The sequence below is a fragment of the Mesoplodon mirus genome (assembly GCF_964341445.2).
Source record: "Mesoplodon mirus genome assembly, chromosome: 11".
Taxonomy (NCBI): domain Eukaryota; kingdom Metazoa; phylum Chordata; class Mammalia; order Artiodactyla; family Ziphiidae; genus Mesoplodon; species Mesoplodon mirus.
The window spans coordinates 8,860,984-9,005,162 of NC_138987.1; the positions used below are offsets into that span (position 1 = coordinate 8,860,984).

The window sequence follows — 144,179 nt, forward strand, 5'->3', positions numbered from 1 at the left end:
TGTTCCTCAAAATTTCTGAAATGATTTAAATTACCAATTAATTAAATTGGTTGAGAAAAATTTTAGAATTATGACTAATCCCTCCAAAATGAAAAGTTTAAGGCTAATCTAATTATTATGAAATAGGGATATTTACAGACTGCTTTTGATGACGAGAAAGAAAAATCTTTATTCTTAGGCCCAGAAATTTTTAAAAACTTAACTCAGAAGATTTATCTAAAAGTTTCTCGGCAGAACTTGCAAATCAAACTTGAAGAATCTACTCGCAAAATTTCAGCTAATGACCCACTTAGTCAGGCAACTACTCTTTTTTATTTAATCAGAGAAATGATCTATGGTGCAAAATACTTTTAGTAGTCCAATCATTCCTGTGATAAGTAAAATTATATAACTGTATAAAACTGCACAATGTCCAAACTGAAGGCACAGTACCATCACAAGTTGAACTCGTTGATTTTCTCCTTGTGTACAACTAATTGCAGTGGAGGATTGCTCATTTCCTGTTCCACTAGGAATTAACTCCAAGGCCATTTTGTACTTAAATCCAACAGGACCCTCTCATTTCTATTTCCCATCTCAAATAAACCCACTCGTATTGTCCAACATAAACTATCTAAGATTCTACAAATAGAATCAAATATCAAATTAGAATATTCCAATAATAGTAGCCAGTAGAGATTCCCAAATGTAAAATAAATTTTCTCTCAATTTTATATTCCAAGGAAGAAATTAAGAGACAAAAATTAAATTCAAGACATCAAAATCCAAATGAATTAAAGCCTCAAATTGAGCCATCTTGTTTTTTGTTTATCTATGTATCTATCTATCTATCTATTTATTTATTTTTGCGGTACACGGACCTCTCACTGTTGTGGCCTCTCCCGTTGCGGAGCACAGGCTCCGGACATGCAGGTTCAGCGGCCATGGCTCACGGGCCCAGCCACTCCGCGGCATGTGGGATCTTCCCGGACCGGGTCATGAACCCGTGTCCCCTGCATCGGCAGGTGGACTCTCAACCACTGCGCCACCAGGGAAGCCCTGTTTTTTTGTTTTTTTTTTTAAGTAAAAGGCCCCCCAAAATAAAATTCTTCTCAAACTTTTTATCATGTTGGGTCTTAGAGAGGGTTATTGATGCTCCTATGGAATTGGGGCTCCCTCACAGACACCAAGGAAGTGGTGTAGCTCCTTTAGGACCACAGAACATGAATCTGTCTCTCATAAGAACCATTTCAAAATCTCTGAAGAAACAACATAAGGAAATTATGCAATATGGCAGATATCTGAGAGGCTCTCTCCTAAAAAACACTTCCAGATAAAACACACTTTTTAATACATTGTTAAATTTATAGGAGCTGAGAGAAATCTCCATGTTACCCCCTCTCTGTCCAAAATAAGAAAAAAACAACAGCCCATGAGCTGAAACCTGAATAGGGAGTAGCTAATGGTAAGTGAAGGTGAAAGGGGGTGTTGCTCATATAATTGTTTAGACCAGAATACTGAACTTTGGGTCTCTGGTGAGCTCTTGCGAGCTGAAATTGAGACACCTGCATTAAATCTGGGACCTGGTTCCAGCAAACTTTCTCTCTCCCTCCAGGAGAATAATTTCAGTTCTGGTACTTAGGATTCCCACCTGTTAAAAGCAATTGGATATGAGTATGTCACCAAAGATGACCAAAACCAGAAGAATTCAGAAGGAATAACAACAAATTTAGACCTACAAAGACATCAGGATTTTTTTTCAAATTTCACATTTATTTTAATTATTAATTGTTACATGACAAACAACCCCAAAAGTTTTGGGCTTAAGATAAACCTTTTTTTTAAACTTCTGTGTGTCAGGAATCTGCGAAGGTCTTAGCTGGTAGCTGCAATCACTGGGGCTGGGGGAGCTACTTCCAAGGTGCCTTCTTTATTCATATGTCTTCTGCCTCATTGATCCTTGGCTTCTCTCTCTCCAAATGGTGTCTCATCCTCCAAGTTCTGGCCACTCAGCTTGAGCTCAAGGATGGCAGTTTCATGTTAATCACACTTCTGCTATGTCTGTTGGCTTCCAAGTAGGGTTGCCATATTCAGCAAATAAAAATATAGGATGCCCGCTTACATTTGAATTTCAGGTAAACAAACAATTTTTCTTTAGTATAAAATATCGTAAATATTGCCTGGGGCACACTTATACTAAAAAATTATTAACAATCTTAATCCCAAGAAGTAGTTAAATGGAAGACTTTCAAGCCATTTAAGGGCCTTGCTCACAATTAAAACAGCGTCACTTCCAACATAGAGTATTGGTCAAAGCAGTCACAGTATTCACCCAGATTTGAGTAGAGAGATAGTCTCACTTCTTGATGAGGAAGTGGCAAGGTCACTTTGCAGAAGGGCATGTGGGATGGGATATATTATGATGGCCATCTTTGGAAAATACAGTCTAAAAAAAGAATAAGCATAAATATGTGAGAAAAGGTTTTAAAAACACCATGTTCTAATGCTGGCCTTGTAAAATGAGTTTGGAAATATTTCCTCCTCTTCAATTTTTTGAAAGAGTGTGAGAGGATTGGTATTAATTCTTCTTTAAAAGTTTAGTTTACCAGTGAGGCCATCTGGTCCTAGACTTTTGTTTTGGAGGAAGTTTTTGATTGTTGATTCAATCTCCTTACTCATTACGGTATTGGTCTGTTCAGGTTTTTTATTTCTTTATGATTCACTCTTGGTAGGTTGTATGTTTCTAGGAATATATTAATTTCTCCTAGGTTATCCACTTTGTTGGTGTATACTTGTCCATAGGAGTCTATTTATGATTGTATTTCTGTAGTATCAGTTGTAATGTTTCATCTTTCATTTCTGATTTATCTGTTTTTCTTCTCTCTTTTTTCTTGGTCTAGCTGAGGGTTTGTCAATTTTGCTTATCTTTTTTCAAAAGTAACTTAGTTTTATTGATCTTTTCTGGATTTTTTTCTATTCTCAATTTCATTTATTTCTGCTCTGATCTTTGTCAATTCCTTCCTTCTGCTGACCTTAGGCTTAGTTTTTTCTTTGTCTAATTCCTTGAGGTGTTAGTTTAATTGAGATCTTTCTCTTTTCTTAATTTATTACAATAAACTTCCCTTTAGAACTACTTTTGTTACTTCCCATAAGTTTTGGTATGTTGTGTTTTCATTTTTGTTTGTTTTGAGATATCTTTTGATTTCTTCTTTAACCCATTAGTTGTTTAGGGGTGTGCTGTTTAATTTCCATAAAACTCAAAACTGGATCAAAACATTTTTTTAAAAACTATATTACAATATCATTGACAAAAGTACGGGAAGAAAGAATTAGAAAAAAATAAAGCTTTTAGGTAAGACCATAGATGGTAAAAAGAAACATAAAAATGTGGCAAAAGAGAAAAAATATGTTAAAACAAGTCCAAAATGATCAACAATAACAATAAAATTAAATACACTGAACTTGCCAGAGATTCTCATATTGGAGAGGAAAACATTCTACCCTATATGCTCTTTATAAGATACACCTAAAATATAATAAAATGCAGTTTCATCTAAGAGGCTGGAAAAAGTATACCAGGACAATACTAATGAAAAGAGAGCTGGGGTGATTCTCTTACTATCAGATTAATTTGACTTTAAGCCAGTGAACTTGGTTAGGGTACAGCCTGAGATGCAGGAACAAGTGAGACTTCAAATACAGCTGCTCTATCCTGTAACAGTCCAGGGGCAAGAGATCAGTCAGTCCAGGGAAGGTAGCAGCAATGACAACAAGGTCATTAGAAGACTCAGAGTCCTTCGGCTTCATTGGTCCACAACCATCGAGAGTGTTGTTCATCTTTTTTTTTTTTTAGAGCCTAAAGCTGGGTCACCAACGTGTCCATGTTTCGGCTGACAGAACAGAGAAAAGAAGAGAGAGAAAGCAATCATCATCCTTCTAACATAAGTTGTTACATTTTTACTCCTATCTCATTGGTTAGCACTTGGGTACATGGATACAACTGGTTGCAAAGGAGGGCAGAAGAGGAACTCTCTTACTAGGAGGCTATGTGCCATCTAATTCAATAGAACAGGAAGACATAACAATTATAAAACTGAAAGCCCTTGATAAAATACCTTCAACATATGTAAGGCAAATATAGAGGATGAATCTGATGAATTGACTATTATAGTGAAGTATTTCAGTATGCCTTTCTCAATGATTGATGAGTCATGCAGAAAAAAAAGTTAATAATATAGTAAGTTTGAAAAGCACAGCTAATAATCTTTATTTAATGAATACATATGGAGTTCTGCATCCACAAATTAGAAATACACATTCTTTACAAGCACTTATGACTTATTTACACAATCTACCACACACTAAAGTATAAAACCACTCTCAACAAATTTCAAATATCACTCTTATTAGATATTTTGTGACTACAATGCTACTAAATTGGAAGTTAATATCCAAAAGATACACTTGGAATACTAAAAATACACCATTCAAAACTATGAGTCAAAGAATTTATCATAAAACTTCCTAGGAAGCTAGTTTATTTGGGGCCTAAACAAATCCATAGAAGAATTTTTGAAAACGTGTGAAAATGAATGTCTTCTCACGAGAGATTGTAGATGCTATTACACTAGACAAAACTCACATTTTAATGTATACAAGGCTCCTGAAGTATGGGGCTCAAGGAGGAAATGGAACTTAAGATATATTTAGTATAATAGATGGAGACGCAGCAATTAGATGACCTCATTTACAACTCTTAAATTTTTCAAAGAAGAGTAGTAATACCTTGTATTGTTTCCAAATATTACTCCTACTTTCTCTAAGTAAATTATGAATCTCATCATTGCCATAAGACTTGCAGTGCCTCCTATGGAAGAGTATACATATGTCACATTGATGTTGGGTTTGGCCACGTCACTTGCTCTGGTCCAACAGCATGTGAGCAAATGTGATATCCATCATGTCCACACAACAGCTTTAATAGCCACGCTCTTTTTTTTTTTTTTTTTTTTTTTTGTGGCCATCTCTCTTACTCTTTTCCCTCTGCCATGAGAACAGCATGTTCTAAATATGCAAAGATTCTTCAGCCCGGATCCTGGAATAAAAAAGAAATGTGGGGACTTCCCTGGTGGCACAGTGGTTAGGAATCCGCCTGCCAATGCAGGGGACACAGGTTCAATCCCTGGTCCATGAAGATCCTACATGCCATGGAGCAACTAAGCCCATTCGCCACAACTCTAGAGCCCGGGAAACTCAACTACTGAGCCTGAGCTCTAGAGTCTGCTGCGAGCCACAACTACTGAGCCCACATGCTGCAACTACTGAAGCCCGTGCACCTAGAGCCCGTGCTTCACAACAAGAGAAGCCACTGCAGTGAGAAGCCCGTGAACTGCAACAAAGAGTAGCCCCTGATCGCTGCAACTAGAGAAAGCCCGCGTACAGCAGCAACAAAGACCCAAAGCAGCCAAAATTAATTAATTAATTAATTAATTAATTATTTTTAAAAAAAGAAATGTGGAACAGACCCAGGTGATCTAAAGTGACTAGCAGCTAACATGTTTTTTTTAAAAGGATTTTTTTAAAATCATGGAGACTGTGGGATAGTTTACTATAGCAGCAGACTAAGGCAGACACTGTGCCTGACACCTCACTCATCATGCATAAACAGGAAGCATGAGCATATTGTTCCTAAGTATGTTAATGGTATGATGCCAAAATTCACATGCTAATGTGAGAATTTCCCTTATTGTGTGTAGATTCACAGTCATGAATCCCAGGCTCCTGGTGTAAACTAACTAGGATCCTAGTGAGACTAAACTGTGGGGGTAGAAGCTTTCCCTATTCTACTCCCCTTCACTCAAATAATTGAGGCTTTCCTAATGGCTCCTGGCAATATAATTTTGCCTGAAATAACTTCTGTTGAATGGGGAATGGTTACTTTTCTAAATTCAATAGGCTTGGGAGCAGAGGTATACTTATGTGTGTTCTACAAAGTATTTGGACTTTAAAACTGTGAGCCACTTAGAGACTTGGCATTCAATTAATTAACTTCTGAGTTCTTCTAGGGTGCAGCTGTTGAAAAAGTCCAAAGTCACCCCCAAATACAGGAAATCCCCCAAGCTCAGATGCAAAAGAGAAAGAGAGAAGGATAAACATTTGATTTTAATTTCTTTGAAATTTAACGACCAGGAACAAGAGTATTTGATATTAAACTTAAATTTCTTTACATTTTTACATTTTTGAGTTTAACATGCAAGAGGATTTAATTTCCTTGAATGTCAACTTCTCCCTGGTGATCGATAATATGAAGGGATTCATGTTGAAATTTGGGGTATCTCCATGTTGACTTCATTATTTGAATGGCTTAATGTGGTCATTTGATGCTGTCATGAACTCCTGATAGGCTATGTTGGAACAATCTGGAAAGGGAAATAGACATGGAAATGAATTTTCAATGTTTTACAAGTGTGACCTAAATGTTAATTTAATATTGAAAGTTGTCCGATTTCAGAGCCTTGTGGCAACAAAATTGTACTGCCCATCAGTGGTCTGAGAAAAATACCCAAAGGAGCAGTGGTTTATGTAGAAGAAGTCGTCTCATGAAGGTAGAAGCAGGAGTGTCATGTAGGTAATGAATTCTTCCTCCAAAGCGAACACTGGTAATCCACAGGCTTATTAGATAAACCCAGTAGACTAATAGAACAAGAGTAGCTAGATGTTAGGGGAATTGAACTCTTTTTCACACTCTTGATATTTATTTATATGTAGCAGGAGCTCCACTGTCATTGCATCTCTTCACTCATTCCACCCCACCAACGATCCATGAGTGGGTGAAAAGAAATTGGGCATGTTTAGCCCAGCCATTGGCTGTCCTTTCTCCCTACAGAAAGAATGTGTTCCACTCTGCTGCCCCATTCTACAAGTTGTATACAGAACTAACTGGGAATGAGTTTTTGTTTTGTTGAAATAGGCAATGCTGAGGTAACAAAATCTCAGTGACTTCATGTATCAAAGTCGGCTTGGATCAGCAGCTCTCCAGAGCTACTCACTTCCAAGCAATGAGTCAGAAATCCAGTCAGCTGGGCTTCCCTGGTGGCGCAGTGGTTGAGAGTCCGCCTGCCGATGCAGGGGACACGGGTTCGTGCCCCGGTCTGGGAAGATCCCACATGCCGTGGAGCGGCTGGGCCCGTGAGCCATGGCCGCTGAGCCTGTGTGTCCGGAGCCTGTGCTCCGCAACGGGAGAGGCCACAACAGTGAGAGGCCTGCGTACCGCAAAAAAAAAAAAAAAAAAAGAAATCCAGTCGGCTTATGTCTTGCCATTGTACCACTTGAGCATATGAATTTCTGGTAATGTTGCTAAGGTGAAGACAAAACATTGCACAGCAGCTTTTAGATGCTTTAACCTGGAAGTGACATACCATATATGTCATAGGGCATTGTCTAGGACTCATCACATTATTCAGTTTAACTGCAAGGGAGCTAGGGAATATTGAAAGCATGTGCAGATTTGGTAAGCAGCTGATATCTCTGCTACAGTAGATTTATAATATTCTGGTGAGCACTGTTAGTAAATTTGTTTGCCTGTAAGATATAAGACATATTTACCTATATCAAGTTTATCAGTAATGAAGACGATATTTTTTATCCCGTCTGCCCCATTTGTCTTGTTTTTTAATTGCTTCCGAATTCGGGTGGGGTAGAGATGTGATTTCTATTGCCACCTCCAGTGGCCTCAACAATGAGTACTAAACAATTAGTAAAGATAATTGATCTTTACAATTATCTGAGGATCTCAACAAAGAAAGATTACTGTAAATCAGACAAAGATTTGGGAAGTAGGTAGAACTTAACCTCAGATTTGAAAGATAAAAGAGACTTACAGTTATAAACATTTTTAGTATCTCTTCTAAGTAAAATCAGCAAAAAATTTTCTGAAACTGTATCTTCTTAATAAAATAAAGACAAAAGAGATATGGAAAAGTCAATGAGCTAACAGAAAGGTTTTGACAGTCTAGAAATGTTAAGTCCTGCAATGTAAGGTTCCTTGCTTCCCTGTAATACGAAACCATTATTTTTCTTGATGGCTTAACAAGGATGTGTTGAACATATGCCAGATCCATGCACATACAGACATATTCCATTAAACAATGTGACAGTGAAGAGGCCTTGAATGAGATCCAATATGGCATTATGTGCTAGCAACATTTTAAGATACTCAATCTGATCCATTGTAAGTCTTCTTCTTCTAAGTCCTTTTTCTTGCAAGTGCACAAAGAAAACTGAACTTTGTCAGTTACTTTGAATGTCATGTTCTGCATTCACTGCCATAGTAATCATCCTAGTAGGTTTTCCACGAATCTTGGTAAATGCCAAGATATCTTCTTTGAAAACTGCTATCAGATAATTACCTCACTCCATTTGGCTGTTGTGAGTCTATAAATATGTCATGTATTTTTAATCATAAGTCCAAGCCTACAAGATTCCAAACTTGGTATTCTTTACTTTTGTAAATATTAATCTGATGCTTATGGGGGAAAATCAATGACTTTTTCTTCAGTGATTGATTCTCATCTAAACAAGAAGCTACAATTTACTGAAATTCAATTAATGACATTAAACTTCGATATGTATAATATACAAGAGTGAATTCCTTGAATAAATGTTTATCACATAATGATTTCCTTCATAATAAGCAGAAATAAGTTCAAGAAGCAAGATAAATTTCATTATATAAGCAGGCAATGTTTAGGGTGATTTTTGTCCTATAAATAATTTTTATTAAGCAATATGCCCTACTGTTTCACAGGACTGATTCAATATTATGTAAGAAAAAACCAATTACTTCAGATTCCAGTGCTGTGTCTGCACTGCCTTAGTCCCCATTCAAATCTTTTATATCTATATTAAAATTATTATTATTATTATTTCTTCATTATGTATTGGTCAAATGGCAAGTGATAGAAAGCCAATTTAAACCAGCATAAATAAAAGAAGAGAGGAAAAAAAAAGTAAAAGGAAGAAAGGAGAAAGGGAGGTAGAAAGAAAGGGAGGGAAGGAAGGAGGGAAGACAGGAGGGTAGAAAATTAATCGCCCACTAACTAAATGGTCTAGGAGTAAATTGTGCTCCCTTCTGGCATAAATGGATTTAGATATTCAAATATTATCAGATTCTCTCACTCTCTCTCCTTGCTCTCCTTGGAAGATGGATACTAGTGGTACAGTCCCTAAGCTTGAATCTCAGTTTAACAAAAATAAAGTCCAGAAATAAAATAAGTCCACAGGAGACTCTAATTGGTCCATTTCAGATCATATTTTCAAACAAACCCATGAGTGCAACAAGAAGAATGGAAATATTCTGATTGTCCAGGGTCGGAATTACTGACCCACCTCTGTTACCAGATTTAACAAAGAAGTCAGTAAAGAAAACACGGTTAATAAGCTAACAATAATATGTAACACTACTGTTTTATTTAGCACCAGGCACGCTGCTTGGTATAATCTCAAGGACTGATTAATATAATAAGCCTAACACAGAAGTACTACTCTTATTCCTCTTTTACAGGTGAGGAAACCAAGGGCAGAAGGACTGAGAAAGTGACAGAGCAATGAGGAGCAAATTCAAGACACAATTCAGGTAGTCTGACCTTACGGTACAATCATTAAATATACATGGTGGACAGATTAAAATAGATATAGATATAGATATAGATATAGATATAGATATAGATATAGATATAGATATAGATATATAGATCCTTCTACAAACTGCTTTGTCCAAAAATAATGATTCCTGAAAAATCTAAAACTCTGCCTTTACTGTATGTTCACCTTTACTGGTGAGCTTTTCCATTTTGTAATTTTCTTGTTTCTAAATATGGCCTTTTCTTTTCTGCCTAGGGAAATTCCTTTAGCGTTCATTGTAGAGCTGGTTTGGTGGTGCTGAATTCTTTTAGCTTTTGCTTATCTGTGAACATTTTGATTTCTCTGTCAAATCTGAATGACAGCCTTGCTGGGTAGAGTATTCTTGGTTGTAGGTTTTTCCCTTTCATCACTTTAAATACATTGTGCCTCTGCTTTCTGGCCTGCAGAGATTCTGCTGAAAAATCAGCTGATAACCATACTGGAGTTCCACTGTATGTTATTTGTTGCTTTTCCCTTGTTGCTTTTAATATTTTCTCTTCATCTTTAATTTTTGTCATTTGACTACAATGTGTCATGGTATATTCCTCGTGGGTTAATCCTGTATGGGACTCTCTGCACTTCCTGTACTTGGGTAACATTTTCCTTTCCCGGATTAGGGAAGTTTTTAGCTATTATCTCTTCAAATATTTTCTCAGGCACTTTCTCTCTCTCTCCTCCTTCTGGGACCCCTACAATGCAAATGTTAGTGTGCTTGATGTTGTTCCAGAGGTCTCTTAAACTGTCCTCATTTCTTTTCATTCCTTTTTCTGCTCTGCAGTAGTGATTTCCACTACTCTGTCTTCCAGCCCACTGACCCATTCTTCTGCTTCATTTATTTTACTATTGATTTCTTCTAGTGTGTTTTTCGTTTCAGTTATTGTAGTCTTCAATGATACATTGGATATGTTTGGTTGTTCTTTATATTTTGTAACTCTCTGTAAAAACTTCTAATTTCTCTCTCTGTGCATCCATTCTTCTCCCAAGTTCTTAGATCATCTTTATGATCATTACTCGAACTTTTTCTCAAGTAGATTGCCTATCTCCACATCACTTAGTTCTTCTGGGATTTTATCTTGTTCCCTCATCTGAAACATATTCCTCTGCCACCTCATTTTGTCTAAATCACCTCACACCAGTCAGAATGGCCATCAACAAAAAGTCTACAAATAATAAATGCTGGAGAGGGTGTGGAGAAAAAAGAATCCTCCTACACTGTTGGTGGGAATGTTGGTGCAGTTACTGTGCAGAACAGTATGGAGGTTCCTTAAAAAACTAAAAATAGAGTTACCATATGATCTAGCAATCCCACTCCTGGGCATTTTCCAGAGAAAACTATAATTCAAAAAGATACATGCACCCCAATGTTCATAGCAGCAATATTTACAATAGCCAAGACATGGAAGCAACCTAAGGGTCCATCAACAGATGAATGAATAAAGAAGATGTGGTACGTATATACAGTGAAATATTACTCAGCCATAAAAAAGAATGAAATGATGCCACTTGCAGCAACATGGATGGTCCTAGAGATTATCATACTAGGTAAGTTAGTCAGACAGAGAAAGACAAATATCATATGATACCACTTATATGTGGAATCTAAAAAGATGATACAAATGAATTTATTTACAAATCAGAAATAGATTCACAGACATAGAAAATTAACTTATGGGTACCAAAGGCAAGTGAGGGAAAGGGATAAATGAGAAGTTTGGGATTAAAATATACACACTACTATATATAAAATAAACAACAAGGACCTACTGTATAGTACAGGGAACTATACTCAACATCTTGTAATAACCTGTATTGGAAAAGAATCTAAAAAAGAATATAGATAGATAGATAGATAGATCTGAAACTAACACAACATTGTAAATCAACTATATTTCAATAAACATTTAAAAAATAAAACCTCTAGACTTTAGACCTCCAGCTATCATGCATATTTCTTCTCTCTAATGTATGGCATACTTTACTTTGTACTTTTCCACTGGGCCCATGAGAGGAACTACTTTATATTAATCTCCTGATTTTAACCATAAAAACCACATGGAGAAAAAATCCAGTACCCCAAAAATAAGAATTATTATTTTTTAAAATTCAGGAATGGAAGTTAATTTTATGATACATTCACTGTTGGGTTAACAGCATCCATACCCAGAAATGTTCTAAACACATCAAGCAGCTCAGCTTGACTGGCACCCCTTTGGATTCCTATCAGATATAAAACAGAGGTGTTAGGACAGTTTTGAAATCATTTTGAAAAAACTACTTTATTTGACCCCAAATACACATGCTGGGTGATTATTTGCTTTCATCCTCCACCACAAACTGCTTTTATTTTCTTTCTCAGCATTCACCAGGAAGAGAATGACCATCTATTTTTGAGATTATGTTTGAAGTTGGAAGTATATGAGCATATGTTTTTTTATGAAAAAATTAGTAGCATATAGAACAACAATTCTTCACCAGTGTGTTGTCATTTATAGCAATCTGCTATGTTGGTGAAAAAAGTGGGGGAAAAAAGAGAAAAAAATAAGAAGAGGAAATGGTGTGTGAGTCATCTAGTCTTATAGGCATTCCAATAGCATCTTTTATGGCATCCTTTATAAATCAGTCATTGTAGATTTTTTTTTTTATATCTTGGAGTATAATTGCTTTACAATGTTGTGTTAGTTTCTGCTGTGCAGCAAAGTGAATCAGCTATATGTATATATATCATTGTAGATAAATAGATGCAAAAATCTAGTTTTCATTGTAGAAATAATTATATTTCTATAAGAAATATTTATGTTTATTACTTTATATATTAAATACAAATATAAACAAAGTATATACAGACGTATATTATATATTTATTTCTATAAAGATTATTTATATATTTTGTATATATATGCATATATTCATATTATATGCATATGACTCCTTCCATAAAATAAATATAATTGATAGATATTTTATAAATATGTTGCTATGGACTAAACTGTATTCCCCCCAAATTCACATGTCATAGCCCTAACCCCCAATGTAACTGAATCTGGAAGCAAGGTCTCTAGGAGGTAATTAAGGTTAAATGAAGTCGTAAGGGTGGGGCCCTGATCAGATAAGACTGTGGCCTTAAAAGAAGAGGAAGAGAGAGAGAGAGTTCTCTTTGTCTCTACTATGTGAGGACACAGTGAGGAGTCAGCCAACTGTAAGCCAAAACGAGCTCTTTCACCAGAAACCAAATCAGTTGCACCTTGATCTTGGACTTCTTAGCCTCTAGAAGAGTGAGAAATAAATTTCTATTTTTCAAACCACTCAGTCTATAATAATATTTTGTTATGGCAGCTCAAGCAGACTAAGATATATGTATGCATATATAATACTGGTAACAATGGTTGACATTTATTTAATGCTTACCAAATGCCCCAGGTGCTATTTTAAGCTAGTTACATGCATAATTTCATTTGCTTTCCACTACAATTTTGTGAGTTGTGCATTATTATTATAACAGTGTCATATGTTAATCAATTGTTCACATTCACATAGCTGATGCTCAGTGGAGCCAGGATTTGAACTTGTACAAGATAAATAAATAAGTTCAAGATAAACTAATAATAGAAAAATAGAAGAAAGCAGGAAAAAATGGGTGTAAATAAACTATTCACCATAAAATATATTTTTTTAAAACTGAAAGAAAGGCATTGTAGAAATTGAGACATAGAGAAAAGATATTTTATGTATATTTTAAAAATCAACCATAGGTATCACCTTATAAATTAAAAACTGGTGGTTAGATAAATTTTTAAAGGATAGAATTTTAAGTGTTTCCTTTTGAAATGTATTTTATTAACTTACTACCAACCTCCTTCAGTGCTTTACTTAAAGGTATCTTAGTGCTTTTATAAGTAAGTGCCTCCTATTTCAGCACAAATGCAAGTGTTGAATATAAATCAATGGAAAATATTATCCTGCTCAATATCATGTCTTCTATTTTTAGCATGTAAGCAGATTTCTTCTGCATAATGTTAGTGAGCACAACTTTCTTATCATTTGCTTTTCTTATCTAATGAACATACTCTTAGACTGAGTTATTTTTTTCCATTGTATAAAAATATAGTACTCATTTGAAAATCTTTAGTGGATTTTTCCAGTTCCAATGCACATACTTCAAATACACACACACACACACACACACCATTATCAGAAAATTTATAATGTTGAAATTTTATTTAGCATTTATAATATAGGGAAAGACTAATAATATAATAAGTATGTCAAACATAAACATTTCCAAAATATTGACCATATACTCAGTCCTCAAATTTTACACTAATAGTAGAATACATTGTTTAGTTAATTAACTATGCTATACAAATTTTATGGGGTTTAAAAATCTGTTTTTCTTTTCTGATATGATGAAATATGCTCAAATATGAATTCACATCTACCAGTTATCAACTGAGACCTAAAATGGTTAAGAAAAATTAAAGAAATTCACATTTAAGGAACATATATATTTGTTTTAGACTAAAAATTGAAATATTTTAATTTTATTTTGTTACTATGAAAAAGCATATCAGCTAGGACAAATTTTAGCTTCTTATGAAGAGAACTCAAAATAAATATGGCTTTTACAAAGACACAGAGAGCACCAATTATAAAAGGAAAAATTGATAATTTGGACACCAACAAAATTTTTAAACTTCTCTTCATCAAAATCCATCATTAAGAAAATGTACAGGTGAATCACAGACTGGGAGAAAATATACACAACGCATGTATATGACAAATGACGTAGCATATATTTATAATGTATATCTTATATACATCATATATATGTTTATCTTTTGCCTGTTTCAAAAATGAGCAGAAGATTTGAGCAGACACTTCACAAAAAAACATATACAAATGGTCAATAAGTATATGAAAAGTGTTTAACATTATTAGATATCAGGGATATACAAATCACAACCACAACAAGACATCAGTATATTTCCACCAGTGTAGTTAAAATGAAAAATATTGACAGTACCAAATGTTGGAGAGGACGTACAGCCACCAGAACCTCCAACCTTGCTGGTGGGAATACAACATAGTACAACCACTTTGGAAAACTAACAGTTTCTTTAAAAATAAAACATATTTAACCTATGGGCCAGCACTTTTCCATTCCTACATATTTGTCCAATGGGAATGAAAACATATACCTACATAAATCTATGGATAAAAGTATTCCTATTAATTTTACTCATGTGAGCCCCAAGTGGGAAACATCCATTAAGAGGAGAATGATTAACTAGCTGTGATTCAATGGAATAATAACTCAGCAATAACAAGTCTAATATTGTTACTCTTAATAACATGGATGGATCTCAAAAGCCTTAATCTGAATAAAAGAAGCCAGATACAAAATAATACATAGTTCATGACTATTTATATTAAATTCGAGAATCAGTGAAACTGATCTACAGTGATAGAAATCAAATCAGTGGTTGCTTCTTGTGGAGGTCAGGGAAATGATCGGGAAGATACAAAAGGAAACTTTCTTGGTTGATGGAAATGTTCTGTATCTTGATGGCGGTGTGGGTTACATGAGTGTATGTTTGTCAAAACTAATTGAACTTTACACCTGCAATCTCTGAATTTTAATGCATATAAATTATATCTCAATAAAAAATTACTTAAGGAAAGACAGATGTTTTTTTTCTGTCTCTTATACAAGGAAGTCCAGGGGAATAGAATGTAGCAGTTCACTTCCACCAGAAAGCAGATTCTGAGACAGAGTTTGGTGTGTGAAGGATGTTTATTTGGGATCGACACCTGTGGAAAGGAGAAAGGGGAAGCAGGATTCAGCAGCAGAAGTATTTGAATGTAGCAGAGGCCCAACAGCACCAGCTGACCCCACCAGGACCTCTCAAGCTGAAGTGTCCTATCAGAGTTGTGCCCACTGGGTAAAAGTGGCCAGACTTTTATCTATCTGCTCCAGTGAGTGATGGGATGTGAGACATTCCTGGACGGGTGTGAGCTCAGTTGAGCTGAAGTCTCTGTATCTGAGGCAATCTCTAAAAGGACCAACAGCTGAAGGGATCTGCTGACAGCATTCCCAGCACCGGGGACAAGTCTTTTGATGAGACATCTGGGAGGCACACGGGCATACCCCATGTCCACCAGAGGTAGGGTTACCATTTTTAGCAAATGAAAAACAGAATACCTAATAATTTTTGTATAAGTATTGCATAAAACATGCTTGTAATAATACTAAAAAAAAAAGGTTTGCTGTTTATTTGGAATTCAACTTGTACTGCAGCTGGTCTCACACAGTAACTGACACTTATCTCTCATCACCATCCATTCTAGATTCCCCTTACGCTCATCTACTACCTTTGCTGATTTATATGGTGGCACAACCCAGACCTTACCTTCATCCTAAGAGGACTGAGCCCCTAGTCACCAAGATCTTCTCAGGTTGGGGATGCTGACCTTAGCTATTTACCCTCACAACAGACAGGAGAGTAAAAAGAGGCACCTAAGCAGATTGCCTGGGGGCCAAACATGTTCTCCCCACTTCCACTGAGTAACAACAGCTCTAACTCTTCCTAATAATTGGGGCCAGTAAGCCCTGCAAGATGGTAACTCCTCTTCCTGCCTACTGGTCCCTGGACACAAACTTCCTGAAGTGCCGTGGCAGTCATAGCTTAGAGTTCAATGCTTCTCTCATGTGTCCCCTGGTGAAAGTGTTCCCTAACATGCAGAGCTCATAGTTGTTGGTACAGGCAGCACACATCCCCAGCTGGGCCATTGGGAGTTAGAGTAAGCATGGCTGGTGCCATATAAAGGTCTTTGATTCATGACATGCACTGTGCCATGGAGTATGATGTCCCATCATTGTAAGAGATCAACTCCAAGCTGGTGCCTCAGGTATGCCTCCAGCAGGACATTCCAATTCTCAGAAACTTGCTGCATGGTGCAGTGTGTGATACAACTACTGGATCCCGTGATCATAGTCCTCATTTGCAATAAAGTTGGTCCCCTGGTTTGATGCAATGTTATGTGAGATCCTAGGCCAGAAATTAAATACTCCATAAACTCTCAAATAGTGATATTGGTTGAGGCTCTGCAGGTAGGAAAGGCAAATCATACTCAGAAAAAGTATTTTTCCTGCCAGATCAAATTGCTGGCCTTTCCTAGAAGAAGCCTCATGTAGAATGGTGTCATATTAGAGGCTCAAGAATGGTCTCTGCTGCTGTAAATTTGGACATTCATTAGCTAAATCAGACCTCATGTTGTTGGGCTCAAAAATAGCCTACAATATTGCCAAAGTGACTTTTTTTATTCATGCACCCATGGTATAGCACTAAAGTTAACCAGTATCAGGGCCTGGCTCATACCAACTGGCTGAGTTATTTCGTCTACTTGGTTTACTTGGTTAGTGCCTCATCCATGGTAGATGCTCTCTTGCAGGAATAATACATGATATAAAAATTTTTACACTTTTTTCCCACTCCCATATATCTATGAATATGCCTCTACCCCAGTCCTTTTTTGTTCCTGAGCTTCTTGTCTTCTACAGGCCCTTGACCAAAAGGCCAGGCCACTTGTCACTGCCCAGGAGTCTACATGTACTCTTATCTTGAGCCACACACCTGCACTGTGCAAAGCTTCACCTATTGGGAAGATTTTCCCCTACCATGCCTTTCAAGACCACCCCTAAATGAGACTATTGTGCTGCTCTCCATTTTTTACTTGCCCCCAGATGCCAAGCCAGCACAGCTCAGGAATTTTTCTTCTCTATCAGCTGCTTATAAGGGATCCCCTTAATGGCTGTAGGGATCATCTGAGGAAGGGGACCAGACAAGAGTGGGAGATGATGTGGGGGTCTGTGCTGCCTGCTCATGCAGATTGCTTGTGCTATGGGGTTCTGCTCATCTTCAATCTGGATTTAGCACTTCCTTCTTCTAAGATTAGTACTGGTCTTGCCTGATCTGATGACTTGATAGATCTCATATGTCTCACAATGGACAGTTCTGGATGAATGGTCCCTTGATGTCTTATGGTCAGAGACTCTATCAGGGATCAAATGCATTTCAGAAACTACCTTTCAAAAGGAACATAACTATCCACTGTATATGGCATGACCTTATTTCAGAACTCCAAGAATGTTGTTTTGTGATTCCCCAACTGGGGCTTCCCACAGACTTAACAGAACATCTTTTCCCAACACAATTTCCTTAACATCCTAGGGCCTGACTGTTACAAATGTTTATACTGCTTTATTTTTTCCACATTGGTTCCTCTTGTTTAGGCTTTTAATGTCAGGCATTGTATTTGAGAAATTGTTGGTAGAAACAATTTGGATACTAAAATTATGTTACCTTCTTCTAGAGAGGATTAAGGTATACTGTTTCTAGTCTCCTAAGGGCACAGGCATACTGAGATCACCTTAGCCGAATTTCAGAGATTAACATCATTCAAGCTAAACTGCAATTCCCAGCAAGGACCTCTTTGCTTCAACTTTATCCTTACATCTATAGTGCAGCCCTTAGAAGTTCTAATGTGTAGGTAGGTTCAGAACACTAATATCTTTCTTCATATCTCTGTATGGCTGTTAAAAGCTGCACTAAGCACCTCTAGTGCCTGACACTCGGTATACGCTCAATATATTTTTGTTAAATGAGTGAATATATGAATGACTGAATGATGGATACTTAAGTACCCATAGTGATAATTGTAATTGATAAACATCACTGACCAAAAAGACAACAGTTGGTTCAAAACGTGTTTTTGTGTGTGTGTGGTGCATGTGTGTGTGTGACTGAATTGCAATACTGCAACAATTTTCTCTGGGGACATTCATTTTCTGAATAGCTCCTGCTTAACCCTTACTACATCCAAAGACACAAGCCTCTCCCACCATAAAACACACACATATTTCACTAAGGGATCTTAATAGTAAAAGAGTAGCAGGGTTTCCCTGGTGACGCAGTGGTTGAGAGTCCACCTGCCGATGCAGGGGACACGGGTTTGTGCCCCGGTCCGGGAAGATCCCACATGCCGGGGAGCGGCTGGGCCCGTGAGCCATGGCCGCTGAGCCTGCGCGTCCGGAGCCTGTGCTCCGCAACGGGAGAGGCCACAACAGTGAGAGGCCCGCGTACCACAAAAAAAAAAAAAGAAAGAAAGAAAGAAAAAGAATAAAAAATAATGCTCATTGGAATATTTATATAATTATCCATCAATATTGATTTTATCCATTTCATATATTCACTACAAACACAAATGTGTATGTACTTGAGAAAGAAACTGTTAATATATATTTGATAGGGGGATTTTACATGTATTAAGTTTAAATTTGATGAGAATGGAAATCTTTGGACTGTGAGCATGGGTGGGTATGGCCAATCTCCACTTTGTTGCTAGAAAGTTCTAGGACCTCAGTCCAGTTACTTTGTCTTCTAGACTTAAGTTTCCTAGTCTATAAAAATGAGGATGTTTGACTGGATGACTTTTATATATCTTCTAGTTCTCAGATGGTTTTATTTTTATCAAATTATGTATTTGGACCCTTGAAACTTCTCACTGTAACAGTAGAAAATCAACCAAGTATGAGTAACCACTAACAAACTTATTTATAATCCTACTTATTTTGCAACTCAAGGACAAAATGGCACTTGCATACATCAGAAAGTCACAAAGGTGATTTTATTTTCTAAAATGTTACAGTATCATGAAAGAAAGGCACACATACTACTTCCGAAAAAAAAAAAAGCCAACAGATGTTTTTCTGGTTATCTGATTATTTCAGTTAGAAACTTCCTGTTTTCAAACAGCTTAAAATGTGATTTTGATGTGGGCAATGACATTTGTTAGAGATGTATAAAAGAAAGTGGATTTTAACATATAATTTCTTTGATGTAACAAAGATTAATTTACAGTGAACTTTTAAAAATAAAAAGATTAAGGTATTCTAGTATTATATTCAGAGAATGAATAATGAAATCATGTAATGCTGTAATGGAAGATTAACTTTAATGATTTGTGAGCATTTAAATGATGATTATATTCACATAGATAGTCATATGCCACATTACTCATTCAGTCTATGACTGTAATTCAGGTTTTTATTCTGGTTATGAGGAATTCTGTACAATAACTAATTGAACCCAAGTCCAAATTTGTATATAGGGAAGAAAAACCACCCTAACACTTAAATTTTGCATTGACTACATCATAGGCAGGAAAAAAAAGAAGCAAAATAAAAGTGTCTACATTACTTGTGTCTCCGTCAGTAAGTAATTGCCCTTGAACATTCTTCATTCTTTACCTAACTTAAATATCTCAACTAACCAAACATCCAAAACTCCATCAAACAAAACACCAAGAAAATACCTGCACAAGAAAGAAGAGATTATGTTCTTAGATCTGTCCTCCTTTTCCTATGAAATTTAAAAGCACTATTCATTCATTTATGCACAAAATTTATTAGAAACTGTGACAAGAATTGCTACATGCTCACGCATTTCCTCCTCCTCCTCCTGTATAGATAGCTATGTCACATCTCCCAGACTCCTTTGCATTATGCCTAAGTGAATGGAACATGGGCAGAAGTGATAGCCTCCACCCCCAGGCTTAGAAAATAAAACCTTCCCCATATGATCCCCTTTTTAATTCTCTTCCTTTTAAAACCCTAAGCTCCATGAGGGCAGATATTGTCTTTCTTGTTCACAGGTATATTTTGGAACAAAATTTATGCCGGTAGATGGCAGATGGCACACAATAATTACTGTTACTTATTGTCTGAGTGCTTCCATGTGCCCATGTTACAGTATGAAGAAATGTCAGAAAACCAGGCCAGTTAGGTATATTGTAAAAGCCTCAAAAAGTCTTTTTTTTTTTTTTCTTTTTTTTTTTTTTTAATTTATTTTTTTGCTTTATAACAAATTTAATCAGTTGTACATATACATATGTTTCCATATCCCCTCCCTTTTGGGTCTCCCTCCCACCCTCCCTATCCCACCCCTCCAGGCAGTCACAAAGTACCGAGCTGATCTCCCTGTGCTATGCGGCTGCTTCCCACTAGCTATCTACCTCACGTTTGGTAGTGTATATATGTCCATGCCGCTCTTTCACTTTGTCACAGCTTACCCTTCCCCCTCCCCATATCCTCAAGTCCATTCTCTAGTAGGTCTGTGTCTTTATTCCTGTCTTACCCCTATGTTCTTCATGACATTTTTTTTTTCTTAAATTCCATATATATGTGTTAGCATACAGTATTTGTCTTTCTCTTTCTGACTTACTTCACTCTGTATGACAGACTCTAGGTCTATCCACCTCATTACAAATAGCTCAATTTCATTTCTTTTTATGGCTGAGTAATATTCCATTGTATATATGTGCCACATCTTCTTTATCCATTCTTCCGATGATGGACACTTAGGTTGTTTCCATCTCCGGGCTATTGTAAATAGGGCTGCTATGAACATTTTGGTACATGTCTCTTTTTGAATTATGGTTTTCTCAGGGTATATGCCCAGTAGTGGGATTGCTGGGTCATATGGTAGTTCTATTTGTAATTTTTTAAGGAACCTCCATACCGTTCTCCATAGGGGCTGTACCAATTCACATTCCCACCAGCAGTGCAAGAGTGTTCCCTTTTTTCCACACCCTCTCCAGCATTTATTGTTTCTAGATTTTTTGATGATGGCCATTCTGACTGGTGTGAGATGATATCTCATTGTAGTTTTGATTTGCATTTCTCTAATGAGTAAAGATGTTGAGCATCCTTTCATGTGTTTGTTGGCAGTCTGTATATCTTCTGTGGAGAAATGTCTATTTAGGTCTTCTGCCCATTTTTGGATTGGGTTGTTTGTTTTTTTGTTATTGAGCTGCATGAGCTGCTTATAAATTTTGGAGATTAATCCTTTGTCAGTTGCTTCATTTGCAAATATTTTCTCCCATTCTGAGGGTTGTCTTTTGGTCTTGTTTATGGTTTCCTTTGCTGTGCAAAAGCTTTTAAGTTTCATTAGGTCCCATGTGTTTATTTTTGTCTTTATTTCCATTTCTCTAGGAGGTGGGTCAAAAAGGATCTTGCTGTGATTTATGTCATAGAGTGTTCTGCCTATGTTTTCCTCTAAGAGTTTGATAGTGTCTGGCCTTACATTTAGGTCTTTAATCCATTTTGAGCTTATTTTTGTGTATGGTGTTAGGGAGTGATCTAATCTCATACTTTTACATGTCCCTATCCAGTTTTCCCAGCACCACTTATTGAAGAGACTGTCCTTTCTCCACTGTACATTCCTGCCTCCTTTATCAAAGATAAGGTGACCATATGTCCGTGCGTTTAACTCTGGGCTTTCTATCCTGTTCCATTGATCTATCTTTCTGTTTTTGTGCCAGTACCATACTGTCTTGATTACTGTAGCTTTGTAGTATAGTCTGAAGTCAGGGAGCCTGATTCCTCCAGCTCCATTTTTCGTTCTCAAGATTGCTTTGGCTATTCGGGGTCTTTTGTGTTTCCATACAAATTGTGAAATTTTTTGTTCTAGTTCTGTGAAAAATGCCAGTGGTAGTTTGATAGGGATTGCATTGAACCTGTAGATTGCTTTGGGTAGTAGAGTCATTTTCACAATGTTGATTCTTCCAATCCAAGAACATGGTACATCTCTCCATCTATTTGTATCATCTTTAATTTCTTTCATCAGTGTCTTATAATTTTCTGCATACAGGTCTTTTGTCTCCTTAGGTAGGTTTATTCCTAGATATTTTATTCTTTTTGTTGCAATGGTAAATGGGAGTGTTTCCTTGATTTCACTTTCAGATTTTTCATCATCAGTATATAGGAATGCCAGAGATTTCTGTGCATTAATTTTGTATCCTGCAACTTTACCAAATTCATTGATTAACTCTAGTAGTTTTCTGGTAGCATCTTTAGGATTCTCTATGTATAGTATCATGTCATCTGCAAAGAGTGACAGCTTTACTTCTTCTTTTCCAATTTGGATTCCTTTTATTTCCTTTTCTTCTCTGATTGCTGTGGCTAAAACTTCCAAAACTAGGTTGAATAAGAGTGGTGAAAGTGGGCAACCTTGTCTAGTTCCTGATCTTAGTGGAAATGGTTTCAGTTTTTCACCATTGAGGACGATGCTGGCTGTGGGTTTGTCATATATGGCCTTTATTATGTTGAGGAAAGTTCCCTCTATGCCTACTTTCTGCAGGGTTTTTATCATAAATGGGTGTTGAATTTTGTCGAAAGCTTTCTCTGCATCTATTGAGATGATCATATGGTTTTTCTCCTTCAGTTTGTTAATATGGTGTATCACGTTGATTGATTTGCGTATATTGAAGAATCCTTGCATTCCTGGAATAAACCCCACTTGATCATGGTGTATGATCCTTTTAATGTGCTGTTGGATTCTGTTTGCTAGTATTTTGTTGAGGATTTTTGCATCTATGTTCATCAGTGATATTGGCCTGTAGTTTTCTTTCTTTGTGACATCCTTGCCTGGTTTTGGTATCAAGGTGATGGTGGCCTCGTAGAATGAGTTTGGGAGTGTTCCTCCCTCTGCTATATTTTGGAAGAGTTTCAGAAGGATAGGTGTTAGCTCTTCTCTAAATGTTTGATAGAATTCGCCTGTGAAGCCATCTGGTCCTGGGCTTTTGTTTGTTGGAAGATTTTTTATCACAGTTTCAATTTCAGTGCTTGTGATTGGTCTGTTCATATTTTCTATTTCTTCCTGATTCAGTCTTGGCAGGTTGTGCATTTCTAAGAATTTGTCCATTTCTTCCAGGTTGTCCATTTTATTGGCATAGAGTTGCTTATAGTAATCTCTCATGATCTTTTGTATTTCTGTAGTGTCAGTTGTTACTTCTCCTTTTTCATTTCTAATTCTATTGATTTGAGTCTTCTCCCTTTTTTTCTTGATGAGTCTGGCTAATGGTTTATCAATTTTGTTTATCTTCTCAAAGAACCAGCTTTTAGTTTTATTGATCTTTGCTATCGTTTCCTTCATTTCTTTTTCATTTATTTCTGATCTGATTTTTATGATTTCTTTCCTTCTGCTAACTTTGGGATGTTTTTGTTCTTCTTTCTCTAATTGCTTTAGGTGCAAGGTTAGGTTGTTTATTCGAGATGTTTCCTGTTTCTTAAGGTGGGATTGTATTGCTATAAACTTCCCTCTTAGAACTGCTTTTGCTGCATCCCATAGGTTTTGGGTCGTCGTGTCTCCATTGTCATTTGTTTCTAGGTATTTTTTAATTTCCTCTTTGATTTCTTCAGTGATCACTTCGTTATTAAGTAGTGTATTGTTTAGCCTCCATGTGTTTGTATTTTTTACAGCTCTTTTCCTGTAATTGATATCTAGTCTCATAGCATTGTGGTCGGAAAAGATACTTGATACAATTTCAATTTTCTTAAATTTACCAAGGCTTGATTTGTGACCCAAGATATGATCTATCCTGGAGAATGTTCCATGAGCACTTGAGAAAAATGTGTATTCTGTTGTTTTTGGATGGAATGTCCTATAAATGTCAATTAAGTCCATCTTGTTTAATGTATCATTTAAAGCTTGTGTTTCCTTATTTATTTTCATTTTGGATGATCTGTCCATTGGTGAAAGTGGGGTGTTAAAGTCCCCTACTATGAGTGTGTTACTGTCGATTTCTCCTTTTATGGATGTTAGTATTTGCCTTATGTATTGAGGTGCTCCTATGTTTGGTGCATAAATATTTACAATTGTTATATCTTCTTCTTGGATCGATCCCTTGATCATTATGTAGTGTCCTTCTTTGTCTCTTCTAGTAGTCCTTATTTTAAAGTCTATTTTGTCTGATATGAGAATTGCTACTCCAGCTTTCTTTTGGTTTCCATTTGCATGGAATATCTTTTTCCATCCCCTTACTTTCAGTCTGTATGTGTCTCTAGGTCTGAAGTGGGTCTCTTGTAGACAGCATATAGATGGGTCTTGTTTTTGTATCCATTCAGCCACTCTGTGTCTTTTGGTGGGAGCATTTAGTCCATTTACATTTAAGGTAATTATCGATATGTATGTTCCTATTCCCATTTTCTTAATTGTTTTGGGTTCATTATTGTAGGTCTTTTACTTCTGTTGTGTTTCTTGCCTAGAGAAGTTCCTTTAGCATTTGTTGTAAAGCTGGTTTGGTGGTGCTGAACTCTCTCAGCTTTTGCTTGTCTGTAAACGTTTTAATTTCTCCATCAAATCTGAATGAGATCCTTGCTGGGTAGAGTAATCTTGGTTGCAGGTTTTTCTCCTTCATCACTTTAAGTATGTCCTGCCACTCCCTTCTGGCTTGTAGAGTTTCTGCTGAGAGATCAGCTGTTATCCTGATGGGGATTCCCTTGTGTGTTATTTGTTGTTTTTGCCTTGCTGCTTTTAATAGGATTTCTTTGTGTTTAATTTTTGACAGTTTGATTAATATGTGTCTTGGCGTATTTCTCCTTGGATTTATTCTGTATGGGACTCTCTGTGCCTCCTGGACTTGATTAACTATTTCTTTTCCCATATTAGGGAAGTTTTCAACTATAATCTCTTCAAATATTTTCTCAGTCCCTTTCTTTTTCTCTTCTTCTTCTGGAACCCCTATAATTCGAATGTTGGTGCGTTTAATGTTGTCCCAGAGGTCTCTGAGACTGTCCTCTGTTCTTTTCATTCTTTTTTCTTTATTTTGCTCTGCAGCAGTTATTTCCACTATTTTATCTTCCACCTCACTTATCCGTTCTTCTGCCTCAGTTATTCTGCTATTGATCCCATCTAGAGTATTTTTTATTTCATGTATTGTGTTTTTAATCGATGTTTGATTCATCTTTAGTTCTTCTAGGTCCTTGTTAACTGTTTCTTGCATTTTGTCTATTCTATTTCCAAGATTTTGGATCTGGGAAATAGAATCTTGGATCATCTTTACCATCATTATTCTGAATTCTTTTTCAGGTAGAGTGCCTATTACCTCTTCATTTGTTAGGTCTGGTGGGTTTTTATCTTGCTCCTTCTCCTGCTGTGTGTTTTTCTGTCTTCTCATTTTGCTTATGTTACTGTGTTTGGGGTCTCCTTTTTGCAGGCTGCAGGTTCGTAGTTCCTGTTGTTTTTGGTGTCTGTCCCCAGTGGCTAAGGTTGGTTTAGTGGGTTGTGTAGGCTTCCTGGTGGAGGGGACTAGTGCCTGTGTTCTGGTGGATGAGGCTGGATCTTGTCTTTCTGGTGGGCAGGTCCACGTCTGGTGGTGTGTTTTGGGGTGTCTGTGGACTTTTTATGATTTTAGGCCACCTCTCTGCTAATGGGTGGCGTTGTGTTCCTGTCTTGCTAGTTGTTTGGCTCAGGGTGTCCAGCACTGTAGCCTGCTGGTCGTTGAGTGAAGCTGGGTGCTGGTGTTGAGATGGAGATCTCTGGAAGATTTTCGCCGTTTGATATTATGTGGAGCTGGGAGGTCTCTTGTGGACCAGTGTCCTGAAGTTGGCTCTCCCACCTCAGAGGCACAGCACTGACTCCGGGCTCCTCAATTTGGGATGATGTGTTGTCTATTCATGTATTCCGCAGATGCAGGGTACATCAAGTTGATTGTGGAGCTTTAATCCGCTGCTTCTGAGGCTGCTGGGAGAGGTTTCCCTTTCTCTTCTTTGTTCTCACAGCTCCTGGGTCTCAGCTTTGGATTTGGCCCCGCCTCTGCGTGTAGGTCGCTGGAGGGCGTCTGTTCTTCGCTCAGATAGGACAGGGTTAAAGGAGCAGCCTCTTCGGGGACTCTGGCTCACTCAGGCCGGGAGGGAGGGAGGGGCACGGAGTGCGGGGCGAGCCTGCAGCGGCAGAGGTCGGCGTGACGTTGCACCAGCCCGAGGCGCGCCGTGCGTTCTCCCAGGGAAGCCGCCCCTGGATCCCGGGACCCCGGCAGTGGCGGGCTGCACAGGCTCCCGGAAGGGCGGTGTGGGCAGTGACCTGCGCTCGCACACAGGCTTCTTGGCGGCGGCAACAGCAGCCCCAGCGTCCCACGCCTGTCACTGGGCTCCGCGCTTTCAGTCGCGACTCGCGCCCGTCCGTGGAGCCCCTTTAAGCAGCGCTCTTAATCCCCTCTCCTAGCGCACCAGGAAACCAAGAGGGGAGAAAAAGTCTCTTGCCTCTTCGGCAGCTCCAGAGTTTTCCCGGACTCCCTCCCGGCTAGCTGTGGCACATTAGCCCCCTTCAGGCTGAGTTCTCGCCGCCAGCCCCAGTCCTCTCCCTGCGCTCTGACCGAAGCCCGAGCCTCAGCTTCCAGCGCTGCGCGCCCCGGCGGGCGAGCAGACAAGCCTTTCGGGCTGGTGAGTGCCGCTCGGCACCGATCCTCTGTGTGCGGATCTCTCCGCTTTGCCCTACCCAGGTATGTGGGGAGTTTCTTGCCTTTTGGGAGGTCTGGGGTCTTCTGTCAGCGTTCAGTAGGTGTTCTGTAGGAGTTGTTCCACGTGTAGCTGTATTTCTGGTGTATCCGTGGGGAGGAAGGTGATCTCCGCGTCTTACTCTTCCGCCATCTTACCCGGAAGTCCCCCTCAAAAAGTCTTTATCACTGGGGAGCAATCAAAGTTTTTTAAACAGAGAAATAATGGATCAGATTTGTGATTTTAAAAGATGTCCTCGGCAATAATGAGGTAATATCTAGTGAGGGGCAAGGCTTCAGTTGTTTTTTTTGTTTTGTTTTTTTCCTTAAATTACTATGAGACTAAAAGACGTGCTTGGTTTTTTTGTTTGTTTGTTTTGAGTTAGAAATTTTGATATTCTTACATCTGTAGGATAGGACTTCACACGTCATGTATTTTCTAAAGCATAAATCAACTCATGCCACTCCTTTGCTCTCAAGATTCCAGTGGCTTCTCAGGACCCTTAGAAGAAAATCCAATAAAATCTATGATATAGAAGGTTCCACACATCCAGTTCCTGTCACCTCTCTGACCTCACTTCCTCCGTCTCAATCTCTTGTACAATGAGCTCCAGCCAAGCAGGAATCACAGCTCAGCCTTAAAGCAGTGAGCATAGTTCTGCCCCAGGGCCACAGTTCTTCTGTTTCTTCCTCCAGAAATGTTCCTCCTTATTGGTACTACTTAAGATACAGTTTCAACAGCTGTAATGAAGACCCACAATAAACAATGTCTTAAGCAAAATGGGTATTTAAATTATATCTCATGTAAATGTCCATATCAAGAGTTCAAGGTAAGTATACAACCCTGTAATTAATAAGGACCCATATCACCCTGCCATCCTTATAAAGTTTCCATCCACCTGTCTAAAGTGACAGTTCACAGCATCATATCTGCTTCCACCAGCAGAAAGGGAAGAAGAGCACAGGGAATGTACACACTTGCATTTTACCACATGACACAATGGTTGGACACGTTATTTCCATTACTCCTTTACTATGGAGTAATTCCTTGGATAGCTTATTTGGCACTTCCTGGTTCTACTCTCTGAGAGAGATTTCCTTATCACTGTCCTCCATGGCCCCTGGCTTTGCATTTAGAAGATTCTTCCTGGTTTATTATCTTTCATGGCTACCTCTGAAATGTGCTCAGGAGAGTATGTTCAGTGTGTTATTTAAAGGAAAATGTGTAGACTTCAATGAAATAATTACTAAGAAGAAAGCCTAGAATAGAGAAAACTCAATATCCTTTTGAAAAATTAGAAGGTATTGAAAAGAAAATAGAGAGAGATAATAAGGATAGAGGCTGAAATTTAGGAAATAAAAAACAAAAAATGTAGAAAGGATAAATCAAAATGAAGGGTTTCTTGTTTTTATTTTTGGGAAGACCAATAAAATGCTATACAAATCAAGTGTTTAAAAAAATCAGAAAGAAAAAATAAGCATGGAAAAAAGAAAGGAAACACACAATCACAGATAGAGAGATAAAATTATGAGTAAATACTACATATAAATATATGGCAACAAATTTCAAATTCAAATGATTGTTTTCTTGTATAAAGCTACACATACATATGTGTACATTCACAAGCTGCTACTCAAGATGACAGTGTCCTGTCTAAAACACACTCAACTCTATGCGCTTTCCCTGCTTTATTTTCCTTGATTATACTTGTCATTGCCAGATATTATGTTATATATTTATTTGTTTTTCTATTTATTATCTTCCCACAAACACAAATTTAACTTGCCTGAGGGCTGGCATTTCATTTGTCTTGCTCACCAGTTTTTCCAGTGATTAGAGCAGTTCCTAACACAGAGTAGGCATACAATGAAATACTTATTAAATCAATAAAAACCTATCCTTTGTGTTTTCTGATGCATTTAAAAAAGTGTTCTTCCCTACTAATTGACACATCGTAGAAAATAGTTCATGTGTAATTTGAAAGCCTTAATTTTGCAAAACTGCCTCCAAATTGAGACATGAAAAAAATTTAGGAATAGACTTCTTCAGTTCCCAAAGAGAGGTTAAAATCATATTTTACTTGAATTTTTCTTCCCATATATAATGTAAGTGCACTTTTCTGCACAGGCTAAAGCAAGCTGCCTCACACCCCAGATTAGAGAATTGGGCCTATTTAAGGGAAGAAAATTTATTAAATGAGAAAATTAGTATTGTAAGGTTCATTTCTTTCCAGATAAAAATAGAACTAATATTAAAATCTCATAGAAAGCATATTCCTAATAAGAATTCTACAAACATTGTTTTCAAAAGAATTCAAGGAATTTACTAGACATGGCCTTCACTATAAATAACCATTAATGCCCACAATTCAGCATTCAAATGAGTTGTTTGTAATATTTCTTTCAAAGAATTGCAGCACTTAACTTACTGAAAAGGACATTACATGAAATTGGGGAGGGGGGTACTCCCCTAGTAAAATGTGTAAAATTTTCTTCCTTTCAGAATATCTAAAAATAGGATAAAAAATAGGATAAAACTGATAGACAACTTAATAGAGAATATTCACTACCCATTTACACACACAAAAAGCTGAAAACAGTTACTGTTCTTTCTAAATGAGAGATAAGGAAGATGGCTGTTTCAGGCCTTGGACAAGGCCAAACCTAATCCCTCTACTCTATCCCTCTCAAACCCATAGGTTCCAGTGCCTGGAGCAGGAGAACAAGGCTGTGGGCACCAGTGGAATCCTGAAGGACAGAGATGTATAGACGAGAGTCAAGGTAAGAGCAGCAGAGAATTGAACTGAGAATTAAAGCCAACTCTTGATTTCAAAGAGAGCCTGGCTAGGCTTTCAAAGAGAGCCTAGTCGTGGTACTGTTTGTTCCTTGGAAGATAAGCTAATTTACTCCAAAGAACTGAGAAGCCAGATGGACAAGTTGAGTTCTCTTTGTTATTGTCACTGAAAGAGTACCAGCTTTTGAGGAGAAAAGGGAACACAGTGAACAAACTGCTTGCAAGTGAACCACTAGCCCATGAAAATAGCAACCACTGTGCCTCTCACTGTAACTATCAGTGATGTTAAGGAACTCTGGCCATTAGACAAAAGACCCAGAGACTGGAAAGTGATCCTGTATCCAAAGAGAGACAAAACAAACTTATCCTTAAATAATTTAGACTGCTCAAGTATGAATGCACTATCTTAATACCCGCTATCCTCACCTGCCCCCAAAATATTCAGGAAATTCAAGTTCAGCTCACAAACAAGTTTGGAAAAATAAAGCATATCACAATTTCTGTTCAACATTGTACTAGCAGACATAGAGCACTAAGGCAAGAAAAGTAAATGCAAGATATAAAAAATAGAAAAATTGAAAGAAGAAACCTGAAAAATAAGAAAAGGAATATAAAATTATTTGTAGATAATATAATAGTATTTTATAAATTCCATAAAATCTACAGAAAAAAAATTTAAGCTGTAAGTAAATTTAGCAAGATTGCCATAGAAGATCATTTTTTATAAGTATTGTATTTCTATGTGCCATCATCTAACATTACAAAATAAAATATTTAAATGGTACCACTTAGATCAGCATCAAAAATCAAATACATCCATAGAATATAAAGCACCAAGAGTAATGATGTGTCAATATAGATTCATCAATTGTAAAAAATGTACCACTCTGGAGAGGATTAGACATCAGGGAAATAAAACCTAAATGAAATACAACTGCACAAATGCCAGTATGGCTAAAATGAAAAGATCGACAATATCAAGTATTGGCAAGGTTGCAAAGCAATAGGAGCTTTCACACTCTACTGGTAGGAAGATAAATTGGCACACCACATTGGAAAACTGTTCGGTGGTATGGACTAAAGCTGCACATGAACATGCCCTATGACAATGCTATCACACTACTACATATATACCCAGAAGAAATTCACATATACGTACATCTAGAGACATATGTAAGTACATTTATAACAGCATTATTTGTGAGAACCAGAAACTGGAAACAAGTCAAATATCCATCAACAGTAAATTAGATGAGTAAATTTTAGTAAATTTATCCAATGGAAAACTAGAGAGCAATAAAAATAAACTAATAGAGAAATGTATTAACAAAACTCTAAAAGAAGTTAAAAATAATAGATTTGGTATATTATTTTATGTAATTAAAATATTATCTAATTACATAAGCCTATTATATAATGTATAAAATATTGACTATTATTATAAAATATTATGTTTACAATATTATAATTATATACACGTCAAAGATTTTTTCAACATTGGACAAAATCATCTTAAAGACCATATGAAATAATAAATGCTAAAAAAAGGCAAAAAATTATGAAATAGTAAAAGTAAGGGGAGATTAGCCTGACCAATTATCTAAGTGATTATACTGCCTTACTAGATGTTAAAACTAATATAATCAAAACTATGAGCTGTTGGTATGAGAATATGCAAATAAATCAGTGAAACAAAATAGAGATCCCCCAGCACCCAACAATAGTATCTTAATTCAGTGAGAAAGAAGATAGTTTACTGAATCAGTGGTGCTGGCAAACTCCAAATCACAGCATAAAACAAACAAAAAACAAATTTATTAAAGACTTAAATGTAAAAATAAAAATATTAGAAGAAAACTTAAGAAACTGTATTTGAAACCTAGTGCCTGAAAAGACTTTTATAACCAAGACAGGAAATAGACTTTTTGCAACTTGGTATTAAAAAATCAAAAAGGAAAGAGGTGAGAAAGTATGCAGTTAAGCAAGAGTTTCTCAGAATTGACACTACTGACACTGTGGGTTGGATACATCTTTATACAGGAGCCTACCTTGTCCAGCATAAGATTTTGAGCAGCATCACTGGCCTCTACCCACCAGATGCCCATAGCACTTCCCACACTTCCTATAAGTCATAACAATTGAAAATATCTTTAATCATTGCCAGATATGCATCACTGTGATAAATCCATGTCATAGGATGTTAGCTAATCCCAAAAAGAATGCATTAGCTTGCCTGATAATATTTAGCTGGTTCAGGTGGGATATCACAGCACAGAACTACTCTAACACGAGAAAAAATGCAGAAAAATGTCCATGACATAATATTTTTGTATCAGAAAGGAAAAAAAAAGTGTGTGTGTGTGTGCTGTTTTTCATCCTTTATATATTTTAAAAATAGGGCTTCCCTGGTGGCGCAGTGGTTGAGAGTCTGCCTGCCGATGCAGGGGATGCGGGTTCATGCCACAGTCTGGGAAAATCCCACATGCCACGGAGCAGCTGGGCCCGTGGGCCATGGCTGCTGAGCCTGCGCGTCCGGAGCCTGTGCTCCGGGAGAGGCCACAACAGTGAGATGCCCGCGTACCGCAAAAAAAAAAAAAAAAAAAAAAAAAAAAAGATAGATAGTAATTATTGAGTTCTTTGTTTTTAAAAGAAGAGGCATAATATGAAATGTCAAGTTAAAGTTTTGGGGTATTTTTTGGAATTCAAAAAGAGGGTCATTTTGGAAGTTCAATTTTGAATAAGTAAATTGACCAGGAGTTAGTAATAACATACTAGCTAGTATGATTCTTTAATCAGTTTTTGACACTAAACCACGACCTACATTTGGGAATAAATATTTTATGCCCTAGGGTGTCCAAAACAATCCAATTTAATCCTCCATTAAATTATGTTTCTTTCAAACAAAGGATATTTAGCTACCAAATGTTTTGATACTTTAAAAATATTTTTATAAATAAATTCACCATTTGGAAAAAACATATCTTTTATCAAGTCATGATCCCTATTTTGAATCAGAAACAATTATTACCTGAAATTATTTTAATATACCTGCCAAGTTCTATAAAAAGACATCACAACATTTGCTAACATTACCTGTGAGCAAAAGATGTTCTTAACTTGAATGATTGCTTAAAATTGCCAACATTTTTACAGTGTCTATCATATATCATGATTTTCTCAGATAATCTCCAATTTTCAGATGAAGGAACTAAAATTAATAAAGGTTAAATAACTTGCCCAAGAACACATACTTAATAAGTAAAGGGATTGTGATTGCTACCTAGTTCTGTCTGATTCTAATGTATAAATCATTGTATTAAACAAATATCATGACAACAAACATATTAGTTAGACTCTTTGTTCTCACCCTATAGGGATGGAACAAGATCCAATACAATGAAAGTTTTAATAGAGAGGTTCCAAAACCCTCAGGAACCACTTGCTGTAGTGAATATTTGCCAACTGACTTCCCAGCATCCATTCTTCCATTCCACGTTCTCAAAAGCTACTAATTGCTTTTCGGGAAGTATATTAGCTTCTAATTGTTGCATTTAAAAAATGAACACAGGAGAAGCTCTTTCAGAATGTCAGAGAAAAAAAACCTTTCAAAATTCATTACTCCATAAAGGCAATGACAACACTATCAGAAATTGTCAGAATCTATATTTCAGAACTCCTGAAATTAAACAGAAGGCTTATAATAATCCAAGGAGCATGTATTCAAGAAAAAGGGCTGAATCTCAGTGAGGACAGTGAGTTTCACGGCCTCTTAACTTGCTTTATTCCCATGACCCTCTTTTTAGTTCCACCATAGCCTTGAAACTAGCAGACTCACACCATGGTAGGTATGCAAGCCAAAAGACTAGCAGACACTGAAGGGGGAAGAATTGTTTTGAAGCTTCCTCAAAAGTCTAATTCCCAGAGAATTGTCACTATTTGACATGTCTGTCATCTCTTTGGAAAAGCCCCATTCACAGGACTCATCTGTATTTTACCTAAGCTGGCTCAGTGGAAAGAGCCCTATCCTCAGGGAGTTTGTTAAAAACAATCAAATGACAATAGATAGTAACTCAAAACCACGTGAAGAAATAAAGAACACCACTAAAGGTAACTACATAGGTAATATAAAATACAGTATATATGTATTTTTGTTTGCACTCTTTACTCCTGCTATCTGATTTAAAAGATAACATAGGGCTTCCCTGGTGGCGCAGTAGTTGAGCGTCCGCCTGCCGATGCAGGGGACACAGGTTCGTGCCCCAGTCTGGGGCGGAGCGGCTGGTCCCGTGAGCCATGGCCGCTAAGCCTGCGCGTCCGGAGCCTGTGCTCCGCAACGGGAGAGGCCACAACAGTGAGAGGCCCGCGTACCGAAATAAATAAATAAATAAATAAATAAATAAAAGATAACATAAAGCCATAATTATAAAATTTTGTTAATAGGCTTATAATATATAAGAAGTATTTTGCACGACAAGAATAGCACAAAGAAGTAAGGTTGGGAAAGGCACTATTTAGGAGCAAAGTTTTAGTATAGTATTAAAATTAAGTTGTTATTAATGTGAAGCAGATTAAGATGCTAATTATAATCCCCAGGACAACTACTAAGAAAATAACTTAAAAAATATATAGTAACAGAAACAAGGGAAGTAAAATAGAACACTAAAAGTTATCTATTTAATGGAAAAGTATATGATGACTTTTTAGATATGTTCTCTTCTACAGGTTTTACAGTTTTACATTTTACATTTAGATTTATGATTCATTTTGAGTTAATTTTTGTACAGTGTAAGGTCTAGGTCAAGGTTAATTTTTCTGCCAATCAGTGTCCAGTTGTTCCAGTGGCATTTGTTGAAAAGGCTATTCTTCCTTGAATACTTTTGCTCCTTTGTCAGAGAGAAATTGGTCATGTTTTTGTGGGTATATTTATGTTTTCTATTCTATTCTATTAGCACATGAGTTTATTCCTCCACTAATACTACACTGTCTTAATTACTGTAGCTACATGGTAAGTCTTAAAATTGAGTAATAGGATTCCTCCAACTTTATTCTTGTTTTTCAAAATAGTTCCAGCTATTTTAATTCCTTTGAACTCCACAAAATTTTAAAATAAGCTTGTCTTTATCTACAAATAGTGACATTTTTTAAGACTTTTCCTTAAAGAATGAAGAGGGAGTATAATATACATGAGTTTCAACATCTTGATGTAGAAAGTAGTGTTGTACATTAGAAAGCGCTTTAACAAAGAGCTAGTCAACTAAAGATTAAGATCTAGTTTTGTCACTTATTAGCTACCTGACTTTGGGCATATAATTTACTTTCTCTGATTTTCAGTTTCTTTATCTGGAAAGTGAGTAGGTGGGTAGTAGGCTTATAAAAAAACTGAGCTCCTTATATAATGGAATCAGTTTAAATACTATCTGTAGATTGATGGTAATCAACAATCCATCACAGTTGCAGCTGAGGTCTGCAACAAGATACATTAAGCTTGTATCAAAATGTTTATGAAAATAACGTGAAAGTAAGTAAAATTCTGAATAAAATAGATTGTGATTAGAAAATAACGAATAACAAGCTAGGCATGGAGAGAGGCAGATTATTCACTGTTAGTGTGGTAATGTTTGCATAAGGTGACCTGCTATCTCCATTTATTGAATTGAAAATGCCAGTGATTGCAACAGCACTATCAATTTTATGTTCCACCAAGAAAGAAAAAAATGCCATCGATTGTAATTATAAAACATCGTCTAATTTTTTTTAGGTATTAAAATATGGAAACAATTGGCAGCTTAAAATCAGTGAAAGAATACAATTCCTTCAAGCCTTCAAACCTGTCCTTGTAGTAAATTGGACAAACTGAAATCGTGGCTCTGCCGCATATAAGTTGTATGACCTCTGGAAAGTTATTTGATCTCTCCAAGCCTCAGTTTGTTCATCTTAAAAAAATGAGGATAATAAGAGTAAACTGCTTCAAAAAACTTTACAGATCAAAAAGTCAGTGCCTTCAAAATGCTTAATGTTGTACAGAGCTGTAACAAACAATAGCTAATTCACTGGTACTTTAAGGGTTATTATTAGAAAGAACTACTATTATTGGGCCCTGGTAGTGGATTAGTAGTTTTTCTTACTGGAAGCTGGGCATGTTTTTCCTGTTCCCTTATCTCTGTCAGAGCTCAGGACCTCAAACATTCTTACTTCCTCAAATTTTTTGTTTTCCAGTATCTCCTAGTAATCTAGCTCTAGCCTTTAAAATCTCCAGGTAAATACCTTAACAACTTTATATCTCCTTTCAGTCTTTATTTGGAGTAACATTTAGCCTTCAGTGAATACTCAGTGTACTCTTGTATGTTTTCTTTATTGTACTTACTTAAAACCTTCATACTAAACAGGAAGTAGCTATACAAGTAGTTCATAGGAGATTGTTTATGCTAGCATTTCCTAAACCTTGCTCTTTCAACAGTTCTTGCTGTAAATACAAATACAGATTCTGGGAACACACTGCTTTAGCTGATTGGGTTGGAACCCTAATATCTTCCTTTTCTGGAAGCTGGCCAATTGACCTTGCTAAATGGTCATGTCTGGTAACCCCTGGTTTAGGCCTCCCAGGATCTTCCCTGTGAAGTCCCCAGACCACCTGAATCAGATTTACCTAGATTGATAAGAACATTTCCAGGTCAGAGTGTTGGCTTCAGAGCATGTACTATATTTTTATGATTATACATGTATTAGTTTTTGCTTACATATTGTTTGTATCCCCACTGGACTGTAATTTTTCACTAATTTTCTAGCACCTTTGCTCTAAGAAGGAAAAGGTGTGGAAAGGGGGTTAGAGATTGTGGCACAGATTACTCAGGAAATGTTTGTTCATAGGAATCATCTTTTGTTTGCGTACAAAGAAATCTGTAACTTATCACCATATAACTTATACAATGAGATACAATTTAATAATGTTAAGTAAGATAAGTCTGAAGGCTACTTTTCTAAAAGAGAAGCCAAAATTTATTTACTGTTTACTAATTAGTCCTTATGATAATAGAGCTTAGGAGTTAAGGCAGTTAGCTTAAAATTAGAATTGAGTACATTTTGGTCACTACCAATTACCAGCTGTGACCTTCAGTATTTTATTTAAGCTATCTAAGCCTGAGTTTGTATAGTCTTTTAAAAAGACCTATAGGATAAATATCACATGATCATCTTAATAGATGCAGAAAAAGAATTTGACAAAATTCAACACCAGTTCATGATAAAAACTCTTGACAAAGCTGGTGTAGAAGGAGCACATCTCAGCATAATAAAGGTCATTTATGACAAACTCATAGCTAAAATTACACTCAATGGTGAAAAACTGAAAGCTTTTCCTCTAAAATCAGGAAAATGACAAGGACGCCCCCTCTCGCCATTTCTATTTGACATAGTATTGGCCATAGTACTAGCGATAGTAATCAGAAAAAATAATACATAAATAAATAAATAAATAAATGGCATTAAAATTGGAAAGGAAAAGGTAAAACTGTCCCTGTTTGCAGATGGCATGATACTATATACAGAAAACCCTAAAGTTTATACTAAAAAAACTATTAGAACTAATAAGTGAATTCAGCAAGGATATTACTCAGCCATAACAAAGAATGAGATTTTGCCATTTGCAACAACATGAATGAACCTGGAGGCTATTATGCTTAGTGAAGTAAGTCAGACAGAGAAAGACAAATACCATATATTTTAATGTATATGTGGAATCTAAAAAATAAAACGAATGAATATAACAAAACAGAAACAGACTCCTAGATACAGAGAACAAACTAATGGTTACCAGTAGGGAGAGGAGTCGGGGGAGGAGCAAGATAGGGGAAAGAGATTAAGAGGTACAAACTACTAGGTATAAAATAAATAAGATACAAGAATGTAATGTACAGCACAGGGAATATGACCAATTATTTATAATAACTTTAAATGGAGTATAATCTATAAAAACATCAAATCACTATGTCGTACACCTGAAACTAATGACATTGTAAATCACTATATTCAATTTTTTAAAGTAAAACAAACAATAAAAACTGTAAATGACAACTCATAGGCCTGTTTTTAAGAATCAAATAAAATAATGTATATAAAGAACTAAACATAGTATCTGGCACATGGTAAGCTCTCAAATGTTGTCTTTTATGATTATTCATCTTGGAAATTAATATATTTAACCATGCTGAAATTAAGCATTTTGGCCTTTATCTTATTTTAATTATCAGCATTATTCATTCTAATTGCCATCACAAATATAATTGAGTGGTGGTGAAATTTCTTGGAAAAGAGTTAAAAATGCCAAGGCAATTTGAGATCACTTTTTTCATAGCTTATTTTTGAACTGTTTTTCTTTATGTACATATTATTAACAGTAGAAAATTTGAAATCACTAACAACTTTTTTTTTGCCTGGGAAATAAGAAAATTAGCCAATCTGATAATTATTGCTATTATAAATAATTTTGTTCCCATATGTATATCTGTGCTACTGTGTAAAGAAAAAGAAAAAAAATGAAGAAAAACAAAGAAGGAAAGAAAGAAATGAGGAAAACCAGTTAAGGATACCAATGACTCACTAGTGTCAGAATATATTATGAGATATTGTGGATCTGTTGTTGGGAAGATGAACTCCATTTGCAGAAGACACTTTCTCAGCATGGCCACTGCAGAGGAGATAATAACAGAAGCTTTGCATTCTCATTTTACAATATACTAAGTGGAACGAAACTCAAATAAGTGACTCAAAAATCTGCTCCTTCCACTATAAAATAATGTTTCTTAAATTCAAGAGCTTGTGTTTTAGGAGTCAGCCACTGTAGAATATTTTACCAGAGTCACTTAGTATTGATAAAATTCTCCAAAGAAGATTCATTGCTACTAAAATGTTTACAATTTATCAGATATGATGGATCCAACTATTCACCAGCTCTCTTATTTTGATTAACCTTATATCCTCCAACTAGGAATAATTTTAAGAAATTGAAACTAGTTGGCTATGTAGTTATATAAAAGCAGCAGCTCAGCTTCTATCTCATTGTGGTAGATTGTTAACACTAACCACTCCCAGTGAATCACACTTTCCAGTATTCATAATCTTGTGTGGTCCCCACATCGACTCTGGGTTTAGCCATCGGACTTGCTTTGGCCAATGGATATCAGCAAATGTGACACAAGCAGAGGCTTAAGTGCTTATGCATGGAGCTTCCCCTCTTGGAATGCTACCTCTACCGTGTGAGACAGAGACCAGCCTCCAGTCAGTCCTTGAGGTGAGTGCATCTACATGAGTGAACCACAAGAAACCAGCAGAAGAACAACCCACCCAAACCACAGAATCATGAAGAATGGTTAAATTGCTATATTAAGTCACTAAGTTATGGAGTTATTTGTTTGCAGCAATACATTACTGATACAAAATTTGGTAGTTTTCAGCAATACATTACTGATACAGAATTTGGTACTAGAATTGGGGAACGAAACTTGGGACATGTGACATTACTTTTGAGACTGGGCAGTGGGCAGAGGCTGCAAAGGCAGCAAAGAAATGGTATAGTTGAATGAGTCATAAGGAATCCAATGCTAGAGGCTGAAAGCATGGTGAGCTGTACTTTTGTAGTAGCAAAACAATTGGTAAATTTTGTTATCCACAGTAACTTTAAAATATAAAATATTCCTAGTGAACTTGAGGATTTAGGCTGACCAATTTCCAAGCTGAATGTTAGAATTGTCCATTAGCTTCTGTTAGCAACATATGATAAAGGGAGAGAAGAAGAGCCCCAAGAAATAACTGCTTAGTGTGTGAACAGAATTTGCTGTGCCATTTTAACTAAATTTTAAGCATGGGGTTAAACGAATGCATTTAATTCTGGCCCCAAATCCTCCTGAGGTCAGGCTTGAGGTTAGGAATTCTTAAGAAGTACTTTTTTGCACTCCACCAGAACAAATCCCAAACAGACAACTATCATCAGTGTACCTTTTTGTAGTGTGTTTTTGGTTTGGGGGGTTTTATTTGTTTGTATGTTTATTTGTTTGTTTTGGGTTTACCCAATGAAGATATCACCTTTAGGGATCCTGATTTTGTGAAGGGATTTTCCTATCTAACTTCCATCCAAAGTGTGCTGTGTCTCTCCCACCAGGGCCACAGAGGTTGCATAGATGTTTCCAGGATGAGTTCTGTTTTAGTGATATTCACCTTTCTGGATTCACAGCTTTTCCATGTATGTTACCTCTGAGAATTTTTTCTTATGTTCTCATTCACTTATCGATGAATAGATACAGGGAAGGATCACTTTGGTAGGACCTGAACCTTGTATAATTTGGAGGAGACTTGTTAAGAAAAAGGATACCGAAGAATAAATACAAATTTCCTAGGACCTTAGAAGGGGCCCTGAAACTTAAACTTCAATAAACTTCATGGTAAATCTCGCTGTGGCTTATATTTTTTAAATATTTTATTTATAAATTTTAGATTGCATGTGAAAAGGATTTCTCTAGGCTTCTGATGTATTATGTTACTGGAAAAGGAAGTAGAGTTACTGTTCAGTATGTATTTTCCCTGTTTGATTGTATCTCTTTGAATATAGCAGCTGGGACTGTCTAGTTGACTGATATGTCCTCAACCCTGGATGCTCAGTAAATGTTTGATGAATGAATGTTTGAATTGACAATAAATTGAACTTACTTTATTGGTAAGATATCTCAAAAAAAATAATGAAATAGAACATAGGAGTACAGAATTAAATAAATAAAGGTAAAAATTCATTCAATAACCCAACGGTAGATTATGCCAGCTAGAAAGTTGGCAGATTTGAGTCAAGAGGCAAATCTTTTGAAATCAGATTGTTCTAAAGAGGCCACCCTTAAATTCTTGGAACTATGAAGTTGGTCAATATTACACTCCTCAACATTTCCCATCCAAATTTTCTTTCATGTTATAAGATTAGGAACTCTTGAGATTTAGTGAGAATATGCAGTTCTTTTGCAGAGGAAAATAGGCCTCTGTAGACGTGCCTCCTACCCACATCCATAACAAAGTAAGTTAGCCCTTTGTTCAGGTAAGAATATTAATTCAGGTTTTAGAATCATAGAAGAATGAGAACTTTGCCCCTTCACATCTGATGGTTAAAGTTGTCAAGAGCACTTGTTAAAGACTATCTTAAAATATAGATATATGAGAATGACAGTTTCATGAGATGGTAAGTTACCATTCATCTGAATTTGGTCAATTCTGTCTCTGTAATAAATTAGACATGGGTCACATGAAGTACCTGAACCATAACAGCTTAGTGTCCCATAGAAATGCCTTGCCTGAGTTATTTTCTATTCCTTCCTCTGATTTAATGCTCTGCTCTAAACCTTTATAAGAGGTCAAACAAAAACTCTTTATCTGACAGTGTTTTTATTCCTTTGATACGAACAAAAAGGAAGATATTATCAACTCTACAGGCTGCCCATTATGCATAAACTTCCATGATATATGTCTCACTAAATTTATTTCCAAGAAATAATTTTCCCCTGCAGAGGAATTTTTATGCCTTTGATATCAGACATGAATATTACTTAGCCCAGTATGTTTCCTTTTTTGCCTTAGCTGCCAGGAAACTAAGCCAGATTTTGTGCCCAGCAGTAGTAATGAGGTCATCTGAGAAATCTGGTGACATAAACTCCTTATGCTTCTCTAAGCTTGTCTCTCTTCTTTTTTTATTCTGTTATTGAATTTGACATAATTTAAAACTGTATATTTCATGTCTAAATCATTTGAAGGTAGGCGAGGTTCAGATAAGAAAGAAAATAATATACATTTTAAAGAGCTGTATTAGCTATTATGTCTTCTGTTAACATAAAATACAGATGGAATATGACCTATCAGTTAAAATTTTCCTAATGTAATTCAGTTATACATCTCAGATCTTTATATTAATATTATTCATCAATCCATTCTTTCAAAAGTAATGAGTACCTACAACAGGCCTATTTAAAGAAGATTGTGCCAAATACTGTGGTGGGAAAATTATAAAGGTACTATTCAATCCCTTAAACTAAAAATCTAGTCAGAGAGATGGCAATCTAAAATTTAAGCAACACCAAAGGCATATAACTATCAGCCAAAGGTCCAACATGTTCCAGGAAATGAGCTCAGTAATTCAATCGGATCTATATGGGGTCATTATTTCCTAGTCCCCAGGGAGATGTATACATGACACTGGAATTTATCCTCCAATCAACAAATTACACCTTTACTGGCTTGTGGCTTTATCTTTTCAGTATATTTTAAGAGTTGTTCTAATGATAGAGCCCGTTACACCTAGAGTACTAGCCTTATTAACCCAGCTTGAATTAAAAGCTTGTCTGAAAGAAAATAAGATATTAGTTGTAAAAAGAAAGACCCTAGCAGAATAAGCAAACCAAATTGATTGGCAAGTGGCCTCTCAAACTGAGGAAAGCATGATATGAGTCATTGACTCTCAATGAGGGAGAATCCAGATGGACTAGTGTTTATTCTACCATACAGTGCTTTGATCAGGGTTATAACAAATCAGCTCAATACAAGGCAGCATATAATGCAATATGCCTATGTATGACAATATATGATAACATTTTATTGTCGTTTATTAGTTTGCATCTCTGTCTCCCCCCCACTAGATAAGGAGGGAAGAACTTTCCCCAGTCTTACTCAACATAGTATCCCTAATGCTTAGAACAGTGAAAGACACATAGTTAATAAATGCTATTGATGAAAAGAATTACATGCTAAATGATTGATACAAAGAGTAAACAATGCAGCAGTCTGGAAGAAAAGAGGATTCTACTATCCCGGAGTGTCATCTTAGGTTAGAGACCCCCCACATATACAAGGATTTGAGAGTAAATAGTGCCTTGGGGAGGTAATCACAAGAAACACTGGTAAGGAGGCAGAAACATGAGATGGGGAAGAGAGGGAAGCCAAGAAAGGGTACGTTATCTAGTGGGTTCCCATAGCCAGTTCCCACTGTGATCAACTGGGGAACTCTAAGAGACGCTAGACTATAACTCAGAATTATTCCTCCTAAGAGGGGAGAAAAATGGAGTGTTTATCCTCCATCTGCCATCCAACCTTGGCTAAGGGTGGGTGCTGGGAATATTAACCACCACCTCCTCCAGGATGTGATTTCTACCCTGTGTGAACTGAGAGAGAGAGAACCAATGGTTCTTGCACTAGGATGCAGTAGGGATGCATTGAAGTAATGAGTGCAAAGGAGACATGAGTGGGGTACCAACAGTGTGTACTAAAAATGTTAACAAAATAGAGGAGTTAAAAGTAACAGTGTAAATTAGCTATTTAACTCGATGCAGCTGAAAAATGAATAGGCTTCAAATCAACAAAAGAAGAGGAAAGCAAGAGACAGAACAAGCAATGCATATTTGGGAAACCAAAGAGAAAACCAAACCTAATGGACTGGCGGATTGGTGAGAGTTAGTTTTAAAGATCCATTGGTTCCAAATCACGTGGGTCTTAAAGGTGACCAAGGACTTTGGACTTTATTTATCCTGTAAACAAAGGAAACCCTGGAAGATTTTCAAATATAAGAATAAAATGAAGAAACAGAATAACAAGGATTAATCTGTCAGCTATAAAGAGGAAGAAATGGAATATTGTGATCTTGAAGTGTTGTTGATCAAATGATATTATAAATCAGGTTTGAGGAGCCTGGATTGGAGTGGTGGAATTAAGGCAGGAAACAACAAAAAAGGTGAGTAAGACATAATGGATTAACTAAAAAAAGAGCAGGAAAGAAGGAGGAGCCCAAGATTGTCAGAGTTCAAATTAGTTGGTCATGGCAATTGTGCTTTCTTGAATTCGCCCTAAATTATAAGACTAATTAAAACAAATTTTACATTGGATATTTTTTAGAAATTTTACTAAATTTGTCTGGTTTTGATATAATTTCAAAAAGTTAAAGCGTGGTTTTCACAAATCTAACAATATGACTCTGGTAATTAATTCACAATAATGACATAATGATTAAGAAAGTTGGTTCTGAAATATTTTTCTATATGTATTTATTTATTTTTCTATATTTTAAAGTTAAGTTATCATGGAATTCTTGAATAAGATTATAAAACTCCTTATATTTACCTTTTGTTTTTAATTGAGAAAACTTTTTCTTTGCAATGATATTAAGAAATATTAATTAAATACCTACACTGTGGCAAGCTCTATGCTAAGCTATAAGGTCACAAATGGATTGCTTGATTGGTTGATTAGAAAGCTAATTGTTAAACTTTTAAACACCCTCACTGAATAATTGGAAGCAACTATTTAGAAATTGCAACTAAACATTCTCAGATGCAAAACTATGAATGGCAAATGCACTATTGAACTTTTCAAATGTTATTTGGGATTGAGCAAAACAAATTGTTCTGGCTTTCCAAAATGCTCTTTAAAAACCACCTGTTGGGCTTCCCTGGTGGCGCAGTGGTTGAGAGTCCGCCTGCCGATGCAGGGGACACGGGTTCGTGCCCCGGTCCGGGAAGATCCCACATGCCATGGAGCGGCTGGGCCCGTGAGCCATGGCCGCTGAGCCTGCGCGTCCGGAGCCTGTGCTCCGCAACGGGAGAGGCCACAACAGTGAGAGGCCCGCGTACCACCAAAAAAAAAAAAAAAAAAAAAAACACCTGTTATATGCATCTGTTATAATATGTACATATTTGTACATTTTACAAGTAAATATGTACATGAAATACTTGTACATGTTATACTTTTTCCCATTTTTCCAGGTGTGCCAAGAAGTGAAACTAATAGTTTTTGCTAAACTTACGTCATCTACCTCAGAATATCTAGGGATTGTCATTTGGCTATGGTTTTTGTTTTCAGTATTATTGAAAATTTTAATTTTTCATTTCTGTCTTTATAAGTTTTTATAGAAAGGTGGGGAGAAGTTGCACTGGGGGCTTCTAGCCAGATGCCATTTCAAATGTCATATAACTAGCAAGTCTTTTTCATCTGTTTTAAATCTAAGGAAAATTTTCAAATAAGGCAAACATATTAAATTTTAATTGAGGTTCATATTTGGCATTGGTGCACAGAATTATTAGGTGCCAATCTATTGTATCATAAAAATGAATATTTTAGGGCACATAAAAGACTGTGCTGTAAAACCCCTTTACATGGTGAAGGTAAGTTATTGAGTGATCCTACTGTGCTATATTATTACATTATGGACTGTTAGCCAGCAACCTAAACTATAACGTTGAGGTATTGTAATATTTTGTCTGCATGCAGGGTACAGAGCTGACACATTCATACCTCTCCCTTGACTCTATAGCTAGTCTTTCAGGTAGTAACAGATAGCATGTCTTGAAGAGACACTATTCTATACTTTATATGTATTAGCACATTTAATCCTCCAAATAACCTATCAGGAAGTTGCTAGTGTCTTAATTTTATAGATAAGAAAATTGAAACAAATAAATAAAAATAGGTTTTCCCAAAGTCACACAAAGAAGAAATGGCAGAATTAAAAGTAGATGACAGGTAGTCTCTTTCCAGAACCACATTTTCAACCCCTCTGCCTGAGCAAATGAGGTCTAACCCAGAGTTTAGTAATTGGTGAAACTCATATTTGATATCCTAATATGGCTGACTCCTCCACTTATAATGGGAAAAATGTTGAAATTATGGATTCTATGAAACTTTTATTGAGGAAGAAGCAAACATTGACATTTGAATCCCTCCTTTTTCTTGTAATAATTTTGAGCTTTTTCAGGTTTACATTGTTTAGATATTCCTAGAGTTTGCTTCTTTTTCATCTTTCCTCTTTGAATCTTCCAAAGTATAGGCACACATTTGAAAAACTCAAGATTTAATTAATCTGAGCGCTAAAGTCACCACTGTAATTTCCTTCAGCACATACATTTTGAGATCCCCGAATAAACATGAAGAAATCTTTTCCCTTTCCCTAAGATCTACAGGGGTAAGTGTGTTGAACCTGAAAAGTGACAGAGGAAAAGATCCTTAAAGACCACAACAAGTAACTTTTAAATATAAAATCTATTTCCTTAATCATTTTTCCCCTCTTTAAAGGTTAGGAAATTGCTTTTGTTGGATTACCTATTTAGTAGTTATAATAACCTAAGAATATATTGATTTTCTTTCTAAAATGATATATTATGGAATGCTTCCCGAGTTTGCAACATTTAATCTCCACTCATCTATTCTATAAATCTGAACTTAAAAAAAGCTTTTTAAAAAGACATTTGAAATGAAACTAGAATAAAGTCACACTTGTTACAAGACTACATATATCTAACACCTCCGTTGGCAAGTCTTACAGTGCCATTTACTTATTTTACATCTTTTGTTTTTCTTTACAAGATAACACTTCAAATGGTTACTCAACAACAACTTATTGACAAATACTATGGCCAGGTATTTTGCTTGGGACTGAGATGAGAAGATGAGTAGAACCCACACCATGCTTCCAAAGACTGCATGTTCTCATAAAACATACAGACAAGTAAATATATGATTATAATACCCAATTGTGGTAACAAAATAATGACTCCCCAAAGTCATCCATGTCCTAATCCCAGAACCTGTGAATATATTGTCACATGGCAAAGAGGAATTAAGGTTGCAAATGAATTAAATTGCGAATTAATAAACTGACCTTAAAGTAGCGAGATTATCCTGAATTACCCAGATGGGTCCAATGTAATCACAAGGGCCCTTGAAAGTGGGAGAGGAAGGCAAGAAAGAGAGCCAATCATAAGGAGTGACTACAGAAGAAAGATATGGAGAGATTCAAAGATGGAGAAGAAAGCCTCAGTCCAAAAAATGTGGGTGGCCTTTAGAAGCTGGAAAGGACCAGGAAACAGATATTCCCTTAGAGCCTCTGGAAAGGAACACAGCTCTGCAAACACCTTGATTTTAACCCAGTGAGATCAGTATTGAACTTCTATCCTGCAGAACTATAAGACATTAAATCTGTGTTGTTTAAGCCACTAAATTTGTGGTCATTTGTTGTAGCAGCATTAGGAGACTATACACCAATGAAAAGTACTGAAACAAGAAAACCTTATATAATGCTAAAGGAAGCCTGGGGGAGAGCTCAGTCTGGAATGAAAAACATGAGTGCCCCCCAAAAGAAATATGGTAAAGACCAGAGTCTTCACATGTTCCTCTCCCTGGTCTTCAAAATGCCTACACAGTCAAGGCCACAGAAGCAAAAACTTGCAACTTTTATGAAGGCCCTTGTTGGATTGTTACACATTTAAGAACAAGCAGGAGAGCCAAAGCCAGGCAACTTGAGAAGTCATACTCCCTTCTTTTGGGATCCCTTTTTGGGAGATAATGGCAAAGTATGTCAGGAAATTAGACTATGATGGTGGAAAGTGGTTTCAGTAGTAAAAGAATGGAAGAGGTATTTTTCTTTCAGTTCAGTTAAACATGGAGAACTAGGGTCTGTTTTGGACATTTTAATTTTCCATATAGGGGTAGATATTTGACTTTGTATAATTTTTGAGTATACATCCTTTGGGCCTTAGATAAAGACTAATGCAAAGCATGTAGGTACTTATGTGCTAATTCAAAGCACAGAGGTAGAGGTACACATGGCACAAATTTAATGGCTCCTCAAAAGATTAAAAATAAGAGAAATAACATGTGACTGGTCTATAGCCATACATATACTCAGTGAGTTAAAGATTATGCAGAGAAAGTGAAATGCAAGTGAAATGCCACAGTAATGCAGTAACATTTTTGTATTTGAAGAAGTCACATCTATGGGAGATCAACTACATGCCAGGTCTAGGTATAGTAAATTTTTTATAACTAGATGGTAAATAATGGTAAAGCAGGGGAAGATCTCTCTCTCTCTCTCTCTCTCTCTCTCTCTCTCTCTCTCTCTCTCTCTCTCTCTCTCAGAACTTAAATACAAGACACTGTTTTGAGGAACAAAGGGAGTAATTCCTGTGGCATGGCCCCCTCAGCAACTCAAAGAAAACACCCAAGAAAGGGCTATAGAGAGAACTGTAAACTGGCTTCCAGATGTTTTAGTCTGTAAAATTCAGCTAGGCCATGATTCAGGTGTCTACTCTAGGAAAACTATGAGAGGCTTACTGTGAATAAAAAGCAAAGAAGCTAAGAGACTGCCAGTGAATTAACGGTGACAGCTATATTTTTATAAGCACCTGCGGTCACCTCTCAAAAAGAGCTATTTAGGAGGTCCTGTGACTAAAGATCTAAAGATTTCTCAATTAATTGCCAGTTAAATTCCTATCTCTTCCATTAGATGAACATACTCTGAAAGCAGGGACCTCAGGTACTTTTCACCAATGGACCTTCAGCATCAAACATATAATACCTGGCATATAATAGATGCTTAATCCATGTTTGTTGAATAAATCAAGTAATTATTTTTTTAATTTGGAAAAATACTGGAAGAAATAGAAAATTCCTTTTAGTAAAATAATAGGTGAAAAAAATCAGAATTCAGATACTCTCTGATCCCAAATGGGTTAACACACATACATAGCAAAGAAATTCAAAATGTTAGCTGCAAATATTTCTGAGTGGTGGGCTAATGAGTGTTTTGTATTGTCTCTTTTATACTTTTTCTTTGTTTTCCAAAATTTTGAAAATGAGCATGCATTACTTTTATAACCAGAATTTCTAAAGACATGTGAGTGACAAGGAGATTCCCTCATAAGAAACGTATACCTTGACCTTAGAGTCTCATGTTATTATTTTGGGTTCTTTCATCCTACATAATTTGCAGTCATTTTCTGCATAGGGAACTGGAAACCACTAGTTTATATAGAATAAACTAAGCAACCTCTTTCCAATCCTGCTTTTTTTTTTTCCAATCCTGATACCAAAAACAAAGATTCTTATAGATTAAAGAACAATCATCCTGAGAAGGTATTCATTCAGTCGTTTACTCACTCATTCAATCATTGATTTACGGATGTAAAATAATGCACCTTCGGTCTGTAATGTAATGACTCTGTGACCGAAAGAATCTTCCATTCTATTACTACTCTAGGGTCCCATTTATATTTGGTCCAGGATCTCAACATTTCTGGCCTAAATAATTCAATTAGTTTCCTAACTGGTCTCCCTATCTCCTGACTCTCATTCTAATCTATCCTTCATTATGTTTCTTAAAGCTTCTAGAAACACAAATCCATTACATGACATGTTATAGGGATATTATGACCTTGGGGGTCCGAGAAACCTGGATTGGACCCTGATTCTTCTACTTACTATATTGGTCATGAATATTATCTTTGGAGTTATATAATCTCTGTTTTTCATACCCTGTCTCTGATTCTTGCTAGCTCTGTGCCCTTGGGGAAGTTATTCAGTCACTCTAACTCTCACTTCCCTTCTTTGTAAAATGGGGCTAATCACACATACCTCATAGTGTTAACTGACGGAATGCATGAAAAGTCTTAGCTCATTGTTTAGCATCTGTATTTCCTACTGCTGCTATAACAAACTACCACAGAATTAATAGCTTAAAACAACATAAATTTATTCTCTCACAGATCTGGAGACCAGACGTCCAAAGTCAGTTTCACTGGGCCAAAATCAATGTTTCAGCAGGACTGTGTTCCCTCTGGAGGCTGTATGGGAGAATATGTTCCTTCCCCCTTCCAGATACTGGTGGCTACTATTTCTTGGCTTGTGGCTGCATCATTCCAATCTCTACCTCCTTGGTCACATTATGTCCTCTTCTGTCTGAAGTATCCCTCTGCCTCTTTGTTACAAGGGCACTTGTGATTGAATGCATTTAGGGGCCACCATCATATTATGCAAGATAATCTCCCCATCTCAAGAGCCTTAATTTAATTACATCTGCAAAGTCTTTGCCATATGTGATAACATTTACAGGTTTCAGGGATTAGGACATGTACATCTTAAGGGGCATTATTCTGCCCACTATAGACCCTAGCTCATAATTAGTTCCAAGAAATATTAATTATTATCCACATTATGAGACTTTGTGCTACCGTCTTAGTTTTAATGAGTTTCCTTATTAGTAACATGAGAATAACAATGTACTGATACCTACCCTACTACCCCAATAATGGCATAAAATATCATAATAATTGTTTAATAAATGCATTTCCCCTTCCTTAAACATCTTTAGTGTGTATTGTTGAGGGTGTAAAGCAACAGGAGTACTTTTGGAATCTAAATTGATACAAACATCAGCCATTCCATTCATAGATACACACTCAACAGAAATGCATACATATTCACCAGAGGACAGGTACTAGAATGCTCAGAGAAATACTTCAAAACAGCCCCAAACTGAAAACAAGCTAAATGTCCAATAACAGTAGAGTTGATAAAATATGGTATATGTATACAATAGAATAACCTACAGAGATGGAAATAATCTACAACCATCTATAGCAATGTGAATGAGTCTTTCAGACATTAGCAAAAGAAGGCAGACATGCAAAAAGTACATATGGTGATTTCATATCTAAAAGACATAATCAAATTAATCAATGATGTTAGATGTCATGATAGTAGTTACTCTTGGAGTACTGATTGGAATGGGGGGCAAGCAGGGGCTTATGGGGTGCTTGAATGCTCTGTCTTTTGATTTTTATAGTTGTGTTGAGCTTGTAAAAATTCATCAAGCCATGCACTTATTGTATATGATCTTTACTGTAGTATATTGTACTTTTAATTAAATGTTAAAATTGAAAAAATATTTTTCAAGAGTTCCCTGCCACGAAAACATTGTCTAAATTGTTTAGGTTGGCACGCAAGGCCGTTCTCAATCTCAGCTCTCTCCATTCTGTTTTCCCAGCCTCGTTGCCTGCCATTTTCCCCCATCCTACAATCACAGGCTTCTAGGTACCAGTCCCTAAAATAATGCATGCCCCCTTGCACTTGTACTTCCTGTTCCCTCTTCTTAGAGGCCATTTTCCCTTCTCTTGATGAATACTACTCATTTTTAGGGCCGAGCTCAACTTCTGTCTTGTCTCCTGTCTGACTCTATGAATACTGTTCATAAATCTACCATATAACACTTATCTCATGATTTTTAAATTCTTTACGAGTTTACACATCTATATAGGAAGCTGTCATTAACATTCCAGATCCGTTAGGCAATCTACTCTCTTCCATCTGTCAAAACCCCCTTATGGATTTTTTTCTATTATAACACATTCTGTACTATAGCCATTTCTTTATGCATTCATCTTGGCCCTTATAAGGTATAGGTTGCTTAAGGACAGAGACCTTCTTATCTTCGTGTCACCTAACAGTAAGTGTTCAACACATTTTTATTAGACTAAAATAAATGTTCTACTGCATTGGGAACTATTGTACAAGGGAACTGGATTATTCATTCTTGAGTCTCTGGCACATGTCTCAATGCCTGAAACATACTAGGCTCTTAACACATTTTTTGTTGCATAATGAAGTCTATGCTATTTCAAATTTTGGATTATAAAATTTCTGAATGAATTCTGTTTAGTGGTCATTATGTGACTTTTGAATTGTAGCTTGCTTTGCAGAGCTTAATCAGTGGAAGTTTAAGCAAGGGTGATGAGACATGCCTTTATAGATTTCATTACTTATGAACTTAAAAATATTACCATGTCTTTGGGGAAACCTAAAATGGAAAAGTGACTCAAATCAATACAATTAATTTAACTCAATAAGCATTTGCTGAGGAACTATTTAAAGTATTCTGCTAGACATGGTGGGGGTATACCATACACAAAAAATACTGTCCCTGCCCTCGCGGGATTCACTGTCCTGTGAGACAGATAAGAGAGCCAGCCTGCACAGTTCTAACCTTGAGCATCTAAAACATGGTATCCTGTGGTATAAGAGATAAAGCATAGCTACAGGAGAGAGAACAGTGCTCATGAGGCAGATCATTTGAGCTCACTGTTGAAAGATACATAGATTTTTAACATGTGTAGCAAAGATCCTGTAGTCCAAGAGAGTAAATTATTTTCACTGTTCTGCAAGGTAGCCAGAAAAGCTGTTAGTCGTTGGGGGGGACAAGAAATGGAGAGGTGAGGGTGAGAAACAATATTAAAAAGTCCAATCGAGTTCAAATTGTTAAGGGTTTTAAATGACACTGAGGTATTTGTACTCTATTCTGTATGAAATTATAAATCTTAAACATTGGTTATCTTTAGTAGGAATACCACTTGATGACTGTGTGTTAGAGACTGAAGAAGGGAGACATTGGGTGCAGGGAGATACCTGAGGAGTTTGCTGCAGAAACACAAACAAGAGGCAAAGAGAGTTTGAACTACAGCAAAGATTGTGGTAGCAGGAAAAAAATTGAACTCTATTGAAAAATTAGAATTGGTAGTAATAGACAACTAACTGGTAGTGAGTGGTAATAATTGGTTAGGAAGGAAATATAAAAGTGACGCCAGAAGCTAACACAACATTGTAAATCAACTATGCTTTGACAAAAAATAAAAATTAAAAAGTGAACTTTTAAGATGACTCATATTTTTCTGACATCATTATATTGTCAGAATTATCTTATGAAATAGTTTTTTATTGAAATATAGTTGATTTACAGTGTTGTGTTAGTTTCAGGTATACAGCAAGATGATTCTGTTAAACATACATATATATATTCTATATATATATTCTTTTTCAGATCCTTTTCCCTTATAGGTTATTACATAATATTGAGTATAGTTCCCTGTGCTATACAGTAGGTCCTGGTTGGTTATCTATTTTATATATAGCAATGTGTATGTGTTAATCCCAAACTCCTAATTTATCCCTCCCCCCACCTTCCCCTTTGGTAACCATAAGTTTGTTTTCTATGTCTGTGAGTTTCTGTTTTTAAATAAGTTCATTTGTACCATATTTTAGATCCCACATATAAGTGATATATGATATTTGTCTTTCTCTCTCTGACTTCACTTAGTATGATAATCTCTAGGTCCATCTATGTTGCTGCAAATGGCATTGTTTCATTCATCTTTATGGCTGAGTAATATTCCATTGTATATATGTACCACATTTTGTTTATCCATTCCTCTGTCGATGGACATTTAGGTTGATTCCATGTCTTAGCTATTGTAAACAGTGCTTCAGTGAACATTGGGGTGCATTTATCTTTTCTAATTAGAGTTTTCTTCAGATGTATGCCCAGGAGTGAGACTGCAGGATCATATGGTAGCTCTATTTTTAGAGTTTTAAGGAACCTCCATCCATAATGGCTACACCAATTTACATTCCCACCAACAGTGTACCAGGGTTCCTTTTTCTCCACACCCTTTCCAGCGGAATAGTTATTTTTCATTTCACTAAAGAAGAAAAGAAAATGGTTGCTGAACATGCAACAATTTCTTGGCCAGTAAGGAGGTACAAGTCAAGCAAAATTACAGGAAGGCAGGATATGTGTAATTTCAAGCTTAGCTTATCAAACCATTGAGCCAGAAACCAAGGTCCTGGACCCCTTAGTCAAAGTTACACCTTCCTGGGCTTCCCTGGTGGCGCAGTGGTTGAGAGTCTGCCTGCCGATGCAGGGGACGTGGGTTCGTGCCCCGGTCCGGGAAGATCCCACATGCCGCTGAGCGGCTGGGCCCGTGAGCCATGGCCGCTGAGCCTGCGCGTCCGGAGCCTGTGCTCCACAATGGGAGAGGCCAGAATAGTGAGAGGCCCGCATACCGAAAAAAAAAAAATTACACCTTCCTGCAACTTTATACCATGGAGTTATTATCAAATCATAATCAAGCACATGAGACAAAGAAATCCCACCCCAAGAGGCTTCAAATATTAACAATGCTTTAAAGAAATTATCCAAGTGAAATGCCAACTAAATTATAAGGTTTCTCCTCCTAGTGGTTAGGCCTCTAAAAGCCATTGTAACCCATGATATTGTTGAACACCAAAATGAAAAGTATTCTTCAAATCCTGTGTTAAACATACATAATATTTGACCTTCGAATCTCCATATTAACCTCATAACAAATTCCAAAGGTCTATGGAAATAATGCATGAAGATGTGGGGATCTGAGGTCCTTGAAAATAAGGCAATTCACACCAAAGAAACAAGGAGGACTTCAGAAATGCCTTACAGAGACTGTGGAGTACTTGAGAGAAAGAAAGAAATTCAACTGAGTTCCTCCAAACTGACTTCAGGTAGCGGCAACAATCTATTTTAATTATGATCTTCATAAACCAAACCACCTCATCATGGGAGTAAGAAACAACAACAACAACACAAATACAGGATCACAATAATAGTCACAAAGAAACACAGTGTTTTCCTGCCTGCATCCATACCTATCCTTCTGGACTGTTAATAACTCCCCCACTACTACCACTATCACCACCACCGCCACTGGCATTAACATGCCTCCCATGTATTCTTGGAATCCCCACAGGATAGCTCTTCTGTTATGCTCCATGGACTAGTCCTGTTAGCAAGCCTGAAGCATTTTATATTCTTCCTTTCTACTCTGACATGCTGTGGTGGCATCTCCTGTCACTGTCAAGACTGCAGAAATCTCTACTGCTGCTGCCTGCTGATACCTCTACAGTGGCTCTCAATGCCCCATGTCTAGAGAGCTAATAACTCTAAATCTTGTCTTATTCAAAGCATTGCTAATCACTGAGGGAAACCCTAGGTCAGTCTCCTATAGCTCCATAACCTCCAAGCACCACTTCCTTGACCTAGAGCCACCTTTACGATAGCCTCAATCCTTTGGGACTGAACTGAAGTACAAGTTAAGTGGCAGATTCTCTACTTACAATCATTCTTCTCCTTCATTCTTAGCCTCTAGTACATATAATAATACTCAGTCATTGTTACACTTTTGCTATGAACCAAGCATTATGTAAGAGGCTTTAAATAGATTCTCTCATTTAACCTTCATGACAAATCCTATAAACTAGATATCTTCATCTTACAGATGGAAATAACTGAGGGTTTTAGAATGATTACAGGTATTGACCAGTGGCTTAGTATCCATGTAGTCTCATGCTAGATTACACTAAACTCCCTCTCATTTCTTAGGATAAACGGATCTGATTCCTTTTTTCTACAACATGATGACCATGCAGGCAAAGAACATATCAGTCTAGAGCAGGTCCTACTTGACTCTACTGCAGCACGTGTAGAAAATTATGCCTTCACTGATCAATTGCATGGTTTGGCTTTTCTGGAAGTGCCTAGTTCCTATAACTATGACCAAAATGGCAGGTTTCCCTCTTTCCTGGGTGGTAAGAGATTAGGTTTGTCTTTGTAAAAAAAAAAAAAAAAATCAATGCATCCCAGCACATTCCACAAGTAGGAGGCAAATTTCTGTTATCTCTTCTTTGACCTTCTACTCTCTAGTGGACAGACAATGTGTCTGATCATAGTGCTTCTATAAGTCTAGCAACCCCTTGTCAGTATGTCTTGCCTTCAGGACTACAGGCTAGTTTCTGGGTTTAAAATAGAAAGTAAGTATCAGTGAGCCTGGAATATGTGGAGCTTCTGTCTTCTGGAGAAAAGTCTCTGCCAGAGAGTTGACCTGCTGAATATACAACAAAAGGTGATGTTATATTGCTCAAAATAGGTGCTTCTCCTTGCTTTATACAAACTGAGTTGTTATGTGGGTCTCAGTAGCAGTTGTCTGAAAGAAAAAGATCAAAATAAACACAAGGAAAAACATGAAAGAGTAGAGACAATATAAAAAACAGAAGACGATTTACCAAACAAAACCTAATATTCTCAGAGAGATAACAGAAAACAGAATATCCTTAAAGAAAGAGCAGGATGGTAGACGAAGAAACAAATTATGGGAAAAAACTCCAATTATATATGTATTTGTATATATGTCTACCTGAGATTTCAAAATATCAAGACAATGGCTTGAAAATCATGCTAAGAATATTTCCCAAAAAGCAAAGTGAAGGAAAATAGAAGAAGAAAAGATGAGAAAATTAAAGGATCATAGTGGTTCAACATTAGATAAAAGATACATCAGAAAAGAAGAACAGAAAGAAAAACTTAAGAGTAACTTATAAAAAAAACCCAAAGTACTAACATAAATTTACCCAGAACTACCTGAATCTCCTAATTAAATGAACTCACAGAATATCCTGCAGAAAAGGAGAGAGATAGAGAGAGAGGGAGAGAAATAATAAAAATTATCTATGCCAAAATGCAACATTATAACATTTCAGAATATCAGGGATTAAAAAAAGACACTAAAAACTCTTTAAATGTTGACAGGTACTCAAGAAGGCATAAAAATAAGTTTTTCATTGGACTTGAATGACACTAGAAAGATATTGTAGCACAGGTTTCAGTACACTGAGAGAAAATAATTTTTAATCTAGAAATCCAGATGCCTCTAATTATCAATCAAGTGTCAAAGAATGATTTCTCCATCATTACCCCTTCTTAGGAACTTGCTAGAGGATGTGCCCTCCAGGAAAGAGAGAAATTAACAAAGGAAAGAGGAAGAGAGAATTTCCATGATGAGGTCAAAGAGGTTCCCAAAGGCAGCTGTGCATCTAACCTCCTGATTAACCAGTCCAGTTGGGAGTGAAGGACTGAGTTCTCTGGGAAGATGGCCACCATGAAAACAGCAAGCTGATAGTGATTTGATATGTTGACATTTTGGAAAATACTGTCAATGTGTTTATAAGGGCTCCAGTGAAGCATAGGGACAAAACTTAAATACATAGAAAACCAGGCAAATAAGAAAATTATTAATTCTAAGAAAATCAAGAAGTTGCATGAGAAAGGACATATAACCACTTCTTGACTCTGCATGAAAGTCCTTACTTTGTTTTTAAATGTAAACAGTAATGAATGATGTAACCAAAACTATGATATAGCCATATTAAGAAGATGAGAAAGGAGATAAGTGTATGGAGAAGAGTTATGCAACAGAGAGCTGATCTTTGTGCAACCAGAGGGTGTTAATAAATATGCAAAATTGATTTAGAGCAGTATAAGAATCTTTGGAGAGAGCAAAAAGATGAATATCTAGGGAAACAAAAACAGATATGAGTTGTAAGTGTCTGTGTCTGGGAAGCAAAATTGGGTGATAAGAAGCGATACAGGACATAATTTTTCCCTAAAAACCTCCGAGAATTACTTAATTCAACTAAGTACCTCCTTTATGTGAAAAAAAAAACAAGTTTGTAAATCTGTAGGCTGCTATGAAGACTAATTTTACTGTTTATAACAGGTAAGTCCAATTTTTTTTATTCACTTAAAAAAATTTTTAAGGCCTTAACAAATGAGTGGTGTATTTAATATTCCCTTAATTTTTTCTTACTTCCAAGATTATTTTTGACCCTCAAGAAATTTAAAATTGTAAACAAAAGATACTAAAAATTATAATGCTTCATAATAAGAGTTTATCAGGAATGGGAAAGCATCATTTGGAAGATGGCTAACTGGGGGCAGGGGCAACAAGAGGCCAAAGAATGAATACAGCAATAACATAATATTCAAATGTAGTGTTAAATTAATTAAACAAGAAGGCCATTACACTGACATGGCCTAATGCCTGAGTAGCCTATGTAAGCAAACCAAAATCTAAGCCTGAAATGCCTCAAGGTTAAGAAATTGAAACCTAAGGACGACCAATCACAAATAGGAAACTAGGCCTTACCAATCAATACAGCCACCTAGGTTGTAGTCAATCAAATAATTTCCTAGGTTTTCTAACACTTCTTCTCTATAAAAGTCCTTCCTCTGCCTACTGTGGGTGGAGTGCTCCTAACCACCTGCAGTTTGGCACTGCCAGATTCAAATCAATTTTTATTCAAATAAACTCTTAAAAATTTTAATATGCCTCAGTTTATCTTTTAGCAGTAGGCACTACCATAACGCTTTACTCTGTCACTATCATTATTATCATTTTTTCTATTTGAGTACTTACCATACACCAGGCATCATACAAAACCTTTTACATACATAATTCCCACAGTAGCCTGAGACAAGATACCTTACAACAGAGGTCCCCGACCCCTGGGCCACGGACAGGTACCGGTCCGAGGCCTGTTAGGAACCGGGCCACACAGCAGGAGGTGAGCAGCGGGCGAGCCAGCGAACCTCCATCTGCCGCTCCCCATCACTCACATTACCGCCTGAACCACCCCCCCCAACCCCTCCATGAAGCTGGTTCTTGGTGCCAAAAAGTCTGGGGACCGCTGCCTCACAACTCCCCTCTCCCACTAGTGACCCTGTACCACACTTGTCTCCTTTTATTGTCTTCGTAGCAATTTCAACTCTCTGAGTTGATATCATCTTTTCGTTGGAGATGTCTTTTACTTGTTTATTGTCTGTCTACAATGTAAGCTTCATGAGAACAGAGACTTTGTGTTATTCATTAACTGGAGCATAGTAGGTGCTAAGTAAATTTTGCATGAAAAATGAATAAGGTTGACAAAATCAGTCTGGAGAGAGGTTAAATACCTACTTAAGATGAATATTTAAAACAGAAATATGTTCAGATATAGAAAGATATTTAAGAAAACTGAAAAAAAATGTTATGAAATCATATAAAATATTGTGTGGTGTGTGTGTATGTATATGTATATGAAATATGAAATTTGGGGAGTATATAATACAAAACAGTAACATTACATATCTCACAGTGAAAGTTAAAATTTTTCACTTTGCTTCTCCGCTTATTATAATTTTTTACATTAAATATAACTTGTATAATAAACATAGTAAAATGTTTGAAAAAACCACATGTGACAAGATACATACTCAAGATACTAAAATAACATACTCAACTAAGTCCAAGGACTAAGCTCTTTTTAACGATTCTTTTTAAGGAATGCTGAGGTGTCCAATGATGAATTTAACTCTTATGTGATCAAAATCACCTGTGAAGTTTACAACCATATGTATTATCTGGACTCAGAGGTCACAAATAGCTATGGACAATATTTGTCCCAACAGACCTTGAAATACCCAAAGGCGTTCCCTGTTCATATTCCATTTTCTCCTTCAAGTCTAAATCCATTTGCTCTAAGCTTTCTTTTTTGGTTTCATTTCAGTCCTTTTAGTAGTTTGGTTTCTTTTTCCTGCTCCTCCTTATTCCCTCCACATCTCTTCTCATATATGAAACCGCCATCTCTTGGGGCATAAATGAACTGGTTAGTGTGGTCATGAAAATTCCCTTATATCCTTCCTGAATGAATCAATCTGTTTCTTTCTAAAGCTATTTTTGATGGCCCCAACTCAGTTCACCATACACTAATAGACCAAAACATAATAAAAAATTTTATCCTCACCTCATTTGATCTACAAGTAAGCTTTCATTTTCAGCTTTTACTTATTTGTATTGCTTTTTTTTTTTTTTGGCTTGTAATAATACAAATCTGGTTATGACTAGCTGGTGTATCACATCCTGTTAATCTATTCCATCTCTTAACAGATGTTTTTAGATAATTAAAGCAGTAGGAAACATTTACCTAATGTTATGTATTATTGCTTAATTGATAAAATTAAGTGTTTGAATGATAGAAATATGTATATAACTCAGGTAGGTGTGGGGAACACTACTATGAATTATGTTCAATTAAGAACCAAGGGTCATATAAAAATGTAACAGATGTATTTTCACAATTCACTGAAGCTTATTTTCTGATAGATACATACAACATCATATAAAAATGTAATATTCCTGAAAAAGCTGGGTGAGATGGCATCAAAATAATGTAGCAGCCTCTACTGTTATCCATGTAGAGAAGCTGTGTGATCAACTCCCCACCTGCCTTTTGGGAATGAAGCCCACTCTGGGACCAGGCATACCAGGCAATAATCAAACAGATGCAACAGGACTCCCTCACCATGCTGAAACACAGACAGCGTCACTTAAAACCAAATGAAATAGCAGCCTGGGTGAAGAGAATACTATTAAACAGGCAAAATAGAAATGACCGTCAGGTACCCTTTAGGAAGTCAGTCTTCCAGAGGCCTACCGAATAAAACGATAGAGCAAACTGAACATTTTCCTCTTTTTGGTTTCACTGAAGTAGCCGCCTCTTCTCTTCTCATTATACTCTAAGCAATTCAATCAAATACTATGTATTAAGCAACCTATGTGCATCATGCCACATATGGATATTTGCTTTCCTTGTTAAATATTATCTGAGAGAAAATTAAGTGGCTTGAGGAGAGGAGAAGACAAATAACATGTGCATTAAGAGATACAACTACTGTGTATAAAATAAGCAATGAGAATATATTGTACAACACAGTGGAAATATAGCCATTATTTTGTAATAATTTTAAATGGAGTATAATCTATAAAAACACTGAATCACTATGTTGTATACCTGAAACTCATAATATTATAAATCAACTATACATCAATAAAAAAGTAAAAATTTAAAAAATTTAAATATTTAAAAAGTGTAAGAAAAGCAAAACAAAGAAAAACAAATAACATGCGAGTGTAGTAAATCTGAGGTAGACCACTAAAAGCCCCAAATAGAAAAGCAAAGTCCAAATGACATTACTTCCTTCTTAGGAGCCAGAGCACATTACCAAAGTTTTTTTTTTTTTTCCTGCTCAGACAATGATTCTCATAATGGCCTACAGCATGTAATAACCTTTCTACTTTAGTATCCTTATGCAGAAAACTGGTATCATATATTTTATTACTTTGAGTTCATCACTAGAATGGTGAGAGGATTAATTAATTTATTCATACATATTAAATACATTTTGTAAAAGTCCTTTTGAAATTCTGCCAAGAACCAGCCTTCTCATCTTTGATAATCAGTTGTTGTTTTTCAAATGGTTGTATAATATTTTAAAATTTATTTTTTCATTGATAAACAAAACTTCTGTAGGAAGATCTTGAATGCAGCTTGATTAAATCAATGCTAATTTCTACAAACAACAAATTTACTTAAATGCCTATTTTAATTTTTATTACAATAACATGTAAATTTTAGCAACTACAAATCAAGCAGTCCAGAAATTAGGTCTGATAGATTCAGTGCATTAAGGGGTTTGATGCACTGTTCAGCATATTTCTTGCAGAAGGCTAATCTTTTTTCTGGTATCTCACACAGGCATACAGCTGGTGCTAAAAGGAATGTGCAGTTTTCTGAGGCTTTCCCAAAGGAACAAAGCGTATCACATAGCAACATCTGCCAAGGAGAAAACAACACAGCCAGCTTCAGTTTTTCCCTCTTGTAAAGATGATTTCATCCAATTGCTGGAAATGTATGTAACATCAGTACCATTTTAAACATACTTTACTATGCAAGTCTATGGTTATTTTATTGGATTCAATAACCGTTATCAAACCTTAAATTTTGCATTTCCAAAGAGTTTTCACATCTGCTTAACAACCCTGTCAGGGAAGGATTGATCATTCCAGTTTTACATATAGAAAAGCTTATATTTAAAGGAGGTGGGTATCTTGCTCAAGGTCGTAAGACTGCCCTTATATAGAACGAGGACTGGATTCGCTACTAAGTTCCGTTCTCATTATACGTGCCATAGCTCATACATTTGTGCACAAAAAATAATGAATAATACAAGTATATAGCTGTGCACTAACAGCCTATTTTATAATCTACCGGGTTATATGTATTGTGAAGGGAAACACTATCTATTGATTGCTCTAATTTCTATGTAATCATAGTGCAGTTTGGTTTTTGTTTTATAAATGATGGTGGTTTGGAACAGCTGCAAATTGCTAATGTTCCTGGATACATTTGGCAGCAGCCTGAGGCAAGCAAATTCAAAACAAGGAAATTAAGTCCTTATAATTTATCCTAAGCACTCAACAGTATGAATAACAAAGGGATTGTGGACCCCAAACAATTTAAATAGAAATACAAGTGGAGGCTTCCCTAGTGGCGCAGTGGTTGAGAGTCAGCCTGCCGATGCAGGGGACATGGATTTGTGCCCCGGTCTGGGAAGATCCCACATGCCGCGGAGCGGCTGGGCCCGTGAGCCATGGCCGCTGAACCTGAGCGTCCGGAGCCTGTGCTCCGCAACGGGAGAGGCCACAACAGTGAGAGGCCCGTGTACCGCAAAAAAAAAAAAAAAGAAAAAAAGAAATACAAGTGGTTATTTATTTATTTATATAAAGGGACCAAGAAGTTTAGAGCATATGGTACAAGGGCAATAACCAGGAGAGTCAACCTCTTACTGTAGCTGAAAAATCATGATCTTTGAAGTTAAAAAAAAAAAAAAGAAAGAAAGAAAAGGAAAAAGAACCAATTGAATTTGAAAGATTTCAAATTTGATATCAAGGTAAAAGATTGATAATCGGGCCAGAAGGGCATTCCAGGCAGAAAGCATGGTGTGGGAGATGGAACAGAGGCAGATGTGAGATTAATGGATCAAGGAGTTTAGTTTACTCAAAAGCTGCACCCCTCTTGTTAAAAGAAACAGAAATAATAGCCAGGCAAATAGGAGATACCATTATTCTCTGATGTGCAGCTCTAGAGTACAGTGAGCTGCTTGGCATTTCACCTTTTCCTTCATTCATTGGTCTATGCCATGCCTACCCTCTCCTCAAGGCCAACTTTACCCATATATTCAGCTATTTCTACCTCATGGTTCTAAGCTATTGGTGATGAGCCATGCAAAAGGTAGAGAGCTGAGGAACTAGCTCAAGAAGAAATATTTAAACTGTTAAGAATTATTCATGATACTTGTTAAAGATAGTAAGGTGGACTTTATTCAGGAGGACTATCTTGATAGGCATATGGACCACCACGTTTGGGTTTTGCAGTAAGGGAGAGATATTGGGCTTAACTCTGAATAGAACAAGGGAAAATGGCAATTTGTAACCAAAAAGCAGGAGGCGGGTATCAGTGGATGGAAAATTACTAAAAGGAAATATCAAGGATTGGGGAGGATTCTGGCTGTAACAATCCAACTAGACTCTTGCTGAAGGCAAGTCAGGGTGATCAGACATCACCTGGGGAATGGTAGAGGATGAGGAAATTGATCAGATATTGAGGGTAGGAGATTCTGGCTAAACTGACTTAGCAAGATTCTTGCTAAAACTGGACAATGCAGATATGAACACAGGAGCTCAAAAATCAGGGCCTAGTTGAGAAGAGAGTTCAGAGGAGCCTGACTAGAGTTTGGTCAAGAAGAGAATCTTTGTCAACACACATACACACACAGCCTCTCTTCATTTAGTCCACAGACACCTTCCAGTGTCATCACGTGCTAATGCCTCCATCTTGTCACGTTCACTATCCCCCGTCCCACTGCTATACCTGTATGCACTTTTGCCTGTTTTAACATTGTTCAAGGGAGCTTTTCCTGACCATTCCAGACTAGATAACAAACCCTTCTAAATGCTTTCATCATCCCATATTTGTCTCTCACAGCAGATAGTCATTATGTAATTGTGCAATTGTAGATAGTAATTGTGTGTCAATGTGATTCTTTAATAAATATATGCCATAGTTCAATAAAATTCCTGAATTTTTAAAAATTTATTTTATTTAAGTAATTGAAGTATAGTTGATTTACAATGTCATGCCAGTTTCTGCTGAACAATAAAGGGATTCAGTTATAGACATATATATATATTCTTTTTCATTATGGTTTATTAGAGGATATTGAATATAGTTCCCTGTGCTATACAATAGGGCCTTGTTGTTTATCCATTTTATATATAAGTTTGTATCTGCTAATCCCAAACTCCCAATCCATCCCTTTCCTACCGTCTTCCCCCTTGGCAACCACAAGTCTGTTCTCTATGTCTGTGAGTCTGTTTCTGTTTCTTGAATAAGTTCATTTATGTCATATTTTAGATTCCACATGTTAAGTGCTATATGGTATTTGTCTTTCTCTGACTTACTTCACTTAGTATGATAATCTCTACTACTGAGATATGATAGGTCCAACCATATTGCTGAAAATGGCATTATTTCATTCTTTATCCATTCATCTGTCGATGGACATTTAAATTGCTTCCATGTTTTGGCTATTGTAAATAGTGCTGCTATGAACATAAAAGTGCATGTATATTTCCCAATTATAGTTTTGTCTGGATATATGCCCAGGAGTTGGATTGCTGGATCATATGACAATTCTAATTTTAGTTTTTTGAAGACCCTTCATACAAAATTTCTGAGTTTTCATTGACTGTAAGTTCCATGAGGGACAATGAAGGGTATGTTTTGCTCAGCAGTGTAATCTAGCACCTTGCACAGAGTGGATCAATAAATACTTACTGAATAATTGAGCCCTTTCCAAGAATAATTCTCAAGTAGAGAGAAGAGTGGAAGTGTGGAGAAGAGATAAGAACAATTAAAACAGATGTACAAGAAAACCAGACTTATTCACCCACTCATACATGTAAAACTGTCCATTCAATAGCTAGTACACTGATGTTAAGTCTAGCAAGTTTTAATAGTGAGTCCCTTTACCTATTTGCTTATTTACTTAAGTTCATTTATAGGGCTTGGAACATAATTTCCCTACTTTGCATGATTATAAAGTTTATAGTTGCCATATGTTAATGGGTTTACTTGTTATATGTGTTGTTTAGCCCTTAGTTAAAAATAGAACCCCAAATTATGACATTGCTCTTCTGAAAAGCATGATCTGTGATCTTCATAACTGTGATCTATATGAAAATGTGGAATCCATGTATACTCTGAAAATAATAGCAAGAACTTGCCTATTGGAAAAAATGCAGATGATCACTATAAGGCATTGCAAAATCCTTCAGAAGCCTAAACTAGTGAAAAGATAGGTAGAAAAGATAATTTTGGAAATTAAGGGAGAGGTGTGAGACTTGGGTAACATAGCTCAAAAACATGAACGTTTTTTGAGAAAGTTCTATAAATGAGTTTAAGTGTAAAAACTTTAGAAAAATAAAACTAAGAAACTAATCCAAAGGAAGTATTAAGTTCTTTTATATGCATGCTGAAGTGGCATCTTCTTAACCTAAATCACTAGTGCAAATTTGTTTAATACATGTAAGGCTTATCCTCTGAAATGGATCAAACATGCTACCTCAAAATATGTCACTTTAGCGTAAGAATTACTTTGAGCTGAGGACAATTAAGAAACAATACACACAAGAGCAAATCTCTGCACTCTGCCTTTCTGCCTAAAAGTAGGAAGTAAATTTATCTTAGTAAAGGTGTTCCCCCTCCCCTCTTCCATACAAGGAAGAGGACAATGACCCTTAAACACTGAGGACAACTCAACTCATCAACCAGAGATGGCACCAACTCTAGTCTGTGTAACAGACCTTACTAAACAGCACATCTTCCATTGGCTTTCTTCGTATATTTACCTTCCCACAGTTTACTGCCCTGAGAAGCCCAAACCCCTTTCTCTCTATCTTGTCACCTCTCCACAATTTATTCTTTGTTAAAATGATATATAAGCTCTCAAGCCTAACCACATCTTTTCACTGTTTTTTTTCTTTTTGGAGGCCCCATGTGAATGCATAATAAACCTTTTTCTGTTAATCTATCAGTTGCCATTTTAATTTGCAGACTCCAGCTACTGAACCTAAGAAGGCAGAGCAAAAGGTTTTTTCTCCCAACAGTACACCTCCCATCTCTAGTTTTTCAACAAAAGAAATGGGTAGTTTATAAGCTGCCATCAAGTAGGGAATCCCTTAAACTGTAGACAATATTGTTTGGAAAGCATTCTAAAGAGGACTGTGTCATTCATTGCATCATTCATTCATTGAAAACATATTTATTAGGCACCCACTATATATCTATATATAGATATAAAGGTTTGACTAAGATAGACATAGTTATTATCTTCATGGATCTTATATTTTAGCAGGGAGAGATAGGAATTAAGCAAAGAATTATGCAATTAATCATTTAATAACAATAGTGTTAATGCTATGGAAAATAAGTAGAGGGTTTTGTGAAAGTGTAACTACTAAGAGACCTGACCTGGAATGGGAGGAGGGGGTGACCCCTAGGGACATCCTCAAGAGAGTTATACTTCAGCTGAGTGCTGAAGAATGAGAAGGAATTAACTAATATTGTTATTTGGCCAGACAGCATCTAAATCCCTTTATTTGAAAATTTATCATTTAATGAGTTTTTGTAGGGGCAGAGTCCATGCCAGTGAAAAGAAGGTAAAAATGCCAGATACTCATTTTTGCAGCATCCTTTACAGTTAAAGTGCAGCCACATTCATATACATATATGAAAGCCTGAATTGAGAACGAGTGACACAAGATGAATGGGAAATGGAAGGGATGTTTTCTGTAGGTATCAGCTGATGCAGCAATAATGAGTTGCTTGGGCAACAGACTTGGCAGAGTAAATAGCCACATATGGGGCTCGGCGTTGAGGACCGTGCTGTCTGCCCTGCACCAGGTCTGGAGTGATCTGGGATGTGGTTCTGGCAGCGTGGCCACAAGCTTTGTTCTCTAGAGCCCTCCCAATAATTCTGTGAGCCTCCACACATCTTTTAATATTGTTTTCCCTCCTTAAATTAGTCAGAGTTGGGTTTTGTGGGTTACAACCAAGCAAAGGAGCGGGAGAGACTGAAAAAGAGCTCCCTGGTGGAGGCAAGTGAATGTGAACCATCTGAGTTGCTGGGGGGGAGGATGTGACAGACGAGGCTAGTGCAGTGGACAGCGACTGCTGACACAGGGCACTGAGGCCATGAGAGGGATTCTTTACTTTATTCTAAGAGCAATGAGAATCAGTAAAGAGCTTTAAGCAGGTAGGAGACATGATAAAAATTTGCACTTTTAAAGGTTACTCAGTGATCAGAGACTTTATGCCAGAAATTATTGCAGCTAGATAAAGACTACGGCTGTGGAAATGCAGACAAGAAGTTGGATTTTTGAAATTCTATGAAGTAAGATAAATAGGCTTTGGCAAGAGGTCAGATGTGTAAGAGTGGAACATTTTACTTGCACAACAACCTGTTACTTGTTCAACAAAAGCAGATAACACATGGAGTAATTCCAACATATGTGCATTCTCTGGCTGGGCTGATTTGCATATGTCCTACTAAACCAAATATAGTGAGTAGAAGCACATAGTTACTACACATGGCTGAGATTTTTTTCCCCATTCTCTTAACCTAAAATGATTAAATTCAGTTCTTCCACATTTCATGTTCTTCGGTAGTTTATAATATTATGTCATCTCTTCAATATCAACTTAATCTTTTTTCATGCATTTTGAAAGGGAATGAAAGCATATTTGTTCTAGAAATGTAGAAAAGAACTTCAGAAGCTAGATAAATAGAAGGGTTGAGATTTAGTTTGCTTGATACTTGATGTGTCACTAAACAATAAAATCCAATTATTAGTAATGAAAGAAGACAGAAATTACTTATTCATACTATCTAGTAAAAATAAGCAAAATATTCTAATAGTTGAAAGTCCTTTCATTGTCTTCTAGTGATAATGCTGCAGAACTCAGCATCTCTGTTCAATAGGTATTTGTGACTGTAATGGAGTCCAGTGCTTCATCACGTTCTGTCGCTGGGACATATTATTTTTTTTGATTTAACTCTGTGCCCTCCTCTGTGTTCCCACAGAACTCCAAGCAAAACTCTAACACACATTTGCATAGGCCATGACAGGGCTGGGTTAACGCGGTCTACCTCCAGTGCAGAAATCATGGGTCCTCTCAGTTATGATGCAGCTTTTCCAACACTCATGGGTTCAACAGCCTTAATCATTGCACTGCATGGTTCATATGTGTGTACTCTGGGCCCACATTTTTAACTCTCTATCATCCACCCTTGTTTAAAATTGATACCCTCCCTGTGCATTATGACTTCTCACCCACTATCTCTGAGTCTGACCAATGGCCTGCTTGTGCTTGTTGTTTGAGGGCATGCTTGCCTCTGGCAGCACAGTCTTGATCTGTGGTACAATTCTCTGGTACCAGTTTGTGAAGTTTCCACGCAATTTTTTTTTTTTTTTTTTTGCGGTACGTGGGCCTCTCACTGTTGTGGCCTCTCCCGCTGCGGAGCACAGGCTCCGGATGCGCAGGCTCAGCGGCCATGGCTCAGAGGCCCAGCTGCTCCGTGGCATGTGGGATCCTCCCCGACCGGGGCACAAACCCGCGTCCCCTACATTGGTAGGCAGACTCTCAACCACTGCGCCACCAGGGAAGCCCCATGCAATTATTGTTATAAGCCTTAGGAATTAAAAATTTTAATTATTATTGTTAATTAAGTTATATATACCCAGGCCACAAAGGTTAAAATGGGCCAAAAACATATACTGTAAAAAGTAACATTCCATTCAGAGAGAGGGAGGGATAAACAGGTGGAGCAGAGAGGATTTCTAGGGCAGTGAAACTACTTGCAGGAAACTGAATGGTAGATACATGTCATACATTTGTCAAAACCCATAGAATGTACAATGCAAAGGGTGAGCCCTAATGTAAACTATGGACTTTAGTTAGTAGTAATGTATAAATATTGGCTCATCAATTGTAACAATTGTACCACACTAATGCCAGTTGTTAATAATAAGGGAAACTGTTGATGGGAAAGGGGGGACATGCCATATGGGAACTCTGTATACTTTCTGCTCAATTTTTTCTGTAAACCTAAAACTTCTCTAAAAAATTGTCTCATAGTTTTCCTCCCGTTCATGCCCCTGCCACCTAATTCCTTTCCCTATAGGCAATATATGTACAGAATGTTTTATATACTATCCATACATTAAAATATGTAATGACAATTAGTACCAATTACAGGTGCTGCTTTTAAACTGAAAACATGGTTCACTCTAAGGAAACCTAAATGACCCTTGCCACTGTTCTTACTTCAGTTCCATCTTACCTCAGCTCCAAGTTCCGCTCTGACGCAGAGGGTTTGCTTATGTTTTGCTCCCACATGGATAAGTTTTTCCAGGCTAGAGAAGAATCCATTATTCACTTTTGCTTTTCACAATTTTTTTTTTGGTAGTACACATTGTAGTTAATTACATCTCAGTTTGCATAATTACTTTGATTAATGTCTGCCTATCTTCCTAGTTTGACAAACTCATCCTTGATGATAAAGTTTTGTTCAAGTCAATGTTTTAAAAGGCATGTACTAGGCAAATATAAATGTTGTTCTTAATCATAATACAAGCAGTTTATTATACCTGTTGCACAATAACCAATCTGCTTTCCCATTTATGTTCCTGTCTGGTGTCCTCTTACAGACATTTGATCTGTGATCCCTAGATGCTAACGTCAGCACAGTGTGGACCAGGAGTTGCATCCATAGGATTCTAGAAACTGTCTTTCCTCAGTTCTTTGTACTCTAACATCATGAGGCAGGGCAACTGTGTGGCCTAGTCTCAGGGAGCTCCATTCACGTTGCAACCTAGAGCACAGCTGGCCCTACATTTTGAAGCAGTCCTGGAAGTAGGTTTTCAGTAAATATCTATTACGTGAAATAAAAACTATATAGTCGGGCTTCCCTGGTGGCGCAGTGGTTGAGAGTCCGCCTGCCGATGCAGGGCACACAGGTTCGTGCCCCGGTCTGGGAGGATCCCACATGCCGCGGAGCGTCTGGGCCCGTGAGCCGTGGCTGCTGAGCCTGCGCGTCCGGAGCCTGTGCTCCGTAACGGGAGACGCCACAACAGTGAGAGGCCCGCGTACCACAAAAAAAACAAAAAACAATATAGTCATTGTACAAACGGGCAGAAATTATTAAATGTATTCATGTTAGCTTTTTTTAAAGAGAATAACATAAAGCTTATTTGATTCATTGTGTGGTTGAGTCAACATAGCTTTTACTGTATAATATTGGGTCTTTGTTCCCAATTCTTCATTACTGCCCTCTAACAGAGTCACATCCATACCCTTTGGCATTTGATTTTGTGGTACCTTCCTTTGACATGGTACATATGTCCCCATCCCAATAACATTTGGTCTAGGTATTTGGCCTGCCTTTGCAGATGGGGTATAAGTGAAGATATACACACCACATACCATGGAGGGCTGTAAAGGTGATTGTGTCACTTGACTTGGCCTCCTAGAATTTTCAGACTCTGCCAGAAAAATGTGCCCAATGTAGCCCTTTCCCCCCTGAATCCTAGAATAGAGCATGTGGAGTAGAATTGAATCCAAACCAAAGCTGGGATTTTAGCCTACACTAGCTCAAGCAGAGGACCCCAGCCAAGATCAGCCAAACAGCAGTTGACCCAGAGACCTATGAGAGAGAAAAATAAATGTTTATTGTTGGAACCTGTTGAGATCCTTGTGGTTGCTTGTTACCAGCATTATCTCAGTGAAAACAAAGCAAAACAAAACAAAACGGAGTAATGCCAATTTGTGTTTCAAAATTATTAGTAATAAGTAAAACATCCATGCATCCTTTCAGTGCTACCAGAAATGTTAAATAGCTGAACATTTATCTTTAATTTCAGTGAATTAAATTTTTAAGAATCTGCACATTCATTTTTGAAAGCAAGTCACTATCTCCCTGTTAATAAACTTCCTCTCCACTGTACATTTATTCAAAACCATATCATTTTGAAGAATAAGAAACATTTTGAATGATCACACAATGTCCATCTTTTAAACTACTTAGTTTTATCACCAGTGAGTAAAACGTCACATAGAGCCCCAAATTTAGTGAAAACAGCAGTTTAAAACTTTCTAAATTCACATTAAATGTATTTGGTCAATACATACAAAACAAAAGAATAAAATCCAAATATAGTTGGAAGTTGTTTATCATTGAAGGTAATTACCAGGCTTGGTGTATGTATAGAGGTGAAAGCCAAAATAACAATGACTTCCATTTACTGTGACAGGTAGTATCATAAAACATATACAGATATTATTTCTAATGTTCTTGGTACCTCTGCAGGGTAGGCACTATTACCTCCATCTTAGAGATGTGGATACTGAAGCTCAAGGAAGTGAAGCGATCTGCCTGGGAGCACACAGCCACTAAACCAGGCTTCAGACAAAAGATTTGTCTGATACCATAACCACAGTGCTACTCACACAGTGTCTTCATCTTTTAATACTCCAGATACCTAGATACTCATAAAAATGTTTGCTGAGTTGAACTGAGAAGAAATAGATATTCAGTTCTACAAGGGATAATTCAGCAAAAGCAGCCACTGTATCTCTTTGTCTAACTTTCCCCTATGCAAGAGTAAAATTATCCCCGAGAGTATCAAGCTGTGACCAATTTTGTTTTGATTTTGTGTTCAATTTGTCTATTTTTTTTGGTAAGAAATATAGGAAACTTACTAGATCTTCAGCATCCCTACATGAATGGCTCCTGCATTGGCCTACCTCTTAACCTAGACATTCTGCTTAATAAGAATAGTTTTGCAACCCAGCATGGAGTTATGATTTTCCAGGAGCAATCCCTTTAGACATTTAGAAGGATCTTCCTTATGATTTTTCTCTCATATTACATGCTGCCATATGGCAACAAGAATCTACCCAGCAGAGCATATGGAAAGCTTGCCATGCCTGGGAAAACATTAGAGGAAAAATATGGAAACAAGAGATGCTGCCATTGCTCATACGACTGCATAAGAAATTTGCCTGCCACTCGTGCCAAAGCATAAGTAGTTGAACATATCTCTTATGTGTGATTTCTATTTTATGTTTAAGTCTGGCTTACCAAGCAGTACCCTGACAGTGTTACTCCCTGTTTGGATGCCAGTGGGATACAAATGTTTTCCTAGAGAAGCAGTGATCTAGCACAGCTAATCCAGAATGTTCTCTGCCTCCCACCTGGAACAGCTTCTTCTATTATTAGTCTTCATTTATATCATCATTGAATCCATTTCTCAGGATGAATACTTCCAAACCAGTCTCAATTACTTCTTCTCCCTCTCCTCCCATATCCAACTAGACACAAATCCCATGAATTTTATTTAAGAAATACACTTGAATCTGGTTTCTATTTTCCATCTTCACTACCTTTATATTTAAGCCCTTATTTCCTCCTTGGAGAATTTTGATAGCTATCTCTGTTTCCTCCCTCCTAGACCTAGTTTTTTGTCCCACCAGTCTATCTTTCAACTACTGCTGGAGTTAGCATTCTAGAACATAATTCAGATCAAGTCACTTCTGTAGTTCAGAATATCTGTTGGTTTTACAGAGTAAAGAATGAGACCCATACTTCTTAGCTCAACATCTGAGGGGCTTCATGGTCCATGCCAATGAACCTCATTTTGGTGATTGCTAGACTCTGGCCACATGACTTTTTTCTCACCATTTCCTCAACCACATCAGACCCTTTTATATCTCCATGTCTCTTGCAAACTAATCATCCTGGTGGAAGGTCCTTCCCCCACCATCTTTACCTTGCCAATTGCAACTCATATGTGAAAGTATCTCCTCCAAAGAAGGTTGTTGCTTCTTTGATGCTTCCAGAGCTCTTAGTGTATATTGTTACGTTTCTAAGTTTTAATCTCCCTCTTTGCCAACAAGTTTTATAATATCTGACCTTTAAAAAGACACTTAATAAATAATTGCTGAGTAAATGAATGAATGAATGAATGGTTCTGTGTATCTATTTTAGGATGATCCAATTTTCAACACATACAGAGTTCTATAAAATAGACTTTCGAAATTGTAAAAGGGATTAATTTAAGGGAAAAAAACAGCGATATAAGGGGAAATGTTTACATATGCAGTATCACACAATAATTTGTCACAAATAAACTTAATTTCTTAAGGGGATTCCCCAAATGCAATTTAATATCAAAACATTCTCAGGATATTCTAAGTCTTTGTCTAGGTAGCTGTGACTGGAAACGATAATCCTTTAGGATTATCACATATTTTCTCGCCGTTCTCATTTTATATGACAGTAGCCTCTATAAGTTGGCTGCTACAGATTGCTGGAATCCTTCTGAATTTCAGATTCAACTTCAAATATTATTTATTGAATGCTTACCATATATCCTACACTGTGCTTACTACCTTTACATATAGGTTTATCTTTAAGGGGCTAATTTTTTTCATTATTAGTCCTTACTAGTAATTTTTTGACATTCCAGGTCTTATTATTGCTACTACTTCTGCTGCTTCTGTGTTGCTCTTGCAACACTCTGTTATTACCTGACACTACCTTATGTTGGATGTAGTTTCCCTCAAACTCCCACCTTTCTGTTTCATTCTGCAAGCAGTCTCAAGGCTAAATGCTTTCTCTTTGGGCTGTCTGCCCCCCGCGAACATTAGTCTAAATCCTCTAGAAACTCAGGCCTGGCCACATCCCCACATGGTTCATGATGTTATCGAGCATTTCATCCTTTCTGGTCTCGCTAACAACTCTGGCTATACTAGCTTAACTTGCTGCTCACTAACCATCTAGCTCACGCTATGCTTATCTGTCCCACAGGCTGCTCTGACAGCATCCCCTTCTCAAACATCAAAGGCTAACTGAAATGATAAATAAGCCTCAAAGCCCTTTTTAAATCTTTTAACTGCCTCCTTAATTTATATTAATCTCCCTTAGTACATAAACTGCCAAGTTTCTAATTTTCTTAGCCCATTTTCAGATAATCAACGTTGATTATCAGCCCTTAATAATTGATGAAAGTAATTGTCCCAAAGGAAGAAATTATAAACACCTCCTACATGTATTATTCATTCTTTATAGTTCTGTGTGAGACTCAAGAAAGAGAAATATATTGAGTCATACAGAGAGGAGTGAAAAAAAATACCTCCAGGGCTATATCAACCTTGAGGCTGCTAAAACAACTATCACAATAAATAAATGTCATTGTCTTCTTTACCTACTGAATAAAAGTGTCTGACAAGGCTGAAAGAAGATGCTCATGGTTTATATTTAGTCATTTCACTGCTGTTCAAGATACATTCTTTATTCTGAGAAAGATACCAAACAAGTAAGTTTATCAAAATTTAATATTTTCTTGACAAATATATGCAGCCCACCATTTGTGAGTACAAGTATTTTCCAAAAGTTTGCTTATAACCTGCCTATTTGGAACTTTGTTTCCCTAGAGAACTAATGTTTGTCTCTACCTGAAAAAAGTCAGTTTCACCACAGTGTGGCTAAAACAAATACTAATAGCATTGACTCAACTCTATAAAGCTCTGGTTCATATTTTTGTCATGTAAGTATATATTTCAGGTTAAAATTCAGGTGACAGAAATATGTCTCCCCGTACTAAAATACTGGTGGCAGCTAATGTCAGGGAAGATAAGGTAGCAAGCAGGTGGTCCTGGACTCCACAACATCTGACCTCTCAGAATATGCGTGACGAAGGGAACCTTATAGGTCACTCATGCCCCCAGGATTTATAAATTAAGCAACAAATTCTTGGAGTAAAAAGGCTTTCCTGATAGCACTGTGATTCTACTGAAGACACCCATACATTTGAGGAGAGAGAAGAGAGGCTTGTCTATTTGTCATTTCAAGCCAGTATTTTTTTAATATTCATAAAATCAAATTGAAGTTCCAAATCCAGACAGTCCAACTTTGGAAATAGTAGATAGATAGATAGATGATAGATATATAGAGAAAAAGTGAACCATAGTTCAAGTAACCATCTTTTCATTTATCTTGTGGTCCGCGGGCCTCTCACTGTTGTGGCCTCTCCCGTTGCGGAGCACAGGCTCCGGACGCGCAGGCTCAGCGGCCATGGCTCACGGGCCCAGCCGCTCCGCGGCATGTGGGATCTGATCTTCCCGGACCGGGGCATGAACCCGTGTCCCCTGCATCGGCAGGCGGGCTCTCAACCACTGCGCCACCAGGGAAGCCCTCATTTATCTTTATGCTTCTAAGTCCTACTTGATTTTCAAAGCCCAACTCAACTGCTAACTCCCATCTAATTGTAAGGGGAAAGAATTATATCTGCTTTCCCTAGCATAGAGTAAGTGCATAGTAAATATTTGATTAATTAATTATTAATTAATCTCCTCCTCCAAAATCTCTTCTAATCTGTAATAATTTCTTATTCCTCTAAATTTCCACAGTGTTTTATCTATATCCTCTTCTGCTTTTTTCCATCTTCTATGTATTAATATGTTAGTTATTTATGTGCATGCCCTATGTTCCTCACATATGATTTCTTTCAAACAGGGTTTATGTATGATTAATTTTCACTTACACTAATCAGTTAATAAATAGTTTTGAAAAGAATGAGCATCTGGAAAATGTAAGCAAATCAAGTTTTTGTTTTTAAATACTGGTGCATGATGGAAACATGGTAATAAGGAGAATTTTCCACCCATGTTGCACTCTTTTCAGATTACAAAAAAATCACTGTTACAAAAGAAAGTTTTAAAAATAAAATTCTACTTCCTAAGGACAAATAAGTTCTAAAGCAGCAATTTAACCCTCCAGAGATGCTTTGATAAACATGTTATCAAGACTTTTCTAAGAACTATAGAGTTTATATGTTTGCTTTTATTTTGCAATCATAGAAATGACACCTTCAGGAGTGATAATAAATCTCTGTTTCTAAAGAAATGGAAAAAGAATAAAATAAGAATTTTCCTCATCCATTATGTGTAGGAGACTGGGCTTATTACCTGTTTGTTATATCTAGTATTAAATATAAAATCAGAAGGATGCAAGAGGAAATAACTCAATGTTGGACCCTCAACTCACAGAGAAGCCAGGTGTAACTACTGGAACCATAACAAAACATGACACATGAACTTAGTAACCAAACTGCAATATAAAGTCACAATTCTATTTGTTCTTTGCTAATATAAGAACATTAAGGATGTTTCATCCAGAAAAAAATTTAAGAGCAAAAAAATGTTATGAGTGTTAGGTCATTAAATTGTAGCATTACCATGTCATACTAAACATTGTCAACTCCTCACACATACGCACACACACATACACACCAAATTGATGAGCATGAAATGTGTAACATAAAAAACACAGTTCATGATGAGAAAATATATAATTAAAATAAAATACTGTGTGGTGCACATATCTTTTGGTGTAGAAAATTTAACTTATTCTCAATCTAGGCCATTCAGAAATTGACTATCCAATTTGGGAATTATCCAGAAAACTCCCTCCTTATATTCTTTGGCACTTCTAGTAGAAACTGAAAAAGGAAAGGAATGACAGTGGGAAAAGGAAATAATTCCACTTAGTTTCTTTGCAGCAAATTTGTTCAATATTGTTAGGAGGGGAAACTGAAACTCGTAATTAAATTAGTGTTTTTGATTACCAGTGGATTTCATTTTTTCTGACTCTGAACTTAATTATCATGGATAATTGAGATCCATCTTTATGGCATTAAGAAAAAATGCTTCTCACTGGATAGTCACTTGAGGAGGGAGAAAACTGAGGAAACTGAAAGTCAGGCAATCCATCTCCAGTCCTTCCATTTCCTTCGCTGGCCCAGCGCCACCACCTTTGCTCTTCGGAGGCTGCACGGAGCTTCCTCCTGTACACAAAGTGAGAAATAGAGCATGATAAATATCATCTGTGCACTTCAGAATTGTGGGTTGCCATAGTAGCAAAGCACTTCAGGTGTACTGATGTAATGTGTCTGGAATTGGAATATTAATCTAAAGAACCTAATACTGTTTTTCTCAGATTTAAAAAAAAAAAAAAAAAGCTTGCCAGTAGATATGTAGCTGCCAGGGGCTTAGCTTAAAGTGAAAGTGTTTAGATTGACTGCCATGAAAACAATTGACAGGAAAACCTATGCACTGACAACACCCATACTAAGAGATCTATGAGAGTTTAGTTAGTTGAAGAAAATCTAAAACTGCCAAGAAAGCAACTTTATGACTATAATCCCTGTCTTGCTGAGAAATCCTGCAATGCTTTCATCAAGGACATCATGTTTTCTCAGATGGTCTATGAACCATCGCACTCCGGTAATTATCTGCTGCTGAGCAAGGCCTTTGCATTTTATTCAAGGATGTCCCCTTAAAACTCAACCAAGATGGCTAAAACAGATTATCTTCTCATCAGTATGCTTTGAAAGTAATACATAACAAATTCCACTTACTCACTAAGTTTTTTTTCTAGGGAGACTATAACTATATCTAGAAATTACTGTGGCATCTCCAAGGTCAAATAGCATTTGTAGAATAAGTCAGTTTTTCCAGGAAAGGATAAAGATTTTGATTTCTCTGGAATTTGGTTAAAAGTAGTCTCTCTGGTTGGTGACATTGCTCTGAAAGATATTTATAATATGACTCACTTCAAGAATTTCAGGGTTTTCTTTATTGTAAAACAAAGTTATTTTTTTTAAAAGAGTATTTTATTTTATTTTGCACTTCAAAATTACGGAGGATCATATGATTTATAGCGTAACCAGAATAATTGACTAGCAAAAGCATTTCATTTCCAACCATGATAGATAATACAATTTACTGAAATTGATTGTTATTACCTCTGTATATTAGTCATTGGTGAGTTGATTAACAGCTAAATTCATAACCATTATGATTCAGATCTGTTCAAAACATTTATTAAATGCCTTTTATATGCCTACTCTAATATAGTAGATGGTTAACTAAACTGAACTAAACATTATGTATTGAACATTATGCTAGGACTTCTACCTGATAAGGTGTAGTTCTGTTGGGCATATATTATTTCCTTTCTTCTGTTTTTCCTTCTTTCCTTCCTTCCCCCCCCCCCCCCACTCCCATTCTCTCTTTCTTTCTGGCTTTCATTTGCACGTTCAGGGTAAGAAATTTGGTGTAAAATCTATTTGTCAAGCTTTGGTAAAGGATGCAAAAACTGAATGAAATCTGCCCTTAAATTTTGAGGTGTCCATGGCTGAATCCCTGTGACCTGTGAATATGGTACCTAACATGGCAAAAGAAAAAAAAAAAAACTTTGCAAATGCAATTAACATTATAAACCTTGAGATGAGGCGACTACCTTGGATTATTTGGGTGGACCCAATGTAATCACATGAGTTTTCAAAAGCAGAGAAACTTTTGGCTACAGTTAGAGAGAAATGTGATGACATCAAAGAAATGGCAGTGAGAAGGATTCACCACTCTGTTGCTAGTTCTGCGATGCAGGGAGTGTTTAGGAACCAAGGGTAGTCTCCAGCTGACAGACAGCAAAGAAAAGAGATCTCAGTCCTACAACTACATGGAAATGAATTCTGAATGAGCAAGGAAATGGATCATCCCCTAGAGCCTTCAGAAATATACTGACCCCTTGAATTTAGCTCTGTGAGATTGGTACTGGCCCTCTAAAATAATAAATTAGTGTTGTTTTAAGGCACTAACTTTGCTGCACTTTGTTACAACAACAATAGAAAACTAATACAGAGGTGTTATAATCTACTGGATAACAAGAAATACAAGCACATTAAAATGTGATGTGGCAAATGTTTCGGGGTGGTATGAACAAAGCACCATGGTGTCTTATTTCCTGGGACTCTGCCATAGCAAAGTGCCACAGACTGGGTAGCCTAAACAATAGGAATTTATTACTTAGTTCTAGAGGCTAGAAGTCTAAGATCAAGGTGGTGGCAAATGTAGTTTCTTCTGAAGCCTCTCTCCTTGACTTGTAGGTGGCTGCCTTCTCACTGTGCCCTCACGTGGTGTTTCCCCTATGTGCACACATGTCTGTGTCCTAAACTAAGGAACCCAGTCATGTTAGATTAGGGTCCACCCATATAACCTCATTTTACCTTTATTACCTCTTTAAAGGTCCCAATAGTGTCACATTCTAAGGGTTAAGACTTCCACATAGGAATTTGGGAGGGACACAGTTCAGCCCACAATAGTGGGGTTACTGAGTGAGGAAAAACTTGGAGAAATTTTCATGAAGAAGATTAGATACTTGAGCAGGCTGCTATTTTTCAGGCAAAGAAGAGATAGAAGAGCATTAAGCTTAGGTGGACTACCATATGCAAAGGCACAGATTCTTTAAAACTATTACTCTTTCTTTGATACAAACAGTTGATGGAAGAGTTTTGGAAGAATCTAAATTCCAAAGTCAGATTCCTTCCACAGACTCTCTACCATCTGACTTCAGCCAAGGATATAACCACTGTTAACATATTATTGTATTTTCTTCCGTATGATTTTAATTCATATGCAAGTATGTGTTATTTATAAAAAATGCACATTGCTGGGCTACTTGATTTTTATAATTTGAAAATACTTCTGAGATATGTTTTTATGTAATTACAGTGACTATGTAATATTCCATTTTAAGGATATACCATAATTTTCCAGTCCCATATGTATGGGTATGCTTTGCTTCTCCAAATAAAGTTGCAATAAACATTTCTTATACACCCATCTTTGTCTATAAACTGGTTTAGGAAATAGACTGAACTTCATGGATTCAAACAGAAAGATTGGTTTGTTATTGTTGTTTTGAATTGTTTTACTACTGCCTTTAACAGTGGTTCTCAAAGTAGGTCTCCGAACTATCAATATTATCACCGGTGTCAATGAAAATAATCAATAAACAATCAATAATAAGAATAGAAACGAGTTTTGTTTAAGCCAAACTGACGACGATAGCCTGGCAGCCAATTTCCCAGATTACTCTAAGAAACTGCTCTGGAGAAGCATGGTTTTCAGCACAGTTTTATATCCTGTCAGAATAAAGAATATTAAACAAGTCAGGGATACATTTCTTCCAGGTTCCAAAAACAGTAGACCAGCACGTACACATCGAGTCAGTGTGGCCTTGGCACCAGGGAAGTGAGCCTTATCGTCAAGGGAGTACCAGCATTGGTGTCCCAGGAAGAGAGGCATTGAATCTTTATTTTTAACATGGACAATTTTTACTTCTGGTCAGTGTGCTCTTTTCTTTAATAATTAAAGCATATGTACAACATATGTTCGATAGGCCAAAAACAGGCTGTTCTAATTAGCATAACATTCAGGTTAACTCACGTAAAAGCCAGAATGACTTCCCCATATCTCAATATGGGAAAATTTCTTTTATCACCTGGAAATTTAGAAATGTAAATTCTCAGGCCCCAGAGACCCTCCCAAACCTAGTGAATTAAAAACTCTGGAGATGGGACCTGCAATTTGTATTTTAACAAGCCCTCCAAGTGCTTCTGATGCAGAGTAACATTTAATAATCCCTGCTGTAATACCTCTCCCATTCCTACTCCTTGAGGACTCCTCAGACAGGTCTCTTGCTTTCTCATATCATTCCATTTCACTATGTGTTTTCAGGCATTAAAATATCTCATAGAGTTTCACCAGAAAATTTGATTTCACAATCAATTCAAGGCCTGAACCATGACTTACTACGCAGGGAAGGAGGAGATTGTCTATTCTTGCACTTTTCTTGTTTGTCATTCCCACCTCACTCTGCTACTTTTGCATCTCTCTTTCTTCTCTGAAAACCTAAGACCTGGAGAATAGTTGGGGAAAAGGAAAAACCATCTCTTAAATGATTAGTATTGTTGTAATCCAGCCATTAGGATTCTTGATGAGACAGGCATTCAAATGCGGATTTTCTGGAAGACCTCCACAGGCGTCTCTAATTTGCACGGTTCCACGGGAGGGGTTGGGCACTCTCTGACTGACCTCCTGTGGCTTCCCACTCCATCAAACCCCATCTTCTGCCTCTCCAGCCCCTGCCCTTGACAGTCTACTGCTCAGCTAGAATCCTCTTGGCCCCAGACTCTACCCTCTTGATTGATATTAGGTTGGGATGGCTCAAACCTGGTTATGTTCCATGACAATCAATTAATACACAGTAAACTCATGCATCTGTGCCATGTTGATTGTCAGGATACAGACAGTTGCTCTGCAATCCCTTCTCTCTTCCAGCTGTTAAGAGTTTGAGAGGTCCTAATATAAAGGAGAATTTTCCCTATCTGAGGTAAAATCAAACTACATGATAGATACAGGAATCCAAAAAAAAAAAAAAATGGAGATGGAGATCAGATATGTGTTATTATTTTTAAAAACTTGTTTATAGGAAATGGCTTAGAACTGTGCTGGTAGAACCTGCTAATACATCACCTCAAACGAGATGGAATTACCTACCCAGTCATAGGCACAGCTGGAAAACTGTAGTTTTCTCCCCCCCAGGAGCAGGTCCCTTAATCCTTGGCAGAAAAGCAGGTGATAAGGCATGCTTCTGATGGACAGGCTGCCTCCCAAAGAATGGAGAGAGGGAAGGACTGAGTCTGGGTAGTCAGCTCCTTTTCCCAGACTTAACAGTTCAATCATCCTCTTTCCAAATAAAAAAATGAATGAGTAATGAAGAGAGAAGCAAGACTTTAGGCTAGCTCAACACTGTCCAGTAGAAATACAATATGAACCACAAATGCTAGTCACATATACAATTTTACATTTTTCAGTAACAATATTAAAAAGAAAAAAATTTTTAACTGAAGTTAATTTCATTAATGTATTTTTATTTAATCCAATATTCCAAAATATTACCCTTTTATCATGTGATCAATATTTTAAACTGATATATAGCACTCTTTTTAAATACTAAATCTTCAAAATCCTATTTGTATTTAGCACTTTTAGCACATTTGAATTAGGACCAGCCATATTTCAAATGCTCAGTAAAGGCATGTGACTACAGGTTACCATATTGGACAGTGCAAGTCTAGTTTAACACTTTCAACATTTAAACATAACTTGAAAGGATTGTAGGCCTTCCCTACCATCAGCCAACTTTGAGATTTCAGAATTCTCCAGGCATAAAGGAGACTGGTTTCTATGATCCTAACACCTTTCACCACTACCCTTAACTCCAAACACCGCAAGTCATGAGTTATTAACTCCCCCAATTTTTTTCTATAAGAACTAGGATAAGCCTACAAATTTCTGCAGCTCAGCAGCATGCTGCTAGGAAATATGATCTCAGTTTCCCATCATTTGAATTCACCCTGATCAGTACAAGCAGATACACATACTGCCTACATACTGTGTCCTAAAGCTATCAACCCCTGCTAGGCTATATCATTAGTCAAAAACAATTTTTGAAATACCTTAAATTATCCTGATATAAATTTATAAGCTGTAATAATAATTATATTTATAACCTAATGCTGTGCAATCACCCTATTATATAGTCTATATAATAGGTATAATATATATAAAAGTATCAGAGCAGCCCATTTTAACACAAATACTGTATATATGACTTGTCTTAGACAATCGGAAAACATGTGATTTAAAGTAAATGTATAAATTTTGCCTGTAAAAGTCCCCTAAATTTTCAAGGAATTTAGGACTCTACATACCTTGAGGATTTAACTTCTCTTGATCTTGCTCAAAGAGAAAAAACTCCTAAGTTAGTATTATTTGGTGCACCATGTTATCATTGCCAAGATTTAAAGCTCCTACAGGCTAAAAGTGGAACATTTTCTTGTTGCAAAGCAACTTCTTTTTATCTAATTGGATCATGAGAAAAGTCTCTTTAAGGATCTTTATCTCACTTTTCTTTCATTTGCTACAGTTATATATGAACTGAAACTATATTCAACAAATTACAATTGATTTATGTGCTATGAGGCCAGAAATTAAACTTTTACACAACCAGTTATCATACATATTCAATTTACCCACATTCAAAGAGTCAGCATTCATATCAAATCTATTTTCTACCATACCCTATAACTATACACAATGATTTATTAGGGGTATTTCTGTTTTCTTAGAATTTTACATTATCATTTATTAACAACATAATGCATACATTTGAGATGTTTGGAATATGATATGATTATTTTGAAAGTGTGATAAGATTCTCTTAGCGATGTCATAATTATCACAATCAGAACCTCATCCCAGCTGATTGTGATGAGCATGCAATCAGCAACCACAATGTAGAAACTGCCTGCTGCATCAACAAATATTGAACCTAGGTAATAAATGGCAGTTCTTCTGGAATGTCTCTGTGAGGAACTTGGCCCCTCTATATGAGCCCCTCCTGCGTGGGCTTTTGTTATTTCAGAACTTCCCTCAACTCTTGTCCCTTAGATGACTGGTACCTTGAGCAGGAACATCCCTGAAGGATACTTCAGATTACTGAATGGTGCATATTCTCTTTCTTTTTTCCTCTTAGTCCTTTAGCTCAGGGACTAGACTTGCCCCCACTCTTTCCTAAATAGTTTTCAAAATAAATATCTCTGGATGGAACTCTTTCCAATAGTATGCTTCCACAACCTCCACAGTGTACCGCAGAAGCCGAGTCCCCAAAGTTCTTCTTCGTTTTAAAACTCTGTGATCGTTATGTTTGCCAGAAATAGTCTAAATTTGACACGTCCCTATTTAAACCAAATAACTTATTTTTAGCCCCTTCACTGGAATTACTGCTTTTGCCCTATTGTGTCCTATACTGTGTTAATTCACAATCCCCCCTCCACCTTTATTAATCATAAAATGTAGTATGGTATAGTAGTAAGGAGTGCCTGGGTTCAAATTCTGACTTGGATATTTATTATCTGTGTGGCTATGGCAACATTACTTAAACCATAAGTAACTGTTTCCTCATCTGTAAAATGAGGATAATAACAGCATCTACTTCATAGAGGTTTTTTTTGTTTGTTTTGGTTTTTGGGGTTTTTTTTTGTGGTACATGGGCCTCTCACTGTTGTGGCCTCTCCCGTTGTGGAGCACAGGCTCCGGACGCACAGGCTCAGCGACCATGGCTCACGGGCCCAGCCTCTCTGCGGCATGTGGGATCTTCCCGGACCAGGGCACGAACCCGTGTCCCCTGCATTGGCAGGCGGACTCTCAACCACTGCGCCACCAGGGAAGCCCTTCATAGGGTTTTTTGAAGGAGTAAAGGAGTTGATACTTGTAAAGCCCATAGAAAATATTTGGCATGTAGAAAGTGCTCAAAAATGTTGCTTACTGATAATCTAATACAATATGAAGCCAATCTAATATGCTATGAAAACCCCAGGATGTTAAAATAATAAAAATTATTTGGATGAAATGATGCCATAGAACTAACTGGAGAAGAAGAAGGAAGAGAAAAGAGATAAGTGATCTAGGTATCCAAGACAAGAAGGATAAGAAGCAAGAGGAGATGCAATAGGTTAAAACTTTTGAAATTGTTGTTTCTGTGGATCAAATATTGATAATTTCTTATGGGTCAACCACGTAGAAAAAAGCATTAAGCAAAAGACAAGTGGAGAGATTGCTGGATAAGAATGAACACCACATTATGTTGAGACCATATACCTGAGTGAAATAAAGAGGCAAACACCTGAAGGAAAGGATTATTCAGACAAAGAATAAAGAAAAGAATTTTCAAACACCTTAAATCCAATAAGCCAAATAGGGAAAGCAGGGAAAATGGTGAACTGAATTCAGGTGTGGATACCACATTTTGACTAAGTGTATGGAAGTTCTTTGCCAGACGGCAAAGCCATCATATAAGATTAAAATTAATCTTCACCGAAAAGGTGTTGGCAGTTCAATGTTGTGATAAACTAAACTCATAAAATACAATAAGCTTTCAGGAAAAAACTTATTCTTCCTAAAAGTATGTGATTCTACAACCAATTAACAGTTGGAAGAGCATCACGGTTATCATATTATTTTCATGTTAAAAATAGAATCTTATGGTGTAATAGACTATTCAAGGCATAGGGTAAATCAATTTTAGCTCAATTTCCTGCACCTTAAATGTGTGACAGAAATAATTCTTTCCTTGTCTGTCTCTCCCATGGACTCCAAACTCCTTACCCTCACCTTCAGTGTCCTTCATAATTTGACCCCTGCCTCCCTTTTTAACTTTATTTCCTACCTTTCTCTTTTATTTCCCCATGAGCTGGAGAGACCATATCATCTACTGTCCAAACTGAAAGCATTTTAAGAGTGAATACAGGTCACTAAAATAATTATACTAATATAAATATTTGAAATATTATTTGCTTGCCTAAAGTTTGGTTTTATTATGCTGGTGGATGTATAAAATTCTATTGAAAGATATTTTCAAAATTAAAATTCTATTTAGAAAGTAAAGATAACACAAGAGTTCAATAAAGGGGGAAACTATCTTGATTATCAGAATACTAAAAAATAGCATAAACAGCAGAAATACTACTGGTACATAGGCAAATGCTTTTAAACAGTTCCTTAGTTGTAGCTGTCCCAACACCATATCACTGGTATTTTTCTAAAAAATGTATTTTTAATTGTCTCATTATTTAATATTTTTATAAAATTCTCTGCAATCTTCTTCAAAACCAAATAGAGGGTTAATAAATTTGATGTTGATATCGTCAATAGAATCTTTTCTGTAATCGCAATACTTTTCACTAAGAAAATACTCTCTCTACAGAACTGGGATAACTGATAAGCTTAAAGCAAATTCTGCTAAAAAGAGGATATTCTCAATTCTAATATTATTTAAATGAGTAAATATTTCATGGTAAATATTTGCATAAGCACATCATTTTTACCTGCAGTCAGAAAATTTATCTCTGACAAAGATTTACATGAAAAACTTATCAAGTAAGTTATCTCTATTTATAATTGCTTTAGATGTTTTGCCAAATTTAGATCGTGCAAAATTATAGGCCTTCTTAGCATTCTTGTACAGAATCTAAATTAACCAATGAAAAATGAGATCTCTATCCAAATCAACTTTTTCCAAATGCAATTCTAGAATTTCAAACTAAATCTTATATACTGTTTGAATTCCTATCATTTAATTTGTTCTCTTCTTCATTTGCTTTTTATGGATAAATTTCCAAGTCTTTCTGTTTGTAAACTTTGTTTTCAATAACTGCAATTCTCCAAAAGCTTCAAAAAATAGAGACTCTTGGCATTCTGTTTGTTGAATATTTAAAGATTCCTCATTGATTTTCAGTGAAGTGCAACCAAGATTTAGAGAAATCACTTATTTAAAAGTTCAATATCATGGTAAGGTACATTCAATTACAGATAGTTCTTCAAAGGTTCAAACATTTCTAAACTCTGAATGATACTGGGTGATAAAATAAAAGGTACTCACTGCCATGCTGAAGTATTTACTTCTACTTGACATCAGTTTTGTCACAGACAATTGGTTACTCAGTTACTCTAACTATGTATATATTTAAAAAGTCATAAATTTGGATGTTTGTGTGTACCATAACATATCCCAAGTACATTTCCACGTTGTAGGCTTCTTAATTTAGTTAATAGCCATCTTCTTATAACAACACTGTACTCTACCCAAAAACTTTTCGTTGCATTATCAACCCCAAAAACTTTAAATTTATTTCTTAACTTTTAAACTAAATTTACAACAGTAATTTAATAATGCTAAATATATCTCCTTTTCCAAGATGAGCTTCCAAAAGACTTACTTTGATTCCATGGAATGAGTATTTTGTTTAAACGCAAGCCATTATAAAAATTTAACTTATTTCCTATTTTAAGCATCTAATGACATTTTTGTGGAACTGGCATAATTTAACTATTTGCTAAATTCTGCTGCTGCTAATGGATCCAATTAATGAAACCTAACATATCATTTTTCTTGTATATGAAAAAGAAAATCTGGAGTTAAGAACAAGCAAAACTAACTTCATTTAATCTAAATGTGCCTTCCACAGTCTCAAGTATCTGATAAGTTTTGAAGTAGGTAATGATTTACCCTTTTTTAGAAGATTTAGGTTTTCTGGTTTCTGGTCAGATATATCATATGGCCTCCATAGTGGATAATAAATGTTGACTAACATTTTGTATAGTTTACATAGTCCTCATCAACCTTTTGAATAAGAGAGAATCAGACTGTAAGTTTTCATTATACATACACTTTTTTATCTCATTGCTACTGATATGATTTATTCCAAAATAAAAAATGACTTACCAAATAAAATAAATGGCTAGATAGATATATACCATCTGCCAAGTGACAAAAGGGTTATTGAGAGAAATCTAGAGGCACATTACAGGAGGATAATCTCTAGTGCTTCCAAGATGAGCCCTTGGTGGTTGCAGAGGTCTTCAAGTGTAAATTTGCAAATATTTTACACAAAATTAACCCACAACATTGAAGACAAAATAGCCTTTGTACTCAGCCAACACTTGGAGGTGGGAGAATTTTACTAAAATTTCTGAGTATGTCTCCAGTGCCTATCATTTCTGTCACCAGTATAAGCGTGAGACATGGTCAAGAAGAACCCAAGCCTCCTGGTCCCATTGAACACTTCCAAATAGATTTCACATATGCTATGAGTTTATAGCATGTCCAGATCATTGCTTATTCTCAGCATGAGCCTTGCTAAAGAGACATGACTCTGAAGTAGCAAAAAGTTACTTAATTTCATGTTTTCAGTGTGGGGAATTCCAACCTACTTCTCCAGTGATAAAGGTACTCAGTTTCCTAGGACTGATACTATAGAACTTTGAAAGCCTTGTTGTGTAATTAGAAACTTTATTGTTCTGATTACACTCAATCCTTAACAAAGCAGAGAGAGGCAGTGGCACATTTAAATTCAAGTGGGCAAAATTATCTGTCACTCTTTGACTTCACTAAGAATGTTCTCATAACAATGAGATCCATACTTTCTGAGACCCATCAACTGTCACCATATAAAGTTTTTACATGTCACTATATGAGGGTGGGTATTTCTCCTCTGATGTTCTAGTCTAACTTACATAGTCAGACATCAGCATATGGCAAACTACTTCAAAGAACTCATGCAATAATTTAGTTTTATCACCAACATGGACAAGCTGCCTTTCCTTCACATCCTCTCAAACCTTACATGATAGAACTCAGAGATTTTATCTTCTGAAAAAGAAATAAGATGGAAAATGCCTTGGAACTACTTTGGAAACAACTGTATTAGGTACTTCTAACCACTAACATAGCAATTAAAATCTGTGGTGTAGATCCTCAGATTCATGGATCTCAGCTAAAGAGATGCAAAGCTTCATACTTCAATACTTGGACTGCTATTCCTTTGAGAGATTTAAAATAAAAGATTCTTAAGAATACTTCAGAAGCAGTTAGTCATCAGAAGGAGACTTCATCAACCAAGGGCTTCATATCAAGAGGATAACTGTAGGATGAAGACAGCATGCACCCAAAACCTGCAGGACAAGATCTAGTTCACCAGAGCTACAGATTGTCTTGCTTTAATCTTCATGCCTCTGTTCTTTATTTTCCTGAATGATTTCTGTCCTCTGCTGGATTAAGGTTTTGAATTTTTACAAAAATATGTTTTTTTTCTTAACCGTAATACTTACAAATTTTACACTTCACGTTGCTTTTTGAATCCTCATATACTCCTTGGTATGAGTCCAATCCCTGGTTGCAATCTTTTCATGATTCAAACAAAATGTACAATTGAACTGTTTGGTTTGAGTACATTTACCTCTGAGTGCCAACCAATTTCTTTAAGCATCAATCCTTTGTAAAAACACATTTGCTCTCATCAGTAATTAGACTCAAACATGACATGACTTTTTAATCTGGTAGATAACATAATAGTCCAGGTAATCAAAAATGTAAAACCCCCTATCATAAAATATCTATAATGGAAGGTTTCTGCTTCCACTGAAACAATAGCCAAGGTCCATTTGTAATAAATAGACTCTATAACCAAACTTTCACAGAGTTAAGTCTCAGAAAGAAAATAGGAAATAAATGGCTTGCACTTTACCTCTGTCACCTTTACAGACCTTACAAAGAAGGCTTAATATGTAAGTGTCTGATTCCCTATCAGATCTAACCATTTATCTATTTAATCATGTCTCTACTTTATAATCTCCTGCCTAGCACCTAACTACTTCTGAATGGGGCTGAAACCATGCAATGAAACTGAGATACCCCATAGGGATATTATAGCCAAGACCACATCATTGGATAGACTCGAAAGCCTGGTATTGAATTTATGGCAATAATAATAATGATAATAATAATAATGTATTGGATACTCTCAAAAAGCTGGACAGGGTCTAGTTATCTCAGTAAAGTGATGTCTGTCTTCAGGATGATCTCTGATATCACACAGGGTCCATTTTGGCCCCCTATTTCTCCCTCTTTGCAAAAGAGCTCACTTTATAACTTGATACAAGAAGGAAAAACACTGGGCCTCAATTTGAGGTTCAAAGCCTTAGTCACTCAATGGAAATTCTAGATAGCTTTGTTCTGTCCTCAGGGCTTTTCATATTATGCTTTAAAGGAGACACAGAAAGTGAGGAAGCTCCTACCTGCCATGGTTCAATGACTGACAGAGGAGCTAGACAATCTCACTAAGAACTGCATGAGATTGGAAATATGATGATTTGAAACAGAGAAGCCCTAGACAGAATACTGACTGGCATCTTGAGGTTGTCGATATGCTATTTGAGAGGAAAAAATTGTTGTACCTTCATCTCTACAAAATTTATGAGACCTTTAAAATTACTAAGAAGATCTGAAAAACCAATGAAGGAATTATGCAATTAATTGATTTGGCTAATACCTCCAAATCTGGTTCTGTAGACTCTTCAGAATGAAGATGGGATCTGTTTTCTTTGTTTAATTTAGGTACTCTCGGATTTAGGCTTAGAAGTCTATAAACTTTGATTATAATTATGCTCCTCTAATTCGTCTGAGTGGTGCAGTTCAAATGTGTGATCTCCAACATCTTATACTGAAACGGAGCAGCGTAGGAAAAAACTTTTGTCTAGGAAAAACCTTAGCCAAAGAATAAGTTTAATCAGAGAAGTGAGAAAATGCAGAAACAAAGGAAAACACTCACAGGAGACCAAAAAATAATAGTTTAGTCAGTAAGCATAGTCAAGGACTTTAGTTCCTCCTCAAGGGCTATAGATAATATTCTAAGCCATATCCTGTGGGCTGTCTTGTAGATACTGAAACCCCCAGCAGGTGGAAGAAGTTAACTACATGATGGCCAGGCTGTAGCCATGACTTAAGCTGCCACAATTCCAAGAAAGGGCCTCAAGGAAATGGGAACAAACCGACTCTGGGACTGAAGACTAACTGTACTTAAAACAATCAAGATGACGCTGATCAGACCATCACATGACCAATATCAAGATGACTGTCAGAGCGGACTGTGCTGTTTCTGCATGGAGCCCCCTCCCTTCATCAATAAAAGCTCTTGCCCACTGGTTGTAGGAGGAGGGGAGTCGGCCTCTGGACAGGCGTCCGCTCCCCCCACCCCGTTGCCAGCAACCAAAATAAAGCAAATTTTCCTGTCCACCAAACTTGCCTCTTTATTGGCTTTTGAGCGGTGAGCAGCCCGACCCCAATTTTGGTTACAATCCCCTACTCTGCAGTCACCGTCCTATCAAGTGATCCCCCAAAATGATCATATTACAAAAAGAACAAGAAAACCTGATATGTGTAGCAGTTGAACTAACTACCACCAGCAACTTGCTATGCAATCATGAGTTTACAAAATGTGGTATAGATCTAGACTGATTGTTTCCCCAGATAACAATGATCTATCCTCCAGCCGGAGAGGAAGAATGACAACAAATAAGAACTGAGAATTGAAGGCATCTGTGTCACTATGACAGAAGAGACTGTAGATCACCTGTTAACCTGACTTAGCTCCAAGAAATTTTGCCGAGAGAAAAATAAAGCTGTAAACCAATAAATAACTTCACCCTTTGCTTCCTACGTACTTGCCCCAGTCCCCAGCTAATGATTGTTCTAGCTTTAGATCAGAACATCCCCACTATGATAGCTTATCATAGGGGCGGTGAGGGGCGTGCCCCTCTGCTGGTTTCCCTGGTGAGGGATGAGCCAACCTGATGTCAATTTCCACTAAAACAGGTAACCGCCCCTCTCCCGGGAGTGAAGACTTCTGCCATGTCTTGTTCGCCCTCCACACACGGTGAGGTGTTGCGCCAGGACCTTGCTTCAGACAGGTAAGCTACCCCTATCCATTAAACCATTGGTGTCTCTGTTGCTGACTCCGGGCTTTTTCTTCAGTCTTGAAGCTGGGCAAGTACAGGGCTTGCAGCGAGGTGCAGCCCAACAATTGGCGGAGCCAGCCGGGATACTGAGGAAACCCCCGTGAGCGCCGAGATGTCGGGAAATACGTGTTGCAGGAAAACGGGGTGTGAGAGAATGGTCACATCCCAGGTCCCGGGGAGTCCCTGGGACAGCCCGCCAAGTGAGGGTCCTTGGCTTCGGGCAGGAAAGAATTCAAGAGTGAGCTCTTGGTAAAGTGAAAGCAGGTTTATTTAGAAAGACACATTATCCATAGGTAGAATGCAGTCTGTCTCGGAAGGTGAGAGCGGCCCTGCGCCTTGGGAGTTTAGTATTTATGGGCTGGGCAATCTTTTACGCTAATGGGTAGGAGGAATATTCTAACTATTTTGGAGAAGGGGCAGGGATTTCCAGGAATTGGGCCGGCCTCGGAGCTGTCATGGTGCTCGTGGGTGTGTCATTTAGTATGCTAATATATTACAGTGAGCGTATAAGGAGGCTCAAGGTCTTCTGGAAGTCAAATCTTCTGCTACCTTGAGCCTAATGAGTTCTAACCAGTTTTTGTCATATCCTGTTATTCTTAATGGCTGTGTCATTCTTTTAATGGTTGTGCCTTGCCCCCCCAAGGTGGGTACAAGCCCACCTTGAAATTCCTGTCTCATAAGGACAGGGAATGGAAAATTGCGGGGGCCATGCACTAGCCTGTCACCTGAAAGGTGTGGGGGTAATCCCCAAAGTTATAGGGGTAATCTTGTGGCTGTCCACTAGTATGTAGGGCCCAGTGGTGGCTGTCCTTGAGGAATGGGGGCTTGCAAGAGAGTACAGAGAACTCACAGTCACCCGTAAGGCTGTTGCGGAGATACTGGACACCATTACAGTGGGAAAAAGGAAGTTAGACAATAAGCTGATGGCTATGGCTGGGGGCTGGCTATTGCTTTCTATGTTAAGAAAGCCCACAGATGCTGAGCTAATAGCTGAGGTGAAGGTTAGGCGCCCCAGCACTGGGATGACATTGTGTTAACTGGCCACGAAATGTTAAAGTTGGCCTCTGTGACTAGCCACCCAGCCCTGCAGCAGTACTTATATGGGGCCATCAATGAGGATGAAGTGATTTCCCTGCTCTCCTGGATAATGGCCACCTGTCGTGTCACCTGGCCTAACAAAGGGGATGTACCTACTACTCCTCTCTCTTGGTAAACCATGGGAGAACTACAGGATGTATGAAGAGAGCTAGGCGTGAAACACGCTGTATATGCTCAGCCATATCTGGGCACATACAATGAATTATTGATAACAGGAATGAAGGACACGATACTACAGCACACTCCTGGAGGACGGTTTGGGGCTTTAGTTTCCATCCTCAGTTCCTTAGTAGGTCATTGAGTTGCTCAGGCTGCATAAATCGTAGTAGACTTAGGAGAAACAGAAGAAATACGGTGCTGGGGTGATCAGAGCTCTGTTCTATCTTGTAGTTCCCCTAGGGTATATTTTGCAAAACTGTGAGACCTTCAGGTATGCCCTCATAAATGAAAGAAAATGATATTTTTATTGTAAGGCTATTTGGCTTCAGTACTCCTTGAGACCTGGAGAACAATGCCTCTAATGGCTCCACTGTTGTATCAAAGTGAGCCTTTTGTAATTGGTTTGGCTTTTATCTGGAGTGTGTGCAAGAGTACCTTGATCTCAAATCCTGTTCTCTCTCCCTGGTTTTGACCTTCATTAAGGTGTTCTAGTAACTTGAATGCTGATTCATGTTCCTCTGAAAGTGAGGCATGTGAATGTGAGTGAATAATATGTATTATTGTCTAATATTGTTATTTGTTTAAACCGAATTGGCTATTTAGAAACTGAAAAAAAAAATCCCTGAAGATGTCCAAGATGGGACTCTTTTGACATTCTAAAACTGGTTTTTGTATATGTTGTTGAGGAAGTTAGCTTTCTAGAAGGAATTGGTATTTCTCTTTCTGTGCCTTTGAGACGTAAATGGTCTATCTGGGAATCTCAGGAACTTGCGTCTAATTCCTGAGCTTGAAGGAAAAAACAGAAAAGACAGCCGCCTTTTTAAATTCTAGCAGGAAAACTGTGAGATCTCTGTGTCTATATGGATATATGTGCGTATATGTGTACCTTGTAAATATGGCATGCCTCTGCCTCCCGATGGCTTGCCAACACTGGTTTGTGATGAGCTCTTTAGAGTCATCAGTGTTAAGTATAATAATTCTGTTGTATCTTGGTTTATTAAGGGCAAATAAGACCTTATTATTTCTGTTGAAAATTTTTAGCAAGTAAAGTGACTTGATATGATGAAACTTTAAGTGAATGTAAATAAGAGCTTTTGGGTAAACTCTATACAAATAATTTTCTTTTGGGAATGTCTGTCTATAATAGTTGCTCCAGATTTTGTTAATTTGCAACTAAACCAAGTTAAATGAAGAGAATTCATTGACTATCTGTGTCATTTCAAATAGGATAAAATATTGGAACATTAATTGCTGGGTAGGTCTAAGTTTACCTACCTTTGCCTTCTTAGGAGAGGAAGATGAAAACATAAGTGTCCCAATCAGGAAATGCTGTTATGAGAAACAGTTCACAATTACTTACTTCTTGGTTTTTGCCAGAGATTAAAGTTTTTAAGGGTTAATATTATAATCAGTCATAAAACTGGTTATTGTAACCAAGTTTCTTTATCGATTACATTGTAATCAGGTATTTAACCGTGCCTTTTAAAGTCTGTTGTCATTCAAGAAAAAGAAATAAAAGGTATCCAAATTAGAAGGGAAGAGGTAAAATAGGCAGATGGCATGATACTGTATATAGAAAACCCTAAAGACTCCACACAAAAATTACTAGAACTGATAAACAAATTCTTCAAGGTAGCAGGATACAAGATTAACATACAAAAATCAGTTGCATTTCTTTACACTAACAATGAAATATCAGAAAGGGAAAGTAAAAAACAATCCCTTTTAAAATCGCATTAAAAAAAAAAAAAAAACTTAGGAATAAACCTGACCAAGGGGGTGAAAGACCTATATGCTGAGAACTATAAAACACTGATGAAAGAAACGGAAGATGATTCAAAGAAATGGAAAGATATTCCATGCTCTTGGACTAGAAGAATTAATATTGATAAAATGTCCATTCTACCCAAAGCAATCTACAGATTTAATGGGATCCCTATCAAATTACCCATGACATTTTTCACAGAACTAGAACAAATAATCCTCAAATTTATATGGAACCATAAAAGACCCAGAATTGCCAAACCCATACTGAGGAAAAAGAACAAAGCTGGAGGCATAACTCTCCCAGACTTCAAACAATTCTACAAAGCTACAGTAATCAAAACAGTATGATATTGGCACAAAAACAGACATATGGATCCGTGGAACACAGAGCCCAGAAATAAACCCACACGCCTGTAGTCAATTAATCTCTGACAAAGGAGGCAAGAATATAAATGGAGAAAAGACAGTCTCTTCAGCAAGTGGTATTGGGAATGCTGGACAACCACATGTAGATCAACGAAGTCACAACATTCCCTCACACCCTATAGAAAAATAAACTCAAAATGGCTTAAAGATGTAAATATAAGACATGATACCATAAAACTCCTAGAAGAGAACATAGGCAAAACGTTCTCTGACATAAATCATAGCAATGTTTTCTTAGGTTAGTCTCTCAAGTCAATAGAAATAAAAGCAAAAATAAACAAATGGGACCTAATCAAACTTATAAGCTTTTCCACAGCAAAGAAAACCATAAACAAACAATAAAAAGATAACCAATGGATTGGGAGAAAATATTTGCAAACAATATGACCCACAAGGGATTAATTTCTGAAATATGCAAACAACTCATACAACTCAATAACAAAAAAACCAAACAACCCAATCAAAAAATGGGCAGATGACCTAAATAGACATTTGTCCAAAGAAAACACACAGATGGCCAAAAAGCATATGAAAAGATGCTCAACTTTGCTAATTATTAGAGAAATGCAAATCAAAACTACAATGAGGTACCACCTTACACAAGTCAGAATGGCCATCATTAAAAAGTCTACAAATAGTAAATGCTGGAGAGGGTGTGGAGGAAAGGGAACCCTCCTACATTGTTAGTAGGAATGTAAATTGGTGCAGCCACTATGGAAAACAGTATAGAGTTTCCTAAAAAAACTAAAAGCAGAGTCACCATATGATCTTGCAGCTCTACTCCTGGGCATATATCCAGAGAATACTCTAATTAGACATAGAGAATGGACTTGAGGACACAGGGAGGGAGAAGGGTAAGCTGGGATGAAGTGAGAGAGTGACATGGACATATACACACTATCAAATGTAAAATAAATAGCTAGTGGGAAGCAGCCATATAGCACAGGGAGATCAGCTCTGTGCTTTGTGACCACCTAGAGGGGTGGGATAGGGAGGGTGGGAGGGAGATGCAAGAGGGAGGAGATATGGGGATGTATGTATATGTATAGCTGATTCACTTTGTTATAAAGCAGAAACTAACACACCATTGTGAAACAATTATACTCCAATAAAGATGTTAAAATAAATAAATTTTTTTTAAAAAAGATACATGCACCCCAGCGTTCGTAGCAGTGCTATTTACAATAGCCAAGACATGGAAGCAACCTAATTGTCCATCAACAGATTAATGGATAAAGAAGATGTGGTACATATATACAATGGAATATTACACAGCCATAAAAAATAATGAAATAATGCCATTTGCAGCAACATGGATGGACCTAGAGATTATCATACTAAGTGAAGTAAGCCAGAAAGAGAAAGACAAATATCATATGATATCACTTATATGTGGAATCTAAAATATGATACAAATGAACTTATTTACAAAACAGAAATAGACACACAGACATAGAAAACAAACTATGGTTACCAATGGGAAAGGGAGACAGAGGGATAAAGTAGGAGTTTGGGATTAGCAGATACAAACTACTATATATAAAATAGATAAACAACAAGCACCTACTGTATAGCACAGGGAACTATATTAAATATCTTGTGATATACCATAATGGAAAATAATATGAAAAAGAACACATATATATATATATATGAATCACTTTGCTGTAAACCAGAAACTAACAACCTTGCAAATCACCTGTATTTCAATAAAAAATAAACAAATAAAATAAAGTCTTTTGTCATTTATAGACAGTTATTGTTGTCCTCTGATGCTTTTGTAAAAGTGCTTCATCTTCAAGAAGATTCATAGCAAGGACATTTTGAAAACTACAGGTCTCTGATAAATTTCAGATCATACCACAGAACTGGGTATGAAATTAAAGAATCCTAGTGAAAAACCTGATGGCTTCATTAAAATCAACAAAAGAGTTGTTTACTGAGTGAACTGGTGAATATAGTTATAATTTTTATGGTTTTTGTCTAGAATATTATTGGTTTTGATCTGTGTTTTCCAGATATAGGGAAGCCCTTCTCCTCAAGTTAATTATGACTTAAGAGCAATTTGGTCAACTATACTGTGGGTAGAATTGAAATATTTTTCTTTTCTCTCTGCCTGGTCTTCTCACTAATCTAGAGTGTCTTTGAAGAATTTTTTTAGGGACATTTAGCTGGTAAATGGCAGAGCCAAGATTTTTAACTCAAGGTGAAATTCAAAGTTCAGAGGCCTTCCATGATTTCATACTCTACTTCTCTCTGACCACATTCTCCTACAACTCTCTTGCTCATTGTCCTGCAGTTTTACTGGCCTTCTAGTTGCTCCTCAAACATCCCAAGCAAGCTCCTGCCTTAGGATTTTACAGTTGCTCTTGCCTCAGCCTAGTACCGTCTTCCTCAGAATCCTGCAGGGTTTGCTCCCTCCACTCTTAAGTTCTCTGCTCAAATGTTACCTTAGCATAGAGGCCATCTCTAACCATTCTATGAAAAAAAATGGCACTTTCCTGCTGTTATTCTCTATATACTAAACATGTTTTATTTTTACTCATAGCATTAACTACCGCTGGACATATTATACAACTGTCTCTGTACTTACTTATTATCTTTCCCCTTCCATTAGAATATGGCACCATGAGAGCAAGGCTTTTGTCTGCTGGTCACTTCTGTGTCCCCCATATCTAGAACTGTGCTTGGTACACAACAGATAACAATAAACATGAGTAGATGAATGATGCAGTTAAGCCATATTTTGCACAATAATTCTCATTTCTGTCGTGTATTTTTATAAACAGTATTTCTGACAATTCATTTTTAAAAGTGTCAGAGCAGAAAGAAATTTGTTACTATTACAATAATAATTGTCCCCATTTATTTCATAATAGTTCCCATTACTTTTTTCATAAACACTCTATTCTGTAAAAAAAAAATACTTTATAACAAAGAATATGTTTATTAAACTTTGAACAAATGGGGCATTTTTCATCTGACTATTAACATTTGTTTACCTAAATAAAAACGTTATGATCTAGCCACAATAATCATCATATAATGAATTAGCAACCATTCACTGTTAGACAGAGTTACAGAATCTTTTTCTTTTTTTCCATCTCTTTCAGGAAGAGAATAGAAAGAAATTATTTTCTAATTATTTTAAGGAGTCTGAGATTGTAACTTTTACTGGCCTGAAATTTACCCTATTTGCTAGCTAACAAGTTTGCCTGCCAGTTTCATAGATGCTGACATAATACACAAGATTACTGTTCAGAGACAAATAATTTTATTACTACATAAATGGCAGTAATGAAAGCAACAGCATTTGAGCCAGTTCTCTGATCCTGGGTTCCCAAAGAAGGATGTGAAAGGAGCCATGTGATGCCTACCCATCCAGTGCATTGCACTACAGAAGAGAAACCCTAAGCTTAGGGACCTTGACTCTTTGATAATGGGCAGTAAGTGAGCCTGACTTTTGTTCAGAAGGAGATATTACTATAGTGGACAATAAACAAACCTGTCCTTTGCTCCAAGAAGAAAACACTACTTCCATCTTGCAAAGCTGTTTACTATACATACATTCTTGAAAAGATAGTCTAGAAAAATAGCAGTTAATTTCTGCTCACAAGATGTACAGAAATGTGAAAGACCTGTGGAGAACTGTCTCTCCACAGGCACAATTTGGCGTTAACTCCAATACAGCAATAAAGTTGTTAATGCACCTTTAGAGCTCTTCACTGAAGTGCTTCCCTTTTCCAACATGCCTCCATTGACACCATTTGCCTTTTTCCTAATTTTATTTTAGAAATCAGATTATAAATTGCCTCCTCTGGGGAACCTCCCCTGGTCTCTTGAGGTTGAAATAGGTGCCCCTTGCTCCCACAGAATTCTACACGTCCCCTAATTTCTATATCACACCTCATTCTGTATATTAATGGCCCATTGAATTGTCTTTTACCCCCTTAAGCCATAAGCTTCTTGAGGGCAAGAGCTGTGATTTATTAACCAATGTGCTCCTAGAAACTTAAATCAGAATTTGACCCATTGTTAATGCTCACTAAATATATCATCTTGAGACTTTGGGATAGTTAAGAGATTTTCATAAAATACAGAATTTTTGAACACTTTATTAACATTAGGCATTGTGCAGACTATTTCCTGAGATGCATCTTCATGAAGAAGTGACATTTTAGTTAATTCAGGAAAAAAGAAAAGTAAAATTTTCAATTGCAAAGAATTAAACCTGATGAAAACTTGATGCCACTAAAATTAATTATTCATGTTAGCTTAAGAAAATGTATTGTAATAGTCTGTCACAATGCTCCATTAGTTAGATGGAAATCTTTGACAGGCAGATGCAGATTTTGAGATCTTGTACCTTTCAACACTAGACAAAATTCTGTGATTATTTTCAAATTAAAGAATGATCTGTTCTTAAAACAGCAGTCTAGGGCAGTCTTACATTTTCTAGGAAGTATAAAAAGAAAAAAACTTTTGTCTCATATGCTTTGATAGCTTTAGTTAAATCTAGGCAATTATTCTTTCTTTTTTTTTCTGGTTCCTTGTCTGCAGATAGAAATCTGAGAGTGTCCACCCTATGGAATTAAGCGTGTTGTATTAAAGACAAGTACTTTGCATACTAAGCACTATCGGAGATAAAATTTTCATAATAAAAGCATACTCAAAACTTACAGCACATCTTATTTTCTTTATTTTTTAAAACTGAAGCTACCATAGCAACAAAGTAACCTGATGGATCCTGTAGCTCATTATTTCAATTAGGTTTATATTTTTCCTAAGAAAACAGATTATTTTGTTCTTCTTCAAGAATTTGTAATGTACTGGGCAAAATCAGCTATAAAATCAGTTAAAATGAAAATATACAATTGGAACAATGCATCTTTTAGAAATAACATCTGCCAGAAATTTCAAAATCCTACAGAGTATTGAAATTATTCATTCCTCTACTTAATCCCCAGGCATCTTGAATTTCAATACTTTTAAATAATTTCTCTGACAATGCCAAATAGAACTAAGGGTGAAATGGCAACAATTAGCTATGAATTGGCATTTTGAATGACAATGCAAAACTCAACATTAGTTGGGATTTGGCCAAAAGATCATAGGGTAGAGAAATGACATTCTTTCCTTATTAACTAGGTAGTTCTAATACTGCATACAATTTTAGAAATTTGAATAATTATTTTTATTAAAAATGTTAATGCAGGTGCTGGTTTTCAAAGAGTTTCCCCACCAATATTGCTTCCAGGGTGTGATCATTCTAAAATCCCACAGTGTTAAAAATTACATTTAAAGAGTTTAAAATATAATAGATTTTAGCCCACTCATTTGCATTCCCAACAAAAAATAATGTGAAGATCATTCAATATGAAAATGACTATACTACCCAAAGCAATCTACAGATTCAATGCAATCCCTATCAAATTACCAGTGGCATTTTTTACAGAACTAGAACAAAAAATCTTAAAATTTGTATGGAGACACAAAAGACCCCGAATAGCTAAAGCGGTGTTGAGGGAAAAAAACGGAGCTGGAGGACTCAGACTCCCTGACTTCAGGCTATACTACAAAGCTACAGTAATCAAGACAATATGGTACTGCCACAAAAACAGAAATATGAATCAATGGAACAGGTTAGAAAGCCCAGCGATAAACCTACACACCTATGGTCAACTAATCTATAACAAAGGAGGCAAGGATATACAATGGAGAAAAGACAGTGTCTTCAATAAGTGGTGCTGGGAAAACTGGACAGCTACATGTAAAAGAATGAAATTAGAACACTCCCTAATGCCATACACAAAAATAAACTCTAAATGGATTAAAGACCTAAATGTAAGGCCAGACACTATCAAACTCTTAGAGGAAAACATAGGCAGAACACTCTATGACATAAATCACAGCAAGATACATTGGTCATATGATCTGAGACAGCACTGGGAAAGGGACAAGAGGGAGAAAGGTTGTTGACACTCCCTCCCATTTAGGGTTGTCAGGTTTAGCAAATAAGAATACAGGAAACCCAATTACATTTGCATTTCAGATAAACAACAAATAATTCTTTAGTCTAAGTATGTTCCAGGCAATATTTGAAATTCAAATTTTATCTGAAATTCAAATTAAACTGAGTGTCCTATATTTGACCTGGCAACCTTTTCCCATCTACCCCACACACAGCTGTGAATAGTAACTATAGCTCAAATTCCAAATGAGACTTTTGAAAATACATTAGTGTTAATTTTTTAAAACCATAATAGGAGATATCAGGGTTGAGGAGCCCAAAATCTATACAGAAAAATATTGTTAAATGGAAAAAGTTTATGAGTAAACATATAGAAGACATGAACTCATTTTACATGTACTAAAACAAAAGTACAAAAATACATTTTAAAAAGTACAAAAATGTACAAAAAATAAACTAAGAAAATAGCAATAGGATGTTAAATATCTTGACTTTGTAACAATACATATTAGAAAGTTGCTTTCCATTCATGTTTGTTCTTGAGTTTTGTTTTGGTTTTGGTTTTTTTTTGCGGTACGCGGGCCTCTCACTGTTGTGGCCTCTCCCGTTGCGGAGCACAGGCTCCGGATGCACAGGCTCAGCGGCCATGGCTCATGAGCCCAGCTGCTCCGTGGCACGTGGGATCCTCCCGGACCGGGGCACGAACCCGTGTCCCCTGCATCGGCAGGCGGACTCTCAACCACTGCGCCACCAGGGAAGCCCTGTTCTTGAGATTTTTATGAGAGAAAGAGGACAGATGCTATTATAATAGTATTTATAAGAGACAAGAATCGTATAAACTAGATTCACAAAGTACATTTCTGGGTTTGTGGCTTTAGCAGGCTTCTAACTATTGGCTTTTCTTAAGTTAATATATGGTGGTTTGAGTTATTCAGAAAACATCCCTACATTACACGCTTTCACTCATATTGCTTTATTTTTGAGAAAACATGAAATTTGAGCTAAGTACCTTTTCTAAAGGTCTTTTTATCCTCTTTATAAAGTTGTAGCAAAATAAACATCTCTTCTGTAGGCTTATCCCTAGAATATGATTACACACATGCTCAAGATACAAACTTTTTGTACTAAATCTTTTTTTCAGTTGATTTCAAAGAAAGGCCTTTCTTTCTTTCATAATAGTCTCCAAAACCACATCTGGCTTCTTTTGTAAAGCTACAGTCCACTTATTCTTTAATCTGAAATACTCTGTGACTGTATTTTTTTTTTTTAGAAGCTGAATTTCCTGGCCATTACCAGCATTCTGCACACTTTAGGAGAGGAAGAGAGTTGTTTTTTTCCTTTTTTTCTTTCTTTCTTTCTTTCTCTTTTTTTTTTAATGTTTTTACCACAATGAGTCACCTCCTACTTGGTGTTCAAGAAAACATTATCTGGACCCATGATACTTCCTATCTAACACCATTAACCACAAGCAATAGAACTTCATTTTCATTACTAATTATTAATTTAATGTCCAACAGCATATATACTGCACAGGCACTAATTATTCATTGAGATTTGCTGTCCATTAACTCCTCTTCAATTCCATTATCTGTTACCTCATTCTCCCTTTCATTCCTTACTAAGCTTATGTTCCTTGATCATGTTTATAATCTCTTCTTGAAGGCATCCTCCACTCCTCATCCTTCCCTCCCACTGACATACACATCTGGCAAAACTCCAAGTTTGATTGAGCCCAGGTATCTGCCTTCTCCAAACCTGCAGTCAAGAAGCTGAATGTTGCTGAGAAAGGTACATACCTGGGCTGAATGGTTTCACTTTAAATTCATGATCCTAAACCTTAAATAAACATATAACTCTGCCTAGTCATCCTACCCTTTTTTCCTAGTAAGTTTGCTTCCCCATCCTGAAAATGGCAATTGTGTCCTTTACCCTCTCTCCTCAGATCTCATACATTACATTATTGCCCCACTTTCAACCAACAAACTCACTTCATACCTCTTTCATAGCCTTCAAATGAGAACTCCCCCATCTTCCCACCCTTCAATCCACCAGCCTACCGCAGCAATACTTACAACATAAGCAGTACTTACATTGACTTCCTTTCCTTTGTTACAAAAGTACATCCTTTTACCAAAGGCCAATTCTTCACCCTAGACTTTCAACCATATGACCTCTAACGTTCTCATGTATTTGCTTCTGAGCTTATCTTCTCTCCTTCTTCTTATTGCCAATTGTTCTCTACACTAATTGTTGCCTTCAACATACATGCTGCACTATCGCCTGTCTTCAAACAAACATTCCTTGGTATACATCCAGTTACAGCTACCACCTCACTTTTTAGATCCATTGCCATAAAAAGAAGTCTGAAAATATATTTGCATTCACCATTTCCACTTCCTTACTTTCTGCTTACTGTTAACCACCTTTCAGTCAAGCTTTAAATTTCAAGGTCACAACAAACTTCCATGTTGTAACTCTATTTTTTTTTAATAAATTTTATTTATTTAGTTGGCTGCGTTGGGTCTTCGTTTCTGTGCGAGGGCTTTCTCTAGTTGCAGTGAGCATGGGCCACTCTTCATCGTGGTGCGTTGGCCTCTCACTGTCACGGCCTCTCCTGTTGCGGAGCAAGGCTCCAGACGTGTACTCAGTAGTTGTGGCTCACGGGCCCAGTTGCTCTGCGGCATGTGGAATCTTCCCAGACCAGGGCTCGAACCCGTGTCCCCTGCATTGGCAGGCACATTCTCAACCACTGTGCCACCAGGGAAGCCCTCTTCCATGTTGTAACTCTAAAGGACACCTTTCAGCATATACCTATCTTACACAATTCGAGAATATTCGGCTTAATTGATCACTGGTCCTCCTTGAAATTTTTCTTTGTTTCTGTATTAGTCTCTTTTGGCTGCATTATACTATATAAATTGTGTTGCAGAATTATACTGACTTAAGAAAATGAATAACTATTTCTGATTCTAGTTACATGCCAGCTTCTGTTCTTTGCAAGCCAGAGCTCTGCTCCAAATTATACTTTGAGTTCTTATCTGCTACATGTGTCTTCTCACTCTGGGACCCAGATCAAATGGGCAGCTTCTCTCTGGGACATACCCTTCCCTTGGCAGAGGAGTCAAGAACAAAAGACCTGGTAGAAACTTGCATTGCCTCTAAATCTTCTCCTCGGACACGGTGTACATCATGTCTGCTCACATTTCATTTGTCCATACAAGTCATATGACCGAGTCCAAAGTAGTGCAGTGTGAAAGTATCCTTCTCTAAGACTTATATCACAACAGGCAGGGTTGACTAATCTTCTTAGAAGACAGAGAGTGGATAGCTAGGCACAATGATACCATCTACTAGTTTCTGAGATACCACACTCTTCAGATTTTGTTCCCATTTCATCGACTCCCTTCTCTTAGTCTCTTTTCAGTTCCTCATCCTCTTCCTGTTTAATGTTGAAGAATTCCTAAGATTATTTCTGGGCAAACTTTTCTTCTATATATATATATATTATCTTCGTACTTTATCTCTACCATTCCAATGGCATTTAAATATTAACTGTAATTTAACGACTCCCAAATGTACATTTTGTACCTGATCAACTGCTCCCTTAATATCTACAAAACAGAGCTTTTGATTCACACACACACATACACACACACAAATGCAGTATCCCTTATGCTTCCACATCTTATTAAATAGTTCCAGTTTTCCGAGACAAAAACGAAGGATTTATCTTGATATATTTCTCTCATCTGTTACATCTAATCCGTCAGCAATTTCCAAAGTTTTGCCTTTAATATATATTCAAAATTGTTTACTTCTCTTCATTTCTACTACCTCTACCTCATTTCATCTCCAAGGAACCAGGATCATGGCAGGTTTGGGGGCCATATTTTTTTTTTTAAATAGACACAATCTCATTTCTCAAAGTGCTCTCAATTTAACAACATGGAACAACACATGCATTTTTCTTTTTTTTTTTTTTTTTTGTGGTACGCGGGCCTCCCACTGTTGTGGCCTCTCCTGTTGCGGAGCACAGGCTCCGGATGCTCAGGCTCAGCGGCCATGGCTCACGGGCCTAGCCGCTCCGCGGCATGTGGGATCTTCCCAGACTGGGGCACGAACCCATGTCCCCTGCATCGGCAGGCGGATTCTCAACCACTGCGCCACCAGGGAAGCCCCACATGCATTTTTTAAACTGTGAAAGATCACATAGTACATGCTAAATTTAAGGAAAGTACTTTAGTGCTAAGGAACACTAAAGAAATAAATTAATTCTGGTTTTGGTAGTAAGAGAAATTAACCATGAAAAAAATATCTCATCATTTTCTTACAAGGATTGGTAGAATTTTATCAGGTACACTCTGATAATGGCTATATATGTGTTGGTGGAGAATATTTAGGGGAAAGTAATATTAATACAAAGGCTGGTAGAGAGAAGAAAAAATAAGCTAGATAACTGGTTAGGAAGAAGGTGAACAATTCTGAAAACCTGAACTCAGGTACTGAATGTGGAGATTGAGAAGATAGAAATTCTATAGATAGGTGTTTACCTCTTTTGAACAACTCAGTTTTAATGATGAAAGGAGATAAATGCCTTTACAGCAAGATATAATAAGAGAGAAATCACTCAAGATATTTATAAATCTTGGTGGCTTCCTCTATACTTAAATTTTATAATGTATTTCAACATCAGAATAAAACAATTAAAAAGATATAGACCTACTGCTATTCTAAAAATATTTTATTCCCTGTATACCTTTTTAGAGTGTACCAAAAATTTCAGAAAATGGAAGAATATCACTAGATATCACAGCTATTTACTAATTTAAGCAATACCTTAGTCTCTAAAACTCGGGTTCGTTTCAAGTTGAAGATTAATGGAAACATTATTGAACTAACATCTGAATATGAAATGTACCTTCACCCAAACTATAAATTCAGAACTCAGATTATGACTGCCCTATCAGCCCAAAGCCAAAGACTGTTGTAGGAATCTGAAAATAAAATTTAAGGTAGACAGACATCCAAGATATGACTTTTCATGCTTTTATATTTTTAGTATCAGCACTGAAGCTGAAATTTTCACTATTTTGTTGGATTTATCTTGGATGTACTTTAAGCGTCAAGAATAAAATGACAAATCCCATCAGTTATTTCAAAACTTTAATCTATAAAATGCCCTGTGAGGTTCCACATATGTCCATAGAAAGATAGTAATGTGTTCTGATAAATATACATATCAGATTATTCCCTTTTGTCTTCTGCCAGTCCACTACACAGATGCATCCTTGGCCTCAAGGGGCATATGTGAGGTGACATGTTTATATATGCCTAGAAATCCCTGTTTGGCAACCCATCCTCTACACCTCATAGACTGAGAACAAGTTGGGTAACAGGAAGGAGGAAAACTGTGCTGAGATCAAAGTAAATATAAATAAATCCCACAAGAGTTCTTCTGATAAAATCCAATTTTCTTTACTAACTCTCCACTGCATTCCTGAAACTTTGCTTAAAAACTACCCATTTTGATGACAGAGCCATAAGTTTTTGTTTGGGCTTTTAAAATAAATGTTTATAGAGCCCTTACCATATGTTAAATATTGTGCTAAATGGTTTAAATGGATTATATCACACTAATTCAAAAAGATATATGCACCCACATGTTCATTGCAGCATTATTTATAGTAGTCAAGATATGGAAATAATGTAAATATCCATCAATGAATGAATGGATAAAGAAAATGTGATCCACACAGAAACACACACACACACACACACACACACATACACATACACACACACACATACATGCTGGAGTACTATTCAGCCATAAACAAGAATGGAATTTGTAACAACATGCATGGACATTGAGGTCGTTATGCTAAGTGAATTAAGTCAGAGGAAGACAAATACTGTATGATCTCATTTACATGTGGAATCTAAAAAACAAGACAGAAAAACAAAACAAAACAAAAACCAAGTTCATGTATAGAGAACAGATTGGTGGTTGCCAGAGGCGAAGGGGCGGGGTGAGTAAAATGCGTGAAGGGAGCCAAAAGATACAAACTTATAAAATAGATAAGTCATGAGGATATAATGTAATAATGTTATATGTCAATTATACCACAATTTTTAGAAAAGACAGTTGATTCACAATGTAATTTAACAAAGACTATATAGTCATTCCATATTTTATTAACTATTTTATTCATATATTTAGGCCCTCTCTCATCCCACAAAGGAATTGAGTTGTTCAGACAATATTAATTATGAAATCCAAATACATTGTATTACGTATAGATTTAAACATCTGGAGTGAGGAGAAACTCTGCATATACAGAGGCAGATCATTCCTTCAGCTAGGAGTTTATTTAGATAGCTTTTTCTCATATATTGAGCCAAAATCTGTTTCCCTGTATCTTCTACTTCTTTATCCTAATTTGGGGGCCATTTTTTCTAGCAGCTGTATTTGAGATTCACATACCATATGATTCACCCATTTAAAGTGTACTATTCAGTCCTTTCAAGTATATTCACGGAGCTGTGCAGCCATCCCTACAATCCATCTTAGAATACTTTAATCATCACAAAAAGAGAACTTGTACCCTTCAGCAATCACTCCCCATCTCTCTGTTCCAATATCCTGAGCCCAGGCAACCAGTAACGCATTTTCTGTCTCTGTAAATGACTTAGTCTGAACATTTAATAAATATGGAATTATGCAATCTGTGGACTTTTTTTTTTCTTTTTTTGGACTGGCTTATTTTCCTTAGCATAATGTTCTCAAGATATCGCCAAATTGTAGCATATATCAGTACTTCATTTATTTCTATTGCTGAATAATATTCCATTGTATGAATATACCACATTTATCCTTTAATCAGTTGATCATTATTTGAATTGTTTCTACATTTTTGCTATTTTGAATAATGCTACTGTAAATATTTGTGTGTAAGTTTTTTTGTGGACATATATTCTCATTTATCTTGGGTATATGCCTAAGAGTAGAATTTCCGGGTCATGTGTTAACTCTACATTTAACATTTTGAGTCACTGCCAAACCTTTAGTTTGTTATTTTTCTGAACATAGCTCTATGAGATATACCATATATTTAAAATTATATAAAGTATACTTGTATAGTTTAAGGTATATTAATAAAACAGATACCTAATTTAATCAGTTGAAGAAATAGGACATTGACAACATCCTGGGAAGTCTGAAATTATGCCTTCCTCTATCATGTCCTTCCCCCTCCTGCCTGGAGATATCCAATGTTCTTACTTTAAAAAAATAACCCTTGCTTTTAACAATGTTATTAGTTTCTGTTTTTTACTTTAATTGAAATAATATTGTACATACTATTAAATTAGTTCTCTTGCTTATCATTATATTTGTCAGATTCATTCATTCATTATTACATCTAACTGTACATCCAATTTCATCGCTACATGACACCCATTCTATGGGTATACCACACTTTTTAAAATTCATTTTCCTGTTGATGAACATTTGTGTTGCTCTCAATTTGGAGTTATTTTTAAAACCTGTCAGTATAAAAATTTTTACAGTTATCTCCTGATACAAACATGCAGGTGATTCTCTAGGGAATATATTTGGAAAGGAATAACTAATTTTCATATCTTCAACTTTTCTAGATAATGTCATACTGTTTCCCAAAATATTTACCAAAAAAACCTATACTTCACATTCTTGCCCCACAATTTTTTTTTTTTAATTTCATGTTCTCCTCTGGTGAGTAATGATGTCTAGTTATGACTTTACTTTGTATTTTTTAAATAATAAATGAGATTGATCAGCTTTTTATTTGTCCATTGACCACTTAGATTTCCTGTTGTGTGAAGTCTCTGTACAAGCCTCTTACCCATTTGTCTATTGAAATGTCTGGCTTTCCTCATTAGTTTGTAGGAATCTGTATACATTATGAATATGAGTATTTTATTGGTTATATACACTGCAACTTCTACTCAGTAATTGTCTTTATTCTTTTTATGTAAAGAAATTTTAATGTAGTGAGACTAATGGTTAGGGGTTTTCACATCTAAACAAAGAAATATTTCTATATATCAAGTATTACATAAATATATTCATTGGATATTCTAAAATCTTAACTTTAGTCACCTGCATTTGACTTTTGTACAAATGCAGAAAATGGTATGAGCAACTGGTTATCATTTCTGTTCATTTCTTGACAAACATTCAATTACCCCACTACCATAAGTTGAAAAGGCCATCATTTTTTTTTTTCCTAACTGCAGTGCCACCTCTGATATATATGCCTGGATCTGTTTCTGGACTCTGCTCTATTTCTTTTGTCTATGTATTTAAACTTGTTCCAACACAACACTTTATTTTATAGCTTTATAAGGAGACAATATCTGTTAGAGGAAGTTCACCAACAATCATATTCTTTTTCTTCAAGGAAGTCTTGCTTCTTTGTATTTCATGAAAACATTAGAATTAACTCCTCAAATTCAACAACAGCAGCAGCAACAAATCTATAGTGACCTCAGTGAGAATTGCATCAAATCCACGGATTAACTTGGGAAGAACTGATATCTACAATACTGTTTTCCAGTCCATGATCATAATATATCGGTTTATTTACATATATAATGACCTTCAAAAAAGTCCTAATTTTATCCATAGATAGCTTGCACACTTTTGTTAAACTTGTTCCTAAGTACTTGATATTTTTGTTGCTATTGTGATGTTATATTCAAAACTTATATTTTCTGTTTGTGGCTGATATAGCATTGTATAGTGATTTATTGTTGGGTATTAATTTTGTATCCAGAAACTTTGCTGAATTTTTTCATTATTTGCATAATTTATGTGTATAATGTGAAACAGAATTAGTATTATTTGGCATCCAGATTGCAGATCTCAAGAGAAAGCTTTCAATATCTCATGAAAAATTGGTATTTGGGGGCTTCCATGGTGGCGCAGTGGTTGAGATTCCGCCTGCCGATGCAGGGGACACGGGTTCGTGCCCCGGTCCGGGAAGATCCCACATGTCGCGGAGCGGCTGGGCCCGTGTGCCATGGCCACTGAGCCTGTGCATCCGGAGCCTGTGCTCCGCAACGGGAGAGGCCACAACAGTGAGAGGCCCGTGTACCACAAAAAAAAAAAAAAAAAAAAAATTGGTATTTGGTAATAAAATTTCATGAGCCTTATTAAATGAACTAGAATGTTTCCTCCAATTCTAGCCTCTCCAAGAGTTTGCATAAGACAGGAATTTCCTTATTTAATCTGATAAAAGCCATCTGGGTCTGAGGTTTTCTTTGTCAAAAGATCGTTAATCAACTCATTTTATGTTTATAGAACAATTCCTGTTTTCTCTTGCATTGACTCACTTTGAAAAGCTATATTTTCCTAGGAATTTGAACATTTTTCCATACTTTCAAATTTATTGGCATAAATTTATCATAATACCATCTTTCTGTTTACTGTCTGTAGCACCTATGCTTATGTTATTTTTGTATTCTTTATAGAGATTATTTCTGCCTCCTCTCCTTTTTTCATGATCTAACTTACCAGAAGTTTGTCAACTTTATTGATCTTTTCTCTTCAAAACAGCCAACTTTTGGTTTGGTTGATACCTCCTCTTTTATATTTGTTTTCTAGATCATTAATCTCTGATCTTATATTTATTATATTCTGTCATATAGTTTTGGGGGTTATTTTGCTGTACCTTTCTAACTTTTGGAGACATGTAGTTCACATTGATACTCAGCCTTGTTACCTAAGGTAATATTTACAGCTCCAAATTTATAATTATTACATTAACTATGTCCCCTTAGATTTTCTATTTAGTATTGTTTAATTAAATTTAAAATAGCCTCTAATTTCCTCTCATTTCTAATCAGAATTTCCACTTATGATTTTTTTCTTTGAACCATGAATTACTTAAAACCATGTTTCCTAATTTTCCATTTTATGAAGATTTTCTTGTTAACTTAAAAAAAATTACTTTCGATACTTAAATGCACTTTGGTGAGATAACATGTTGCACATCATTTCAGTCCTTTTAAATTTTTTGAAACTTTACTTAGGGAACAGTCGATTTTTAAGAATTTTCTCATATATGCTTTAAAAGTATGTATATTCTTGAGTTTCAGAGTCTTCTAGGTCAACAATATGCTAATCATATTGTTCATATCATACTTATTGTTTGGTCTGTTTGTTCTATCAACTAATGAGAGATGTCTGCTAAAATCTACTACCATGACTGGAGATATATGTATTTATTGTGGTAGTTCTAAAAATTATTCCTTCATATATTTTGTATATATGCCTATATGGGTACTTGATGCCCATATATGTATAATTTTTATAACTTCCTTGAGAATTGAATTTTTTACCTCTATGAAGTGGCTGGCTCTATTGCTAGCAATCCGTTTATACACAGTCAGTTTCATCTGATAGTAATAGAGCTGCACCTGTTTGCTTTTGGTTACTATTGGCATGGTAAACTATTCATGGTTGGAGGATTATTTTGTTGTTGTTGTCTTTACTCCCCAAGTGATGAGAATTTTTACTACAACTCAATTCAGAATTCCACATGGGACCATAATTTCTGAAGGACTTGTTTTTCTTTTCTCCTGCTCTGCTAAGTGGCAGAGAAACTTTTTTGTAAGATCTGAGGATGAGAGTGTGGGTAGAGGCAGCTTTAGCTCCTTGTTCACACTTACCCTGAAGCTGTAGGCCTTGGGGCCTCAGAATTCCTGCATTACTCCACACACCGCCCCTACCCCACCCCACCATGTTTTATTGTGTCCTCAGCTTTGACTCCACACCTAGTTCCTCACAAGGTTGTCAGATCTGAAACTCAAGATAGCCCAGCCCAGGAAAAGGCCTCAGGGCAAAAGCACCTTCAGTGCAACCTATCTTTCAAAGTTCTTGGGATCTTAATTTGCCACTCAACACATTTGTTATTCCTCTAAAAACTTTATAATTATTCTTTCTATATCTTAACCGGAAAGGCTGTATATTATAATAGCTAAGAATGCAAATGCTAAAGTCAAAGTGACCTGATAAAACACAGTCTCAACTGTCACAGTAGGGAAGTTTTACTTCACCCATATGTCTGCAGGTTAGTTTATTCAGTGGTTCAAGGACGTTGTCAATGATTGGGGTCTTTTTATCTTTCTTCCCTGCTATAGTTCAGTGTGTTGGCTTCTTCCCACCATGGTCTCTAGATGACATTGGCAACTTCAGCCATCTTTTCTTCATGGTAAGGTCCAAAGACCTTAAGAAACATTCTCTTTGTCATGTTTCTCAGAAACTTTCCCACCCAACTCTCCTTACAGGTCAAAATATTCTCTTATGCCCATTTCCAAACCAATCATTGGTAAAATGGTATGGAGGCACAATGATTGTCTTAAATCAGTCATGATTCTGGGGCTGGGGGTGAGGTTTTTACCCTTGAGCACATGGCTGCTATAAAGATAGTTAATAGCTGAAGAAAACCAGGGTCTTATTAAAAGGACCAGGAGGGAGTTGGCTGTGGGTAGAAATAAATAATCTTGTTTTTCTTACTTTTCATTATTATCATTATTATTATTATTATTCAATATATTAATTGATAAAATGTATTTCATAGAAGACAGCCAAAGCTGAACCCTGAAACACTGTTAGAAATTCTCTTATATGTTTATACTACTTCATTAATCTGGACCCTTTTAATAGTGCTCCCTGATCGATTATTTTTCTAATTAACTGTTCAAGCATCTGTCTTTTTTTTTTTCTTCCTTTATCTTGTTCACAAGTATAAGATAAAAGAGCTTGTCTATTGACTTACTAAGGTTCAAAAACACTATACCTAATGATATTGGAGGGGAGGGTGTGAGGTTGATTATCAGTATAGTATTTCTGTCATATTTCTGTCAAAAACATTTTATTTGGACTGATATGATTCATTTGAAATGACTCCATCTTGGCTCCTGATGGCCACTTTCTTTTCTTTTTTTTTCTTTTGTTTTTTGGTCAAGAATCAATATCAAGTCATAAGGTCTCAAGGCTATAGTTATGCATTCTATTTTCTTCTCTTCGATATATCAATAATTTTCTTCAGCCTTCTAGATCCTCTCCACGATTCCTCACAGATTATAAATATTAATACTGGCGGCAGCTGTAACAGTGCAGAAAACATTTTGGAGCAACTTGCTATGTGCTAGGCTTGTGCTAGGATCTTTAAATATATTAAAGTCATCTAATCCTCAGGGCAACCCTGTAAATTTGGTATTGAGTTACAGAGAAGACAAGTTACTTGCCCCAGACAAAAGCATCTTAAATCTGGAGCCCACACTCTGGGCTACTGTGCAGTAACGTAATATAGCAAGCAGTCCCTTCAGTTATACCCTAGTCCTATAAGGAATAATTCAAAATATGGTCATTTTTAATCTTAGTTCTCACCAAGATCACACCAGGTTTCTACCATACTAAGTTTGATTATTTTCTTTATCCACCTAGCATCTCAACCTTACTTAAATTGGTAAATAAATTCTTAGTCACTATCTTATTAATATAACTTACTTCTATTGATGCCATAATTTCATGTTTGAGATCCCCTTAGAGCTGTAATTTATACTACTCCCACTGTTTCCTAATGCTAAACCACTGTATTGGACCTAATTTGTGAAAAAATTCATAAAACCATCACATCAAGTAAAACTGACAAATGTCAACAAAATATGTCTGAAAACTTACAATAACTGTACTATAAATCACCTGTATGATGTAGTAACAAAAGTGAACAGTTTCAACCTTATTTTTAGAATATGTCTGTATGTAAAACAGGAAATATTTGATTACCTTCACCCTAAGTAACGTCTGGATGTTAGCTGGCTTTAAGGGAAAAAAAGTTTAATATCAACAAATAAAATTCTCTGTTAAATTCACACACATTCTGTGAATTTAGAATATTTTTATAGGAATTACAAATATAGCTATAGACAATTAATTGAAATGATCCCATTCCATCACTTTTTCTAAAATGTAAAACCTTGTCCATGTATAATGTATTGCATCACTGTAGTCACTTTTTAGCACAGCTTTGGTTTTCATCATAAAATGGCAGTCAGTGAGTTACATCATATGTCCAAGGCATCATTTGTATTCTGCCTGTAGCTTTTTCTAAGTCCAGAACATTTTTCTATCCCCACCCAAATGTCAGTACGCAGCTGTACTTCCTCCCAGTTTTCTCAGTGTATGTAACTGCTTCTTGGTTCATCATAATAAAATATACTGTATCAATATCCATATATAGCAATGTTAGCAAATCCAGACTGAGCCTGGATTTTATAGGCAGTAATGTAAATACCTTTAGGAGGGGATGAGTAACATACACAGCACTCTCAAGTTTTCCCTTTCCAATTGTTCTCTCTGTTTATCTTTCCCCTCTTTTACTGGATTTCTTTGGTTTTCTGACCCTGACAAGATAAGGCAATGTCTTATTCTTAAAAGTGTGGTTTGATGTATAGACAGCTTTGAAAAATTAGTAAACTATGCATCATCTCACTAAAAAAAAATGCCATACGTACACATGTACATATACTCACACGCAGAGGCAAACAAAATGTAACAAATCACCTTGTTATTTTGATATTGTGCATTCACAATTCAAGTGTATTTTCTCACCTGCTAATGAAGAATTCCGATTAGATGACCTCTAGTCTGGCAAGCTATGAAAAGAAAAAAGAAACAACTTCTCATTACATAAATTTCCCACACTTGGCTGTATGAAGCACTGTAATCATCTCTCTTTTATCAGGGACTTTGAGGAAATTGATGAAGAAACTATTTATATCTGAGGGGATAACAATTGATGCCACTGGTAATTAAACCACAGACTTTATTTTCCTTTTCTCACTGTTTCCTCCCAATTAAGGCACAATGACCCTCTCCTAGGTGTCATTTTGGTCTCAGATGGTGGCCTTATTACTAAGAAAAAAAAGTGCTAAGCATTAATTAGGGAGATTTTTTTTTTCACTTTTTTGGGTACCAATCTTAACACTTTATTCTGTTTGTATTTATTTTAAAACAGACAACTACAGGAAATTCAGCATAGAAGTCTTGTGTCACATGCACAGTCCAAAATGTGGCTTGCAAATTTTCAAGTGCTCTGGTTTTCTTGGTTTGGAGTGGGATTTTCTTCTACATTTATTTTCTTGTCCTCTGATGAGTTCGTGAAAAGCTATGCCTTTTGCACCTATAGCTAACAAGTTCCTTTCAAATGCCACCTTACTTTTCTTGGTGGTAGAATATCTCTCAGGGTTTGATGCATAGTTCCAATCTCTGGTTGTATGCTGAAGGGGAGGAACTGGTATGTTATAGAGTATTATGATAATCTCAAAGTCAGTATTCAAAAATAGGCAGCATATAATGAAGGGGTGAGAGAGGGAGTGGGGTCACAGACAAAATACTAGATCTGTGAGTACAATAATGACCAAAATCTGACTCAGTCCTTGCCCACCTGAAGCTCACAGTCAAGTTAGGTAAAACACATTAATCAAATAATCATACAGCAAAGGAATGTACATGATGTCTTGAGAGTTTGCAACTGGGGAGCTGAACCAACCTGAAAGGCCAAAAAAGCTTCCCTGAGAAAGTGATACTTTGATAGATAAATGGGAGTTCAGTGGGCAAGGGAACTCTGGCCTTCCCAGGCTACCAAGCAGCTGGAAGAGCTGGTAGCTGGAGGAGATATGGCTCATTTGACCAAATAAAATAAGTTCACTGTTAATGGAACAGAGGGAAAAGAGAGGGTGATTGAAATAGAGACTGGAAAAGAAGGTGGTATAAGACCAGAAAGAGCCTTATAGACCCAGAATAAAGATTTTGGTCTTGAACCTGAAAGCAATACAAAGAGATAAAGGTTTGTGTCTCTGTAAAAATACAAAGTCATGACATTAACAGATTTATGTTTTCAAAGATCACTCTGGCTACAGTTTTGAGCTCTATCCTCAACTGTCTGCCTTTTTTTTTGGAGCTCGGAGTTGTTGCTGCAGAGGATTAAAGCAACTTACTCTTCCATCACACTGAATACATCAGAGTACATAGTGACTTGTTTTTCACATCTATATCGAATTTAAGGTATTTATTCCCATCTGTCATGCCTAAAGCTGTTTAAATTACCATGGAGATGGTTTGTCTACAGTCATACCATCACATCAACTAATCTTAAGTGGCAAGATTCTCTTGGTGGTGTCTCCCTCTGGAATTTATTAAATAAAATCTACGTTTTGCTTTCTAAGAAAAATGCAAACTCATATATTTATTCTGACACCTATCTGATTATTGCATTTAATTACATGTAAGAATCCCAGTCAACAGACAGACATTTATATGTATAACAATTTTAAATTGTATTGCTAAGACATTTGCACTGTTTTTGAGATATATCTTAATACATGGAAATAGGAAATAACTAAATATTATCCCATGCTCAGTAAGTAACACACTTAAGATTTCTTTTCTGAGATCAACGTGATTGTCTGCTTAAGGCATCAATTCAAAGCAGTACATCATACTTTTACCCAGTTTCTAACCCCTTTGAGCTATTTTATTTCAGTAACTCATTATCACTTTTTCTCAAATCTTGATGAAAGAAAAGCTGAAATTGAATAATTTATGTGACTAGGAAATTAATAAATAAGCTAAGGAAATATATCATCAAAGCACAGTTAATTCTAGAATACTTTCTTCACTGGTCCTCTTCTTATGAGCTGAAGATTTTTACAGTGAAATAAAGCACCAACTGTCCTGTCTGGACAAGTCTTGACAATCTGTCATGTATCTACGTGCCCTGATGCCATTTGTCATTTCTCCTCTCAATTTGTAGAAATTCTAAAAATACAAAAAAGACTTTCTAAGAATAGTAGCATTAATATCATGAAACAGCCATGCTATTTTTAAGTTTTGTTTTCTGTTGCTCTTTTCTGGTAAAACTAGCTCCATGCTTCCACCCAGTGTGGATTCTTCACAAAAGGATTAAAGAAAGAAGAGGAGAAAGAGAAGGAAGGGGAAAAAGAAGAATAACAAGAGGCCAAGGAGAACAAAGAACAAGGAGGAGGGCAAGGAAGCTGAAGGGGGAGAAAAAGAAAAAAGGCACTTTTTTCTTTCAAATCTTACAGTTGGAAAACCTGAGTGTCTACCCTTGACCCCAGTGCCATTACCCCAAGGACAGCCACTGCTGAGTTATACCCAAAAGTGTCTGACCTCTGTTTAACAGACTGTGATCTTGCTGTGGGCAGGAATCCTAGTAATACAAATGTCTGATTAGCAATACTAATCTAATATTGCATTTGACAATATTTCATTCTAATGCAGCAATCTAGAAAGACATGTATTTGAAGCTCCAATTTAATACTGTTTGAAAATATGTTCAGAATGAGGCCATTTTAGTGCCTTCATATTTTAAAATTTCTTTCAGAGGCATTATTTTAAATGGATACAGAAGTATTTTATATAGAAAGATATCTGAATAAAAATAATTTGCATAATTTTCCCCAATAGATGCAGTTTAAGTGAATTTCCAGCACTGACAAATATGTAAATACCATTGATTCATTTATTCAATAAACATGTATTGAGCATATAACAGTGGTGGGAACTGGGAATATAAGGATGATGAAAACAATGTGCTGCCCTCACAGAGTTCCCTTTATTGTGAGGAGACAGCATACAAATAAAGAATATAGTGTCAGACAGTGAAAAGAGTTGAAGAAAACTAAAACATGTTAAAGGAATATTACAAATAAGTTGGCCAGGGAATGTCTCTGAGCAAGTGACATCTGAGCAAGGAACAAAATGATACAGAGGAATAAGGTGTTGTTGAAGAACATTCCAGAATGAGGGTATACAGTGGGAAATGGCTGTGAGGTGGGCGTGTATTCAAATAACATCACAACAGTAAATTGTACTTTTGCCAAGTAAGTATATAAGACTGAAAATTATAAAACATTTTGAAGGCAGTCACGGATTTCTTATAAAACATAGTTTCAATTTAACCAAACACTTTGAGAACCATCCATATTCTCCTAATTAAAGTAAATAGCAAGAGTTTATTAATAGTTTTATTTCAATTACTTTGAGGTGGTTATGAATTTTCAAGGCCTTGTCCCTGGATACACAAACTAAAGTTTTTGTTTTTCTATAACTCACCTTCATCTTCATTTTGAGTCAACACTTTTCCTGATGGAAAAGCATAATCTTTTTTTTTTTTTTTTTTTTTTTTTTTTTGCTGTACGCGGGCCTCTCACTGCTGTGGCCTCTCCCATTGCGGAGCACAGGCTCTGGACGCGCAGGCTCAGCGGCCATGGCTCACGGGCCCAGCTGCTCCACGGCATGTGGGATCTTCCCGGACCGGGGCACGAACCCGTGTCCCCTGCATCGGCAGGCGGACTCTCAACCACTGCGCCACCAGGGAAGCCCCGAAAAGCATAATCTTATTCAATTCCAAGTCAGTTATTTCAGACCCTCTCCCTGAATGACGTAAATTCAAGAAGGCTTACACAACACCATGACACAGAGGTAGGAGGTTGGAGGGAGAGGTAGGAAGTAGGAATGTTTTATTTTCTCATCTGTTGATGTTCAAATTCCTGCTTGGTCTTTTGATATGTTCCTTTTATGACACTGGCAATTGCAGAAGAATTCTGCCTTCTCATTAGGTCAACAACCTCATAACCCATGGTTGTTTTCTGCTCTGTATCATTGTTATCACTTTAAAGATCCTTTAGGTCCTCATCATTCTCAGATGCAAAAGAAAACAATGGTTGCTTCCCCTATCCTTTGAGAGTATGTGATGATAAAAGATGCATCCCCAAATCTCCTTTCAAAGGAGGGTTTGGGGCCCAGATGTAGGGAATATGGACAGCAGACTGTCTCTAGCTGTCAACCCCTTCTCAGTCAGTCTCAGACTCAGTGAGCTGTCCTGCCTGAGGTCACACATATTGCTGGATGGTCTATACCCAGTGAAGAGCAAGGTGGGGAGATAGAGACCCAGCCATTTCAGCCAGTCTAGGAAACTGACTGGCAATTCTTGTTCCAAAGCTTCCCATGAGGTTGGCCAAGGCTGTATCACAGACTTATCCTATCCTATCCTGTTTCTTCCCTCCTTCCTTTCAAAGATTTGCATCTGCTTCTGGAGCACCTCACTTGTAAAAGGGTTTACATCAATTTGTTGGGCCTACCACACCCTGTTCTGCCCAGGCATCTGATACAATTCTTCCAGTTCTATTTTCCAACACCATGGTTATCAGATGGGTGTGCCATTCTGCCACCCAGGCAACCAGGGAGAATGTCTGCTTTAATCTCCCAAACTCAGAGAGGGTGATGATTTTTACCACCCAGCTTAGAACTAACACCAGAATGGGAGGCAAAGCATGAGGGTCCTTCCCAGTGAAATCATTCATTCTCAGCAATTTCTTTCTTCTGCAACCCTTCTCTCATGAGACCTCAGAACTGCAACTATAAAAATTGGTTTAGCAAGAATTCTCCCACACATGCATTCAGATGTCTGGATCATGGCTTTTTGTCTAACTTTAAAAGTAAAAATGTGTACTTTTTCTCTGTTCCATGACAACTCACCCCCCACCCCCAAATGATGGATGAATCATGTTTAGCAGCCGGAGTTAAAGGGAAGGGAGAAGTTATCACAGAGTAAGAGTAAATTCACAGTAAAAGAATCATATGTTTCCAGTGAGATCCAACCTCCATCTCTCTTGGGCAGTCACAGGACACACACCTGACCAGTCTAAGCCCTTCCCTGGGCTTCTTAATAACTGGAACAGAATGTGGGACACAGAGTTTTAATACCTAATGACTAAGCTGCAAGAAGTCCTAGACACTGCTAGGCATCATGGACACCCCTCGCCTGCTCCTGGGCATAGAAAACTCACCTGCATGCCAAAACGCAGAGGAAAGGCAAGATAAAAGATCTAAGAGATCAAACAAAACCATCCTGATGACATTCAATCCCCTGAATCAGTACCTATGGACCCCAGAATTATCCTATTCCTGCTTTCCTGAAGCTGATGTTTGACTACACCTTGGAGTCTAAAACCTCTCCCAGAATCCTTCCAATATTTTTTCCCATAAGTTGGTATAAGCTGGGGTTCATTATATCCAAACAAAATAATACACCTTACAAAAATCATTGGAACATTTGAATGTCCAGTGGTGACTTTTGGCCTGTGAAATGTACCCACTTACACACACGCATACACACATACACACACACACACACACACAGAGTAGATTCTAGGCCAAGGAATAATCTGATCTCTGAATGACAACTTAACTTAATTCACTCACATACTCCCAACTCAAAAAATTTATTTCTACCTGTTAATCTTGGGCTATTTGTGTCAGTATCATTTGCTTATAAGAGCTGAGAAAGATGTACTTGATTTTCCTAGTGTTGAGTGTCATATGTATTGATACTTCCTTAAGGGAGTCCAAACATTTCTGGAAAAAATTAGTTTTCTAGAAATGCACTTACCAATGAGAGCATTCAATGATTCCAAAAATCACTGGTTCTTAATATTGGTTCTTATTTTCCATCTTTGACATCCCCTAGTCCTTTTCACACATCCCCTGAAGAATTCATCATTTCAGTGATTCCTAATAGCATAATATATTCTCCAGTGTCTCTAATTCAAATTTCACTTTGAAAACTTTCTCAGCTGCTTGTGATTGAGATTGATAGACCTAAAAGACCATGGCTGCTGTAGAAGCCCAGAAGAACTCTAAATTTTGGCTTTTATTCCTATGCATGTGATTCTTAAAGGAGCTCAGTCCAACAGAACACAACTATTCACTCCTTGAAGATAATAAAACCTCAAGAACCACATTTAAGGTGAGATGTCTTTACTAAGAGAGTGGGTATGTCACAATATAACAAATGCAACCAACTGCCACAACTTAACACTCCATAAATTGTGTAGTTAAGTGGTGACAAAGATGGTATTTGCTGTTCTTTGTGTATCTCAACTGCAAGACTATTGATAAACCTAGAAATCTAACCTAAAACCTAGATATTTAAGCCAGGTATATAATCTAAAAATAAGAATGCCTGACTGTGCTGGAACTTTCAATCCCTAAAAATAGACTTTGCCCTACTTTTGAATGAGGAATTCACCATCACTCAGCCTACCTTGAACCTCATCTTCCTCAGCTGCCAGCAACACAGACTGATCTAGTTGCCTAACTGATTCACTGATATCCATGTGAACTCCTATTTGCACCCATAAACGTATTCCATTACTGGTATTCTTCAGTATGTGCATTTCTGTCTATAGATCCTTTCCGTGAAGGTCCATGGACACCTTTTCTGATGATGCCACAGCCTTACCTGGAGCCATAACACACTCCACAAAGCTGTCTGGACTTTTCTTCACCCATGTTTGCCATCTGGTAATTCAATAAGTACTAATTGTGATGTCCATACCTGGGGGAAAGACTACCCTGAAAAATTCCAAAGTTTTTCCTACTCTTCATGCCAACATATGTGGCACAACCACAGGGGAATATATTAGTGAACTTAATTGCCTTTGTGCCAGCATCATCATCAAGGACTCTTTCCACAAAATGACCATTTGATATCCTGCTTGAAATCAGTCACTGTAGTCAAAATGTTCTCTAGTTGGTATGATAGATCTGAATACACAGCCTCACAAAGTAGATATTTAGGATTACAGGAATGGTCATTTTCTATTTGTGAAATGCTCTCATAAATAAAACCAAATTAAAGCTTCCTTATAACACCATAATGCCAATAATTTCTACCCAGGACTAGGCACATAAATAATAGCTATTGAAAATGATAATAACCATGGCAGTTATAGTTTGAAATATTCAGCATATATTTACGAATTTCCTACAACATATCATGCTAGAATATAGAGAATCAATAATGACAAAATAATTTGGATGTCTACTGTCATGGAATTTAGAGACTAGCAAAAAAGACCAATGAACAGTCAAGTACAAAAAAATGTTTTTTAGTGACATAATAGAGGAAATAAGAAGTACAGGATGCTATAAGAGCGCGTAATGGAAATGCATTGTGGGGAGGGAGGGTCAAGAGAAGCTCCTTGGAGGAAGTGGTACTTAAATTCAATCCTGAAAAATTAGACAATTATCAAAGGAGTTGAGGTGAAGGGGAGAGATGAGAAAGAATCTGTGTTCCAAGCAGAGGGATCAGTGTGGTAAAAAGGCAGGATGTGAAAAACAAAACAACAAACTTGGAGAACTTAAGGAAATTCATTCTAGCAGCACAAAAAAACTGCATGAGAAGGGAAGAACTGGATGGGCAAGTAAGGGGAAGATAATGAAATTCATTTAGTAAAAGACACGCTAAGAGAATTAGAATTTATGCCAAGAGCAATGGGAAATCACTAAAGGGTTTTTATGCAATGGTATAATAAGATTTGTGATTCAGAAAGGATGGCATGGATACAATGTGGAAAATGTCCTATAAGAACAAGGAACTATCCTCATCACTGCCATAATAAACTCCACTGCTTTTTGAATCCACTTTCTACTGCCCATTAATGTAAATGCATTTCTTGCAATATGGTAAAGTAGAAAATCTAAAAGCCCTCAAACTACAAAACCCATAAGACATTGAATAGATATAAAAAACATTTTTAAATACATAGTAGGTCAGAAGAAAATATCATTTCAAGGAAATTTGAAAAAATGAGTAATTCAAACATGAGGAGTAAACTAAAATTCAAAACTGTAAACACCAAGTTGGTACTGTGCATTGGTAGAATGTACTGCTGCTCTAACCAAGAGCCTTATGGATTACCTGCCTTGAGCCCTTACCCCTCCCCTATAAAACTAGTATTCTCACGGGGGCACCTTCATGCAAAATGAAAAGCTATAAAAATGCACCCATGAGAGGGAGATGAAAAGGTAGCATATCTGTTCTCCTAGTCTGGTTCTGTAAGAGAGAGGAAAAGAAATCTGTGCTAAGAATTTGTGATCACAGGCCTGACCTCAGTCCAAGTTTGGAGTTTGAATTCCCATCACTTGCTGAATCCAAATCTCCAAAGCTTGAAATTAATATAGAATTTTGCCCAGTTGCTGATAAATTTTTAAGACTCTTGGTAGAATTAAATGCAAAAGTCATTCTTAAAGGATACACCCCAAGTCCAGGCAATAGACGATTGCCTGCAAAGGATGAGCAGCCCAAAATTAGAAAGTACACAAGGAAACCATCCATTGAGAGCAAAAATCAGCAGATACTATAAACAGCAGGTAAGACCCCCAAGACTTCAGATAATAGAACAATCTTATATAAAATACTAAGTGTATTTAAATGATTAAGTGTATATAGAAGGGAATAGAAAACCTAAATAAAAATAACAAATACAATCAGAAAAATCCAAGCAGATTTAGAAAAGAGCCAAATATACGTTTTATTTATTTATTTATTTATTTATTTATCCAAACAGAAAGTTACAAAAATATAATCATCCTCATCAGTTCACTCATTCCCATATAATTATTATTTTTTCATCTTGATCTTTTGTTAGCACTTTAATGAATTCATTAGTTTTCCATTAGAGCTCTGAAAATGCTTATTCATTCAGTTCAGCAATATAGTCAGTTACCAGAAACCTGTACTTCTCAGAGTCTTTTCCATGAATTCCTTGAAGATGAAACCCTTTTATAGGAACATTATTGCAAAAGCATCAGAGTACACCCAGAACTGTCTTTATATGACAAAAGACTTAAAAATGACCATGGTTAAAGATTTAATGAAAGTTCATAATAATTCAATTGACAAGGAAATTTAGTTATTTCTGAGATATACATTTTAAAATAATAACTAGAATTATGACTTATTATACCAGAACATACAAGATTTTTAGGAATTTCATGTAATGTCTGAAACATTTATATTAACATATTTCCATACAAATAACCCAAAGGAAGTTTAGTATTAGTTTTAATTTTTTAATTTTTAATTTAATTTTATTTATTTTTTTATAAGCAGGTTCTTATTAGTCATCAATTTTATACACTTCAGTGTATACATGTCAATCCCAATCGCCCAATTCATCACACCACCATCCCCACCCCTACTTTCCCCCCTTGGTTTCCATACGCTTGTTCTCTACATCTGTGTCTCAACTTCTGCCCTGCAAACCGGTTCATCTGTACCATTTTTCTAGGTTCCATATACATGCATTAATATACGATATTTGTTTTTCTCTTTCTGACCTACTTCACTCTGTGTGACAGTCTCTAGATCCATCCACGTCTCAACAAATGACCCAATTTCATTCCTTTTTATGGCTGAGTAATATTCCATCGTATATATGTACCACAACTTCTTTATCCATTCGCCTGTCGATGGGCATGTAGGTTGCTTCCATGACCTGGCTATTGTAAATAGTGCTGCAGTGAACATTGGGGTGCATGTGTCTTTTTGAATTATGGTTTTCTCTGGGTATATGCCCAGTAGTGGGATTGCTGGGTCATATGGTAATTCTATTTTTAGTTTTTTAAGGAACCTCCATCCTGTTCTCCATAGTGGCTGTATCAATTCACATTCCCACCAACAGTGCAAGAGGGCTCCCTTTTCTCCACACCCTCTCCAGCATTTGTTGTTTGTAGATTTTCTGATGAGGCCCATTCTAACTGGTGTGGGGTGATACCTCACTGTAGTTTTGATTTTCATTTCTCTAATAGTTATTGATGTTGAGCTGCTTTTCATGTGCTTCTTGGCCATTTGTAGATCTTCTTTGGAAAATGTCTATTTAGGTCTTCTGCCCATTTTTGGATTGGGTTGTTTGTTTGTTTAATATTGAGCTCCATGAGCTGTTTAAATGTTTTGGAGATTAATCCTTTGTCCATTGATTCGTTTGCAAATATTTTCTCCGATTCTGAGGGTTGCCTTTTCATCTTGTTTATGGTTTCCCTTGCTGTGCAAAAGCTTTTAAGTTTCAATAGGTCCCATTTGTTTACTTTTGTTTTTTATTTCCATTACTCTAGGAGGTGGATCAAAAAAGATCTTTGCGTACTGCAAAAAAAAAAAATCTTGCTCTGATTTATGTCAAAGAGTTTTCTTCCTATGTTTTCCTCTAAGAGTTTTATAGTGTCTGGTCTTACTTTTCAGTCTCGAATCCATTTTGAGTTTATTTTTGTGTATGGTGTTAGAGAGTGTTCTAATTTTATTCTTTTACAAGTAGCTGTCCAGTTTTCCCAGCACCATTTATTGAAGACACTGTCTTTTCTCCATTGTATATCCTTGCCTCCTTTGTCATATATTAGTTGACCATAGGTGCGTGGGTTTATCTCTGGGCTTTCTATCTTGTTCCATTGATCTATGTTTCTGTTTTTGTGCCAGTACCATATTGTCTGCATTACTGAAGCTTTGTAGTATAGTCTGAAGTCAGGGAGTGTGATTCCTCCAGCTCCATTTTTTCCCTCAAGACTGCTTTGGCTATTCGGGGTCTTTTGTGTCTCCATACAAATTTTAAGATATTTTGTTCTAGTTCTGTAAAAAATGCCATTGGTAATTTGATAGGGATTGTATTGAATCTGTAGATTGCTTTGGGTAGTATAGTCATTTTCACAATACTGATTCTTCCAATCCAAGAACATGGTATATCTCTCCATCTGTGGGTATCACGTTTAATTTACTTCATCAGTGTCTTATAGTTTTCTGCATACAGGTCTTTTGTCTCCCTAGGTAGGTTTATTCCTAGGTAAATGTTGCAATGGTAAATGGGAGTGTTTCCTTAATTTCTCTTTCAGATTTTTCATCATTAGTGTATAGGAATGCAAGAGATTTCTGTGCATTAATTTTGTATCCTGCAACTTTACCAAATTCATTGATTAGCTTTAGTAGTTTTCTGGTGGCATGTTTAGGATTCTCTATGTATAGTATCATGTCATCTGCAAACAGTGACAGTTTTACTTATTCTTTTCCAATTTGTATTCCTTTTATCTCTTTTTCTTCTCTGATTGCCATGGATAGGACTTCCAAAACTATATTGAATAACAGTGGTGAGAGTGGATATCCTTGTCTTGTTCCTGATCTTAGAGGAAATGCTTTCAGTTTTTCACCATTGAGAATGATGTTTACTGTGGGTTGTATATGGCCTTTATTATGTTGAGGTATGTTCCCTCTATGCCCACTTTCTAGAGAGTTTTTATCATAAATCCGTGTTGAATTTTGTCAAAAGCTTTTTCTATATCTATTGAGATGATCATATCATTTTTATTCTTCAATTTGTTAATATGGTGTATCATATTGATTGATTTGTGTATCTTGAAGAATCCTTGCATCTCTGGGATAAATCCCACTTCATCATGGTGTATGATCCTTTTCATGTGTTGTTGGATTCTGTTTGCTAGTGTTTTGTTGAGGATTTTTGCATCTATATTCATCAGTGATATTGGTCTGTAATTTTCTTTTTTGTAGTATCTTTGTCTGGTTTTTGGTATCAGGGTGATGGTGACCTCATAGAATGAGTTTGGGAGTGTTCCTTCCTCTGTAATTTTTTGGAAGAGTTTGAGAAGGATGGGTGTTAGCTTTTCTCTAAATATTTGATAGAATTCACTTGTGAAGCCATCTGGTCCTGGATTTCTGTTTGTTGGAAAATTTTTAATCACAGTTTCAATTTCATTACTTGTGATTTGTCTGTTCATATTTTCTATTTCTTCCTGGTTCAGTCTTGGAAGGTTATACCTTTCTAAGAATTTGTCCATTTCTTCCACGTTGTCCATTTTATTGGCATAGAGTTGCTTGTAGTAGTCTCTTAGGATGCTTTGTATTTCTGTGGTGTCTGTTGTTACTTCTCCTTTTTTATTTCTCATTTTATTGATTTGAGTCCTCTCCCTCTTTTTCTTGATGAGTCTGGCTAATGGTTTATCAATTTTGTTTATCTTCTCAAAAAAACAGCTTTTAGTTTTATTGATCTTTGCTATTGTTTTCTTTATTTCTATTTCATTTATTTCTGCTCTGATCTTTATGATTTCTTTCCTTCTGCTAACTTTGGGTTTTGTTTGTTTTTCTTTCTCTAGTTCCTTTAGGTGTAAGGTTAGATTGTCTATTTGAGATTTTTCTTGTTTCTTGAGGTAGGCTTGTATAGCTATAAACTTCCCTCTTAGAACTGCTTTTGCTGCATCCCATAGGTTTTGGATCATCATGTTTTCATTGTCATTTGTCTCTAGGTATTTTTTGTTTTCCTCTTTGATTTCTTCAGTGATCTCTTGGTTATTTAGTAACGTATTGTTTAGCTTCCATATGTTTGTGTTTTTTACTGTTTTTTTCCCTGTAATTCATTTCTAATCTCATAACGTTGTCATCAGAAAAGATGCTTGATATGATTTCAATTTTCTTAAATTTACTGAGGCTTGATTTGTGACCCAGGATGTGATCTATCCTGGAGAATGTTCCATGTGCACTTGAGAAGAAAGTGTAATCTGCTGTTTTTGGATGGAATGTCCTACAAATATCAATTAAATCCATTTGGTCTATTGTGTCATTTAAAGCTTGTGTTTCCTTATTAATGTTCCCTTTGGATGATCTGTCCATTGGTGTAAGTGAGGTGTTAAAGTCCCCCACTATTTTTTTTTTTTTTTTTTTTTGCGGTACGTGGGCCTCTCACTGTTGTGGCCTCTCCCGTTGTGGAGCACAGGCTCCGGACGCGCAGGCTCAGCGGCCGTGGCTCACGGGCCCAGCCGCTCCGCGGCATGCGGGATCTTCCCGGACCGGGGCACGAACCCGTATCCCCTGCATCGGCAGGTGGACTCTCCACCACTGCGCCACCAGGGCAGCCCAAAGTCCCCCACTATTATTGTGTTACTGTTGATTTCCTCTTTTATAGCTGTTATGTTATGTATACATATGCCTTATGTATTGAGGTGCTCCTATGTTGGGTGCATATATATTTATAATTGTTATATCTTCTTCTTGGATTGATCCCTTGGTCATTATGTAGTGTCCTTCCTTGTCTCTTGTAACATTCTTTATTTTAAAGTCTATTTTATCTGATATGAGTATTGCTACTCCAGCTTTCTTTTGATTTCCATTTGCATGGAATATCTTTTTCCATCCCCTCACTTTCAGTCTGTATGTGTCCCTAGGTCTGAAGTGGGTCTCTTGTAGACAGCATATATATGGGTCTTGTTTTTGTATCCATTCAGCAAGCCTGTGTCTTTTGGTTGGAGCATTTAATCCATTCACATTTAAGGTAATTATCGATATGTATGTTCCTATGACCATCTTCTTAATTGTTTTGGGTTTGTTTTTGTAGGTCCTTTTCTTCTCTTGTGTTTCCCACTTAGAGAAGTTCCTTTAGCATTTGTTATAGAGCTGGTTTGGTGGTGCTGAATTCTCTTAGCTTTTGCTTGTCTGTAAAGCTTTTGATTTCTCCATCGAATCTGAATGAGATCCTTGCTGTGTAGAGTAATTTTGGCTGTAGGTTCTTCCCTTTCATCACTTTAAGTATATCATGCCACTCCCTTCTGGCTTGTAGAGTTTCTGCTGAGAATTCAGCTGTTAACCTTATGGGAGTTCCCTTGTATGTTATTTGTTGTTTTCCCATGCTGCTTTCAATAATTTTTCTTTGTCTTCAGTTTTTGCCAATTTGATTACTATGTGTCTCTGTGTGTTTCTCCTTGGGTTTATCCTGTATGGGACTCTCTGCACTTCCTGGACTTGGGTGGGTATTTCCTTTCCCATGTTAGGGAAGTTTTCAACTATAATCTCTTCAAATATTTTCTCAGGCCCTGTCTCTCTCTCTTCTCCTTCTGAGACCCCTATAATGTGAATGTTGTTGCGTTTAATGTTGTCCCAGAGTTCTCTTAGGCTGTCTTCATTTCTTTTCATTCTTTTGTCTTTACTCTGTTCTGCAGCAGTGAATTCCACCATTCTGTCTTCCAGGTCACTTATCCATTCTACTGCCTCAGTCATTCTGCTATTTATTCCTTCTAGTGTAGTTTTCATTTCAGTTATTGTGTTGTTCATCTCTGTTCATTTGTTCTTTAATTCTTCTAGGTCTTTGTTAAACATTTCTTGCATCTTCTCCATCTTTGCCCCCATTCTTTTTCCAAGGTCCTGGATTATCTTCACTATCATTATTCTGAATTCTTGTTCTATAAGGTTACCTATCTCCACTTCATTTAGTTGTTTTTATGGGGTTTTATCTTGCTCCTTCATCTAGTACATAGCCCTCTGCCTTTTCATCTTGTCTGTCTTAATGTGAATGTGTTTTTTGTTCCACAGGCTGCAGGATTGTAGTTCTTCTTGCTTCTGCTGTCTGCCCTCTCCAAATATAAGTTTTAGAAATTCAAATTTTAATCGAGAGTAAAAACGAAAGTTAAATGAAGCTGAAAACATGATTAATGATTTGTTAATGCTGAGAAAATTACAAAGAAAGCAATGACTATAAACAAGAATAATGTTAATTTAGGGGATATAAAGTCAAGGTGGAAGTAAAACATTTGATCACAATAACGTGGACAACATGATGGGAGTTAATAAAGAGAAAACATTCTAAATCAGTTATATTCTTTGGGGAAAATGCAGAAATTTGGATCTCTTTAAACTTGTTTAAATATATATGTTAAAATTTTAAGGATAACATTTAAAAGAAATAAATAATCTCATTTCAGTGGAAGTACATAATTTTCAAATGAATAGAAAGATGAAAAGAGTTAAGTTAATCTCTGTCAATCCAATAGAACACATAAGGAAAATGTAAGCATAGGAAAAAATAACATAAAATAAAATGGTCAAAATAAATGAAAATAACTATTACAATACACATAAATGTAATTTTTAAATCCCTAAAACATATGGGCCCCCCAAAATTGCAGATGGAAGGATAAAGGAAAAAAGGACAACAGATACTGTCAAATAAAAACAAGAAATACTAATAAAAAGAAAAATAGCATAAAACAAAACAGAATTTATGGACAAAAGAAAAATATGTAAAAGTGTTATCAGGCATAAAGAGTGATTGAATGATAAAAAGAAGGATTTTGACAGGAAGTTGTTATAGTTATAAACTAAACTATATGTATGTACCTAATAACATAACTTCAAAGCATTCTAAGTTCTCATTTAATTGACACAACAAACTCATAAACTGGGTATTGTTAGTGTGCACATTTTACAAATGGAGAAACTTAGACACAAAGAAGTAAATAATTTGCCCAGATTCACACATCTAGTACATGATAGAGCTGGGACATAACCCATTTGTACCACAGTCATTCAAGATTCAAAAGGTCATAGAAAAAATAGAGTGGAAAGTAACTCCTACAATTTATGACAAAAACAACAAATTCTTCTTTGAGGTTTTAGACAAAAAGTAGAAAATGAACATATGTTTCCTGGTTTTCAAGCTACAGCCTGACCTGAGAGTTTTCATGGAGTCCTTCCTCTCAGCTCCTATAGCACTATCTCCACTCCTCTGGCACCTTACTGTTGCCTCATATGGTTAATCGCCTTAAATATATTACAAGGTCTTTGAGTTTAGAAGCCATGGCTTTGAGTTCTTTGTTGCATCCAGAGTACCTTATAGAATATATTATACATAAACTATATATACATCTTTCAGCCAGTGTCTGACAAACAGCAGGTAATCAATAAATGTTAGCTCTCTGAACCTCAAAATGGGGTGGCATGAATGAGTTTCATAAGTCAGGCAGACAGGTTTGAATACCACCTCTGCTACTACTTAGATCTGTGACATAGGTCAATTTTCTCAACTTCTTTGAAATGTGGTTATCTCATCCGTTAAGAGTCACACAGTGTATCCACCTTAGTGCTATAAGCATTAATGAGAATAGTGTGTGAATAGACACTGATAACATTGTAGGAGCTCAGTAAATATTACTTATACTTTCCCTCCATTTGAAAACTGATTTTATACGGTCTCCATCCTAGAGTTTTGTATTAGGCTTCTCCAGAGAAACAGAACCAATAGAGGCTGACAAGTCCCACAATCTGCCCTGCAAACTGGAGAGCCAGGAAGCCAGTGGTGTAATTCAGTGGCCTGAGAGCCAGAGAGCTGATTGTATAGATTCCAGGTCTAAAGCCTTGAGAATCCAGAGCACTAAGGGCAGGAGAAGGTCAATGTTCCAGGCAGAGAAAAATTGAATTCAACCTTCCTCTGCCTCTTTTTCTTTTTTTAAAGTTAATTAATTAATTAATTTGGTTGCTCCAGGTCTTAGTTGTGGCTCACAGGCTCCTTAGTTGTGGTACATGGGCTCCTTAGTTGTGGCATGTGAACTCTTAGTTGTGGCATGCACGTGGGATCTAGTTCCCTGACCAGGGATCGAACCTGGGCCCCCTTCATTGGGAGCACGGAGTCTTAACCACTGCATCACTGGGGAAGACCCAGAATTCAATTCAAGCCCTCAGTGGACTGGAGGATGCCCACCCACATTGGGAAGGGCCATCTGCTTTACTCCGTTCACCAATTCAAATGCTAATCTCTTCCAGAAACATCCTCGCAGACACACCCAGAAATAAGGTTTAACCAGCTATCTGGACATCCCATGGCCCAGTCATGTTGACACATAAAATTAATCATCACACTTTATTACAGACATTAGGTCCAGAGTCAACAAGAGAATTGCTCTTGTATCTTCCTGAGTATGAAATGTGAAACACAGATCTCATCAACAGCACAGTCTCAAAATATCAGCAGTAGTCCATTAACACCAAAACGATTTTTTGAAACACAATTTTAATTGACAGGTTCTAAATTCAGAATGGATGAACATAGTTATTGTGACCACTACATTTTAGCAAACTGAAGCTACTTAGACAATAATAAGCAGCTCACACAGAAAAGAAGCGCTTCAGAAACATTAGAGGAATAAGATGACAGAGAATGACTAAAAGGTAGAGAATAATGCAGCCAGATGAAAACTCCAGCACCAGCAAGTTCGCCCTAGTGTGCTGCAATCAGGAACAGAGAGTTTTCTGTGTGAGTTGAGTGTATTTTAATTAGGTACATTTAGGCAGATAGTGCATATACAGTTGGGTTGTTGACACTACGAATTCTACAAATAGCAACCTGTTTGAATAATAAGAAAAAAATGTGCATATTTTCAAACTGGATTTCTCTAGATTGGACCTCCCACAGCAAGACCACAGATTTACAGATTTTATTCTGAAAGAATAAACTATCCTTATAATAAAAGAGAAGGGTTCTCAGGCCCTAAGCCTTCTGACCTCTTTACCTTCAATCAGATCCAAGGAATAAACCAAAACTGGGGGAAGCTTATCCACTGTTATGAAACATAGAACTTAATCTATTTGATGAAATTTCTTTGTACTAGTGTTTGTGTCTGATACATCTTTACTGCCAGCACCTGGCATCATATGTAGTAGGGTTGTTGCTTCAGTATATTACTGAATTAGCCTAATTATGTTAAAAATAAACATCTATACTCAAACCATTTGAAACTGAAGTCAAACGTTGAAACTCATGCTCAACAAAGGATAAAAAAATTTGAACCCATCAAGCCAGTTGGTAATCAACCTGTCTCAACATTTCTCTTTGGTGTCCGTAAATTCTATTTTTCTCTGATTGATCACAGATTCCAATCCTCCCTCTTTAAATATGCTTCCACCAAAGTATAAGAAAAAAATATTTACTCATGGAACTCCTGGCTTGACAATACTTGGAAATCTCTCTCCTAGAACCCAATAATAAAGCATTTTGTTGTTCACAACTTGCAAATGTTGCTATGCAACCACATCGAGGAAAAGAGGAGTTTTAAGCCATAGGATATAGGCACACGAATTGAGGTGTTAGAATAAAATTAGTTGAATGTGTATATGTGTGTTCAGGCAAATACTGTTTAAATTATCAAACAGTAATAAGCTGTAAGTATAAAGCAATTTTTCTGTGAGGAAACAAAATGAGCCAGAAGAAGCAGATTTTCTAGTTAGAAGCTTATAAAGTTCTTACAGTTAATTAGGCCTATCTTTTAATTTGATCACTCAAACTGCAGCATAGGCATAAGGCAAAAAGAAAAGAACAGTGGGTGGACAGTTAGCAACTCAATTGGGCAGGCAGCACACACAAGTATAACTCTTTTTTTTCTTCTTCCATTGTGGGTAGGAAGAGTGTAAGAATATATAGAACGAGAATTTTTACTAAACCATGTGTGACAGTCATTGTAACAAGATGGAATTCATGATATTCAGAACCTCACACTTTTAGGCAAGCAAAATTTAAGGATACACTTAGAAATATGTGTGAACAGAGCCTACATGATCTGTAAAGGCAAAAGCAAAACGGAGGTGTTCAAATGGAAGTTTTCCTCTCCTACCAAAATAGATTCCCCAAAACAACCCAAAGCTTTATATGCTGAAAAAGTTCTTTTAAAATTTTTCTCACTTGGGAAAATAGTAGTATAAATGAAATTGTTTTCTTAAAATCTGGTTGAGTAATTGCACTGCCTTTATCCTTGCCCTTCAGCTAAAGACCACCAGAAACACATCTATAATTGAACAAGTTGGGTTTATTATTCACTGAAGCAAAGAGGGAAGCTGCATGGGGAACTGTAGATCATCTCAGTAAGGGGGTGTTAGAATGTATTAGAGAGTTTGGGCTTTGGTTGGGTGCTTTTGAGGAGAGTCTAAGAAAGCAGGGCTTCACTCTAGATGCTATCAGAAAGCAGGGATGTTTCTGTGGTTGGGTATCGTAGTAAAACTCATCTATATGGACAGCCCACCAAAGTAAGGCTAAAGCTGTAATTGGTAATGAAGTAGCAGCCCTCATGTTAGCAAGGGGAGGGGGATACTTGCCATTTTGTGGATAGCACAGTGACCTTGTTTTCGTATGTTCTTAAAAAGTTATGAGGTGTCCTTGTTTTGTCTCACTCTGTCGTGGTCTCAGAGTGGCCTTGTCAGATGTTGGTGTTTTATTGTTTCTGTACAATGGGATAACCACTAGCTGTAAGTACCAGGCCAGCACCAAATAACTCTGAAGCCTAGAGCTGTGTCACAACAGTTCCCCAATGTCAAGGGCTACTTTTTTCTTTCTCACCTCTGAATGTTTTTGGAATAATAAATCTTTTACTTATTGTGAAATTAGAATGTACATATGAACTAGGCTTGAGATCTTTGGGTACCATATTGGATTTACCATATGAAGCAAAAGATTTACCACGACACTTTATATGATCTTCTTTAGTTCACATTATCATAGATCTGTTTTCTCTGGAAATCAACACAATCCCCTCTGCTCAGTAACTAGGCTGCCTATAAATATAAGTGACAAGCACACCCCTACTAATTAAATTACTACAACAGTCAACATTTATGTAGTCCTTATTTACAGAAGAGCTTTAGATTATCTTTTCTGTTATTCCTCACAAAAAGAAGACAATGGATGACCTAAAGAGAGCAGATGGCTTTCCAAAAGGCACAGATCAGTGGGGCTGAAACATGAAGTCGTATTCTGAACTGAGAATCCATTCTTAGTGTGTTCACCCTTAAATTTGTACAAACTAACGTTAAACAGCCTGGTGGCTGAGAGAGCAGCTCTGAGACCAGGCCACCTCCATGTGTTTTCTCTTCTGCCACTCACTACCTTTGTGACCTTGAGAAAGTTGTTCCACCTCTTGGTGCCTCAGTTTTCATGTAGTATGAGCTAGATACTAAGAAAAGAGAATTTTTCATAGTATCTAGCTCACAGGTTTGTTTCAAAGATTAAATAAGTCAGTATGTGAAATGAGTTGAGAACAGTGCAGACTCATCATTAGCATTTATTAAATGTTAGCTATGGTTCCAGTACCTCAGAATGTGACTTTATTGAAGATTTGTCCATTAAAGAGTTAATTAAGTTAAAATGAGGCCATTAGGGTGAACCCTAATCCAATCTAAATGGAGCCCTTATAAGAAGAGGAAATTTGGACACATAGAGAAACACCAGGGCTGCATGTGCTTAGAGAAAAATCGATGTGAGGATACAGCCAGAAGGTGGCTATCTGCAAGGCAAGCAGTGAGGTCTCAGAAGACACCAAACCTGCTGACACCTTGGTCTTGGGCTCCCAGCCTCTAGAACTTGAGAAAATAAATTTCTGTTGTTTAAGCCACCCAGTCTGTGGTATTTTGCTATGGCGGCCCTAGCAAACTAATGCAGACACATTTGTAAATGTTAGCCATTACTAGTGGTTGAACAATCCCAACAAATTTGTTTCCAGCTCTTAAAATTTGTACATAAAGATATTGATGAGATACTGAAAGAGAACACAAAATTACTCTTTCCAATTTTTAAGAGCTGATATCTTCTCTCAGATTTTTTAACTGTTGATTTCTTTCAAGCTTCTCATAAAGATCTCTTTCCTCCTGTCCTCACAGATTCCACCTTATATATACCTGTATATAAAAGTATACATTTATTGCTTCATGCCTTTAAATTAGTATATGATATAATCCACATAGTGAGGATAAAAGGAGAACAGTTAAAGAGGAATAGAAGGATGATAAAGCCATAAATAAGTCTGTAACTAAGCTATAAATGAAAGCTAGACCATGGCCAGTCACCAGGAAAAGATTCCTTCTGTTAGCGCTTTCGTTTTGGAAATTAGCAAGACCCAGTAAAGAGATTTTTACAATCCACAGCCACATACCTTCCAGCCTCTGCTGGAAGAGACACTTACGTCTACTCTGGACATAGAAAGTTAATCCATGTGTATATTGGGAATGCTCAACCAGTTCTGACAATAAAATTATTCTTCCAGTATTGGCATATCTGAGAACAGTTACTTCCAATGAAGCCTCTCAGCCATGCAATCCTAGGTCACCTAAAACAAGGCCAGCTTCTTCACATGTCTGCAAATCTCTCTTTATCCCTTATTTTTCTTTGCTAATCTTCTGTTCCTTCTTCCCTCAAGCTGTTGACTCCACTATTTCCACTGTACATTCTAACACCTCACTCCATTACTATTTAGGGGGAAAAAAGAGAACTTGGAGTCAGAAGAACCAAATTTGAGAACTGGCAGCTGTGTGAAATCACCTAAGCTAATTATTCCTTCTATTTCTCTGCTTATTCCTCTGTAAACTCAGGGAGTGCTGGCCAGGATATAAATTAAGAAAAGAAATATATTGTATGGAAAAAATATAAAAATAATAAATATTGTATAGAAAAACATACATTAAATATATTGTATACAAAAATGTAAATATGATATATAGTACAAATATATATATATGTTTAGGAAAATATAAATTATATATATTACATTAAAAAAGCATCAAGTCATTAATTTCATATTTTCATCAGAATCTATGTAAATTATCAGAGATAGAAAAGAGAAAACAAAGAAAGAATATGGATAGACCATGGAATACTGTGGATTCTTTTACTTATGAGAGTAAGGGTAGCCAAGAACAACAAGGAAACCAATCAAGTTGAGCTAAATGTCTCTTGCAAAATTGCCATGTACAAAAAAGCCTCTCCTGGTTGTCCTGGCAATAGACACCAACCCCACTCCTACTTATGGCAATAGCATTAAAATAAGAAAAAGCACAAGTAAATAGAGCAAGCATTAATTAGAAGTAGATCCATAAAACGATAATGAAAGAACTGGGGAGGAGCGTGAGAAAGATTGTATCACCAAGACTGATGTCATTATGGGGAAGAATATGACCCATGTATAAATGGACTAACTTGAACCTGCGAACTTGAGAAACCATCTGGACCTATTCCTTCTCTCACTGTTATTTAGGCTAGGCTGCTGAAATAAAGAGAAGTAACAATAATTGAGTAGCTTTAAGACAAAAGTGTATTTCTCTCATCTGATAGTCTGAAAGGAGCAGTCCAGGTCAAAAGGCTGCTTTGCTCCATATGGTCATTCAGAAACCCAGGATCCTTCCTTCATGTTCGTCCACCATTCCTCAGTGCCTGGTCTTGAGCTTGGGAGGGAGACGAGATGGCAGAGTAGAAGGATCTTGAGCTCACCTCCTCTCATGAGCACACCAAAATCACAACTAACGTGCTCAACAACCATGGATTAAAAAAAGACTGGAATCTACCAAAAAAAGATATTCTACATCCAAAGACATAAAGAAGAAAGCTTCATGCCTGGTCTTTATCATATGATTAAAGTCAGGTCACTGTCACATTAAGATTACATTTGGCTAATAGGCAGAAGAGATTGTAGTGGGACATACCCTAGACTAGGTCCAGAAGTGACACTAGACTAGGTCCAGAAGTGACACACATCACTTCCATTCACATATTTTTAGAGAAAATTTAGTCACATGACCATACCTAACTTGGAAATAGAACTAGCTGTGGGGTTTGGGGGATCTAGGGGAGTTGAGAATGGAATCTGCCTCAATATCAAGGCAATAAAATCATGCTAAAATAACTAGAAAGAAAGATAAATGGGAATTAAAGATGTGCATCTGTCTAACTTGGATTTTTTTGTGTCTTTTTCTCACTGGATAAAAGTAGGTGTAATATAAAAATGTCTACCAATAGCTAACTCACATAAAAATTCTCAGAATTCTCTAAAACAGTATAAAACATATTCAAATTCTTTAGGGGAAAATGTGTTATAAAGTGTAAATCATCACCACATGTTGTTTGGGATATTTAATTGAAACAAATTTTGTATTTATTTTATCTTTTCTAATCATGTAAAAATGTAATTCAAAATCTGTTTTATGCAATTCCAAATCACTTTAAATCCTGTTCTCATTTTACATATTACAATAGTAGGAACCCAAAAGAAAACTTTTCATTTAATAAATGCAATTCAATATTATATGTTTTTGTGGTTACCTAGGTAATAGTTGCCATAGCTCTGGAATGCATAATCAGTTTAACATTTTATTCATAATTGGTGCTACACTATAGCTTCAGATCACTATTTTAAATACAGTCATAAACAAGTGTATTAACCTTCGTGTTATCTATCAGTACAAAATATGCCTATTTATTCCATCAGGGTCAATATTTCAAGTGCCAATTTATAATCTGTTCTTCTCTGCCTATTCCCCTCAAGGTCAAGAATTTTATAAAATTTCATAATTGTATATCTATACGTGTATTGGTCTTAAAGATGCTAATAGCTATACAACTGAATTTATACAAAAAAGAAATAACAAGTGCATTTCTATTATAAGAATATATATAAAACATATAAACCCCCCAAATATTTTTAATATAAGATTTATTTCTACTAATTAGGTCAACTGTCATAATTATTTAACCAACCACTCTCTATCTAGGAAAAACAAAAAAATTTGACCTTAATTTACATGTATAATTCCTAGATCTTTAATTATTGGCTTGTAATTCATTCTGAAGAACTTAAAAGTTTGGATTGGTGTCATACCAGGCATAAATGATTACCTCTTTTAAGCTGTTTGGTAATTTTAAATCAAGAAATAGCATTGCATACCAGAGTAAGCAAGAGCCTAACGTCAGACTTGCAATCAAATTCTATGTCTGAAACTAGCTATGTGATTTTGAGCAAGTTACCTGAAACTCAGAGCCTCACTTTTCTCATCTATAAAGGAGTTTTGCAGGATCATTTTTAGTATTAAATGAGATAATGTATGTGGAAACAATCTAATAATAATGGCATGTGTGAGCCCATAGCAATTACTATAACTTAACTACCAATTAATTTTTCCTCTACTTGGTTAATTATAGATGCAGAAATGTAAATTGGATGCTGTCTCAAACAAAAAAGTTTATATGATTTATATTGATACATTTAGCTCTTGGCATCTAAGGTAGACACTTTTGCATTAATGAAATTTATCCAACTCTTTTTATCAAACACAGTATTTATAAAGAGTTTAGCACTACCTGTATTCTAAAACTGTAACAGTAGAACTTGACTGGCTTCATCAACTCACTAACTTATTTCAGATCTCTCATCTGTAAGAGAAAATTAAAAATGTAGTCCAAAGAGCACAATGTATGGTGTCTTTTAAAAAATAATCTCTTCTAGGGATAAAATGTAAACACACACGCACACACACACCCACACACAAACACACACACCTTTGCATTGCTTCTCTTTTCTCAAGTTCCAATTTCCTTTTTCTTAACCTTGCTTTCAGACAAGGCTTTCCTCTCTGCTATGAACACAATGAAACTGCTCCTGTCAAGGTCACCATTGATTTCCATTTTACCATTTCCAAAAGTCAATCCCCAGCCCTCATTTTACTTGATCTCTTAGCAGCATTTGACATAGTTGATCATCTTCCCCTTTAAAAAAACAAACAAACAAACGAACAAACAAAACAAAACAAACAAAAACAAAATCAAAAAAACGTTGGCTTTCTAGGACACCATATGTCCTGGTGTTCTTCTTTACAGTCTGACTGCTCCTTCTCTTTCTTCTTTGCTACCTATTCCTCTTTATCTCTATTTTTGGATTGTGGAGTGTGTTGGGTATACTTCTCTAGTTACACTCATCCAATCTCATTGCCGTAATTTTCATCTATACTCAAATGTAATCTCATCCAATCTCATTGCTAGAAATTTCATCTATACTCAAATGGCTCCCAAATTTAATCTCCACTCTACTTCTCTCAGCTTCATGATAATCTTCTTAAACTAATTGTTTACATGTCACCTAGAAATCTAACATACACTTACACTTAATATATCTGAAACAACTCTTTATCTCCCCACTAGGACCATGAACCTGTTCCTCTCCCATTCTTTCCCCCATGTTTCCTGAGGCCACCAGCCCAGAAGTCATCCTTGACTTCTCTCTTTTTTCATCACCTACATTCAACTCATCAGAAAGCCATGGTGTGAAAATACACAAGAATCCTACCTCTTCTCACTGCAGCACCACTAATACCCTCGTGCAAACCACAGTTCTGCAATGTGACTTTTATCAAAATGTAAATCAGATCATGGCACCCACCTGTTCAAAACGTTCCATGTTACTCAGAAAATATCCTAACCATGGTCTTAATGTTCCTATTTATTTTCCTAGCCTATCTTCACAATCCCACCCCCTAACTCTTTCTGTGAATGTTCTTCATTTCAGCTATGCTGGCTCATTCCCATGTTTGGATCTTCTCACTGCTATCCTCTCTCCTGGAATATCCTTACCCCAGATCACCAAACGATTGAAGCTAACTTCCAAATTTCTGCTCCATTATTATCTTATCAATGGCCTTCCTCACTAACCTATTCAAAATAAACTTCCCACTTTTTCTTCTTATCCTATTTTAATCTACAAAAAAAAAAAAAAAGAACAAAAAGATGCTCCTCTCAGACCTCCCTTCAAGAAAGGATCCATTGCCCAAAAGTGAGGAGTGGGCTTAACCAACAGCCCCACTATTAACTCCTTCAGAACCTGCCTCAGCTTTGAGTAGAGGTGATATGCTTCTCTGGGTGACATCAGCCAACATGTCAATACAAAGACCCAGCCATTTCTAATGAAAATTCTTTGCTCTAGAGTGCCTCAATTGACTGGTAGGAATATTGTCAGGGGCAGCATCATAGCCTGACCTCTGCTCAACCCCGATTCCTTCCTTTTCTGTTCACTAATGTTAGTCCCCAATAAACCTCTTCACTCCTGTGTCCATTTCAGTGTCTACTTTCTAGAGCACCCAAGAGACACAGCAAATTATAGCATATACTTGTTTATTGTATCTCTCTCTCAATAGAATGTAAGTTCTATAAAAGCAGTGAGTTTGTCTTTTCAACTGTGTATGAAAAGACATACATAGTTCCAAATGCCCAAAACAGAATCTAGGATAAGATAGGTAATCAACAATTAATTATGACTAAATAAAGAATGACTTTGAATAAGAGAATTTACTAATACATAAACAATATTATAGCACCATTAATAAAATATAAATAAAATAGGAAAAATACCAACCACAATTTTGCTATCCCAATAAATCATCTTTAAATTATGTGTTTTTTCTTTAGCTACATCCTTACAAAATTATTTAGTTATATACTTTTAGTCACAACATCACAAATACAATTTTTATTCTATTGGTTAATTTTAACAGCACAAAACTTTTCTAGGTTATCATAGAAGGTTCAGATTATACATTTCTAGTGGTATTTATGTTTCATGAGAGAGATATGGAATAATTTATTAAATTGTTGAGGTTTCTCTAAATCAAATTTTTCAGTATTAGAAGTAACAGCACAGTAAATATCCCTTAAATGTCTGAATATTTTAGCAGTGAACAGAGCTAGGTTGGATATTATATCAGTAATATTAGGTTGGGTAATATTAGGTTGGGAATAAGGAATTTTTTTATTATTATATGACCCCAGTTTGTTGCAATTTGCCAAAAACAATGCTATGGATGTTAGAAAAGACTTTCTCATTTTGGATGGGCTTGGCAGAAATAATATAAATTAAAGGGAGAATAAGAGTTTATCATGACCTCTAGAAGTGTCTTTGAATTGTCTTTGTATGAACTCTAGAATTGTTTTCCAAATGGACATGCAGACTTAGAGTTATGTTCTCAAGCTCTGTGCATACATGCTACAGATGCTAATAAGATATTGTAAATAGATAGTGCAAGGTTCATATCAAGGCGGTTTAACATGCCTGGTCATTAGAGCACAAGTTATTTAATTTTAATAGCAAGAGACTTTCTCTAAATTTAATAATCTAATAATGGTCTCAGAAAATTGACAATGTAAAAAAAATTATATTTTATCACATTTTGGTAATACACTGAGTAAAGCATGATTTGAAAATGTATAATCCACTGGTACTTCCTAGCCCTTGACAGAGACGAGTAGAAGCTTCATGACATATGAGGTGATAGAGTAAGATCATTTGAGAATCCTTAAGTATCTGCCATACACTATAAGATCATTTACTGAAATTATTAAATACTGTTTCACAAAAACTCTTAAATACTCTCTTGTTCTAGTGCTCCAATTAATTCCTTGACCTATTTGCAACAAAGCTTCGTAAGGACTTTAGCCTTAACCTGCAGTACAATTGAAATTATTGTATTCAATGTAATCCCATTACGAGAGCAATACATGTATTTCATTGTATTTAGTTAAGTTAGGCTAAGCTACGGTAACAAATTCCAAAATTTCAGAGGCTTAACACACCAGAAGTTTTATTGCCCATGTCTCAGTGTGGCTCTTCTTCATGCAAGCATCCAAGACCAATTTTCTTTCCATCCTAAGGTTTTATCATTCTCATCAGCCTCTGCAAGTAGTCAAAACAAGAGGAAAGAAAGCATGCAAGAGGCCAACCTACTATTGCAAAAGCCTCAAGGGGCTTCCCTGGTGGCACAGCGGTTAAGAATCCACCTGCCAATGCAGGGGACGTGGGTCCGAGCCCTGGTCCGGGAAGATCCCGCATGCCACAGAGCAACTAAGCCTGTGCTCCACAACTACTGAGCCTGTGCTCAGAGTCCGTGAGCCACAACTACTGAGCCTGCGTGCCACAACTACTGAAGCCCGCATGCCTAGAGCCCCTGCTCTGTAACAAGAGAAGCCCATGCACCACAACAAAGAGTAGCCCCCTCTCGCCGCAACTAGAGCAAGCCTGCGCGCAGCAATGAAGACCCAACACAGCCAAAAATAAATAAATTAAATAAATAAATTTTAAAAAAACCTTCAGATGAGAATGACACATATTATTTCACGTATTTATAAATTTCACATATTTAGCCGTATAACTACACTCTAATCACGAGAGAACTAACACAATCTAAATATGTTCATTACTACAGTCTTACTAATATAAAAGGAGAGAATGATTTTGGAAGAAAGAGTCTCTTAAATATTTATACAAAATTTAAACACTATAAACTATACTTAAAAATTGTACTTAAGACCACTCCTTAGAGATAACTACTGTAAAGGGTTGTTACATATTCCAACTTATTGTATTCATATGTTTAAATATATTTTAAATGAGTCCATAGTGTGCCTAACATTTTTCAACTTTAGGATAAAATTTAAAATTCTTAATATGGCTAGCAAAATGCTAAGTAGACAACTTCTAGGCTTCCTCTTCCCATCCGTCACTGCACCCAGCCACATAATCCTTTCTTCTGTTCTTAGAACATTCCCATTTACATCTGCAGTTTCTCTGTCTGGAACCTTCCAGTTTTTTCAGGACTAGAGCCTTTCCTTTCTTTTTTTTTTTTTTTTTTTTTTTTTTTTTTTGCTGTACGCGGGCCTCTCACTGCTGTGGCCTCTCCCGTTGCGGAGCACAGGCTCCGGACGCACAGGCTCAGCGGCCATGGCTCACGGGCCCAGCCGCTCCGCGGCATATGGGATCCTCCCAGACCGGGGCACGAACCCGTATCCCCTGCATCGGCAGGCGGACTCTCAACCACTGCGCCACCAGGGAGGCCCAAGCCTTTCCTTTCTTCAGATCTCAACTCAAAAGTCATCTTCTTAGAGAAGACTTCCTTCAGCACTGATCTAGGATAGTATCTTCAATACATTGACTCTATCTCATCAACATATTTAATTCCTCTTTAGCATTTATCACAGTCTGAAATTATCTTATTTATCTTCATTAGGAGATAAATTCCAAAAGAAAAGGATGTTTCTGTCAAGTTTGGTGTATAGAATGGTACCTCGTATACAATAGGTTCTCAGTAAATGAAAGAGTAAACAAATGAATGAGTGGTTCTATGACTGTGTAACAAACCAACTGAGAATTTGGTGGTTTAAAACAACAATGATTTGTTATTTCACACAACTCTGTGGATCGGGAACTCAGGCAATACTCATCTCAGTGGTTCTTCTGCTCTAGATGATATTGACTAGTTTCATTCAGATGCAGTTGCAGTCAACTGGAAGCTCATCTAAGAGCTTCTCAACCTTCAGAATGTCTCTTCATGTGCTGCTAATCCAGTCATCTAGCCTGGATTTCTTTACATCACGTCTGCTGAGATCCAAGAAGGGGAAATGGAAGCTGCAGTATCTCTTATAAAGTTTAGTGTGAAAATCCCAGAATTGCACTTCCACCGCAGTCTGTTGGTCTAAGTAAGTCACAGTCCAGCCCACATTCAAGGAGAGAGAAAATAAACCCCATTTCTTAGATTCTGTGCATGTACAGTGAAGGGAGAAAGTATTGACAGTCATATTTGGAAGCCATATACCATATACCCCAGTATATGGAAATGCTGACATAAAAGATATGAACATTTTTAAAATCAATATTGCCAAATGGTCTACAAACAGACTAAAAATATTGTTTTGGAGTCTGCCATAATTTGCTCAGCAACCCTCTGCTGGATGGATCATACTTTGATTCTTATAGATCAATGAAAAGGAAATTTCAAGTCACAGAAAAACCAAGCTAAATCAAATGTCTTCAACCTGTCCTTTAGTCCAAATTAAGCATAATGTACCTAAATTATTTGAACATGACCACTCTAATGTGGGATTTCTGACGGAAGGTAGGAGTCCACCCCTCTGAAGCTTCCTGAGCTTCAGAGATATTAGAAGGTAAATGAGGAAAAAGGAGAAGGGGTGCTCAGATCCATTATTATTTTCCCTGGACAGAGAGTGATGCTGCGGATGAACGTACCCAGCTTTATTCCCTTTAGCCTTCTGCTCAAGCAAAATCTCATTAGAGGAGCTTAGCTAAGAGATAAATGCTTTTCTCTCCATTAAGTAATGTAGGTGGGCAATTTTCCTGAACAATAGAGACTCGAGAATGGGCTATAGATTTGTTATTCACTCTCCCTATTAGGAGAGGTGAAGATATATACTTATAAAAAAGATCTCAACCTAGTATATAGTAGATTCCACTGGGAAAACTGTTTTAATTAGTAGTGTCTATGCTCCACTCCCAGAGATTTTTACTTGATTGGTTGGGGGTATTTTCTAAAAGTTACCAAGGAGTTTCTCACATGTAGCCTGAGTGAGACCTCTACCTTAGAGAAAAGAGTTTGGTAACAGTTGGAAAACCTCACTTATAAACAATGTCTATAGTATTGTTTTTCTCCAGACCCATTAAAAGAAAAAAAATTTTACACAGCTGACATTAATTAGAGATTCTCCTGAAAAATTCCCCCATAGCAAATATTTTTTACTCCTACCCACTGTGTTTAAAAGTGTCTACTTCCTCACACCCTGCCAACATTAGATATTATTAGTATTTATTTTTCCCTGCCTTTTGCTAAACTAAGTAGAGACAACCACTTAAACATTGTTTCAATCTGTAAAGATGTATAGAAAATAAATATACACAATAACATTTTTACTCCT

At 36.5% G+C, this 144,179-nt stretch overlaps 1 long non-coding RNA gene across 1 annotated transcript; it reads left to right on the forward strand.

The window, feature by feature from the left end:
• Nucleotides 1-9,543: 9,543 nt before the first annotated feature.
• On the forward strand, nucleotides 9,544-90,465 carry LOC309812703. The gene is made up of 3 exons (XR_014295382.1): nucleotides 9,544-9,613; nucleotides 29,691-29,772; nucleotides 90,384-90,465. It is a non-coding gene; the product is annotated as an uncharacterized lncRNA (long non-coding RNA).
• The last annotated feature ends 53,714 nt before the right edge of the window (nucleotides 90,466-144,179 follow it).